The 111,304-nt window shown below is 35.0% G+C and overlaps 7 protein-coding genes and 1 long non-coding RNA gene across 20 annotated transcripts; 2 read left to right on the top strand and 6 right to left on the bottom strand.

Annotated features, from left to right (window-relative positions):
* Positions 1–14,655: 14,655 nt before the first annotated feature.
* On the top strand, positions 14,656–18,474 carry LOC143219352 (uncharacterized). The gene is made up of 3 exons (XR_013011296.1): positions 14,656–14,998; positions 15,197–15,255; positions 15,454–18,474. It is a non-coding gene; the product is annotated as an uncharacterized LOC143219352 (long non-coding RNA).
* On the bottom strand, positions 17,885–34,498 carry LOC143219351 (uncharacterized). 3 transcript variants are annotated; one of them, XM_076445354.1, is made up of 20 exons: positions 34,297–34,498; positions 31,657–32,049; positions 29,684–29,808; positions 29,009–29,175; positions 28,033–28,920; positions 27,780–27,949; positions 27,661–27,700; positions 25,843–26,010; positions 25,392–25,527; positions 21,365–21,568; positions 20,689–20,823; positions 20,420–20,596; positions 20,184–20,335; positions 20,011–20,093; positions 19,590–19,922; positions 19,239–19,506; positions 19,091–19,173; positions 18,799–19,018; positions 18,277–18,710; positions 17,885–18,143 (listed from the first exon to the last, which is right to left on the bottom strand). In XM_076445354.1, the coding sequence occupies exons 2-20, from the start codon at positions 31,896–31,898 to the stop codon at positions 18,014–18,016; spliced, it is 4,155 nt and encodes a 1,384-aa protein (XP_076301469.1). In that variant the 5' UTR covers positions 31,899–32,049; positions 34,297–34,498; the 3' UTR covers positions 17,885–18,013. The 3 variants fall into 3 exon arrangements, with proteins under 3 accessions (XP_076301469.1, XP_076301470.1, XP_076301471.1); XM_076445355.1 differs by lacking the exon at positions 25,843–26,010; XM_076445356.1 differs by lacking the exon at positions 31,657–32,049.
* Positions 34,499–34,958: 460 nt separating this feature from the next.
* Positions 34,959–37,839, bottom strand: Tif-ia (RNA polymerase I-specific transcription initiation factor RRN3 homolog Tif-IA). The gene is made up of 8 exons (XM_076445375.1): positions 37,475–37,839; positions 37,052–37,255; positions 36,726–36,945; positions 36,541–36,649; positions 36,302–36,454; positions 35,748–36,233; positions 35,492–35,670; positions 34,959–35,403 (listed from the first exon to the last, which is right to left on the bottom strand). Exons 2-8 carry the CDS (start codon positions 37,253–37,255, stop codon positions 35,054–35,056), a joined length of 1,701 nt encoding a protein of 566 aa, XP_076301490.1. The 5' UTR covers positions 37,475–37,839; the 3' UTR covers positions 34,959–35,053.
* A 347-nt stretch (positions 37,840–38,186) lies between these two features.
* On the top strand, positions 38,187–60,075 carry LOC143219362 (uncharacterized). Of its 3 annotated transcripts, none has more exons than XM_076445373.1 (6): positions 38,187–38,481; positions 51,117–53,045; positions 54,023–54,298; positions 55,722–55,970; positions 56,446–56,919; positions 57,190–60,074. In XM_076445373.1, exons 2-6 carry the CDS (start codon positions 51,345–51,347, stop codon positions 57,208–57,210), a joined length of 2,721 nt encoding a protein of 906 aa, XP_076301488.1. In that variant the 5' UTR covers positions 38,187–38,481; positions 51,117–51,344; the 3' UTR covers positions 57,211–60,074. The 3 variants fall into 3 exon arrangements, with proteins under 3 accessions (XP_076301488.1, XP_076301487.1, XP_076301486.1); XM_076445372.1 differs by lacking the exon at positions 38,187–38,481 and adding an exon at positions 43,082–43,465 and having other exon boundaries at positions 54,077–54,298; positions 57,190–60,075; XM_076445371.1 differs by lacking the exon at positions 38,187–38,481 and adding an exon at positions 43,083–43,465.
* LOC143219363 (uncharacterized) lies at positions 59,238–67,844 on the bottom strand. The gene is made up of 11 exons (XM_076445374.1): positions 66,131–67,844; positions 65,646–65,809; positions 65,013–65,283; positions 64,535–64,698; positions 64,154–64,307; positions 63,886–64,059; positions 63,493–63,540; positions 63,219–63,417; positions 60,997–61,322; positions 60,625–60,816; positions 59,238–59,782 (listed from the first exon to the last, which is right to left on the bottom strand). The coding sequence occupies exons 2-11, from the start codon at positions 65,739–65,741 to the stop codon at positions 59,631–59,633; spliced, it is 1,776 nt and encodes a 591-aa protein (XP_076301489.1). The 5' UTR covers positions 65,742–65,809; positions 66,131–67,844; the 3' UTR covers positions 59,238–59,630.
* Positions 67,845–67,988: 144 nt separating this feature from the next.
* Positions 67,989–94,723, bottom strand: LOC143219355 (uncharacterized). 6 transcript variants are annotated; one of them, XM_076445363.1, is made up of 11 exons: positions 94,480–94,686; positions 93,634–93,859; positions 92,785–92,911; positions 88,267–88,410; positions 88,049–88,176; positions 87,687–87,878; positions 87,122–87,342; positions 86,896–87,045; positions 86,284–86,470; positions 85,526–85,850; positions 67,992–69,311 (listed from the first exon to the last, which is right to left on the bottom strand). In XM_076445363.1, the coding sequence occupies exons 2-11, from the start codon at positions 93,781–93,783 to the stop codon at positions 68,953–68,955; spliced, it is 1,983 nt and encodes a 660-aa protein (XP_076301478.1). In that variant the 5' UTR covers positions 93,784–93,859; positions 94,480–94,686; the 3' UTR covers positions 67,992–68,952. The 6 variants fall into 6 exon arrangements, 5 of the variants coding, with proteins under 5 accessions (XP_076301479.1, XP_076301478.1, XP_076301476.1 ...); XM_076445362.1 differs by having other exon boundaries at positions 67,993–69,311; positions 94,569–94,723; XR_013011297.1 differs by lacking the exon at positions 67,992–69,311 and adding exons at positions 79,614–82,115; positions 82,191–82,280 and having other exon boundaries at positions 93,634–94,688.
* An 879-nt stretch (positions 94,724–95,602) lies between these two features.
* Positions 95,603–96,978, bottom strand: LOC143219357 (sentrin-specific protease 8). Of its 2 annotated transcripts, none has more exons than XM_076445370.1 (2): positions 96,856–96,978; positions 95,603–96,468 (listed from the first exon to the last, which is right to left on the bottom strand). In XM_076445370.1, exon 2 carries the CDS (start codon positions 96,423–96,425, stop codon positions 95,751–95,753), a length of 675 nt encoding a protein of 224 aa, XP_076301485.1. In that variant the 5' UTR covers positions 96,426–96,468; positions 96,856–96,978; the 3' UTR covers positions 95,603–95,750. The 2 variants fall into 2 exon arrangements, with proteins under 2 accessions (XP_076301485.1, XP_076301484.1); XM_076445369.1 differs by lacking the exon at positions 96,856–96,978 and adding an exon at positions 96,704–96,845.
* A 386-nt stretch (positions 96,979–97,364) lies between these two features.
* On the bottom strand, positions 97,365–102,596 carry LOC143219356 (methyl farnesoate epoxidase). Of its 3 annotated transcripts, none has more exons than XM_076445366.1 (9): positions 102,287–102,596; positions 101,805–102,011; positions 101,272–101,569; positions 100,503–100,691; positions 100,214–100,400; positions 99,765–99,882; positions 98,857–99,037; positions 97,733–97,992; positions 97,365–97,543 (listed from the first exon to the last, which is right to left on the bottom strand). In XM_076445366.1, exons 2-9 carry the CDS (start codon positions 101,887–101,889, stop codon positions 97,365–97,367), a joined length of 1,497 nt encoding a protein of 498 aa, XP_076301481.1. In that variant the 5' UTR covers positions 101,890–102,011; positions 102,287–102,596. The 3 variants fall into 3 exon arrangements, with proteins under 3 accessions (XP_076301481.1, XP_076301482.1, XP_076301483.1); XM_076445367.1 differs by having other exon boundaries at positions 102,313–102,596; XM_076445368.1 differs by having other exon boundaries at positions 102,330–102,596.
* Between the last annotated feature and the right edge of the window lie 8,708 nt (positions 102,597–111,304).

The raw sequence follows: 111,304 nt of genomic DNA, 5'->3' as shown, positions 1-111,304 counted from the left end.
AACCTCCAAGGTTAAAAAAATTTAAAAAAAAGGTTTAAAAAATAATCAACTAACAAAGAAAAAAAAAACAACATAATAAACATTAAACGGGACAAAGTTATTATAATATTATGGAGCCAAGCTCCGTTGCAACTTTTGCAACAATTAAAAACTTAAAAAAAAACAACAAAAAAATAAAAATAAAAATAGCTCCGTTGCAAAAGTTGCAACGTCACAAGGTATAAAAATAGGCAGTAAAACGAACATGCATTTATTAATTTACTTACTGTCCACCTTAAAGATAAAAAATGTTTAGGATTTAACGAATCAGGGATAAGAGTAATAATAACCATAAACTTGATAATTGATGAAATTTCAACAAAAAGTGATGAAATCCCAACAAAAACATTCTGTAAACAGGAGCCAAGTTCTTATGGCCGTAAAAAGTTGTGAGATCAAACAAAATACGGCCAAGTTCGTTAGCTTAGAAATACCTCTTGGAATACTGAAAGAAGCGGTTGTAAAAATTTGTTAAAAAGAACGCTATTTAATTTTTAATGAGTTACATGGTGGGCTAAATTATTCAAACTTGGCCGCTACCTAAGACCTTTTATAGTCATTGGTTTAAAAAGTAGCGGCCAAGTTCGTTAGCTTAGAAATACCTCTTGCAATACTGAAAAAAGCGTTTGCAAAATTAGTTAAAAAGAACGCTATATAATTTTTATAGAGTCACATGGTGGGCTAAATTATTCAAACTTGGCCGCTACCTAACACCTTTTATGGTCATTGGTTTAAAAAGTAGCGGCTTTAGGTAGCGGCCAAGTTTGAATAATTTAGCCCTCCATGTAATTCATTAAAAATTAAATAGCGTTCTTTTAAACTAATTTTTACAAACGCTTTTTTCAGTATTGCAAGAGGTATTTCTAAGCTAACGAACTTGGCCGTTACTTTTTAAACCAATGACCATAAAAGGTCTTAGATAGCGGCCAAGTTTGAATAATTTAGCCCACCATGTAACTCATTAAAAATTAAATAGCGTTCTTTTTAACAAATTTTTACAACCGCTTCTTTCAGTATTCCAAGAGGTATTTCTAAGCTAACGAACTTGGCCGTATTTTGTTTGATCTCACAACTTTTTACGGCCATAAGAACTTCGCTCCTGTTTACAGAATGATTTTGTTGGGATACTATTATCTTGCAAAATCTAAAATCTTAACTGCCAATTACTGCCATTTCTCACGTACCACCATTTTATATAACTCAGTGTAAGCATTTTATTAGTTTTCACCAAAATATCTCGGAAAGTACCCAGACAACCAAGCGGGCCGAAGCCACAAATGCGCGTGAGGGCTCGTAGTGTTCCCTGGACACAATCTTGGCACATGATGTCGTCGCCACAATCCGGGATATCGTGCCCAGTTTAACGATCGGGCCGTTGTAAGAGGGCAGCACATAGCCGCACTAACTCTTCCTTTTTACTTATTTTGTACGCATTCGAGGCGGGAAAATTAAATGATAGATTTTATTTATTGTAGTATTTGTAGTAGTTTTCCTAGACTGCGGATCTTTATGCAAAATAAAAATTGTCTACATCGATTGCAAGAGATAGAAACTAAATTGAATGTTACTTCTTCCCTCTTAACGGGTCTTTATGCAAAAAAATTCTCGTCGTATAAGGGAAAAGAAAATTGATATTTTTTTATTTTTTAATACGCCGCCGGGGGAGTTGGTGAAGACATAGGGACTGTGATAGGGACAATGACACACAAGGAATAATAAATATTATAACTTTTTATTATTACTATGCTTTATTATTGGAAATTACAAAAATTTACAACCTTTACATGGACTTAAATCTACAGAGTGAGTCACCTAACGTTTGCACCTCAAATATCTTTGTTGTTTCGAAAGATACGTAAAATATGGTAAAGACAAAGTTGAATTGTACAATGGGGCTGACACGATGCTACAAAATTTTTGTTTTTATGTCATTTTTTTAGAGATATCAAGGTCATCTTGACTTTTTTAAATGGAATGAGGTATTTTTTAATACATCAATCGATGCAGCTGGACATTCATTATAAAAGAGTACTAACTTATGTACAGTCAGCGACAATAATAAGTGGACACCCTTAAAAATCGCACAACTTTTTAGAAATTGGTCCAAAGGACTTGAATTCTTTTAAGGGGGTAGTCCACCCTGGATTTGTAACTAGAAAATACCTAGAATATTACTAGAAAAATGGCTCGAAACATGGGTTTGCTGGTTTTCAGTTAGTGTCCTTATTTGAGCAAATTTTGGGCTGGGTGAGGGCTCATTCGAAAGAGGAAGGTTCACCGCAGGGGGCTCTGGTCATGAGGTTAACGAGAATATGTTTATATCTAATAATATTAGTGTCCAAAGTAGAGTAAACATCTAGGAAAAAAAACCAGCAGATTTCAATGCATTTTTCTGTCTCCAAAAGTCTTTTTGGCTGATGGGATGACCAGAGCCCCCTGCGGTGAACCTTCCTCTTTCGAATGAGCCCTCACCCAGCCCAAAATTTGCTCAAATGAGGACACTAACTGAAAACCAGGAAACCCATGTTTTCGACCCAAAATCTAGTAAGATCCTAGTAAATAGCAAATATCTAGCAAATAACTAGAATCTTACTAGAAAAATGGCTCGAAACATGGGTTTGCTGGTTTTCAGTTAGTGTCCTCATTTCAGCAAATTTTGGGCTGGGTGAGGGCTCATTCGAAAGAGGAAGGTTCACCGCAGGGGGCTCTGGTCATCCCATCAGCCAAAAAGACTTTTGGAGACAGAAAAATGCATTGAAATCTGCTGGTTTTTTTTCCTAGATGTTTACTCTACTTTGGACACTAATATTATTAGATATAAACATATTCTCGTTAACCTCATGACCAGAGCCCCCTGCGGTGAACCTTCCTCTTTCGAATGAGCCCTCACCCAGCCCAAAATTTGCTCAAATAAGGACACTAACTGAAAACCAGCAAACCCATGTTTCGAGCCATTTTTCTAGTAATATTCTAGGTATTTTCTAGTTACAAATCCAGGGTGGACTACCCCCTTAAGGGGGTAGTATACCCTCGATTTGTAACTAGAAAGGGACTAGAATCTTACTAGAAAAATGGCTCGAAACGTGGGTTTGCGCGAATCGGTTGTTTGTCCTTATTTGAGCTAATTGTGGGCTGGGTGAGGGCTCATTCGAAAGAGGAAGGTTCATCACACACGGGTCTGGTCTGATTTTAACGAGATTATGTTTATATCTAATAATATGAGTGTCCAAAGTAGAGTAAAAATCTAGGAAAAAAACCAGCAGATTTCAATGCATTTTTCTGTCTCCAAAAAACTTTTTGACTTATATTATGACCAGACCCGTGTGTGATGAACCATCCTCTCTAGAATGAGCCCTCACCCAGCCCAAAATCTGCTCAAATAAGGACAAACAACCGATTCGCGCAGACCCACTTTTTCGATCGAAAATCTAGTAAGATCCTAGTAAATAGCAAATATCTAGCAAATAACTAGAATCTTACCAGATTTTCGATCGAAAAAGTGGGTCTGCGCGCTGTCGGTTTTTGTTCTTATTTGAGCAAAGTTTGGGCTGTGTGAGGGCTCATTCTAAAGAGGAAGGTTCAACGCGCTGCGCCCTGGTCATCTCATAAGTCATAAAGTCTTTTGGAGACAGAAAAATGCATTGAAATGTGCTGGTTTTTTTTCCTAGATTTTTTCTCTACTTTGGGCCCTCATATTATTAGTTATAAACATAATCTCGTTAACCTCGTAACCAGGGCGCAGTGTGTTTAACCTTCCTCTTTAGAATAAGCCCTCGCTCAGCCCAAAATTTTCTGAAATAAGGACGAAAACCGACAGCGCGCAAACCCATGTTTCGAGCCATTTTTCTAGTAAGATTCTAGTTCCTTTCTAGTTACAAATCGAGGGTATACTACCCCCGTCCTTTGGACCAATTTCTAAAAAGTTGTGCGATTTTTAAGGGTGTCCACTTATTATTGTGCGACAATATATTGTCGCTGACTGTACATAAGTTAGTACTCTTTTATAATGAATGTCCAGCTGCATCGATTGATGTATTAAAAAATACCTCATTCCATTTAAAAAAGTCAAGATGACCTTGATATCTCTAAAAAAATGTCATAAAAACAAAAATTTTGTAGCATCGTGTCAGCCCCATTGTACCATTCAACTTTGTCTTTACCATATTTTACGTATCTTTCGAAACAACAAAGATATTTGAGGTGCAAACGTTAGGTGACTCACTCTGTAGATTTAAGTCCATGTAGAGGTTGTAAATTTTTGTAATTTCCAATAATAAAGCATAGTAATAATAAAAAGTTATAATATTTATTATTCCTTGTGTGTCATTGTCCCTATCACAGTCCCTATGTCTTCACCAACTCCCCCGGCGGCGTATTAAAAAATAAAAAAATATCAATTTTCTTTTCCCTTATACGACGAGAATTTTTTTGCATAAAGACCCGTTAAGAGGGAAGAAGTAACATTCAATTTAGTTTCTATCTCTTGCAATCGATGTAGACAATTTTTATTTTGCATAAAGATCCGCAGTCTAGGAAAACTACTACAAATACTACAATAAATAAAATCTATCATTTAATTTTCCCGCCTCGAATGCGTACAAAATAAGTAAAAAGGAAGAGTTAGTGCGGCTATGTGCTGCCCTCTTACAACGGCCCGATCGTTAAACTGGGCACGATATCCCGGATTGTGGCAACGACATCATGTGCCAAGATTGTGTCCAGGGAACACTACGAGCCCTCACGCGCATTTGTGGCCTGGACACAATCAAGGATTTTGGCTGTCTGGGTAATAATCCACATATCTTCTTGCCCAATATGCTATGAGACTCGTGAGTATTATGTAGAATGTGGAAACACCTAATGCTATCATCGTTGCAGCCATGATGCTTATTGAATATTTTCAAGTTCAATGGAAATGCTACAAAAACAACAAATACGCACATACACCGAATAAAATCCACGTCGAAAATAATTACTAATTTTTATACCGAATCATAAAAAATAGAATTACAATAAAGACTTTAATACTTACTATTCGAATAAGTGATCTATCCTTTTTAAAAAGCAACGTACGTGATGTTTCTTTCGGTTAAGGGGGTAGTCTACCCTCGATTTGTAACTAGAAAATAACTAGAATCTTACTAGATTTTGGGTCGAAAATATGGGTTTGCTGGTTTTCAGTTAGTGTCCTTATTTGAGCAAATTTTGGGCTGGGTGAGGGCTCATTCGAAAGAGGAAGGTTCACCGCAGGGGGCTCTGGTCATGAGGTTAACGAGAATATGTTTATATCTAATAATATTAGTGTCCAAAGTAGAGTAAAAATCTAGGAAAAAAAAACAGCAGATTTCAATGCATTTTTCTGTCTCCAAAAGACTTTTTGACTGATGGGATGACCAGAGCCCCATGCGGTGAACCTTCCTCTTTCGAATGAGCCCTCACCCAGCCCAAAATTTGCTCAAATAAGGACACTAACTGAAAACCAGCAAACCCATGTTTCGAGCCATTTTTCTAGTAAGATTCTAGTTATTTGCTAGATATTTGCTATTTACTAGGATCTTACTAGATTTTGGGTCGAAAACATGGGTTTGCTGGTTTTCAGTTAGTGTCCTTATTTGAGCAAATTTTGGGCTGTGTGAGGGCTCATTCGAAAGAGGAAGGTTCACCGCATGGGGCTCTGGTCATCCCATTAGTCAAAAAGTCTTTTGGAGACAGAAAAATGCATTGAAATCTGCTAGTTTTTTTCCTAGATTTTTACTCTACTTTGGACACTAATATTATTAGATATAAACATATTCTCGTTAACCTCATGACCAGAGCCCCCTGCGGTGAACCTTCCTCTTTCGAATGAGCCCTCACCCAGCCCAAAATTTGCTCAAATGAGGACACTAACTGAAAACCAGCAAACTCATGTTTCCACCAAAAATCTAGTAAGATTCTAGTAATTTTCTAGTTACAAATCGAGGGTAGACTAGCCCCTTAAGGGGGTAGTCCACCCTCGATTTGTAACTAGAAAGGAACTAGAATCTTACTAGAAAAATGGCTCGAAACATGGGTTTGCGCGCTGTCGGTTTTCGTCCTTATTTGAGCTAATTGTGGGCTGGATGAGGGCTTATTCTAAAGAGGAAGGTTAAACACACTGCGCCCTGGTTACGAGGTTAACGAGATTATGTTTATAACTAATAATATGAGGGCCCAAAGTAGAGAAAAAATCTAGGAAAAAAAACCAGCACATTTCAATGCATTTTTCTGTCTCCAAAAGACTTTATGACTTATGAGATGACCAGGGCGCAGCGCGTTGAACCTTCCTCTTTAGAATGAGCCCTCACACAGCCCAAACTTTGCTCAAATAAGGACAAAAACCGACAGCGCGCAGACCCACTTTTTCGGACCCAAAATCTAGTGAGATTCTAGTTATTTGCTAGATATTTGCTATTTACTAGGATCTTACTAGATTTTGGGTCCGAAACCTGGGTCTGCGCGCTGTAGGTTTTTGTCCTTATTTGAGCAAAGTTTGGGCTGGGTGAGGGCTCATTCTAAAGAGGAAGGTTCAACGCGCTGCGCCCTGGTCATCTCATAAGTCATAAAGTCTTTTGGAGACAGAAAAATGCATTGAAATCTGCTGGTTTTTTTTCCTAGATTTATTCTCTACTTTGGACACTAATATTATTAGTTATAAACATAATCTCGTTAACCTCGTAACCAGGGCGCAGTGTGTTTAACCTTCCTCTTTAGGATAAGCCCTCACTCAGCCCAAAATTTTCTGAAATAAGGACGAAAACCGACAGCGCGCAAACCCATGTTTCGAGCCATTTTTCTAGTAAGATTCTAGTTCCTTTCTAGTTACAAATCGAGGGTAGACTACCCCCTTAAGGGGGTAGTCTACCCTCGATTTGTAACTAGAAAATTACTAGAATCTTACTAGATTTTGGGTCGAAAATATGGGTTTCGTACTAAACGTTGTTTGACCTTATTAGAACAAATTGTGGGCTGTGTGAGGGCTCATTCGAAAGAGGAAGAATAGACGCAGCGCGCTTTTCTCACGAGGTTAACGAGATTATGTTAATAACTAATAATTTGATGGCCCAAAGTCGAGAAAAAATCTAGGAAAAAATCCCGCAGATTTCAATGCATTTTCTGTCTCTAATAGACTTTTTTGACTTATGAGATGAGAAAAGCGCGCTGCGTTGAACCTTCCTCTTTAGAATGAGCCCTCACCCAGCTCAAAATATGCTCGTATAAGGTCAAACAACGTTTAGTTCCGAACCCATTTTTTCGACCCAAAATCTAGTAAGATTCTAGTAAACAGCAAATATCTAGCAAATAACTAGAATCTTACTAGAAAGAATGGGTTCGGAACTAAACGTTGTTTGACCTTATACGAGCATATTTTGAGCTGGGTGAGGGCTCATTCGAAAGAGGAAGGTTCAACGCAGCGCGCTTTTCTCATCTCATAAGTCAAAAAAGTCTATTAGAGACAGAAAATGCATTGAAATCTACGGGATTTTTTCCTAGATTTTTTCTCGACTTTGGGCCATCATATTATTAGTTATTAACATAATCTCGTTAACCTCGTGAGAAAAGCGCGCTGCGTCTATTCTTCCTCTTTCGAATGAGCCCTCACACAGCCCACAATTTGTTCTAATAAGGTCAAACAACGTTTAGTACGAAACCCATATTTTCGACCCAAAATCTAGTAAGATTCTAGTAATTTTCTAGTTACAAATCGAGGGTAGACTAGCCCCTTAAGGGGGTAGTATACCCTCGATTTGTAACTAGAAAATTACTAGAATTTTACTAGAAAAATGGCTCGAAACGTGGGTTTGCGCGAATCGGTTGTTTGTCCTTATTTGAGCTAATTGTGGGCTGGGTGAGGGCTCATTCGAAAGAGGAAGGTTCATCACACACGGGTCTGGTCATGATTTTAACGAGATTATGTTTATATCTAATAATATGAGTGTCCAAAGTAGAGTAAAAATCTAGGAAAAAAACCAGCAGATTTCAATGCATTTTTCTGTCTCCAAAAGACTTTTTGACTTATATTATGACCAGACCCGTGTGTGATGAACCATCCTCTCTAGAATGAGCCCTCACCCAGCCCAAAATCTGCTCAAATAAGGACAAACAACCGATTCGCGCAGACCCACTTTTTCGATCGAAAATCTAGTAAGATTCTAGTAAATATCAAATATCTAGCAAATAACTAGAATCTTACTAGATTTTCGATCGAAAAAGTGGGTCTGCGCGAATCGGTTGTTTGTCCTTATTTGAGCAGATTTTGGGCTGGGTGAGGGCTCATTCTAAAGAGGATGGTTCATCACACACGGGTCTGGTCATAATATAAGTCAAAAAGTCTTTTGGGGACAGAAAAATGCATTGAAATCTGCTGGTTTTTTTCCTAGATTTTTACTCTACTTTGGACACTCATATTATTAGATATAAACATAATCTCGTTAAAATCAGACCAGACCCGTGTGTGATGAACCTTCCTCTTTCGAATGAGCCCTCACCCAGCCCACAATTAGCTCAAATAAGGACAAACAACCGATTCGCGCAAACCCACGTTTCGAGCCATTTTTCTAGTAAAATTCTAGTAATTTTCTAGTTACAAATCGAGGGTATACTACCCCCTTAAGGGGGTAGTCCACCCTGGATTTGTAACTAGAAAATACCTAGAATATTACTAGAAAAATGGCTCGAAACATGGGTTTGCTGGTTTTCAGTTAGTGTCCTTATTTGAGCAAATTTTGGGCTGGGTGAGGGCTCATTCGAAAGAGGAAGGTTCACCGCAGGGGGCTCTGGTCATGAGGTTAACGAGAATATGTTTATATCTAATAATATTAGTGTCCAAAGTAGAGTAAACATCTAGGAAAAAAAACCAGCAGATTTCAATGCATTTTTCTGTCTCCAAAAGTCTTTTTGGCTGATGGGATGACCAGAGCCCCCTGCGGTGAACCTTCCTCTTTCGAATGAGCCCTCACCCAGCCCAAAATTTGCTCAAATGAGGACACTAACTGAAAACCAGCAAACCCATGTTTCGAGCCATTTTTCTAGTAAGATTCTAGTTATTTGCTAGATATTTGCTATTTACTAGGATCTTACTAGATTTTAGGTCGAAAACATGGGTTTCCTGGTTTTCAGTTAGTGTCCTCATTTGAGCAAATTTTGGGCTGGGTGAGGGCTCATTCGAAAGAGGAAGGTTCACCGCAGGGGGCTCTGGTCATCCCATCAGCCAAAAAGACTTTTGGAGACAGAAAAATGCATTGAAATCTGCTGGTTTTTTTTCCTAGATGTTTACTCTACTTTGGACACTAATATTATTAGATATAAACATATTCTCGTTAACCTCATGACCAGAGCCCCCTGCGGTGAACCTTCCTCTTTCGAATGAGCCCTCACCCAGCCCAAAATTTGCTCAAATAAGGACACTAACTGAAAACCAGCAAACCCATGTTTCGAGCCATTTTTCTAGTAATATTCTAGGTATTTTCTAGTTACAAATCCAGGGTGGACTACCCCCTTAAAAGCGGAATGTTATGGGGGTAGTCTACCCTCGATTTGTAACTAGAAAATTACTAGAATCTTACTAGATTTTGGGTCGAAAATATGGGTTTCGTACTAAACGTTGTTTGACCTTATTAGAACAAATTGTGGGCTGTGTGAGGGCTCATTCGAAAGAGGAAGAATAGACGCAGCGCGCTTTTCTCACGAGGTTAACGAGATTATGTTAATAACTAATAATATGATGGCCCAAAGTCGAGAAAAAAATCTAGGAAAAAATCCCGCAGATTTCAATGCATTTTCTGTCTCTAATAGACTTTTTTGACTTATGAGATGAGAAAAGCGCGCTGCGTTGAACCTTCCTCTTTAGAATGAGCCCTCACCCAGCTCAAAATATGCTCGTATAAGGTCAAACAACCGATTCGCGCAGACCCACTTTTTCGATCGAAAATCTAGTAAGATTCTAGTAAATATCAAATATCTAGCAAATAACTAGAATCTTACTAGATTTTCGATCGAAAAAGTGGGTCTGCGCGAATCGGTTGTTTGTCCTTATTTGAGCAGATTTTGGGCTGGGTGAGGGCTCATTCTAAAGAGGATGGTTCATCACACACGGGTCTGGTCATAATATAAGTCAAAAAGTCTTTTGGGGACAGAAAAATGCATTGAAATCTGCTGGTTTTTTTCCTAGATTTTTACTCTACTTTGGACACTCATATTATTAGATATAAACATAATCTCGTTAAAATCAGACCAGACCCGTGTGTGATGAACCTTCCTCTTTCGAATGAGCCCTCACCCAGCCCACAATTAGCTCAAATAAGGACAAACAACCGATTCGCGCAAACCCACGTTTCGAGCCATTTTTCTAGTAAAATTCTAGTAATTTTCTAGTTACAAATCGAGGGTATACTACCCCCTTAAAAGCGGAATGTTATGGGGGTAGTCTACCCTCGATTTGTAACTAGAAAATTACTAGAATCTTACTAGATTTTGGGTCGAAAATATGGGTTTCGTACTAAACGTTGTTTGACCTTATTAGAACAAATTGTGGGCTGTGTGAGGGCTCATTCGAAAGAGGAAGAATAGACGCAGCGCGCTTTTCTCACGAGGTTAACGAGATTATGTTAATAACTAATAATATGATGGCCCAAAGTCGAGAAAAAAATCTAGGAAAAAATCCCGCAGATTTCAATGCATTTTCTGTCTCTAATAGACTTTTTTGACTTATGAGATGAGAAAAGCGCGCTGCGTTGAACCTTCCTCTTTAGAATGAGCCCTCACCCAGCTCAAAATATGCTCGTATAAGGTCAAACAACGTTTAGTTCCGAACCCATTCTTTCTAGTAAGATTCTAGTTATTTGCTAGGTATTTGCTATTTACTAGAATCTTACTAGATTTTGGGTCGAAAAAATGGGTTCGGAACTAAACGTTGTTTGACCTTATACGAGCATATTTTGAGCTGTGTGAGGGCTCATTCGAAAGAGGAAGGTTCAACGCAGCGCGCTTTTCTCATCTCATAAGTCAAAAGAGTCTATTAGAGACAGAAAATGCATTGAAATCTGCGGGATTTTTTCCTAGATTTTTTCTCGACTTTGGGCCATCATATTATTAGTTATTAACATAATCTCGTTAACCTCGTGAGAAAAGCGCGCTGCGTCTATTCTTCCTCTTTCGAATGAGCCCTCACACAGCCCACAATTTGTTCTAATAAGGTCAAACAACGTTTAGTACGAAACCCATATTTTCGACCCAAAATCTAGTAAGATTCTAGGTATTTTCTAGTTACAAATCGAGGGTAGACTAGCCCCTTATGGGGGTAGTCCACCCTGGATTTGTAACTAGAAAATACCTAGAATATTACTAGAAAAATGGCTCGAAACATGGGTTTGCTGGTTTTCAGTTAGTGTCCTTATTTGAGCAAATTTTGGGCTGGGTGAGGGCTCATTCGAAAGAGGAAGGTTCACCGCAGGGGGCTCTGGTCATGAGGTTAACGAGAATATGTTTATATCTAATAATATTAGTGTCCAAAGTAGAGTAAACATCTAGGAAAAAAAACCAGCAGATTTCAATGCATTTTTCTGTCTCCAAAAGTCTTTTTGGCTGATGGGATGACCAGAGCCCCCTGCGGTGAACCTTCCTCTTTCGAATGAGCCCTCACCCAGCCCAAAATTTGCTGAAATGAGGACACTAACTGAAAACCAGCAAACCCATGTTTCGAGCCATTTTTCTAGTAAGATTCTAGTTATTTGCTAGATATTTGCTATTTACTAGGATCTTACTAGATTTTAGGTCGAAAACATGGGTTTCCTGGTTTTCAGTTAGTGTCCTCATTTGAGCAAATTTTGGGCTGGGTGAGGGCTCATTCGAAAGAGGAAGGTTCACCGCAGGGGGCTCTGGTCATCCCATCAGCCAAAAAGACTTTTGGAGACAGAAAAATGCATTGAAATCTGCTGGTTTTTTTTCCTAGATGTTTACTCTACTTTGGACACTAATATTATTAGATATAAACATATTCTCGTTAACCTCATGACCAGAGCCCCCTGCGGTGAACCTTCCTCTTTCGAATGAGCCCTCACCCAGCCCAAAATTTGCTCAAATAAGGACACTAACTGAAAACCAGCAAACCCATGTTTCGAGCCATTTTTCTAGTAATATTCTAGGTATTTTCTAGTTACAAATCCAGGGTGGACTAGCCCCTTATGGGGGTAGTCTACCCTCGATTTGTAACTAGAAAGGAACTAGAATCTTACTAGAAAAATGGCTCGAAACATGGGTTTGCGCGCTGTCGGTTTTCGTCCTTATTTGAGCAAAGTTTGGGCTGAGTGAGGGCTTATTCTAAAGAGGAAGGTTAAACACACTGCGCTCTGGTTACGAGGTTAACGAGATTATGTTTATAACTAATAATATGAGGGCCGAAAGTAGAGAAAAAGTCTAGGAAAATAACCAGCAGATTTCAATGCATTTTTCTGTCTCCAAAAGACTTTATGACTTATGAGATAACCAGAGCGCAGCGCGTTGAACCTTCCTCTTTAGAATGAGCCCTCACCCAGCCCAAACTTTGCTCAAATAAGGACAAAAACCTACAGCGCGCAGACCCAGGTTTCGGACCCAAAATCTAGTAAGATCCTAGTAAATAGCAAATATCTAGCAAATAACTAGAATCTTACCAGATTTTCGATCGAAAAAGTGGGTCTGCGCGCTGTCGGTTTTTGTCCTTATTTGAGCAAAGTTTGGGCTGGGTGAGGGCTCATTCTAAAGAGGAAGGTTCATCACACACGGGTCTGGTCATGATTTTAACGAGATTATGTTTATATCTAATAATATGAGTGTCCAAAGTAGAGTAAAAATCTAGGAAAAAAACCAGCAGATTTCAATGCATTTTTCTGTCCCCAAAAGACTTTTTGACTTATATTATGACCAGACCCGTGTGTGATGAACCATCCTCTCTAGAATGAGCCCTCAGCCAGCCCAAAATCTGCTCAAATAAGGACAAACAACCGATTCGCGCAGACCCACTTTTTCGATCGAAAATCTAGTAAGATTCTAGTTATTTGCTAGATATTTGCTATTTACTAGAATCTTACTAGATTTTCGATCGAAAAAGTGGGTCTGCGCGAATCGGTTGTTTGTCCTTATTTGAGCAGATTTTGGGCTGGCTGAGGGCTCATTCTAGAGAGGATGGTTCATCACACACGGGTCTGGTCATAATATAAGTCAAAAAGTCTTTTGGGGACAGAAAAATGCATTGAAATCTGCTGGTTTTTTTCCTAGATTTTTACTCTACTTTGGACACTCATATTATTAGATATAAACATAATCTCGTTAAAATCATGACCAGACCCGTGTGTGATGAACCTTCCTCTTTCGAATGAGCCCTCACCCAGCCCACAATTAGCTCAAATAAGGACAAACAACCGATCCGCGCAGACCCATGTTTCGGACCCAAAATCTAGTAAGATTCTAGTAATTTTCTAGTTCCAAATCGAGGGTAGACTACCCCCTTATATCATTTTGTGACATCCCTAGTAGCATTTACGGTTGGCCAACGGTGGCCAACGGTTGGGAGTTTGTTGGGGAATGGTGGGGCATGGTTAGTGGTTTTGCCGACAAATCCCCAACCTAGGGCCAACGAAGAAAAATTACGTCAGTTTGCCGACGAATACCCAACGTTGGGCCAACGACGAATAACCAACATAGGGCCAACGACGAATACCCAACATAAGGCCAACGAAGAAAAATTACCGTCAGTTTGCCGACGAATACCCAACGTTGGGCCAACGACGAATAACCAACATAGGGCCAACGACGAATACCCAACATAAGGCCAACGAAGAAAAATTACCGTCAGTTTGCCGACGAATACCCAACGTTGGGCCAACGACGAATACCCAACATAGGGCCAACGACGAATACCCAACATAGGACCAACGAAGAAAAATTACGTCAGTTTGCCGACGAATACCCAACGTTGGGCCAACGACGAATAACCAACATAGGGCCAACGACGAATACCCAACATAAGGCCAACGAAGAAAAATTACCGTCAGTTTGCCGACGAATACCCAACGTTGGGCCAACGACGAATAACCAACATAGGGCCAACGACGAATACCCAACATAGGACCAACGACGAATACCCAACATAAGGCCAACGAAGAAAAATTACGTCAGTTTGCCGACGAATACCCAACGTTGGGCCAACGACGAATACCCAACATAGGGCCAACGACGAATACCCAACATAGGACCAACGAAGAAAAATTACGTCAGTTTGCCGACGAATACCCAACGTTGGGCCAACGACGAATAACCAACATAGGGCCAACGACGAATACCCAACATAAGGCCAACGAAGAAAAATTACGTCAGTTTGCCGACGAATACCCAACGTTGGGTCAACGACGAATACCCAACATACAGTGATGCCGAAATCGTGGTACTGTGGTACTAAGCCGTGGTACGAGACCCCCCCACTATGACCTACCGTTGCCCCTACTGGCCTTCTCCAACTCGCTCGCGCGCTACACTCACCAACGTACCTCTCCTAGGATATGAGAGGTACGTTGGTGAGTGTAGCGCGCGAGCGAGTTGGAGAAGGCCAGTAGGGGCAACGGTAGGTCATAGTGGGGGGGTCTCGTACCACGGCTTAGTACCACAGTACCACGATTTCGGCATCACTGCCAACATAGGACCAACGACGATTACCCGTCGTTCAAGATATATGTAGCGTCGATCGTCATTTGGTATTTGTCGATTTTCACTATTTCATTCTTCTGTGCTGTGTCGAACTGTCGAAGTGGTCGTTCTTTGTGTCGCGTGTTCTACTTCATTTCATTAACAAAAAATTTTGATAATGTACAAAGTGGTGGAATTTAATTCAACACCATTAATTTAATTCAATTCAGCATCATCGTTCGGTAGAACAGCAGCCATATGGATGCAGCTACGCCAAATATTTGTAAGTATATTGTTAAATTAGTAATGAGTGGTTTAGTTTAACAATTATTTATACCTATACTTAATTATACGTGTTACCACGTATTGTAGATACTTTCTAAAGAATGTGTGTAATTTATGCATGCATTCAATTGCAATTAACAATTTTGTTTCCTTTTGCTTTTCTTGTTGTAAGATTAATTTCTATGTCATTTTTCAGATTTTACTGAGGCACAAGTGTTCGATGGATCATCAGCCATGCAGCTACGCCAAATATTTGTAAGTATATTGTTAAATTAGTAATGAGTGGTTTAGTTTAACAATTATTTATACCTATACTTAATTATACGTGTTACCACGTATTGTAGATACTTTCTAAAGAATGTGTGTAATTTATGCATGCATTCAATTGCAATTAACAATTTTGTTTCCTTTTGCTTTTCTTGTTGTAAGATTAATTTCTATGTCATTTTTCAGATTTTACTGAGGCACAAGTGTTCGATTGATCATCAGCCATGCAGCTACGCCAATATCTATAACTGCGAAAAACAGTTGTATTTTAAGTACGTCGTTATCCGATTCTTGTTTCACCATCTTAAGCGGAACTGTTGTAATTATCAGAACTATTGAAGAGGTGTAATATGAATGTAATATCATATTACTAATGTGCAACGTGTTATGTATGTAATATGAATGTAATGTCATATTACTAATGTGCAATGTGTGTTATGTACGTAATATAATATGTAATGTAAGGAATCTTACTTTTATAATATGTAATATATGTATACATTTCGTACATATATATGTAAGAAATCCGTTATATGCTAGCGTGCATAATAAGTTAGTACTTATATATTAATATAATATGTGAGGCAAAAATTGTTACCTCACAAAATGACTGATTGTGAGATATAAAAATAAAATATTTTTATAATACACATATATATATGTATATAATTAATTGACCCTACAGAAAGAATCCTTTTGTTGGCTTTTCGTATTATAGTAATGTAGGCCCTACGTTGGGTATTACCGTTGGCCCTACGTTGGGTATTACCGTTGGCCCGACATTGGACGTGATCGTTGGCCCTACGTTGGGTATTACCGTTGGCCCGACATTGGACGTGATCGTTGGCCCTACGTTGGGTATTACCGTTGGCCCGACATTGGACGTGATCGTTGGCCCTACGTTGGGTATTACCGTTGGCCCGACATTGGACGTGATCGTTGGCCCTACGTTGGGTATTACCGTTGGCCCGACATTGGACGTGATCGTTGGCCCTACGTTGGGTATTACCGTTGGCCCGACGCTGGCGCAACGTTGGCTGAACGTTGGCCCAACGTTGGCCCTGACTGTTGGCCCAACTGCAAAAAAGAGCGACATTTCTAACGGTTGCCCAACGCAAACCCCCAACGTAGGCCCAACGAAACGCCAACCGTAAATGCTACTAGGGATTAGTGATTAATAGTATGATAAAAATACTTGAATCAACTTATCCTGTTGTATTATATTAATTTCGATAACATATATACGTTGCTCTAATTTTATTTCTGAATTTCTCTAGCGATGGTATGGCAGGTAGAAGAAGGAATGTAACGGTACGTGACATTTTTAACTAAAAGACGAAATAACAAAAATACATTAAACTATTGTCGACCATAGTTGTCGTTCAATTTAAAAGTGATCGTCCATAGTGTATCAACGTCATAATGCTGTATGAAATGCAACTAACGGGAAGCTAAAAGCAGGGCATTATGCAACACAGTACCCGATCATTCAACAAACTATGGTTTCAGATGTGGGACGTTTGTGCCATTGTCAACTTACGTGTTTATCATCGAACTTCACTTGCTCCTAGCATCTTTTCCCGATCGAATAATATTACACGGTGACACAGTATTCGAACTATTTCTCTGTCCTTTCTTTCTCTTTACGCGCGACAAGAGTTATTTAAAACTGGCCAGTGTAATTGAATATATCCGCACGGATATGTCGCTATGCTTTAAATAACTGTACTCCCGAATTACCCGGTTGGACATCACCGCTGTGTGTAAAAATTCACTAAATAGTTTTTCGCATGCAATCATTATATTAAATTATATTATAATATACTAACGATATTAACTTCTTTGGTAAATGTTCGTACATGTTCATGTATTTATCATAACCACGGAAATACATTGGAAAAATTTGTTTTTATTTGTATCGCATAATATATTGCAACAACGAAACGAGAACGAAAATTTCAAAAAGGCAATTACCATTTGTAAAATTATATATTTATTGTTTTTTTAAATCAATTTCTATACGTAAAATCCGCATCGTTTTTCATCTTTCTAATAAACACAATTTTATTAACTCCGAAATTCAAAATTGACATTTTCACTTATTTCTATAATAGTACAAATTCACTTTACGGTTCTGCTCGTTATACTGTTGGTATTATAATCAATTAAAACTAATTTGACCTTGGTCAGTAAACAGATAAGGTTTCTCCAGGATTTAATGTGTTACAATCTGCTCTGATTGTGAGACCACTTATAGCACTGAACATAGTGAATCCGATACGTCTGCAGTAATGTCCTTGACAGAGTTAGTTGACTTACAATGTAATGAGGTAAAGTGGGTTCATGAGTGAGGCACAATAACGGGTTAACCAACAGTAGCGTATTACGGGGCCCCATTACGTGTGAATTATATAAAAATTTATTTTACACATTTGCTCGTGGCCTTTCTCAATTACAATGTATTACTTTTAACAATTCCGAAGAATATTTTAGAAATGTCCAGTACGTTCGTTCGACTATCATTTTGATATCAACTTAAATAAATGCTTAGGTCGCGATCAAATTATTTAACGCAACGGTTTTAAAGGAAAATAATACAAATGACAAATGTACACAGTTATGATTGAATGTTTTTATTCATTTTACGAAGTATTAACTACATTTATTACATAAGTAAATGATTCCATGTTTGTTTATGAATGTGGGTTAACTTCAATTTTTATCATTATAAAAAAGAAAGTAAATTTTATTTACAAGAATCAAAAGACTCTCCTTTGTGCTTTTTGGCTGCTTGGAGATCGTCCTGATTCTCTGATTTTAACATTAACCTGGGAATTCGCTTCGATTTTAAATATGACATCGTTTCACTTGACGATCTAAAAAGAAAGATTGATGAATATTTTATCGAAATATACGTTTAAGAAATTTTAACCACACTGTTATTCAGAGTGCCTGATAAAATCTTTTAATTTAACTTGTATTACTTAATTCGTAAAGTCTAATGTTTACCTCGGATGAGTAGTTTTGCATTCTGTCAACATATCCGTTGAATTACTTTCAGTCGAACTGGAACTTGTACATGGAGAATAAGGAATGATCTGATAAGTAGTCCTACTGATTACTTCGTTAGTTGGTTCGATATTTTCTGTTTGATTTGGCATACTGTTACTAAGACGATTCTCGCCATCTAACGTAGACTTTTTTTTATCTTCTAAATCCGACTTTATCGACTTTATATCAACGTGGTTTTCAGCCTTAGTTTTTAATTTACCATCTTGTGTAGGAAAGTTTACAACAGGTATAGTAATAGTTTTATCTCCTTTGGTTGAATTCATTAATGTAATTAATAACTTCGAGAGTTCTTCTCGTTTCCTTGTCACAACTATTTCTTCAAACCAATTTTTCAACGTCTTAATTGGTAATGTATAATCTTTAATGGGACTCTGAAAAGGTATTATTATTGTGCGATCAGCGTTTAATTCTATTCCTTGACAACAATAATAAAGGGAAATCGTTTCGCCATAAACTTACCTTAAAGAAGCTCTCCACATATTGTAATACATATAAGCCGCAATCAGTGAAATTTGATTGCTGAGGAACTTTCAACGACGCTCCTCTAATAGTATCCTTTGAAAATACTTTTTCCCTTCCCATTTTTGCAACATATTCGCAGCTCAAGTAATCCCTTAACGTAGCTACCACTCGTGCTCTACTTGCTCCAGCAAGAGAATCAAATATTAATATGCACGGCCTATTAACAACAAAAGTAGAATTACGCTGAAAGCTCTGCTAAACCATTCGGTAATATAGACAAAATACTTACACTTTAACTACACTTTTGTCTTGTGGCACATTCTGTTCAATTTTTATCGAATGACTTTTATCCTCTACACTTTCAGATTCATCCTAATTTAAAAATTGGTAATATAATACATTTGAAAAATTTAAATAAATAGATTTAATAAACTTACATCCTCTTCACTGTCCATCTCCATTTCTTCGTCATCACCTTCCGCTTCATCTCTCTCGGAACTATCATCAGGTTGGTCTATTGTTATAGTCGTCGTGACAGGTGACAGAGTTGTGCTCCCAATCGTAACAGCTTGAAGCTTTACTTCTTTCAATTTTTTACTTTTCTGTACAGTCTTACGGATATTGTTTTCCTCGGAATGGGTACGCTTTGTGGAGACTTCGCCCACCAATCCAGGAAAACAAATAATAGCCAAGAACCAGTGGGCACTGCAATATATGGTTTATATAATAAACAATCGGAGAAACAGATGAATAACAAATCCTTTGCTTGACATTTTGTGAACACTTACTGCTCATTTATAGGAATTATAACAAAGTCTTTCTCAAATATGTTCACGTTTTTTGACCACTTTTGCACCCTTGCATGTCTCTTTGCAGGAGGTGAAAGAGGAACATTACTTTCAACAGCTTGGGTGTGTGGACTTGTCAACCGTTTATAAAAGTATGAACTAAATACATGTGTTCTTTGCTGATCACTCCTCGACAGAACTTCTAATGTTAAGTATTTCAAATAGAAGTCTATAATTACGTCATTTAAAAACTGATCTTCACCAAGACACAAGTAATCTTCAGTGTTAATGGCTATGCCACCCTTTGCAGGTGGTGGAGGATATACAGTTAATCTGTAAAAAGGAATTTATTACATTGAATCTTATGTGAACATACAGCGAATAATAAACCATAATAAAAGTAACTAAATCTATTTCTCACGTTTGTATACCGCTACTAATAGTAGAATTGTTTAATGAAGATGCTTGACTGTCTCTCCTCGACAAGCTTTGAATTTGTGAAGTCTAAAAAGATGCAAATTATAAATGACAATTTTGATTTCACAATGAAACACTCATGAGAATGATCTGTGTTTCGAGTTTCATGTTACATACATCTTTTGGTGATGCTCGAACAAGGATATCATTTGCTTCTTTCGAAGTCAACTCTTCTAGCAATTGTCTCTGCGAGAATAAGCTTTTAAGCACAACTTTCGATTCCTCGGATAATTTCTCAGGCAGTAAAGTTATTCGTTTATGCGTATGATCTATATGAAAAAAGCACATTAAATTTGTTCACATTCGCTTCTTTACTAAGATATAGTTTACATTCCGTTCTAAAGTTAGAGTACCTTTTCCTGCAGGATCGTAGTATGGTCCTTTGGGGTCTTGCATTCCTAACAATTCACGAATCATAGCACCACTGTTCGTAGACGTATAAAAGAAAAGCACTGGCATTGCTTTCCCAAAATGAATTAGTACCTTTACAAGATCTTGCAACTTAACTTCTAATGTCACAAAGCTTTTATCTAAAACAAAATACACATATGCAAACATTTAATTTAATAAGATACTATGAACCAATTTTTGTTGACACAGTTACTAATAAAATTAAGTTTACCATCTTCCAATAAAGGTACACCAAATCTGACTCCATTTCGAGAGATTAATACTCTTTCCCGAGGAACATATTTATAAGATCCTATCCTTACTGTTCGACACAACAAAGAGGTATGAGGAGATGAAACTGAATTATCTGAAAAGCATCAAACTTTATGTTATTCTTATGTCTAATACAAAAAGATTGTATTATTTACTATATTATAGTATCTGCATTTGATAGCATAAAATATTGATCTTGCATAGTGTGACAAAACGATAATAAAAAATGCATTGATCCATTTAACCTTGCGTCGGGAGCAACCGATCTGACAGACACAGTGCGATCATTTAGTATCTCGAAAACACAAGTGACTCAGTCACCCCCACCCTTGGGGAGGGCCAAAAGGGTGGCGCTACGAGTGTAGACGGCACCAAGTGCACTATTTCCCTAACGGCAATTGTATAAATGAACTTAATTAGGTGTTTATCCCGTCAAGCACATTGCGTCCGAACTCTGTGGTCCAGATATTGCACCCGACGGAAGGTTAAGAAAATGAAACTTGACTGCCGTATCTCTTAAGTTAAGAATATTAAAAAACTTTCTCTTTGATCACGCTTAAGCACAGAGACACTATTTATGTTCATGTATCTGCACATTGTTCAACATAATTACAATATCATTTATTAAAGATTACCTTTCATATCTTCACTTTCCATATCATAATCTGTACTTATGCTAGAAATAGAATTGTTTGTAATTACTGGTTCCTTTTCAAGAATGGTGTCAGTTTCTTCATCAAAAGTATTATGTGTAAGATGTGATAATGTACTGTTATTACAGCCCTCCGATGCTTTAGCTTTGCCTTCCTCCTCTTCATCCGATGAAATTGTTAAACATTCTACACAATAAATATCACGTGTGAGGAATCGAAGATTACAACAGTATCTGTAGTACGTTCAAACACTTGAATTAAGAATGATAACAAGTAGTACAGCTACAAAACAATAAAGTTTATTTATTAGTAAATCTCTGTTACTTTCAGACTATGAATACTAAATCAGTTTTGGTATGTTTATGCCGTAGTTAAACGTTATTTAGACATCTTGTATTTAGCACTCGGTAGGCTGTTTGAAGTTTTGAAGGTTAATGCAAATACCGCGATGCACGCATGCACGTACCTTAACCCCTCACGATTGCATCCCGTGACGCAATGTCATTCATACGACGTTTTAAACGAGTTACTTTGCAATGCGATATTATTCATGTTGCGATGTATTCTCTTTTTAATGTTTGCAACTGCGTTTACAAAGTATTCCACTTCTACATTAATTATATGACTAAATATATTTAGTACATACATGTTCACTTGGCATTCCATGAATGTAATGATTGCACGACAACGTAAAAGTTATTTTCGTAATCGTTACGTGATATTATATGCAAAACTATTCTGAATTATTTCATATACTATTTCGTAAGTATTTACTTATATTCTTCATTTAGACTTCATTTAATGCAGCTGTTTTCATTATGGAAGTGGACGTGCTGTACGCATAGTGCACAGTAACAATAGTAATAATTAGACTGCGGATCTTTATGCATTTATAGTAAAATTGAGTAGATAAAATTCAAAATTGTTGGAAAATTTAAAAAATTGTTTATAACATTCAATTTAGTTTCTATTTCTTGCGATCAATGCAGACAATTTTTATTTTGCATGAAGATCCACAGTCTAGTAATAATGAGTAAGAATTTTGACACTTTATGGTATTCTATATTCTATGAACGACATTTATCGTGTACAAAGACCTATTTTATGTTTCCTAGTAATTAGTAAAATAAAATTTATGAAAAGGGGATCGATCCTTTTCTTTCTCCTTCCCGTAATTCCCGTAATTCATTAAATATTTTGTTAACGCTTGTCCCTTCTTTTAAATTTAATATCATTTTTATTTTAGTTGGATTTAATCGTTTACCGCGTCCCATTTTCGTAACTTATAAAGAATATAAAAATATAACGATTATTTTAAGAAAGATTTTTTAAGTTAATAGAATCTTGTCTATTCACTGTCTTTCAAACACCAAGTTAAATATTACAGCATATCCTATCGTACTGACGCACCGGTTTTTCATGTAAACAATAGAGATCTATGTATATAAAAGATCATTGTACACATCATTGGTATCGAGAAATCCAGGGGTGTCCTATCGGTTTGTCGCGGATCATATTGACGTCTCAACTTAAAAGCTAGTTTCATACTTCATAGATCTGTGTTTCGTCTTTGAAAATTGTCTTATTGATAAATACCCAGTAAGCAAATGTGCTCGATTTTGGACGAGCAGCTGTGCGCGCATAAGGGTACGCGCACAGTGGACCCGTTTTCGTCCGATTTGGCCGATGTTCGACGCATCTGTCTCTTTTTTCAAGCGTGCGAGAAAGAGACACAACGTCGGACGTCGGCCGAAACGGGTCCACTGTGCGCGTACCCTAAGTAGCGCATTCAGCCGGCAGAAAGACGGGGCATCAGCCCGGCAGAAGCTGCCGAGCAGAATCCAGGATTGTACCCGAGCAGTTTCTGGCGGGGCTAGGCCGGGCCGGACAGATGCCCGGTCTTTCTGCCAGGCATACGCGCACACAGCTACCCGTCCAAAATCGAGCATCTGGTGCTTCGAGTGACGTTCGGTCAGTATAATGCCCGGTATCCAGACAACCAGGTCTGCCATCAATGCTTCGATTGTGCCCAAACTTTCTCACGCATGCGCGGCGATTTCAGCCTCAGTAACGTACGCCTCTCGATGAAATGGGGTTCCTTGAGCACCCCACAGAACTTTAAAAAATTTATATGATTTGATGCTAAAAAATGAATGTATACCAAGTGTATTTGTGTATATTTTGTAACTCGTAGGACACGTCCTGGAGTCTTTTTGTGCGGTAAGATTATTTCGGTACATTCCTGCCAATATAACTGCCTCAGGGCTCTGGCCGCTCTGCTACCCAATAGTAGATACTCTAGCGGCCATCCATCGTACGAAAAAGTTTGGGCACAATCGAAGCACTGTCTGCCATGAGCAGAGCCTGCCTAGGGCGGAGAACGGGCAGAATACTATCGAAGCTACGCTCCGAGCTGCTCAAGGCAGGATTGGCTCAATTTTGGACGTTCGCCTGTACGCGCAGTTGTAACTTCCCAGACAACCAAGCGGGGCGGAGCCATATCTCGAGCCCAGCGTGTCGACGCCACCAAACGGTCACGTACAGTGGTCGAACGCCACTCGCAGCTGTCCAAGCCACACGATGACTAGATTGTGGCCACGCCACAAATGCGCGTGAGGGCTCATAGTGTTCCCTGGACACGATCTTGGCACATGATGTCGTTGCCACAATCCGGGCCGATCGTGTCTGGTTTAACGATCGGGCCGTTGTAAGAGGGCAGCACAGCCGCACTAACTCTTCCTTTTTGCATAAAAAAGTAACATTCAATTTAGTTTCTATCTCTTGCAATCGATGCAGACAATTTTTATTTTGCATAAAGATCCGCAGTCTAGGAAAACTACTACAAATACTACAATAAATAAAATCTATCATTTAATTTTCCCGCCTTGAATGTGTACAAAATAAGTAAAAAGGAAGAGTTAGTGCGGCTGTGCTGCCTCTTACAACGGCCCGATCGTTAAACCAGACACGATCGGCCCGGATTGTGGCAACTACATCATGTGCCAAGATCGTGTCCAGGGAAGACTACGAGCCCTCACGCGCATTTGTGGCCTGGACAGAATCAAGGATTTTGGCTGTCTGGGTTGTTCTGCCGTCCGTTGGAGCAGGACTTTGGGCATGGGCAGAATGAAGCCAGAATGCTGGCGGCTGGATCCCGAACCTGCTTTTGTTTAAGAGGACAACACGATCGCACTGATGTACCGGATGTTGTTTCCCTCGTTTTCTGTCCTTGCATATGCACAAAATAAAATTTTGCTTTCAAAAATCGATATTTCGAATTATCAGTAAAAAGGACGAGTGCTGTATATTTCGTACAATAAAAGTTTACTTCGCCGACATCTGTCACATTAGTGCGACCTACCCTCACTCAGTGATGCCGAAATCGTGGTACTGTGGTACTAAGCCGTGGTACGAGACCCCCCCACTATGACTCTCCTATTCATAGGAGGTACGTTGGTGAGTGTAGCGCGCGAGCGAGTTGGAGAAGGCCAGTAGGGGCAACGGTAGGTCATAGTGGGGGGGTCTCGTACCACGGCTTAGTACCACAGTACCACGATTTCGGCATCACTGCCCTCACTGACAGTGCTGCCCTGTAAAATGACATTCAGTGCGACGATGCTGCCCTGTATAGCGGCATTCGGCACTAGCCACATCAGTGCGATCGTGCTGCCTTCTTAAACAAAGGCAGATTCAGGGTCCAGCCGCCAGCATTCTGGCTTCGTTCTGCCCATGCCGAAAGCCCTGCTCCAACACACGGCAGAACAAGTTACAACTGCGCGTACAGACGAACGTCAGAAATGAAATTTGTGGTTATCGGGGTACCTGCTCGCCAGGCTGAGCTCGATTTCTGATCGAGGCAGGCCTGGCTGACTGGGTACTTATGCATGTGTAACAAGTATCCAATTTTTCCAAATTTAATTATATCCACCGACAGAGAGAACAATTTTCTATATTTGAATTATACTAGTTACGTTAAAGGCCAGAAGAAAATAAATTATTGTTTTCATACCTGGCTCTTTATGAATAGGCCTTGGTCTTAAACCACCTCTCCCTTTCCCCCTTCCGCGTTTATAAACAGGTCCATCTCGTTCTAATCTCTCCAGTTTTGCTGATGAATTTCTTTCATTGTTCTTCTTGTAAAATGTCTGAAAATACAGTACATTAAGGTACGATCACAGGTGTGTGTGTGTGTACATATAAAAATTGATTCACATGACAAATAGAGAGAAAATTAAAATAAAATTGATCTGGATGTTTATCAAAATCTACTTCTAATTTAACCTGACATATTGTTACATCAATACTATAACAAATTTCGACAGATATTTCTATACATACAAATTTTGATCTTTGTGAATATTAATATCTGTATACCACCATATATTTTGTATATCACCAATTATCTGGATCAGCAAGTATGAATACGCTACAGCAGTGTTCTATCATTATTCAATTCTTACATCGACAGACAGCATGGTCTCCTTCTTTTCATGCATACCCATTGTTACGGGCATGGACTTCACATCCTTGGGTAATTTTCTTTTACACCGTAAACATCGATTGAAGTCGAGTGAAGTGAAGCCACAGTGTGAACAGACAGCAAGCATTCCCTCAACGTGTATAGGTGCCTAGTTCCATACAAAACTTATTGTAGGTACTGTTTACGAATGTGTTAGCATACTAAAATTTTTCATTTTAAAACACTCTTATATAGAAGAATATGGGAATTATAAAAATAAACGGAAATTATTTATAAATATTCTCTACGATTCTATCGTAAGGTATGCTCTGCACTGGACTATGTATAGCCTTCTTTTAGAGGGTGCTTTTACATGTCAAAATAAAATAAAGAATAATCAAGAATAACTATATTACGTTTGAGACTTTGATTTCAAATTATTAACAATTAAAACAGATTTCCGTTTCTATTAAAGAGATTTTCAATCGTTATTGGTTTGAAAACGGAGCCTTTAGCATAACTTCATCATTCTTGATTTTTATTGATTTATTTTTTTGGTTTGTAGAATCATCCTCTAAAAGAACAATCGCATGTAGGTAAACATCTTGCAAATTAATATTAATTTGATTGTAATGTCATCTCAATGGTTTTAAGACCTAACATATATTTATTATGTGTTAACATAACATTATCTAGCTTATTTATTATATGTAGAAACAATATGCCAAATGAAATCAAATGTTTATTATATTTACTCCATGAATTAATATCGTCTATATTAATGTGCACAGCAATAATAACATAAGAAATAATGAACATTTTTATATGCGATACTCAATATTTGTGATAAATGATTTTCTTTTAGTTATGAAATATTATTTGTTTGATGATATGATTTTTTTAGTATTTCCAAATATGACTAAGTGGCACATATGCAGGGTATCCCACGTAACTGGAACAGGCTGTACCTCCTAAACGGTTGGGAATAGAAGATGATATAACTAAAAGTTGAATGGTGTCAGACTGTGCATCGGTGCATTAGAAATATACGACTGCACTTTTTTTTAAAATGGAAGCCTATGTGTTTGACTGCATCAATCAATGCAATGTATTGTGCTCTATGTAAAAGTACTAACATACTTATGCCCTAAACTTATTCGTTAGGAAGTTATCGAAACTAAAAGTTCTCTGAATTATAATGGAACATAACGTAGGTACTCTGTAACACTTGCCGAGAGACCGAAATAATTCAGAGAACTTTTAGTTTCCATAACTTCCTGACGAATAAGTTTAGGACATAAATACGTTAGTACTTTTATGTAAAGCACACAAGAAACTGCATCGATTGGTGCAGTCAAACACATGGGCTTCCATTAAAAAAAAAAAGTGCAGTTGCAGTTTTCTGATGCACCGATGCACAAGAGTGCATAAAATTAGATGCATATTATGCACTGTCTGATACCATTCAATTTTTACTTATAACTTCTTCTATTCCCAACCGTTTACGAGGTACAGCCTGTTCCAGTTGCGTGGGACACCCTGTATACTATTTACGAATTACAATTATTTATTCATAAAAACGTAGATCAGAATGATTTTTTTTATTATTTGATACATTTGAATACAAAGATTTTCTGTATCAAAAATTCATGTACATATTCATATGAACAACTTTTAATATTTGTGTATGGCAAATTTACACTTGTAATTATGCCTACATGCTTTCATAAATCATTTATAAAATATAACGTATAAAATTACACGATATTCTCTATGAAATAATATAATCTGAAAAAAAATAATAACGTATTTTACTTACCTCTTTTTGTTGAATAGGATTGCTATTTTCGTCCGGCGAACTAAAACATTAAATAATTTATCGTATTATTAATGCTCCTGCATGAATTTTCGATACTTAAAATTTAATACCGAACTTACCTATGTGAATTATCTAAATTGACGCCTGGGTTATCTTGTGAACTATCATGTTCAGGTGTGTCATGTGGTGATGTAACTGCAGAAGCTTTAGCATCCACGATATAGTTTATACCCAAGGTGGGATCATTAACTAAAGAAACAGTTGTCGATGGACAAAATATAATGTTTGCCTAAAAATTTATAAGCATATAGTTATGAATTTCAATACTTCTTTAAACTTCCAAGTAATGCTACGTCAAATAATGATAAATACCTGCTCCAATAAGTCTTGAACCGTACAATCCTCATTTGGTATGTCAAACTCAATTAATCTCTGTAAACCATTAGCAAATGTGACTAACATTTTTGCAATATTGCCCGTTATTTGACGCTGAACTATAGTATTCGTTGGATTATCGATAACTTGTTGAAGATAAGCGATACTTTCAGATGAACTGTTTTCCGAATCAGTTTGTGACGAAATATTTTGCTGATTCGTTTGTTCTAAAACTGCCGAGATGTCTGAAGAGTCAACATCCATGGTTTGTGCGTTTTGTGATGGAGGTGACGCAGGAGAATCACGTTCATATTGCAATTTTTGTGTTAATGTCGGTTGTTTTTGTAGTTGTGGTGATTGCGCTGGAGATTGTTGTCTTTGATGTGCTGTACTCGCGGTTGTTTGTTGCCGTTGTGTATTTAATGTACCTAATTGCGACGTAGCGTTTGATAGTCGTTGCATATTACTCCCTTGTAGCCTTTGATCATTTTGCATTTGCTTTAATCTTGTTTGCTCCATTTTAGATTGTGGAGATTTCGACGTATGTTTTTGCATTAATGCAAGAGTTTGAGGTCTTGTATGCACTGTACTCAAGGAATTACGTATTGGTGTTGAAAGTGGGGTCACATTTTGCCCAACAGCACTAACTGATTTATTACAAAATGAAGGTGTAGATGCTCTGATATTTGACGCATTAGCGTTTTGTAGTTGAGGTCCAATGTTACTTGTTACATTCACTCTATCAAGTGTAGACGAGGATCCAATTTGTACACTGTTTGTTGAATGGCGATTTCTGTTTTGATATAACCTAAGTGGTTTCCTTTTTACAATTCCAGTATTGGTGACGGTCAATGGTGATAGTTCACAATGTCCATGTAGAAGATTCTAAAAATACACATAATTATTGTTCAATGTGCAATTACATTCGAAGGATATGGTATGCGATATGTAATATATGAGTTTATGTATTTACTTGGGAGGAAGTATTATTTTGATTTTCATTTAAATTGGCAGTCTGAGCTTTTTCTGATATTAATGGACTCTGTTTGGAAACTGCATTTAGTGTAACACTATTTTCCTGCATTTTTATCCATTGTATTTGTTGTCCATCATTATTACAACCTACCAAAGCCTTAGAACCTGAACACAATAACACTTTGTGTTATATAATATGTTATAAATTACTTTCTGACAACATTATTTGTTTGATTGACATGTAACACTAGCTTCTAGATGTGTACGAGAACCCGAAAATATCAGGCACGATTCCTGAGAATAATCCCAATATATTCGAGAACCTGTCTCGATACCGAATAAAATTCTTGACCCGTTCCAACCCGAGATTTTCAGGTTTCCACACACCTCTACTAACTTCTAATCCTCTTAATTGCGAAGATAGTGTTTAGAAATTATGGAATTTTTTAAATCAATGATAATTTGACTACATTTATTATAACTGTGTGAAATTAAATAGTGCTACTTATTTTAATATACAAGATAAGTTGACACAAATGCTTGATTTTAAAGAAAGCACTTAACTGTACTATGTAAAAAAAAATAATAGGATACAATAGAATCTATTTCAATAATCAGGGGTTAAATCAACTTAAACAATATAATGTGAACCTCAAAATTCCCAGGATCTTACCTTTATTATCGATAATATTTACAATATTTCCACTAACAGCGTTCGCGTTCACTGGTGTAGCCTTCAATACGCCTGGTGAAGAATTCAACTCGTTTGGATTGGTTTTGATTATAAAAACATTTTGCCTGAAAAAAACATTGGATTAAAGACCGTGTGAAATAATTTTACATTTGGATAATAATACAGACAGTGTAGGTAATATATTTTCTAATAGAAACATCTAAAATTAACTTTAGTTTTTCAGCCATAGCTGTTATCTTATATGGAATATTATAATGCATAATAGTTACTTTTTCTATAGACTCTTTTCTAGCAGTAATAGAAATATAAAGCAGTAATTGTATTAAATATACAATAGAAAAATGAATATAAAATTTAATTTGCAAGAGAGTATTACAATTATAAATGAAAATACTGAGGAAAAGAAGGTGCATTGGTACGTATCTAATTTAATTTAACAGAGTATATTTTTCATTATAAATTTAGCATAAACTGCGAAGTTTAAACTTTTACATAGATACATATATTCACTTCAAAACAACTGTCACGTTTAAATAAGTTTATATAAATTTGTTAACAAGTTTATAAGGGCATATGTAATTGTAAAACCAAGTTCAGTTATTCATTGTTTAATTAGAATGTAAAAATGGAAAGCCTAAAACAATAAATAATAATAATTAATAAAGCTATAACGACTAAAAACAGTTTGATTGTTAGTGTAGACAATATTTTGATCTCGTAAATACTTTATACTTTACACTATCACAAATTATTATAATACATATGGAGCAATTGTTATGCATGAAATTTATTTCTAACAGAGATATTACTACACCAATATTTTATAGTGTTCATTTTCTGAAACAGACATTATATGTATTTTACATGATATGCCCACATTTTGTGTTTATTTGTGTGTGTACACATCGCAATATTTTACCAAAATACTATAACTAACAATTAAAAGAAAAAAATAAGAGTATCAATAGAAAGCTTCTTTGAGGCACACATGTACAATATATACCTTGATAACAGACAAGAAAAAAATGTTTTATAACATAAAAACAGATAATGTAGCCATTTTCCTTAAAACCTACATCGATAAAAATGTATGATTTATTCATACTTGCAATTTTGGTACTATTATATACTTTTGCAAACATAATTAGAAGACTACCTTAAGAAGTGTTTATTAACACATTGTACGCCAGTTCTTTTCCTATCATTATGAATGTTTTTTTTTTTAAGAAAAACAAGAATGCATGAAGAAAAGAAAAATAGTAACGGATACTTATAAATGTTCAAAACTTATACATATATACGGGGTGATTCACGCGATTGTAACAAGCTATATCTTCTTTTTTGTTGGAAGTAGGAAAAAAGTTAGAGGCAAAAGATGAATGATTTAAAGTTTTTCGGTGTAACAAGGTATAGCTTGTAATAATTACATGAATCACCTGGCATAGGCCAACAGTGGAATCACGTGTTAACATAGGCCCAACATACAATGTGTTAAGAAGGTGTTATATTTTCATATTCTGTGTTATAATATTTGAAACTACATGTGAGGATTGCGCAATTGAAATACCTACACGTCAAAATTGTATTTCATTCAAAACATATTTCTATATACATGAAATTTTATATGCCTGTTTACAAGATTGTAATTGCAATTAAAGTACTTATTGTTAAAGTGTCATGTAACTGTTGTTATAATTACATAGTAAAAATGTGTTTCCTACGAATAAAAAATATACACAAAAAGTATAGATTTATTGACATCTTTCATAATTGATATTTAATTTTAATAACCAGTGCCACGTACCAATATCCCCTTCGTCTTCCTCAAATATTTAATATCTTTACATTCCTAGATGTATGTCGATACATGTATGTACAAAATTGAAAGTAAATAAATGACACGTTACTACTTGAATATTTGGAAGGTCGAAATACATGCGCATGAAAATTACCCTTGTTCCAATTGCGGTGCAGAGACTTGATTCCCTAAATTAATTTGCGGCGAAAATATCGCTTGCCCGCTGTTTTGTGGTGCAGCGGTATAAGTCAAAATTTGCTGAGAACCATTGCCACTGTTATTTACGTCTTCGACAACTAATTGAACACTTTGACCATCTAGAGAACAAATTCTCTGTACTTCTTCGAGCGTTAATGTACCACTGGCATTGGTCACAAAATTATAATATTGTGCCATATTATTCAAGACTTAACTGCTTGCAAATATGATCTTTTGTCAGTCAATGTAGATTAGTGTTAAATTGCTTAATATCGCTACTATACAGGATTACACCAGTCCATCAATATCATATCTGTAGAGCGACGAATTAGTATCTGCTCAAGAAAACCTATTAAAAATAATTTGAAGTTACTTATTATTTCTATTTCCATAGTACATTATTTTACATTTCAGGTAATACAATTTGGTAGAAAAAGGAAATAGAACTGTATAAACAAATTTTGGATGGAAACTAGAATGATGCTAATAAACAGATTTACTATTTCATAATTAGTGAATTTATTTCAAGTAAAATCATATTGCAAAAATTTCGTAGAATATAACATTCCAATTCCAAAGCTTTCAACATATAATAGAATACAATAGAATCAATACAAATTACACTTAATAAAAGACCAATTCATCATACAGATGTATTAAAGAACTATGTTAATTAAATCGTATATTTACATATTTGCAAAAAGTGACTCATTTATACATTTGCTGACAGTGATTTGTATTAAAATAATTTGTATTCTTCTGTTCATGGCATAAAATTTCTATATTATTTCATGTATATTACCACAAGTAATTGAAAGAAATATGTATATCATAAACAATAAAAAATATAGTTTCGACAAACATATAAAGCATATATTGAAAACATTTATTCTTTATATAAGTACACATAAAGTAAAAAATGTAACTTCTTAAGTAGTCTCCTACAAATTCCTGACTTGCTTTATACTTAGAAATCACTATTATTTAAATCTAAGTTTTCAATATAATTAAGTAACTTTATGCACAATTAAAATGCCCAAACAAAGCTGTACAACATGTGCTTCAAAGATACAAATTCACGTGAGTTAAGAAAGATTTGCTAATGACAAATTACAATAATAGTTATTAATCGTACTAAGCACATATAAGAAAATTTATATTGTCAAATGATAACATCATGAGAGTTCTTAGACCACGAACTTCATCAAAATTGTTAACGGAATAAAATTTAAACGTGGGCAATACACAAAATAAATAATATGTTATCCATAATAAAGTAATCATCATAGTAAATTAAATAATTTCAATAACATACAACTCTATACGTGTTAATGTTACATTTTGTTACGAGATGCGTACCACTATTGAATACATAATACGCATTCTCATATAACTATAACTGTAAACAAAATATTATTGATGATACGTTGATTAGTTACTGTTTTTATAAACTACAAAAAATATAGGAAGCATATCAGTGCTAGCATAAAAATAAAATTTATACATAGTGTAATAAATGGAGTTACTTATGTCAAAACATGTTTTAAAATTTTTTGTTATTTTTGAAGCATTTTGAATTTATAAACTCATGTAGCTTGTTGTAAACTATTCAAGTGTTATTTTCTGGACTGTAAAATATTCGCTAATTCAGATAATTAACTACGAACATGTATATGCAAAATGATGTATACATATACAATTAAATAATTTTGTTAAATAACGTAACACATGTCAATAGCAAATAATGTTAACGTTACAAAATTCATAAAGTGAGCACAACAAATAAACGAAGGTCAATATTCAAAATGTACTAACATTATTATTATGTACTCAAAAACAAATTGTCTTAAAATTACTCGTATTTAAATAATTATTAGTTTATTGATCATCATTTTGCATAGATATGCTGCATATTAATAAATGTGTACCAAAAATTCAATGTGTGTGAATCGTTCCCGTGAAAAAAAACGAATCATCACAGAACACAGCTGATGAAATATAACTAAAAGCTTTTACAGATTTATTAAGATTTTCATCATAGCATGTGTTGTGCACTCCATTAAAGAATAAATCGCGATAAAACAAGATATGCACAATTTTACTTATTACATCTCCTATTATTACTGTCGACGAAACACTTGAAAGAGCAAACTACAATTTGGTACAGTAATATAACAGCAGGAAATATTTAAATTTTACAAAATCATAACCTAAAAATGGGAGAAAAGAGAATCGATCTTTAAATCTTCGTATTTTACGAAATAAAGTTGGAAGCTAAAACTAGAGACGTACAAATGACAAATTTTCGAATTACCGCAAATCGTAGAATGTATTTATGAATCAATGTTGAAACGTGCAACGTAAATTATGGTAAAATCGTTTGAGAATTTTATCATAACCTTATTTGAAAATAGCAACAATATTCAGTAAGAGTCATATTGAAATAGTATTAAAGAAATTCGCGTTTCACTGAAGTGTAAAGCGGCTTTATTGTCATCTCCAAATGAAAAACATGCGGAATTACCGACTCGAATACGAACCGACGTCTAGAGCACACATTAGAAATTTTTTAATAACTGACAACCATGTTACTTACAGTCGTTTGTGCAAGGTGCAGTAAATATAAAGTTCCAAATTCAGCAATAACAAATACTTCTTGGATCGTACTAAAATTATTTCGTTATACAGCGCGCAAGTAAATAACAATTCCAATTCGCCATTTTACGTTACCGTTTACGTGAAAGAATCGCAAAGCAACCGATAGACCGCAAAAGATTACGCCACTGCGTCACTGAAGCAGTTTCCGGCTCCGGTTTTCTAAGACGTTAACGGCGCGAAATTCGGTATGTCGTCGCGTGAAATTTATTAACCCTTAAAAGAAGTGGATAAATTATGCCTGTATACTATTAAACATATATCATTTTATGTATGCCAAAATTATACAAATGAAAATAATAAATATATACTTTTATAACTTTTTTATTTAATCGATAAAAATATATAAATTTTAAAAGATGACAATACATTCTGACTAAAATTGATATATACACACACATTTATTTATATTGTACAATAGTAATATAATAGGTATTGTTCTTTACATATTAATATTTATATTTATGAAAAAGTTATATATTTTTTAAGTAAATGTGCGAATTTTTAAAGTAAGATTAACTGATTACGAGAAATTTCATATTTAATGTCAGGTTCGGAAAAGGATAAGAGGATAAGATAAAAATAAAGATAAAGGATAAAAGATTGTCATGAATATTTAGTTTATTCAAAAAGCTGTTACAAATAGACTGAAAATACATCAAAATATACTATACATCGAATTTGAAAACTTAGGTGTACTATTCAGTCATGTAATCAATGTCTTCTTTATAGTTTGTAAATGTTTTATATTCATTACTATTACTAACATTGTCTCGAAATAGAGAGATTAGTCTTTGACTACTCCGCTGCAAGGTATAAGAACTAAATGGAAAGAAGTTGTCAACTGTAGTTAATGCAGCCTTATTACTATTAAAAATTGGAAGTTGACTTCGTGTATTATTTTCAATTATAGTATAACAATATGCCAATTGGTACATTCGTGTAATTTCTGCAAAACTGTGCAGAATTTCGGGATGACACGCCTTCAATGGATTCAACTTAGAAGTTATAATTTTTGCTAAATTCAATTCTTGTAAATACAACATATCTGCAAATAATTAATGAAATGATTATTTCTTTAATTTTAAAAAGTTTAGAAGACAATCGTTATACAAGTTAAATTGACATATACTTACATTTTTTCGAATCAGGATAGTCATTATGCCTTTTACAAATTATAAGAAATAACGCTTGACATACTGAGTAGAATACTGTATGATCTTTGTTTTCATTGTTTATATAACTTGAGTGATCTTGCATGTTAATATAATCGTGTATCCATTTACATAGTTTAAACTGCACCACTTTCACAATGCTGATACAGAAAACAAATAAGTATATTATACATGTACCATTTTATGAATTTAATACGAAAACATAGTGAATATTTACCCAGTTGTAACAAAATTAGCAGTAACTAGAAAACTAGCAATATATGCTACAGATGATCGCCGTATAATAGGAGGTATATTAGGATCTGTGACTTTACGCCATAACCAATCTATAAAAGCTTCCGCAACAGCTGTTTTAAAACTACAAATATAGAATACAATATACTGCACATATTGACTTGCATGAGTAGGTAATATTACTGTTTCAAATATTTGTAATAAATCAAAGTAAAGACTTTTCAAAGGTTCTACTTGCAACACTTCTTCAACAAAACAGAAGTCATGCATGTATTTCAGAATCAGTTCCATACACACATCCAATTTATGAGCTATTGGATGTATTTTATCTGTTTCTGTTATATCATTGTCATCGACAACATTATTTTCATTACCAGTTGTACTATCACATTCACTACTATCATCCATTAAGTCTTCATCTTCGTTATCTGTCTCTAATCGTGGTATATTTACATCTAATACCATCAGCCTATAATAAAGATCATATATTTTTCAATTAAAAAATTATAAAGGTTCTTTCTTGTAGAATTGTATTACCTATTAATAATTAGAGACAGAATGTCAGATCTTAGCTGAGGTGCGTACTCCAATACTTGAAGCAATGCATACACATAAACTTCATGCATATGAGTTCCATGAGCAATGTATGGAAACCTTCCCCTAAGTGACTGTAACAATAGCTTGCTCGACCTACAAAAGAAATATTACATTTAATTAATATTAAAATCATCATTATATGCAAATATGTATTATTAAACATTTAAAAAGAATTTTACATGGGCACAACTATTAAGATTTTACGTAGAATATCATGCAAGTGATTTAATCTCTGAACATCTTCTTCTTTACATTCTCCAGCTTCCCATTTTACTTCATCATTGTCCTCTGCATAAAACAAAAATATTATTAACATTAAAATCTTTCACAAATTTTTATATACTTTTGTTTTCATCAAACATACCTGGCTTAAACTGTTCAACTAAATTATCTATCACATTTTTAGCATAATGAATTTGCATGCAAATTAAATCCTCTATGAATGTTTTATAAGCAGATGCAACTTCTGAAGAACGATTTGTCCATTTCAATTGTAAAAGTGTTTCAACAAATAATTTATGAACTGGAGTCAGTAATGATATACATTGTCTCACGTTTCCTAAAAATTCTATCAGGTCTGTATCCTATATAGTTAAACATAATGAGCATTAAGTTAACAATGTTAAGTAAGAATGTATATTAATATATCAGAACTATTTCAATGTACATTGTATTTATAATATTACATACCTTTATATTCGAATCTCGCAAAACACATATTAAGTCTTCGTAATCCTTAGTTACACTCCCATTCTCAAAGTTATAAATAATATTTTTTAAATTTTTTGGAAGTTTAAAGTAAACTCTGTTAGACTGTCTAATTAATTGCGATCTAACTCCAGGAGCCTTTAGTATCGACGAGACACTACTAACTCTGGATGATACAACTGACATCTGTTTGATAGATATGTGACACATTAATGATATGTGACATTTTATGAAATACACTTATTATAAGACTTATTTCAATAAACCTCGCCCAACAAAACATATGTCAACATAAGGATATAAATAAATTAAAAAACATTTTGTTTCTTAAATGTGTTACGTGCATGTATGCAATAATTAAGGAGGTTATGACAGAAACTATTAATAATAGCTAAGATTATTTACCTTCAAGCGTATATCTGTAACTGTTTAACGTGTTCGTATTTCTTGATTGTTCGGAGTCATGTGTCGGTTTACATTTTGGAGACGTATTATTGCACAAATATTCCGGTTAACAATATCCCACATGTGTCCGACAGGTCCATGTGGTCAAAGCATAGACAAGTTATAAAACAGACAGGAATGAAACGTATCGTTTTGTCACCATCAATCAAGATTCTGAGTCCAAATAAAATCACAAACAAGGTGCAAGAATAGATCTGACATCAAATGTATTTTCAGGTATTTTCTTGGCTCAATTTTATAGAGCAATAATTCGATATACCTGGATATACCATTATCATTTCTGTGTCAAAGATGGTCAAAGAGTAGAGATCAGTAGAGATACAACAAGAGGCGACACTCCGGACGGTACCTTTGATATAGCCAAGCGGGAAGTTTAAATTAACTGAATTTAATATTCTTATTTCGCGTCAATGTCTAAAAATTAGAAAACTATTTTAATTTAGAATGTGATATATTTATTAACATTGGTTTTCGAAGTATTTACATTAATTTTACAAGATTGAAAAGTTGAAAAGAAAATAAAGTTGCGGACACAAACACCAACGAGATACTAGATATCGTACCTCGTCGGTGCCCAAATAACATACAGCTTGCCAAATCTACCTGTGCCGTTGACCAAAACTTAGGAATGCGCAGAAAAAAACAAAAACCACACTCGACGAGAGAAGGTTGCAACATTTGAACGGTAATAAGGTACACACCTCGTCAAAAGTGCGTACTGTCCATTATTTCTTACAGCAGTGAACATACGAAACAACTGTTTATATGTTTGTGTGAATAGTGAATACACTTGTGTCACTTTACTTTTTAACTGAACTGTCGCCACGTGCATCGTTTGACAGGTGACGATCAGTTCTCTATCGTTGTGAAGTTCTATTTACCACTGCGCAGCGGGATCATTTTCCCTTGCGGGGGACATTCAGCCGCACAAGCTAGATTTGGCAAGCGTAAGTTGTTTGTTGTACAAAATATTTTTCGAACAAAAGTTGCATGGTTTCCAAGGGGAACCAAATTCTGTATGTCCCCTTGGAAACCATGCAACTTTTGTTCGAAAAATTTTTTGTACAACAAACAAATGGTAGAAAATCCTGCCTTTTAGATCTTTGTTGGAATGAATGAAATGCCGTATTGCACCTGATTGCACCCTGACATGACTGCCCCTGATTACCCGAAGCCGGTATGGCAGCCCCCGAATATCCGCAACCATTCCTTCCCCTTAGAATTGTAAATAAAGAAATTAAAGTGCACAGGTGTTTTCTGTATCGAATTGAATAAATTAGCGTTGCGACAAATAATGCACTGCTCGGGTGTTTCGAGATATTTATTATTTATTATTTGTAGATTAGCGTTGCGAAAGAATAATTCGGTATGACTTTATGTCGACCATCTGGTAGTTTTTCAGTAATTTCTTTTTTAGTGTACCATTATTAATTTATTATCGAGCCGTTGACATTTATTTATCACAAAGTAATAAGCACAATTAGAGAAGGTTTTATGACTTATTCATTCAATTCAAGAAAGACTCAAAAAGGCGGTCAGTACACTTAGGTTAGCGAGCATAAGTTGCAAATTGCGCTTTTTCGATTTTTCAACTCTATCTAATATCTTTCCAAGACTAAGTGCCTCTATGTGGTATACACGTGAGTATACATAATTGTGTGCCAATTACCATATATGGGTTTTCGAGTATACATCATTTTGAGTTACAAAAAAGAAATCAGTCAGCTCTTAAAACAATTGGGGACAGTAGTAGATAATGTGGAAAGTAAATTCTAGAAAATAATAAAATTGTCCTGCGGGTTACACATGCCTTTTTAAGGTCGTCGCACACTAGACCGCACCGTCGCGTCGCCTGACGTGTGTTCTAGTGTGCGACGACCTTTATTCATCATACTACGAATTCGCCCGGCACCTGTGTTACAGTCGGCGCGGAATCACCTGGTACGAATGTATTAATTTAACTCGATAGACAATTATAATCCAAAGGTCGAACGCACTTTTGCGTTCTGGGATTGAATATTAAACTATTTGGGCATGTCAAAATACGGTTTATGACAATATCTTGGTAAAAATAACACACGCGGTACTTCTTACAAGTGGGATCCCTAACTGGAAATCTCCCATTGGTTGGACACTCAATCTCCGTTGTTGTTGATGGTGTGGTGGAACTTGATGTCGTAGAATTTGATAGCGTTGTAGAACTTGACGGCGTTATAGAAGTCGATAGCGTTGTAGAAGTCGATGGCGTTGTAGAAGTCGATGTCGTTGTAGAAGTCGATGTCGTTGTAGAAGTCGATGGCGTTGTAGAACTTGATGGCGTTGTAGAACTTGATGGCGTTGTAGAAGTCGATGCCGTCGTAGAACTTGATGGCGTCGTAGAACTTGATGGCGTTGTAGAAGTCGATGCCGTCGTAGAACTTGATGGCGTCGTAGAACTTGATGGCGTTGTAGGAGTCGATGGCGTTATAGAAGTCGATAGCGTTGTAGAAGTCGATGGCGTTGTAGAAGTCGATGGCGTTGTAGAAGTCGATGTCGTTGTAGAAGTCGATGGCGTTGTAGAACTTGATGGCGTTGTAGAACTTGATGGCGTCGTAGAACTTGATGGCGTTGTAGAACTTGATGGCGTTGTAGAACTTGATGGCGTTGTAGAAGTCGATGTCGTCGTAGAACTTGATGGCGTCGTAGAACTTGATGGTGTTGTCGTTTGATCGCAAATGTAATTTTCCGTGCAAAGACCGGTGATAGGGTTGAATAGGGTTGGTGTTGCACATGCTAAGTTATACGATTGTAGTTTGACACCGTCGTAAATGCAAAGAAAGTAATTTTTACACGTCCCATCGGTGATCTCGAAGTTGCCTTGCGATGTGCAGGGTTGATTAGAAGGGACTAATTGGGACAATCCTGATAGGACTAGCGCGAAAAGAAGATATATCGTGTACACGCCAATTAGCGGTTTCATGTTTTGCAGCACGCACCTTCACAGAAACTGATAATGGGGATGAGGATGCTATCGTTAACTTGGTCGATGTAGCGAATATATTCAGTTCGTCGAGGTTATTGTTGTGTGATAATGAAGCCATTAAACTCTTATCAAATAAGGGATTTACGTATAATATAAACAAGTGAATTATACACTTTGATAGACAGATTAAATTTCAGGGTTTAGCTAATCTTTAGTTCTTAGAAACATTTGCGAAAGAAAATCTTGCAAGTAGTTGATATAAGCGATTCGAATCCTTGATTCGAATGTATGTACGATGTTTCATTGACTTTAATTAATGACATATGTTCTTTATTATCAGCTAAGGGCATCATTGGACTCATTGAGATTATTAACATTACAGATTGTGTAATAAAACGAATAAGAAAGAATTATTAACATGTATTTACGGATAGTTGTATTCCATTGTATATTCGTCTTCGACAATTGTCAGAGATCGATTGGCTTACAATTAAGACATTAGATCTTTCTTCTACTATTTCATAGGCGTTGTTCAGTATTATAGAATATGGATATTTCAAGGATTATCTTTTGCAATACACATTAGCACTTACTTAAAAGATTTGTACAAAATAGCACAACAATAGGTAAACCAGTAAGTGAATCTGACGCTCATTACAGTCCCGTTTAAAAGAAGATCTATAAAAAATGTCACCTAACACAACCATTCAATATACAATACTTAAATTAGCATCTTATAAAGCACTCTAATATAACATATGCATATATTGCACATAAAAAGATAGATAGATAGAATAATATTTAGTTAATGTTGCCAATGAATTACAATATCTGTGTCTGAATCAAATCAGATTTCTGTCGCATAGCACCCGATTGACAAGTTTAATTAAGTTACATACATTTCAGGTGATCTAATATTAAAAAATGAATAGCTTATATATTTGGACATTTATCTTTTTACATGAATAATTTCAATAAAAAATCCAAAGTGTTACAGTTACGGTAATGTCGTAAGTGGACATACATAGTCAGCTGGTCGAACACATTTTTCTTTGAAGCAGTTGAATATCAATTCGTTAGGGCACGTCAAATTTCGATTTATGACAATATCCGCGAAGGTATAACAGACGCGGTACTGCTTACAAGTGGGATCCCCAAGTGAAAATCTGCCATTTCTTGGGCACACAGACGGTGATATTGCTGGGCATGGAAACGCTGTTGTTGTTGCTGACGGCGTCGTTGTCGGTATTGGTGTTGTTGTTGGCGTTGTTGACGTTGTCGTTGATGTCGTCGTTGTTGGTGTTGGCGTTGTTGTTGATGTCGTCGTTGCCGGTTGCGTGCAAACGTAACCCGCCGAGCAAGAACTCACAATGGGGTTGAATAGGGTTGGTGATGCACACATTACGGAGTACGCTTGTAACGTCGCACCATTATAAACGCAAATATAGTAATTTTGGCACGTCCCATCGACTATTGGGAAACTGCCTTGCGTTGTGCAAGGTTGAGTAGATGGTGCTAATTGGAACAGTCCTGATGGAACTAAAGCACAAATAGCAAGAATAGTGTACACGACGAAGAACGCCCTCATCTTTTACAGTACGTAGATTCGCGAAGACTGTCAATTAAGATGTGATGATTAACTTTGTTACTGCAGCGAATATATATATATATATATATATTCGCTTCGCTGAAGTGACTATTTTCTAACGAAGTGTCTATTATGAATCTGTTAAGCTCTCGGCTAATACAGGATTTGCAAGACTTCTAAACGATTGAAGTGTACATACATACTGTGATAGGAAGATTAGAGCTATTTCTCGTACATATTATACTCGAGGTAACACGAACTTTCTTGATCGAATTACGGTGGATCTGAAGGATCACCTTTATAGCTCGAAGTGATCTACATATAGACAGCAGACTTTATGCATTCATGGAAAAATTGAGTAGACGAAATGTAAAATAGTGAAGAGATCACAAAAACTTAAGAATGTCAGTATATCTAGAAAAAATGTTTAAAGGATACAATTTTTATCTATCATCTATCTTCTATCTATAATATCAAATAGAAAAGTATGTGTGTGTGTATGATCCCATGGATCTGATTCGGTGGGTCTGTCGCACGTGTTGTCCATCTGTCGGGGTTGAAGTCGTCGAAGCGCGGTGGTTGTAAATAATCGGTCGGTTCGGATCCTTTTCAGATATACCGCCAGTGGTCGGGCGCAACCCGCCCGGAGGTCCTAGTTAGTGTTGCATAAAAATCCGCAGTCTAATGGTCTATAATAAACCTGTAGGCTTTAATGAAAAGCTTGAAAAATAACAAGATGTGCTATCTTTGGTCCCAGAGTGGTGTATCTGCATTAACCCTAAAGGTCAGACAGACTACCCTTGAAGTCGGATTGTCATGGGGGTTTGCAAGTAGGGGAACTTTCGTACAGGTTAGCAACGTGGGGGAGATCGGTAGGTAGAAAAGGAGTTCGATTCCTGTAGAGTAAGAGAAAGGACAAGGTGATAGAGAAAGAGGGAAAGCGGGAAGGAAGCAAAGAAGGAGCAAATGTATATAAGCGACTTGCATGGAACACGCTCCAATGGACTCTCTCTTTGACCCTAGTGAAGTGTGCACCTTTCTTTCCGTTTTTCTTCGTTCTTCTTCCTCCTCGAGGTTCCTTCCACACGGTTCACGCGCGGCATCCTTGTGATTCAACCTTCAACCTGCCGTGAAAACGCGACAGCTTCCGTTCCGCAGCTGATCTTGATTCAGTTACCAAAATGGAACATTGAATTTCTGTCGTAGATTCTTCCTAGTTACCGCTTTTTCTCTTCGAACTCGACGAATTACAATCCCGTGAATTTTGTAAATAGTTCTGGATCGTTCAAAAGTGTGATTCCCGTTTGAATGTTGTTGTTTTTGTGATATGTTCCTGAAGGAAAGTACCTGATTAAGCCGGAGAAACATGGATGTACCTCGAGTGAGTACAAGACACTATTTTGAACACATGAAATTATGTGAGAAGACTAAAGTGGTCCACACACCTACATATGCTCGATTACTGATTTCTATACTCTTGAGGACCCCATTTTCGTTTTTAATCTGTTTGATACAGAATTTTGCAGAATTAGGGAAATTCAAATTAATAAACCGAGTACATATATTTTATTTACATTTAGGCACAAATTCTTCTTTTCATATATTGTTCCTCTAAAATGTAATTATTACAATTTACAATTTTTTAACTTACTAACCACACGTCGAAGAGTGACAATCCCAATCTTCGCAAAATAAAAAACAGCGAGAAATTTAAAATGACACCCCTTAATCGAATTTTCTTAAATTCTTCTTAAAAAATAGTCTTCTGTCTATTAAGACAAGAGACTAATATTTCTTCTTATTTTATTTGTAGTAATTGATACACAGAACATTTTTATTTTACATATGTGTCATCTCTGCATTGGTAAAGATGACATTAGCGTGTATCAAAGAAAGCAATTTTTGATTTACTGTATTATTATATTGGGAACGTATGCAGCCATGTTTTATTTACTATTATCTCGAAAGTGTCAATTTCATGCTTCGTTGGTTTTACGTATCGTGCATTTTTGTGAGGGGGTAGAAGTAGACGTTCGACTTTTCAACCTTGCGTCGTATGAGGCGAAAGCTAACCTGACTTAAATTAACTGTTGTTTTCAGAGAATTGTATTTGTATACAACTTTCTAAATTCAAAACAATGATAACATAACTAAACCACTAAGTCATGGGTCATGGGAATCATAAAGTAACCAAAGTTTAATGTCAATTTTAGCAAAATAGGTGGTTGATATCTATTGTTTGAAAATATTTTCATTTTGTTCACGTTTCTTACGAAGTGTACTCTCCAGTATCACAACAAATTTAAATAGCCCAATCTAAGTTTATTCAAATGCAATACTATTTATTGTACAAATCGATAAACAGTGAATCCAGCATTGTTAATGAACTGTTTTGTTATTCGATCTCTCGTGTTTCCCTGTTCGATTCATATAATCGAGGTTCTACCGTACTTGCAGAGAATTGCTTAGTTTCTGTAAAAGTGTTTACACGAAATCAAAGCAAGAGGAAGTATCTGATTTGTTATGCAGACCATATAAAGCGAAAGTTAAACATTACCAATTCAATGCTGGTGGACATTTGACGAAATACCCAAACTTAACTACCTCCGGAAATGCATATAAATTAGTTAGGCAAAATTAGGTCGAACAGTCACAAAAATTACAGTCATGTCGTGCAAGATTGTTTTGTGTGTAACAGTAGAAGGTTACAGCTGTAAGCTATAACCCCTTGCACTGCGATTCATTTTACGGTTGCAGTAATTTGAACTTCTTTACAGTTCACAACTTCCTAGAGGAAAGCGAAAATGCATATCTATTGGTGTGCCTATAGATGTCCTTTAATGGCTGTACATTAACAACAACAAAATAGAATTTTATTTTGGGATTTAAAGAGAATTAATAACATTCACATGTATTAGACCACGTTTAATATTGTGCTTGTAACAAAATTATCACAGCTTAAATAACGATTTCTCCAGAATGCAGATGAATGCAGACTGCGGATGTTTATGTAATCCTCAATTTTTGTAGGCAAATTTTAAGGAAGTGGAATTATATAAAATCTTATTTTCAGAGGTAGTCTTTGTAGTTCTGCAATGAATAGAAATCGTAATAAAGTCAGATTAATAAAGAACAGTGATATTAGTGTTACAGAATATTTATTATGATTTTTAATAGAAATGCAAATTTGTAGCAACAAATATCGAGTAGAAACCTTATTAATGTGTCAAGAGTTTTACTAATCTCTAAACAAACTGAAAGTCTTAACGCGTCTTATTAGACTTATTATCGAATTTTCTACAACAGGGTATCTAATGAATAAATAAATAAAATCCGAAACCCTATCATTACTACAAGAAATCAAGAACCTGTTTAAGATTCGAGTACTGTAAAGGGAAAATGAATGGGGAAATTTTCTGGAGTAATCCAAAGAAGAAGAATTAATTTCAAGGCATATCCGTTTTCAAAAGTTGTCGAAAGTCCAAACCGATCTGTACACTCCATGAATTACCAATGTGCATTGTCCAACAAGGACGACATATAGGATGCGAAGAAAACACATGCTCAGCGCTTTCGAATGATCCTCGTCGTTTGGCATAGTGCCAACAGAGGAGCGAAACTCTTCCGTCTACGACCTAAATCTGTCGCTTTCCGTTTGCACGTTTCTTAACTTTATCATAGTGTCAATACAAATTTCCTTCGAACATGCTCGTATCCTTATGTCCTTATTTAATATGTACTAATGTAATTCTTGTTAAGTCTACTTTAATTGACCAATACCATAAGGCTGATCTCAGAGTCGTATATGCACATAATCCGGAAGTCGTAAAACAATCATACTTATGCTGATTTCTATCCAGCAAATAATCATTAATTCAAATTTAATCGAGTGACTATGGAAACCTGAACCTTTTTAGAGATATTTCGAGTTCGTAATGACAAAACTTTATCCATTTGCATTTGAAATATCAAATTCCACAGAATTTAGCACGATTTTTATTTATTTTGGATCTAAAAATGCTATTACCAATAACAGAATTATATTTGAGGTTTCACTTTCTTAAAAGTCTACAAAAATTGAAAATTGAATAAACATCCGCAGTCTAGTACATATACATGCTTTTATAGTACACGTAAAATGAATGACAATAGAATATAACTCGAGGGAAAAATTAATAACACGTTAATTTTAATATGTACACTTTAAAACGTTTGGCACAAATAAGCTCGCATTAAATTTCCACTTTTATAGCTTATTTCATAAAGCAGCGAAGTTTTAGGACAATCGCAGTTCATTATCGATATTGAGATAAAAATTGTATAATAAAAATTTCTAATGTAATACTTAATTTTTTTAAACCACAATTGATTAATATTGCTGCTTCGAGAACTAGTATTGACATTATTAAGCCAAACGAGTTTATATTGATATTAATTAGTATTTGTTCCGCTGCTTTGATAGCTCCTGATTTTTGTGTTTGCATTAATGTTTAATATTAATATCTGAAAAGTCAAATGCACTCATTCGTATTCTTCATGCTTCTATTTTCTTGTCCACTACGCTTGTCTTGGCGTTCTGTAATTGAGTTTTCTACTTAGGTAGTTTCGTTAAAACCGTTAGAAGTAAGATTTTAACCTTTTAGTTGTCTCTCTCTCTCGTCGCAGGGTTCCCAGCAAACAGAATCTTCCTGTTGGAAAGTTCGTTCGTCATTGTAATTACTTCACCGGATAGTGATACGGAACTGTTATCAGACATGACAATGCAATAATATGTGTTCAATGAGTTACAACATTAGGATCACTTTTTAAAACAAAGTTCAGGATATTAATAAATAGACCGCGGAGTTTTCTGCAAAATAAAATTATTCCAAGTTGATTGTAAGAAAACGATGCTAGACAACAATCTATTTCATCGGTCAATAATCTTAACAAGTCGAAAATAATGTAACAACATTCTTATTCAGTTTTACTTTTTTGCTGTTGCATATTGGTAAGCAATTTTATAGATAATATTGCTTTGCATGAACTTAATTCTTTTCTGGCTCCAATAAGAATATAGTACAATTTACTGGAATTCTTAAAAACAATCTATCTGATGTTCCAGTAAAAAAATGAGCACATTTGGTCTCTTACATTCATTTTAGTTTTATTAATACGTGCTTGCACAAATGAATCAGATATTTGTATTTTCTAACAAACGCTATGGACTTTCGTTTCAATTCAATACTATACAAGTATATTGTATTGTTATACAATATACTGTAATTATAATAGAATTTATAAAGCATATTTTGAAAAATTAACATATCAAATTTCAATTCAATGAAAAAATCCAAAGTTTCAACCGGTAGCATGCGTCCAGTGTTGGAGTTCAGTGTTAGAATTTCTAGTAGCCGGCAGAAAACGTTCTTAATAAGTGACGACATTATTTCAATTTGAATTAGCCGAGCGGAAGAAAATTGCATTCTCATTATTGGCATTGGTTAGCCTCCACATTCAATCCGGCACACGTGCTCCTCTCTCACACACGCGCGCACGAACACCTCGACGCGCGCGCATTACACAGATTACATGCAACCGCATATTACATCTTCTCACTATAGGTCGACTCTCGTAATACCCACAGCCTACTTACCTACATTATCCCTGCTACGTGAGTGTCTCTCTACACACTTACTATTGCTCTGTGTGAACCACCTACTCTTCAATGAAAAAGAAATCCATCTGAAACGTAATTGTCGCGCTAGTTCACGGTGACTTCGATCAAAATCGAATGGCAAATTAGTTCAAAATGCTGATTGTTTCATTAGAGACTTATTAGTGGTAATGGCTTGACAAATATCTTTAGACAATAGTTGAGCAAAATAGAAACGAAATAGAGCTCAGACTTAATAAACGGTTTTGTTAACTGGATTTTGTTTACTATCATAGGTAGACTAATTGAACTAATTTCATTGTCTCTTTATAAAATTTGTTACTCCTCGAATTACAAAATTGTTCCAATTTTCGTTTTCCGTAACGAAACGAAATAACGAAATTTGATTTCTTATTTTATAGAGTTCATTTTAATTTATAAAATTTTGTATTGGCTTACAATATTTCTTTTTTTTTGCCAATGTGGTATATTTCTTTTATTAATATCTCAACAGACTAACAAATCTATCATTTATTTTAATAAGTATTCTGCGAATATTTATGCAAAATAAAAATTGTCTACGTTAATTATAAGAGATTGGAGTTGAATAGAAAGCTATTTTGTTTTTAAATGATCTTCTTAAGTTGATAATAATGTGACAGTATTTTTTAACTCTCTTGATGTTCTTGCCGTTTCGTATTTTGCTTATTCATTTTTGTCATAAATGCATAAAATCCTATTAATAATCTTATTAATAAGCAATCATTATGTGTAAATCACATGAATTTCGGAAAACGATTATTTGTTAGCAGAATAAATTTTATATGGATAAATATCCCGTATCATTAATAATGAAGAAAGCCTTCTAAAGAATAACGATTTATTACCACTTTCAGTGTTGAATAAATTTTTATATGAATAAATAGTCTGTATCATTAATAATGAAGAAAGCCTTCTAAACAATTTATTAACACTTTCAGTATTGAAGTCATAATCTGGAACACTTTAATTAATACCTTCAATTTTAATGGATGATGCAATGTAACACTTTTATTAGAAAATTTAATGTCTAGTTATATGCTAAATATATCTAAAGATTTAAATCTTTTAATCGATAAAGTGGGAATTTAGTGTTGATAAAAAACAATAGCAGTCGAACAAGATTTCATACAAATCTGAATTATTTAAATAATCTTATCATTTCTCTGAACTTGTTGGAGCAGATCACGTTGATTCGCGAAAAGTTGTTATCTCAAATCCGTCTGCGTGGTGTATAACACTCATAATGATTTTACAGTTTTATGAAACGTCTTAAGAACACCACATGTTTCGTTGTAATACTTCACTTTTCCTTGATATTCGAGGAACACTACTTCCTATTCCAATTCTCACAGATATCGAGGAGTAACCTAGAAACGAGTGGAGCTGAAATAAAAAAATGTTAAATGTTAAGGACATTTTTTTCGAACATTTGAAAATTTGAAAAGCAATCATATAAAATCTCTTTATGTTTGTTATTCTTTTGTTTTAATTACATTCATTTCATTGACATCTAAATCATTACAAGTTAATATTTTTTAAAAGTTTACATTTGGAAAACCGATCGTTTTGTAGTGTCTTTTACACGGTGATTGCTAAATTATAACTCAAAGTAAATCAAAGTAATTTAGTTAATGATAAAATGTTTCATTATTTCTTTGGTCCTAAGAAAACTTAATTCTTTCAATAAATTACAATAAAAATTAATTTCTAAATCTGGCCAAAAAATAGTGTCACCCACATACTGTAAAGTCAGGAGAAAGGTGGCAGGCTTTTAAATAATTACTATTACATACTATGAGAAAGAAGTTTTTCTTTGTACACATGTAGAATGATTATTTAAAAATTTTTGTATAAAAATTGTTAAAAAATATGAACGTGCTGCATATATTTATGTAAATTAACAAAGAAAATTATACTGGAATCAGTACATTATACAGTATACATATTACACACAAAAAAGTTTTCAGTATATTGTATTTTCAGTTCAAGCACTCGAATCATTAATTATTAATTGAATTATGATCGAAATGTGCACACATGAGAAGATAAAAATATTTTAATATACTTGTACCTGAAAGATATTGGAATGTCTGGCTTCTCTGTTTCCTTTAAAATTTTGATTTTGCATAAAGATCCGCTGTCTACTAATTTTATAATTCGTTTTTATTATTATAAAATGTACAACTCGTTTACACGAGTACTTGTAGAACTTGTGAAAATTGTACTCATCTGGTAATCATTCATCTGATCGCGGAAACCGCGAGACACATTAACTTGGACGTTAGTAGGTTTAAAAGTGATATGAGGTGACTGTACATTTTTTTTTCCGTTCGTTCACTTTCTTATGGAGTTCCGGTTCTGTCGGCAAGTGCGGCCGCTCGCGTGCACATACTCTCGTTCTCTCTCACACATCTGCATATTTTCCTACGGACGTAAAATAGCACGTGGAGTACCACGGGAACACCATTGAATTCGTGACCTGTGAGAAACTTGTAAGTAGTAGTTGGTCGCGCAGATCTTCACTGCGCTTGATTTTATACCGCATTTGCTCCCCTTTCGCTGCTGATCTTCGCCGTTTCCAATCGTTTTATTGAAAACTGCTTTGAAAACGTTACGTCAACCATCTGTTAGCTCTTACCATATCTCAAAATGACACGATAGATATTCTTCTTTTTAAATTTTTTCACAAACTTTATTTTGACCGACTTTTTAAAAATTTGTTTTTATTCATTAAAATTAATAGTGGCACGCATAGAAAAATATCAGATTATTCCCAAAGTTCGTGGTGAATTTGAAAATAACAGTTGATTAATTATTGTATAGTTAACGCCATTTCCTATAATTGTTTTTCAGCGTTTCCTAACAATTTGTTCAGTTGACATGCTATGTATGTAGATTAAAAACTTTGTTATAGTATGTCACACTTATTTAGTACAATTTGGTTAACCCCAGTAGTCACATTATGTTATATTATTATCCAGGTCAGCATAAATAAATTAATGAAAATATTTGGGAATAATTGATGCTGGAATGTAATTAGTATAACAATTAGTATAATTGCTCGCTTTAAGTGAAACTGTTGAATTGTTCTAGAATAATACAACACAATTACCTATGTATGTTTCTCAGGAAGTGATCCACTTTTGGAGCATCTTGCGTGCACGTTTCACACTGATCGATTCCTGCGGGAAACACGCAATGTTTTTTAACAAATTTTGAATCTTGTCACGATGTGTAATTATTGTGTAATGAAGTATTATTTCTAAAGCTCATTCAGATTGAAAAAGAAAAAAGGATTCTTCAAGTATATAAGATTGCTTGAAGAATTATGAATTAACATTACATACGATTACAGGTTTTCTTAGCATTGTTACTACTGGCCGTCCTATGCAGGACATCGTCGGCCTTGAAAAATGACCGAGGAGGGTCATCGTTTAGCGCCCGAGGTCCAGGCAGACTTAGTCGAAGAATCGCGTTAAATGAATACCTCGTACCGCCACCACTTCCGAGACAGCATCCGTTCAGAACAGGAAGGTTGGCTAACCCGCAATCAACAGATGCACCTGGCTACTTCTCTAAACTGATGAATTGGTTCAATCCTTTCGGTTTCGGCTCTCCGGCAGCGCCACCGTTGAAACCCCCACCATTCCACGAACCCTCTTTTCCACCGACCCCTCAGTCTCATCCCCCACAGTTTAACGTACACCCTGCTCCTCCTCATCCTGTTTCATCTCTGTATCCTCCTGCTGGACCACCATCCGATTTACCTTTGTACCCACCTCTTAATCCTCCACCCAGTCATCCTGGCTCGGTGTTCACGCCTCCTCTCGGTACACACCCTGTCCTGCCTCTCAGCTCTGCTCCCAGTCATCCTGGACCAGTCTACAAGCCTGCTCCACCTCATCTACAGGAACCGAAGCATTATGCTCCGCCTCCGAACAAAGGGAGATCCTGCAACCCTTGCAACAAGGTTCCTTGGATTCCAATGCAAGGCGGCGACCTTCATCCGGAACAATTCCCCTCTGTTCCGCAACCGTCCAACGGATATCCTCTTCTCAATAATCACGGAAGTCACGATGCTCAATATGCTGCCTCGCACGACTTCAAGGTGCCAGACCTTCTTCCTCACGCGCAGGTCCAATCAAACGGTCAAGCAGGTGTGATCGGCCCGGTACCAAACCCTCTGTTGCAACCTAACCCATCACCGCCGATCTACAGCGCCGAATATTTCGGTCAACCTTCTCAAAATCCTCCGGCAGAAGAACTCGGCCTTGAACCACCAGCTGTACCTCTGCCACCATCGATAGCCGAGGGACACGCGAACCCCCGCGACAATCACTTCAACAATATCGGCCACCACGATCTCACGTCCAGTGGGACGCAAATAAATCAAGGTCACGCGAGCGTTGTGCCTCAGAACCATGGACCCGAGGCCAATAAAGATGTTAACGATCACCGGGAGTCGTTCGATCCTTCTGGCTTCAATAATCGACCTGGGGTTTATGGGTCCCCTTTAGATCAAGATTACCACGATTCTGCTACACTGAATCAAGGTCACGGAGGTTTCAACCAAGGCAACCAGAATCCGGTTGTAAGCTACGGCTCGTCGAATGTGCCTAACGGTGAGAATCATGGATTCACTAGTCAGAATGGCGACGTTTACCGCGAGCCATTCGAATTGAACTCCGGACACGATGCTGGCGCGCAGTACGTGCCGCCAGACCGAAGTCCAACTAGCTTTGGTAGTGCTACCTTCGATAAAAATCCTGATGGAAACTTGAATTATCAGTACTCGGAGGATTTGTCTCCAAGCAGCAGCGTGGTTGAAAGCTCTCGCGCTAACGCTTCTGTGAAGAATATCACGATCCACATCGAGGAGTCGCCGTTGTTAGATTTGTCGAATGAAAGCGAGAATCAGGGCAACGCGCAATGGCAATCGCCGATTATCACGGGTGGCAATACTGTGGACCCAACCACTAATTATCATTTCGACACCGTCAACCCGTTCCTCGACAATTCGTCGAGTTACGTTGGGCTGGCGGCTTCTTATACTCCGTCGTATAATCAAGATGTCTTTGGACAGTCGACACCGTCGATCCCGAGACTCTCAGATAATAATGAGAATCGACACAGCGAGACGTCGACGACTGGTACGCACTATACAAATCAGCAAGATGTTTCGCATATCTCGACGTCCGGCCAATCGGAACTGCACCGTAGGCCGGATCCGAGGGTAGCTAGTGGTACGGTTCAGAAACAGCAGACTACGAAAAGGAATAAACAAGTAAGTTGAATCTAATATTGTAGACCAACGTAATGCGATAAAAAAAATTGTTTAAACAGACTGCACATACAGGGTGTCCCGAAAATGTTGCGTTCCTTGAAAAGGGTGATTCCTAAGGTCATTTGAAATAACTTTTTCCTTTACGAAAATGTTCTCCGCGGTTTCGTTAACCGCTGTAACCACGCTCTGATTGGTCCGTGTTTTTCGTTAATGACTCCGTAAGGCGGTAGATTCCTTTCCAGGATTGCAAGGGTGTGGGATTCGCCTTCTCATTTCTCGATAATACAAACACAGGGGTTTTCAGTAGTCAAAACCGCTAGATAATAGATCGATCTAGGGCGCTATCTCCCTCAAAAGTCCTATTTTTTTCGTTTGGGAGGCGTAATTTGTATTATTCGGCAGCATGTAGCTATGAATAGCTTCCGAATAATGCAAATTACGCCTCGTAAACGAAAAAATAGGACTTTTAAGGGAGATAGCGACCTAGATCGATCTTTTATCTAGCGTTTTTGGCTATTGAATAACCCCGTATTTGTATCCGCACCCTTGCAATCCTGGAAAAAGAAGTCTAACCCTCTCAACAAAGCCACGGAGAACATTTTTCCAAAGGATAATAGTTACTTCAAATGACCTCAGGTACCTTTTGTTTACTTGTGATGTTTTATGATAGTTAGTAGTAACAATAAATATTTAAATTTAGCTGGTAAATGTCTCTCGTAACAAACATTGCTGATCGATTGGAAACGTTTCCTCGATGAAAACGAATTTAAATCCGCGTGTGTTAGGTCAGTATTGCAAAATTTCACTTGAAGCTCATCAACGAATCTTGTTTCTGGGAATGTCACAGCTGGTGACATTGCATAAACCTTATTCCGTATATGCACGTTTATGTTGGTAATCACGGTTGTTCTTGCATGCAGGGACCCTCGGGTTCAATGAATAGAAAATGTGCTCTTTATTACGAAATAATACTTCAGGTGCAAGTCATAATACCGTACACGTCGGATTATACACCAATACCATTCCAACAGTCTTACGGAAATTGGAGCGTTAGAAATAATCCTGAGAGGTCACAACCGAGGAGTGTTCCGACACCGAGTGATCGAGACACGAAACGAAATTCGAGAAACGAAATTCGATTGATTAATCGCTTACAATCGTCGGAGATAGTCAACGATACAAGGACCACTAAAGCAAACAGTTCTATCGATGTACAGAGGTTGCAGCAGAATATCGACAACTGGACGATAGATGTAAGGTTCAACTTATTTAATTAATTTCTTCTTTTTAGGTGTTAACAAATATTCAATTTTCATGTATGATAATGTTCTTAGAAAAATGTTATGTATTAGGTGAACATATTATTACGTGACCCTCTTCGTAAATTACTTGTTCATTTACAAACCATCAAAATATGCTCCGGTCTAAAAAATAATCTCCATCGTGTTCGATACATTTACTCCATCGTGTAGAATGTACAGGGTGTCTCAGCTGAAGGAGGCCATCTAAATATTTCCTTTATTTTTAATGGCACAAAACAAAATATTTATGGTATAATTTAAATGGTATCGAAGGAGGAATATCATAGAAGAACAATTTTCTTTTTGTCCGGTTATTTTGTAATAGTTTTTTCAAGGTCATCGTTATTTTTTAACGGGAAATCTTATTTTTTTTATTATTCCATCTTGTTAATGACTTAAGCATATTCAAATGTATTTTTCAGCCGCTATAAGATGGAATAAAAAAATTAGTTTTCCTAATAAAAAAATAAGGATGACCTTGAAAAAACTATGAAAAAATAACCGGACAAAAGAAATTGTTCTTCTATGATATTCCTCCTTCGATACCATTTAAATTATGCCATAAATATTTTTTGTGCCATTAAAAATAAAGGAGATATTTAGGTGACCTCCTTCAGCTGAGACACCCTGTATAGCGTAAAATGCTATAACATTTAATATATACAGGGTGTATCAGGACGAGTGGTACAACCGAGCGGAGGGTGATACTACATGTATTTAAAAATAAGTCGAAAAAAAGGAATAACATGTTTTCGTTCGACGCTTCGTTTTCGAGAAAATCAAGTTTGAAGTTCCTCCAGGTTCGCGTGCTTTAGTATAGTATGCACAAAGTAGAATTGGTTGATCATGGTCAGACGCGTCAGACGTTTCCTATGCAATAGCACGTGTATTCGCTGCATTTTCAAACTCGATTTTCTCGAAAGTGAGGCGTCAAACAAAAAGCTGTCATTCCCTTTTTCCGACTTATTTTTACATGTAGTATCACCCCCTGCTCGGTTGTACCATCCGTCCGGCCACACCCTGTATAATGATATATTATTGACATTTTGCTGATCGGCGATTTGGAACCGGTCGATTCAAAACCAGCCTGTGCACTGTGCAGTGAGAAACTGTTCTTCATTTGAATGCAAGATCGAAGCCTTTATTTTAACAATTTTTGCCTAAACGAAGATAACTAAGAATACCTACAATGCTCTTGAAAATGCCTATATCGATATCAAGCTCTGTTCACAATTGTTCACAGTAAGGATCGGAACAATTTACTTTTAGCCCCGGTCTCCCTCGTAATACTCGTAACCGGTCAGCAATGTGTTAAAAAATAAACATCTCCAAATTAAAAAATATTATTCTGAATAATGTTAAATTTATTATTTAGGAATTCTCGAAACCTACACCGTCCAGTACTGTTGTACCAAGTTCTTCGCATCCTCATCCTCTCTGTATAAGACTTGGACTGTACGTAGACTGTCCTAAGAAAATTCCAACCGAGTACTTGACGACCACCGAACCTGGTGACCGTACGAGTAAATCAAAAGGCAACAAAGAAAGCGTGTTGGCTGGTTTTAAATTCAACGATGTGGATCCCGAAGGTTCATCTAGCAATCACGTCGAATCGGTTCAATCCGTAAGTTTCTTTCTAATTTTATAAAATGTAGTGCCATTTTATTGATATATGTTATTGTTTGCACTAATCGGAAGGTGCGCAGAAAGTTTGAAATATTTTGTTTTCTCATAAAGTGGTTCAAATACACGCATTATTCAGGACGAAAACTAACAAATTGTCTTAATGGTGCATCTTTGAACAACTAAATAATAATGTTTTAAAAACAATCTATCTCATAATACGAAAATAGAAAAGACAAAGTTTATCGTAATAAATGTTTTTGCAATATTCTCACATCTTGCAGATCCCAATAGAACATGATTTACTTAATAGATTATAGTAAAAATTGATTGTCGAGTTTGATAAAAAAAGAATGGTGTCGACGTAGCACTCAAAGTGTCAAATGTTACACTGGGATGGTAAAAGAATTCTGTGCAAGAATAAATAAATAACCATTTAAGTAACATTCGCGGATATAATGAATTTTATTTTATAGCCAATTCAAGTTGTTCGAGTAGAAAGTCCGAATTCGCCAGCCGGTAATTTAGAGAATACAAGTGAACCTACAACAGAAGAAATTAATGCTTGGAAAAGGTATCCTGTGACGATATCTGCCGTAAATAAGGAAAAAATTTACGTGGTGACACCGCAACCGCTCCCAGCAACGTCTTCTAAGGGCAATTTCCAAAAGGGAGGGAAGGTGCAGAAAGAAAGTCAATTAAATGACAATAATTCGCAGAAAAGTAACGATAGCTCGAGTGAATCCGATGCGATCGAGAAAGCCTACCGGATGCTTCCACAAGCAGTGAATGAATTAGAAGACCCGTCCACTTTGAAGGCAATCCCTGATGCATTATTATGGGAATTTCCGTTCCGTGATGAATTTGCTGCTGTGCCTTTAGATGAAAATGACGATGAACCGACTGATGACCTTGTGGAAAAACCGAAGCTTTACGGTGGACACTCCAAGGTAAGAGGATACAATAAACAACCAAAAGTTTCTCCCATTTAATTTCTAAATTGAATTATTAACCTAAAGCCAGCAATAAAAAATATAAAATATTCAACTATATTTGTACACAGTCTATAGAATATCCTATTTAATGCCTAAATTGAATTATTAGACTAAAATAAGCAGTAAAAAAATATTCAATTATCTTTATACTATATTATTTATATGTTAGTATGAATTATTTGCAAATAAATAAATGATTTTAAGTGAATATGTGAATATTTACAGGTTTCGCGAGCTAAACGATGATAAGGAGATACTTTCGCGAACGTGAGATTTAGGAATAATAATAAATAACTGCCAATAGTTAGTTAATTTCTATAAACTTACAAAACATTATACGTATTCCTGTTACTTTAATGGTCCCCTACAACATCGTAACAATAATTTCGACGTTTGAGTGTAAGCATGGAACTTTTCAATGGCCAGTGAGTATTTATAATATGTTTAAGTCGTTTGTAAAATAATAGTTGATTTTGTAAAAAGACTCGAACAAATATTAAGCCTTCGATAAAAGTAAGTACTTTAATTGATTTTCATATAAGGAAACATTTCGATGATACAATTACATTAACACAGACAGTATTTATAACTCTGGTGCTTTGTAAATATATAATAACAATTAAGGTTCCATTAGTATATTAGTCGTAAGTTAATCGTAAGTGTAACTATTAAAGTAAAGCAACGTGTAAATTTTCTAGTTAATACTGTATTATATTGGAAAATTTACTGGCAACAGTTTATACGCAATTCGCATTTTAAAATGTTAAATGAACTATACGGTATTAATTATAAAACTTATTTATTAATTCAGATACTAAAACGCTTGGCACTTTAGAATACGGTATGTGTGTATGTGAATATTTAAAATTTTATAATACAGAACATTTAATAATGAATATATTATTAAATTATTCTTTTTAGGTCCAATTTGCTTTGCAAAGTCTCCTCTAAAAAAAACCTTAGGATTTCCTTTACCCTCACTTTCGATGATTTCACATAATTGGTAAACGGCCAAAAGAAGTCGGCCATTTGTATTCAGACGCGGCGTCAGTGCACATTCATACGTATACAGCATGCCGAAAGATTGACAATGTTTCTGGCTTTCCTGATTATACGGTGAAAGGAGATCATATTCCGGTTCACGTTGTCCCATCGATTGAAAAGTGCAGACACTTTACCATAACTTCGTGACTGAAATTTAAGAAGACGGCTACTCTCTAATTTTCTTACAGTCCGAAGCGTCACGGAATGACCATTGAAACAAGAACATAATTCACTTTGACATTTAAGATAAGTGAACTCGTAAATGAATAGCTCATTGACCTAAATGAAATTGAAATGGTCCAGTAAAAAGTTATTCTAGTACTAAAATTAAAGTTTAAATTAATTTAAGAACTTCTATCTCAAATTTTGAGCATTGGTTAAAGCGTAAAATAGACGTAATCATGTTCCTCAAACAAAGCTTGTAGCGACATGCTGATTCCTGCACGGTGTGTGAGAACTTTTACCGGAAGGTTCTGGGAAAAAACGGCCCATTGTTACCGCGAAAGATCGCGGCTGTAAAAAAGACTAGAGCTGAAGTAACGAAACACTTCACGTCATTAAGTCTATTCCCTGCAGCGAACGACATTGAACAGGCACATGACCTTAATTAAAGGCAAGATGATACCGTGGTTGCTGTACCATATAGAAAGTGTCGCAGAATTTTTTATTTCTGCAAAATATAGAAAACAACGCGTAGCTGATTATTACTATTTAATAAAGTAGACGTAATTCGATGGTTGTCGTTTGCAAAATTCGACAAACCATTACAACTCGAAAATCCATTATACATTATTTTAATTAAAGGTTGCGAAACCGTTTTACATTTGTGTGTGTATCACACAAAAATATTTAAAGAATTGCAAAATACAATTTTTCTGAAAATCCGAAAATTTTATATAGTTTTAATTATTCCAAATTTTTTACAGAAATGTACGTATATTTGCACTTTTCGCAAACTATTTAACACATTTTATGACCATTGATGCACTTATTCTGCATACAAGTGTTAGAGGTTCATCCGACGAAAAGTTTAATAATTTTTTCGTTGCCTTTGATCAAGATAAACTGTCTATTTTCAACTTTTAATTACAGTGCAATCAAACGATTAAAATATGTTATAGCTATGTGTAGATTCTGTTTCTTCATTGTGAGGCGTGTAAGAAATTTTTTAATACAACAAATATTGTCTTCTATGTATATTTAGAAGGATTTTGAATACATGTGGACGTATAACAGTGATATTTAATGACGTTAAATGCACATATTTCATTTAGAAACATACAATTACTATTATTATATACATGTACTTCTAAACACAAACATATGACAACATAAATTAAATAATATATTTTATTATTCTCTATTAGATTAATTTACAAAAATTACTGTTATGAGAAAAATAATACTGCACGACGGTCAATGTGCTTTAACTTTTTCGGTAAGTACCGAAACGTATTTACATAATGTTAATGTCTAGTAATACAATTTAAAATCTGCAGTTATTGTCATCATTAGAAATTCATTGCGATTGATGGCAGTATAGCAATGTTTTACTAAGAACGACTAATACATATGTACTACATTTACAAATGTACAATTACTATTTTATATTAGATTTAAGACTAGGAGCTGTCCTGTTCCTTTTCTTCTAATCGTATTGTTCTTCTGTGTACAATTAGCATCTCCACAGACCACATCACTAAAGTCAACGCAGTGACAAAATTCATCACGACTATGCAGGGTGCATAATATCCAGTGCTGTCACGAATTACACCTGTAAGCATCGTAAGTAAAGCACAATAATTAATCAGGTTAGTGACTTGAAAAAGAATTACAGTGACTCTTCTTAATATTCCTAAACTCTTAAAAACACAATTTTTATGAGTTTGCTAGGTGTGTATTAGATATTTATGAACAAGAGTGTATATTATATGTATACAGTGAGTCGAATTAATATTCGGACGATCTAAAAAAGACGATTCTTCTTTAATATTATACTATACGGTTTGAACTTTTTTGGGAAGCTAGAGCAATTAGTTTACTATAGGATGTGAAAAGAAATTTTGTCAACAATTTCAATTTATCGGAATTGTCGAAAAAATACTAAAAGTTGCATTTTAAAACTTTTTCATGTGGGCCTATATTGAAAATTTAAAAAATAGGTTTTGTAGATCTGTGTGAATTAAACATATTTTGAAAATTTCGTCAAAATCGGTCGACGTTGTAATGATCTACAAACGTTCAAAGATGGTAAAAATTGCAGATTTTCACGATTTTCGGCCTATATCTAAGAATTCTTACATCTTTCAATGCCTGTCGTTTTTTTCGATGAAACTTTTACAGTGCATATAATTGACGCAGACCTACAAAACGTACTTTTTAAATTTTCAATATAGGCCCACGTAAAAAAGTTTTAAAATGAAACTTTCAGTATTTTTTCTACAATTCCGATCAATTGTTATTTTTGAAAAAATTTAAAACTTTATTGCTCCAGCTTCCCAAAGAAGTTCAAATGGTATAGTACAATATTAAAAAAGTTATCTTCTTTTTTAGTGCGTCCGAATATCAATTCGAGTGACTGTACTACTATTTACGTATTACAAAGTTTCGACATACCTACAATAGGGCCAGCAACTAAAAATATGATACCATTTAGGATCATTTGAATCCCTGATGCGTTCGGTAACCTGTTAATGGGAACGTAGTGCGGTATTACCAGAGACATGTAGATCGAACGAATTCCTTTGGCAGCCCCTAATCCAACTGCGATCAGTATCATCGACGTAAATCCATTGGCGAATATTATAGCTGTGAAATAATGAATGAGTTCACTAATTGAGTGAAATAAAAGTCGCAGAATTAGATTGTAGGTCTTTATGCAAAATAAAAATTGTTCGCGTATGTTTAAAAAAACGACAGCCACTTAGAAATGTCCTCTTTTAATAAGTTAGGTAGATAAAAATTAATATTGTATATTATAATGCTTACATGATCTAGCAACTATTAAAAGGACCAAGCTTATCATATACATAATTCTTGGTGGTTGATTCAACCATTCGCCAAGGAATGAAGCGACACTTCGGAAAACTAAATCCAAAGTGGCAATAATACTCATAACAGTCGAAATTTCCTTGGTAGTCAATTTCATATCTGTTAAAATGAATGGCGTCAATTGCGAAAAGTTCGCCTCGGCAAAGATGGCTATCGACATCCCTGCCATAATGTTCACAAAGATCGGGTCTCGCAGTAAATTCAGATCAAAAAGTTGAACTACTTTCGCAAATATTTCTTTCACAAATGACTGCTTCTCGGATCTGCAAGTAAAATGCTATCATAAACTGTCAGTTCAATTCTTGAATTGCAAAGTGTATTACTTAACATTTTCGAGTATGTAACAGTCATACCACTAGCAACAGTTATAACTCATTTAATGAACTAATGGAGTTGGAAATTATATAATAAATCCAACAATCGTGTGCATGCACAATAAAAAATCAATAGCTTTGGATAAAACAAGGAAAATAAATTTTTTAACGGCAAATTGAATCGTTTTTATTGATTAAATATAGCAAACAAACACCAATATTAAATTATTAATAAAAAAATCACAATAAGTTTCAGTAGCTTCTCTCTACCAAATTAAGTTTGAGTCAATAGAGAATGCACACGGTACAATTGGAAATCGACAAACGGTCTTAAACTTGTGGTTGATAGAATAAATATTTTTAATATATAAGCTAAATTTTCTCATTAGCTTCCTTTGCATGTAATTGATAATTGCGCGTATAAAGTTTGATAAGTATACTCTTTTAATGCTCATCTAATAATACATAACTACAGCCTACCTTCAGAAAGGTATCGTATTTTTTAAAAATGGTATTCAATAATTAATGACTAGAACGTGGATATTTGTGCAAATATGGCATTTCTCGCATTCCTACAGTACAAATTCGCTCTAGTATGGCCAGCCAATTGGTGAAACTCTTGGTATGACACAGCTTTTCCATTAGAAGAAGGATAAGAGAAAGAGGCGCACATTCCGAGAGGAAATTTCATAAATGCGTCGTCGCGTCGCCTTGTTTTTTTACTGAATTCAGAAGAATTTCTTAAGTAATAGCAGTCAAGCAGTCAAGGTCAATTTGGTGGTCCATTTTTTTAATAGATCTCCATTGATCCAGAGGTATCCGATCCCGCTATAGCGATCGTGATATATAATTTTTATGCATTCTGTACATAAGCCATAAGCTATTCAATTTGTTTGTATATGAGCAGATAAAAATCTAAAAAAAATTAAATCAGAAGAATCTGCTTTTAATAAATTCAGAGCATATACTGCATTAAATTTTATTAAAATCGTGACGATGTTTATGTGCTATAAATGCGCAAAATTTCACAGTTTGCACGTGTAAAAGCCATATCATTACAAGAAACCAATCGTCAAATTTTTAACATTTAGTTCCGAGTCAGAAAACAAACATGAATTATTCGAAAAAAGGCCATTGAAGATAGCGAGACCAAAGACACGTTTCTTTAGCGCTCTAAACCTCATAGTTCAAACAGACTGCCCATGTGTCAGTGAATCGGGTCCAAGTTTAACGTCGGTTTATGTAAGACCAAATAGCCTTCGGGTAGGTGGTTCTTTGCACAGAGTCGTCATTCTGCAGTGCTACTCTATTCTATGTATTATACATATACATATGTATTTAAAACGCGGTCCACTGACGCCGCCAGAGAACTGACCAATTACATAGATACTTGGCTTATTTGACAAGTAGATCCTCCGCGTTTAGTTGAATAAGGTTTTTCCAACCCGCAAGACGAAGCTTAATTAACTGCGTACGACTCACAGAGAGGTTTTTATAATTATGTATAATGCTACCGAATTTTTTCTTTCTTCTCTGTCCAGTATTTGAGGTATGTGAAAACTTCAGGACCGAAATGATCCTTATATCGTGTAGAAGCACTTTTACATTAATATAATGTAAGTCGATTTGATACAAAAGAATTGGACTATTTTTTCGTAATTAAAGATACGGTTGTAAACATTCATAGTGGTATATTAGTCTCTATATTTAGGAATTGTAAACAATAAATAATTTGTTCTTATGGTATAACTACCATTAAGTGCCACGTGTATTTCGTGATACTTTAAAATTGTGGATCTTTACAAATCTTAACAGAAAAATTTTTAATTATGCCCGTATACATACTTATCGTTGCAATCAGTCTCCGCGTTCAATGCAGCTTTCTCGTCATTCTGTTGTGTTAACGACTCGCTGTCCATTGCTCCCTGCAGAGTATAGCCGTTTCCATTGCAAATGTTCAGATTACTGTATTTTATTGAAGCATACGGTTTTTCGTCGAAAATTTTAATGCTACTGCCAAGATTGATTGTGTTGGTACTTCTAACTAGAAACAAAAATATTCCTAGTATATTGTGAACATTGTAGATGTATGAAGTTATAAATTATTTCTCAAACTTACACAGTCGATTAAGACATTGTTGACTCCTTGTACTCTCACATATGGAAACTGATTAAATATTTATTATTATAAATAGCATGATATATAACGGTTTCTTTAAATACATATATATATCAATCATATTATGACATAAAAGCAGAAGAAGCTTTTTTAATAAAAAAAATAGAAATAATAAAATTGTACACCAAAATAGTAAAAATTAGTATAGTTATTATCGTTATTAGAAACGTAAGTAAATTAGTTACATTAAAAAATGCATAAATATGCGAATTCTTGTACAAAAGACCTCTTCTTCTCTTATTAACGTAAAACTTTATCGCATATGTGCGAAGATCTACATCTACATCTTTAATCAATCTCAATAAAATTCAATTCCATATATATTTTCATTACCACTTATTGTATCCGAAAATTGTCGTGCGTAAGGTACGTCAAATCCATATATGCTACCAATTTCAGCGTCATGATCAATGGCCGAAATAATAGCTTTCCTCTTTCTGGGTATGTTATTTACATCTACGGCTGAATTTGCCGTGCATTCTTCTTCTTGGAAAGGGTTTTTCTCATCTAAAATTAACTTCGCATCAGCAATAATACTTATACTAATACAGAGTTAAATTATCTCGCCTAATATACAATTTATACTGATTAAAACTCTGACCTATAAGTAGAGTTTCCTTTTCATTCGTTACCGCGTCGCCGTTCGTCGACTCTGGTTGCACTTTCACGGTTTTCAAATGCCACTTTAGTGGATGAAGTAACGTGCATCCTACCAATGAATGTAAACTAAATGCTCCGAATAATAATATCGTACCCTAGTAACATGATATTTAAAAACATCAAAAATATTGCAATTGTTTAATCGGTGTCTAATCTTGACTATCCGAAGAAAATATGAATGGAACAATTTTGTTGTGAAAAATGTCCGCCGTCTGAGGGTTCAACAAATTTTTATATAGGCAAACACAACATTTAGAAATATTTTCTATCTTCCATCGCGCGTAGAACCGAAGTAAAGAAATTAAATTAATTAAAAACGTACCTGAAATCCGAAGTAAGAGAGTAAAACTGTCGTCACTTGTGGCAATATTATAGGACCTAGCCCAACAATTGTTAACGCTAAAGACGTAGCACGTCCTCTTTTCTTTGTAAAGTAAGAATTTAGTGCGAATGAAAAGGCAGACATCGACATCCACATACCGACGGCTGTACAAGAAAATGTATTGGTTAAGATTAAACCCTTAAACATAGTATACAGGGTGTTTCAACTGAAATTACCATGTAGAGAAATATTGTGATGCAAACCATGAATGACCTATCTTTCGTGAATCGGTAGAGGTCAAGGTAAGATTAAGATCTCCGAAACGCCTTCACCATACAAAAAAGTTTCGCATCACAATATTTGTATACGTTTTGTATACGTAATTTTCTACTATTGCGATAAATAATGAAAATATTGGACCATCCTGTACTGTGTGATTATGAAAAGATACTGTTCCCCAAAATATGTTGATACTCACAAGTAAATAAACCGTAAAATATTAAAAGTAGGGTGAAAGATCTAGTGAACGCTGTTGCAGTTACACCAGTAGCGTACAATAAGCTAGCAATTATCCCTACTTTTCTATATCCAAAAGTACGTAGCAGAGGACCGTTAATTAACCCGAGTATCATGCCAGAAGCTAAATTTGCATTTATAATAATTGTTGCCTCTGTCGCATTGAAGCCGAACAGGGGAAACGTGTCCTTAAATATTAATCCGAATCCATGCAAAAGGGATCCAGTTGAGATCTGAAAATAATATTTGTACGTTCGATAGTTATTCTAAAATAAATCCTGTTAATGCATGATTTTCTTTAATAGATGAACAATGGGTTTTTAATAAATGATTATTGATCATGTGGTAGCTGTTTAACGAAAAAATGCGATCATAAATCAAAAACAGAGTTCTAATAAAAGGAAGAAACCTTCGTTTATCGAGTAGATAAAATTATATGTATTATGTTAACACACTCTTCATGCATTTTTATCCAAATTTTAATTTCGGACGTTTGTATGAATATTAAAAAACAAACTATTCTTAGTTAAGTAGTTCCAGTAATAATTTCGATACGACAACGGTTATTTCATACAACATGGCAGTTTTTACGTACCCCATTTAAAGCATAAGCCAAAACAATCATCCAACCCCATTTTCCATCGGGAGGAACTTTGGTAGTTTCTTCTGCAGTCATTTTTGGTTTATACATTCCTTCTCCAATAGTTAAATTACTGTTACTCGTTGTCACGATTCATCACCCTTTCTTACAATTAGAGTCTTAAAATAATCAGTAAGCTAAGACAAATTCTGAATATTATGTGGAATTTCCTAAATAGTACATACATTCTACACCTACAATCGATCCAAAAAGTATTTGAATACTAAATTTCCGATTCTCTAGAAATTATCAATATTTAAATTGCAATATAAAATACAATAATAAATTGGAGCTCAATTTAAAGCTCGAAATTAAAAAGATGAACAGTTTAGAAGTTAAAAATATTGGACGATAAAACTGTGCTCTTACAATTTTTAATCGTTCCGTTGTTTGAATTTTATACAGCATATATTTTTGAAAATTTTTAATCGGTTACTTACTCCGTTTCTCCTTGTAGTTCATTATGTTAGTCGCTCAAAAAAATGTACTGATATAGAACTAACTTTGTGTAACAACTAAATGCGCATCAAAGCCAACGTTGAATGGCACTTTTTCTCTGAACACGAAACTTTTATAACAATACTGTGACGTTCAAGGATTTTTTATATAAAATGATCACTCGTTCATTTCTTTAGAACAACCATCTGTTGAATAAAAGAACTTCACGTCGCACGCTTGATAAAAAAAGTACTTTTTCGAACTGAATTAATTCTCCATGGTACTAATCTTCACGAACGACAATACCGTCTGATTAGTTTCTTCGATAACTTTATACATATATACTTTCTTGTCATGCTGTCTTATTATGTAATAATCATTTTCTTTTAAATTCACTGGTTAGAATCACGAATTCACACTTCATTAAACATTTATAATTACGTATAGCGTTCATGACAATTTAGAAAGCGTTTTATGATAAGTCACCGCGAACCGCAATTGGAGATGTAATCAGGGCGTCGGAGGAGTAATACCAATCCTGCGCTCTCATGGTGATGGATCTTGAACTGTCATCGAGAGGCGAATAATCGTTACATTTTATAATGATTGAGATAAACCGCTGTGATATCTAATCTAAACTACTGTCTTCTTCCGTATACTTTTATCAAGGTTGCTTATTCTAAAGGATATTGCAACAACTATTATGAATTTTCTGTTGACAGATCACACTGCAATTTTTGCAACTAAACCAGAAGTCGGTTTCTATAATTGTTTAATGATTATTTCAATATATCTACACTTTTTGTTCCCAGATAGCTATAACTTTTATCATCACTAGACTGCGGATTTTATGCATTTGTGACAAAAATGAGTAGGTGTAATTCAAAACAGGAAGAACATTAACAGAGTTTAACAATACCGATGTACTATTTTTAACGTATAAAAATCATTAATGAGGAAAATCAATTTTTACTTAGCTCGTATAGCTTGTTATTGACGTATAAAAATTTTATTTTGCATAAAGATCCGCAGTCTAATCATTACTATATTAGTATTAATATAGTGACATTAATTATTTCTTTCTAAACGAACATTACGTGATTCACATACAAGAGTTTTTTATTTTAAATATTTTATTTAAATCCATAGTGTAGGTATAGTGTTAAATAGATTTTATTAGAGAAAATATGGGATGAATGAAAGCTAAAATTTTTTAAATAATAGGTAGATCCTTGTAAAACGCGATACTATATCGGCTAATGGAAATTCCGTGTGAGATTAATATATCGTAAATGAGTGAAACATATCTACAGACAAAAATACATTGCACCTTAATCTGAAACCACATTCCGTCACTATACATACATACATATATCTTATGTGAGGACGTAATTAAGCCGATAAAAAATCAAATAAGTACGATATGAATTTTTACATTTTTTATTACACTATACATATTCTACATATACAATGGATCCGAAAGGTATTTGAACACTTTCCCATTCTCGAGAAATTCTTGATACTTGAACTATAATAATTTTGTTAAAGATTTCATTTAAAAAATGCTGTGTGCAAAGTTTTAACGAATACGAACAAGCATTTTTTTATAAATATGTATGGTATGTATACAGGATGTCCCAGAACAAGTGTCGTTCCTTGAAATAGGAGGTTCCTGAGACCATTCTAAGAGACATTTTCCTTTGCACCAATGTCAACTGCGGCTTTGTTTAGGAGTTATTAACGAAAAACACGGACCAATCAGAGCGCGCCCTGGCCCGGCGCGCCAAGCCGCGCCGGCAAGCGAGTGTCGCGGTACGCCGTGACATCGCATCGTGACGGCGCGCTCTGATTGGTCCGTGTTTTTCGTTAATAACTCCTAAACAAAGCCGCAGTTGACATTGGTGCAAAGGAAAATGTCTCTTAGAATGGTCTCAGAAACCTCCCATTTCAAGGAACGACACTTGTTCTGGGACACCCTGTATATAAATGCATACAAAAATAAAACTACAAAACCTTTTATTGCTAGAATTTTGTACATATTTTTATGTTTCGATACTATCCACAAATTCTTGGGAAAAAATAAAAGCTAAGCTCGCTAAGAGCGATTAAGTGTATTTGATACGAAAAATTAATTAAGATTCATGTTCGATATGAGTGTAACGTAGAGTCAGTACCACGATGAATAAGTAAGAAATTAAAGCAGTAACGGTGTTTTGAAAATCAAGTATCGATTTAATCTTTTGTGAAATAAAAATTGTTTTGTCTCAATGGTATAGCATTAGCTGTTGTGACAAGTATATTAACTGCATATACTGAAAAGAAACATAATTTCTATAAGTATACACCATTTACACTTTCTCTATATAGATACATTATCCAAATTTGATATCACTATAACTTTGTCAATTTTAGGAATTTCGGGATATAATTTGAGGAACACTTTTAGCGAAAAGGAAAACGTTGTTTCTTTTCATTAAAAAATTAAATTTTATACCATCAAGCAGAAGTAAAAATATTCACCAAATGTTTCTTTCAATGTTTATTAAATCATTGTTCTTGTAGCTTATAACTTCTATAATTATGCGAATGTTACATAATTTTCTGAAATTTTCGAAAAGAATAAGGTTTTCAACATCAACAATAACAAAAATCGATTTTCCCAATTTTAATACTGTCGCACCTCCTTAAATAAAAGCTAGTACGTAAATGCTTTCAAAAGTATTCAATAGGTATAAATTCAACAACAATTACCTCCGGTCAAATAAATAGAAAATATATCTTTATATTTGCTCACTTCATGATGAAGATCGTAGTCCACAGTCATTTAAACTGCCACTTGTCTTTGTGTTGTATCTTTCGCTTGTGCCGCTTTTTTAAATTTTCGTTTAGTGTAACACATCTCAATACACCATGAAATCGTCGTGTAAAATGTTAACATGTTTAAACAATGAAGCGTAGTCATATAGTCGGATGAAACGTCTCTAATGTATCCAATAACTGGACCTAGTACTAACGCAACTATGCCACTCGTCAACAACTGTATGCCGGTTGCACCCGGTAATCTCGATAGTGGAACATGACTCGGAATCACGAGGGCCATGAAAATTGTTCGCAAACCTTTTCCGACGCCCAATAAAACTGCAACCGCCAGCAAAATTCGGAAATCTTCTACGTGCGCCATTACTGAAACAGATGAATTAAGTCTTACATGAACCGCCTTATTACTATTACAACAATTTATTAACATGTTCTTTGGAGATACTTATGTCAGCAATGATTACTATATTCCCTTAAATGCGATGTACAGAGACTCACAGTATATAACATTCGGTCATTTTTAAAAGAAATTAGATTTTTGTGTGGGAGTTAAAACAATTATTAAAAATTTTGAAAAAATTGCAATTGGCCGGAATTACAGAGAAAAAATACAACTATTTTTTATTAGTTGGATAACACATAAAAATGATATTCACAGTTATCTGTTGCGCCATACTGTGAATTAAGTTACGTTGGTACTTCACTACGAAAACTGTTTCAGATATTTAGCAGATAAATTGTAAAGGACTGTCTTGAATTATGCGAGCGATGCAACTAGAAAGAACATGACTTTATTTTCCAGTATATGTACGCACCTGTGACTATTGTGGCTCACATTCTTAAAAGTTTTTATTTTTGCTGATAAAGCAATCATCGGAAGTGATAAGTATTAAAGACTCAGATGCAACTATACACCAAAAGCGTGCAATTCATATTTCGTAACAGATAACATTCTATGTGGCGATAGATAGAAGAAAACTTAACGGATCATTTTTTATAATATACGCGAAATTTTAATCAATAATATAAAAAATCTTTCTAATCCACAAAGAGTGTAAGTGAGAAAGAAAATGCAGTGCCGTACCACTTGAGAGACAGAAACGGTGAGGCCCCTATTTGTACACTTTGTTGCAGAGAGACAGATGTATTTTTTATTGTACCCGAGTAGATGTTCTAGGCGGGTTCTAATTCACTTTTCACTTCACGGGAGAGCGGTACCGCCACTTCACGGGAGAGCGGTACCGCCGAGCGGTATTGCACGAGCATATATTACGTCATATTTTTAATGGAATTATTGCATCATGTTTTTGGGGGAGGAGGAGGGGGGAAATACAGCCCATATCTTGAAAGATGGGGGAGGGGGGGGGGGCAGTTTCCAGGTATTGCATTCAAGACCAGTTTCCTGGTATTGCCTGGTGAGGGGGAGAGGGAGGGGTGATCCTTGGGAACGTGTCCGAACGTGTTTATGTTTTCACGTCTCTACATGCAAGACTGTTTATGTCTGTCATCGCCATGCAGCTATCGTAAAACACTCATTTGAACGGAGTTCAATGAACTTCTTGTTTAATTTCATAAATATATAGAACGGCCCCCTCTGAAAGATTTATGTAAGGGGACCATACAGCCAGTCAATAATTTTTCTCAACATCGATTTGTCAAACTTGAGGTAAAACACTCATTCGAACGGAGTTCAATGAACGTCTTGTTTAATTACATAAATATATACAACGGTCCCCTCTGAAAGATTTATGTAAGGGGACCATACAGCCAGTCAATAATTTTTCTCAACATCGATTTGTCAAACTTGAGGTAAAACACTCATTTGAACGGAGTTCAATGAACGTCTTGTTTAATTTCATAAATATATACAACGGTCCCCTCTGAAAGATTTATGTAAGGGGACCATACAGCCAGTCAATAATTTTTCTCAACCACGATTTGTCGAGGACCAGCGGTTTTTCTCACGTGCGGAGATTTCGATGAACGTATAATCTCACGAGTTCGATGAACGTCTTGTTTAATTTCGTAAATATACAACGGTCCCCTCTGAAAGATCTTCTTATCGATGTAGTGCAAGAGGACCGTGTCACTGTTTCTGTCTGCCATCGCCATACAGCCAGCTATCGTAAACATTCATTAAAAGTAGCATTTCAAATAATTTCATACATCTTTTTATCGTAGTTGGTTGGGGATGGTAAGAATGAATGAACAGGACGCGATGGAACGCGAAGTCTTCGCAAACGTTCCATTAATGATTAACTGCTGGAACTTCGAAATGAAATACGGAATCAAAACTGTATGAATACTGAAAAAATGTAAACTGAGTTTCTCTTGAGATATATTTCTGTCAATTCTTCATCTCCGCTCTCTGTCTCTATCTCCCTGGTTATTACAATTTATGGATAGACCGTATGGTGATTATTAACTTCATCAATCGATTGAATCAGTCTTCGATTTTTCGATGATTTCTTCTTTTAATCATACACATTAATCAATCTTGACTAAAATTTTAATCGATTAATGCCCAACTCTGGGGTATTTGGCCGAAAATCTAGAAAGAAGTCAATTTCTAAATTTTTCCGTTTGTCATGGAATTTTTTCTATCCAACGTAGCTAAAGGTCGCTTGATAGTATACTTCATTGAAAGCCAAGAGATTTTACGCCACGCTTTCTGAAACAGCATCCGTTCATTGGCAATTTTCAAGGGTTTCGAGGAAAATTGTGTAAATTCTTGTATTACAGAAGTTTTTCAGTTAGGTGTACAGAGCACTTCCGCACAGATTTCATTTTGTTATCATTTAAATTAGTATAGTTATTAATATTTGTGAACATAATCAATCATGCTGTAAATTTTTTACGATTATAAAGTTTATCGACGATTTTATTATCGAGCGGAGATTTCGACGAACGTCTAATCTCACGAGTTCGATGAACGTCTTGTTTAATTTCGTAAATATACAACGGTCCCCTCTGAAAGATCTTCTTATCGATGTAATGCAAGATGTAAGAGGACCGTGTCGCTGTTTCTGTCTGCCATCGCCATACAGTCAGCTATCGTAAACATTAAGAGTAGCATTTCAAATCATTTCTTCCATCTTTTTATTGTAGTTGGTGGGGATGGTAAGAATGAATGAACAGGACGCGATGGAACGCGAAGTCTTCGTGAACGTTCCATCGTTGCAAGCGTTTGTCGTGTTGAGATTCAAAGATCAACCATTTTTCCATACGTGACGGTTTTCGCGTACTGCCCGTTGGACTTGTTGCGTGTGTGTGGAATATTATATGGAGATATTTTTTACATTAGTGGGTAGGGGTATCCATTATAAATTGCTCGTAACAGTCGTCGTATGAAGTTATACCATAAGAAAAAACGTCGACAATCAGGATCGCTATACGAAGTTACATCGCGTGTGTGTTTTTATCATCCGACCAGCCAACTTCGCGCATCCCCATTTCTTCAACGGTAAGTACAATAAAAAAAATTAATAAACGATGTAAAATCTAGTGGAAAAAATTGTGGAAAAAAATTTATATGCAAAGAGTTAGCCATGTGATCGATGTTTGTCATGACGGCTCGTTCGAACTCTTCGAATTTCGCTTGGGGAAGAACGTTGTTTATCCGACGCTGACAAAAAGTCTGCATGGTATGTCAGTAATTTCATACACGGGATTCCATTTAAAGATTTCGGCTATGAAAAATATCAACAGCACGATATATTCGAAGTAATTCAAAATTTTGTGCGCGATTATGCGAATCCTGTCGTAGCGTACAAAGGTGGATGTTTCGAGAGAGAGACATCCTTCGAAAAATGAAAATAAACTCGATAAATTTGGAAGATTTCAACTCTCCGAAATACGATGTACTAGTTCACGATCCCGTGTATGAAATTGCTGATGACGAACCGTGTCGACTTCACTGTTGGCAACCGACAAAAAACATCACATACCATTGCAGTCTGCGCGAAGTACAAACATTTCGAGCAGGGGTTAACAATTATAAAAACACGTAAAGTATCAGTTATAAAGACGCGACTTTGAATTTTTTCCACGTCAAAACCACAAACATGACACCTCTTTTTACGTTTTTTTTATTTTTTTCACACAGTGTTTCACAATGATTGCGAAATTGGAGATTGATTCTGGGCGAAGCGCGGTATGGACGTCTGAGGATTCGTCAAAGAATCGTCGCTCGAAGGTAAATAAATTTTCAAAGAAAAAATATCCCAAAGTATATAACATGATATATAACTGTCTATCTGTCTGTTCGCAGGAAACAAAAATAATGAAGACAAATGACAAGAAATTCGCTGCAATAATTATATTTTAATTATTTTTTAATACTTGTATATTTGTATAATTAAAGAGTAGATAAGAGTAACTTTTCACTAATGTAAAAAATATCTCGCTGTATAGGAAGGGGGCGATATTATTACTGTAATTGTTTTCTTTTTAATAAATACGAGTTAATTGTATGAGTAGGAGGACGAGGCGGAGGAGGAGGATTGGTTTTAAATAAAAAATAAGATCTTTCTTATAATTTTTTTATTTGATAAATTATGAAACAGCTAACGAATGAACAGTGCGAGGCACTTATCAACGCAGCGCATTGCAACATTTGTGAAAAACCATGTGAGGAAAAGGATATACGGGTGCGCGATCATTGTCATCTAACAGGACGATATAGAGGCCCCACGCATCAAGATTGCAATTTAAATTACAAAAATTCGTTTTGCATTCCCATAGTTTTCCACAATTTATCCGGGTACGATTCACATTTCATTATATTATCGAAGAAATAGCTAATGCGTTTGAAGGTAGTGTCAACGTATTACCAATAACTAAAGAAAAGTATATTTCATTTACAAAAATGTTGAAGATCAGCAATCAGATTCGCGTAATTGTATTAAATTACGATTCATCGATTCGTACAAAAATGTTTGAACACAAGTCTCGACAAATTAGCATCTTTCCTCGACACAAACAAATTGACAATTTTACGCGTTCCGAATTTCAAAATCTTTCCATAGAAAATTTCATGTTGTTGACGCGAAAGGGTGTCTCTTTCCATACGAATATCTCGATTGCGTAGATAAATTAGACGACCTTTGTTTGCGAGTCATTTTACAGTTCGTTGACAGGCGAAACCGTATCCGAACGTGATTATTAGACTGCGGATCTTTATGAAAAATAAAAATTGTCTTCATAAATTGCACAACATAGGAGCCAAATAGAAATATAATTTTTTCTCTAATGATATTAATTAGCTGAAACGAGTACATTGATATTTTTAAATCCTGTTAACCTGTCCACTGCTTTAAATTGCACATACTCATTTTTGCCATATATGTATAAAATCCGCAGTCTAGTGATTATGTGCATGCCGAGAATGTGTGGAAGCGTTTCAACACAAAAAGTTTGGGTGAATACAGCGATCTGTGTTTGAAAGCTGATGTTTTGTTACTGGCTGATGTTTTTGAAAATTTTCATAAAAACTTGTATTAAGAGCTACAGTTTAGATCCACCATATTATTACACTTTACCAGGTTTCACGTGGGATGCTATGCTAAAACATATAAAATTAGGTTTGAATTATTAACACAGTGGGCCGGATCGAGAAATTTAGTGACATTTCACGAAAGAGTCGACTCTCTCTCTCTCTCTCTCTCTCTCTCTCTCTCTCTCTCTCTCTTTCTCATATCGATTTCTAATAAATTTATATTGCCTCCTAAATGTCCATCAACATCGAAGCTGAAAAAATTAATGTTCGTTCACAAAAACTGTAGTTAATATAAATTCACAAAGATAGACATTTTGGGATGCAGTATTTTTCAGCCAAAAAAATTGCTTCTTTTCATCGAGGTGTCCTGATTACCCTATTTAATATTTATTCTGGGTCTTTTGTGTAAATGAAAAACAGTCCTTTGCGGTAACAATTAACGCCGTTAGTTGAGGATGGTTGCTCGCAATGTATTAAAAATTAATATTTAATGAAATGAATAAAATCTATATACTTTCTTAGAATTTGCAAGGTGTATTTTTTAGAGGACCTAACTGGACCTAATCGTATAAACAGATCATTTTCATTAGACCTTCCTCTACATATCCCCACAAAAAAATCATATCCGAACCGATCCGATCTTGGAAATTATGATTGTTTAAAGTTATCGGGGACGTCTCACCTGACGCATAGCAACTCACATACATTAAATACCATCCAAATATGAATATTTTTGCAATTGCATTAAAAGTTCGTACCTACCTAAAACAAGTATGTAATTTTTAACAATAATATAGTTAATCTATTAATTTTATTGTTAAAAACATAACGAACGGTAATAATATAACTGGACTAAGAGTTTCATAGTTTTCCTTAGTGAGTATCACTGTTTTTGGGTAAGTATATCTGTCAATTTATCTATGCAGATAAAGCAGTATGTTAATTAGATTACATTTTATATCTGACAATATTTGTTGAATATAATAATTTTAATCTCAGTTTTTATGCCTGCAGATATCCAGAAGCTGCAGATTTAATAATTAATTAAACTAAACAAATGGACCAAAAGTTTACCTGTGAACATCAATTTAGAAACGTTTTGCTAAGATTAATTGGCTTATCTTTTATATTTGTTATATTTGTGTTCATATTTTCATCTTTTATAAACACATTACACATACATGAAATAATACGAAATAACAAAGGTTGTAATATATAGAATGAACATGATCTTAAAACAATTAAATTGAAAAAATTATTTATAATTATTATAAAAAATATCTTTTGACACGCTTGTGAGGCGTTTTTACCTCCACGAATTTATATTTTACGTATTCTATAAAACATTACATGTATGAAATGTAAATATAAAATACATGTTTAGTAAGAGTAAAAAATAGTTTGCGAGATTATACTTAAACAATTTTATTTTAATACAAAAAATCAATGAAAATTAATTAACAATTATTGTTTAACAAAATAGAAAAAATTTTATTTGTTAACAGTTAAGATTGACTATTTTTTAAATGAATTTTAGTGCAAATTTCATCCCGATATCTCTTATGGTTCTAGAGTTATAACAAAATGTCACTAAATTTCTCGATCCAGCCCATTGTGAGTCACCATGACTCCGCGAATACATAGGATTAAATACCCTGTTTAGAACAAATGCCACTAACGTTCTTGAAAAGAAATTTTGTACAAATTGATGAACAACGCGGTATTCGGTATAACTATGGAAAAATGTTCGGAATCATGTAGACGTAAACCTCGTGACACGTTGGGGATGGGCTACATGGTGCAGAGGCAATGATCGCGAAACCAAATTTTCCATAAACGCTATGGATTTTCCGAAAACTTTTTTTCAAGAAACCAATCTATGTGGGTATGTGCATATTAGATATATCCAAAACCTGCTTGTACGGATTTGATCATGAGTCCATGGTTCCTCGATATGGTAAAACCTGTAAGGTAATGTACACAGACACCGACAGCATAATTTATCATATTATGTGTGAGGTCATTTATGAAACCATGAGACGCGATATTAACTGTTTCGACACAAGTGATTATCGATAGAGAATAGGTATAATTTCCTACTTGTAAATAAAAAGGTTCCCGGCTTGATGAAAGACGAGAACAATGGGATGATAATGATGAAATTTGTCGGACTGAGAGCAAAAATGTACACATTGCGTGTAGATGGAAAATCTGATACAAAAAAAAGCAAAAGGTGTAAAGTCTAACGTTGTAAGGACAACAATATCGTTTGATGATTACATGGGATGTTTGCAAGATGAAATAGCTATGAGTCGTACACAGACATCCATACGATCGAAATTGCACAAAGTGTTCGACGATCGGCTGGAGAACTTCGGATTAAGCTTCCAGGACAATATTAAGAAATTACGTGTAAAAGAAACGCGTCGACCAATCTTGAGAGAGAGATCCATGGATATGATGTTCAACCGTCATATTGCATACTGTACATGCGCTATAGCTGTACCTGTACATGCACTATACCTGTACATGCGCTATACCTGTACCTGTACCTGTCTGTAGCTGTTCCCATACCTGTCTGTAGCTGTTCCTGTACCTGTTCATACCTGTCTGTAGCTGTTCCTGTACCTGTTCATACCTGTCTGTAGCTGTTCCTGTACCTGTCCATACCTGTCTGTAGCTGTTCATGTACCTGTCTATACCTGTCTGTAGCTGTTCCTGTACCTGACCATACCTGTCTGTAGCTGTTCCTGTACCTGTCCATAAATGTCTGTAGCTGTTCATGTACCTGTCCATACCTGTCTGTAGCTGTTCCTGAACCTGTCTGTACCTGTCTGTAGCTGTCTATAGCTGTCTGTAACTGTACCTGTATCTGTTCCTGTACCCGTCTGTACCTGTCTGTACTTGTCTGTAGCTGTACCCGTACCTGTTCCTGTACCTGTCTGTACCTGTCTATAGCTATCTATAGCTGTACCTGTACCTGTACCTGTATTATCGATATAAAGTAGCATCCATCGAGTCATATCAAGTTACCATAAAATCATCAACCTTGAGTCGGTTCCCCTTATCTTTATCTTTTCAAATGCATGTAGGATCGTGTCCGAACGGAAACACTTTCGAACTTCGCTCAACACGTGTGGTCCACAACCGCTTGTGGTGACGTCACTTCCCTCGAGTTGATGTGGAAGTTACATCCTCGTACCCTCCCCCTTTTGGTTTCTTTTTTATTTTTAGGGGGGGGGGGGTACGAGGATGTAACTTCCACATCAACTCGAGGGAAGTGACGTCACCACAAGCGGTTGTGGACCACACGTGTTGAGCGAAGTTCGAAAGTGTTTCCGTTCGGACACGATCCTACATGCATTTGAAAAGATAAAGATAAGGGGAACCGACTCAAGGTTGATGATTTTATGGTAACTTGATATGACTCGATGGATGCTACTTTATATCGATAATACAGGTACAGGTACAGGTACAGCTATAGATAGCTATAGACAGGTACAGACAGGTACAGGAACAGGTACGGGTACAGCTACAGACAAGTACAGACAGGTACAGACGGGTACAGGAACAGATACAGGTACAGTTACAGACAGCTATAGACAGCTACAGACAGGTACAGACAGGTTCAGGAACAGCTACAGACAGGTATGGACAGGTACATGAACAGCTACAGACATTTATGGACAGGTACAGGAACAGCTACAGACAGGTATGGTCAGGTACAGGAACAGCTACAGACAGGTATAGACAGGTACATGAACAGCTACAGACAGGTATGGACAGGTACAGGAACAGCTACAGACAGGTATGAACAGGTACAGGAACAGCTACAGACAGGTATGAACAGGTACAGGAACAGCTACAGACAGGTATGGGAACAGCTACAGACAGGTACAGGTACAGGTATAGCGCATGTACAGGTATAGTGCATGTACAGGTACAGCTATAGCGCATGTACAGTATGCAATATGACGGTTGAACATCATATCCATGGATCTCTCTCTCAAGATTGGTCGACGCGTTTCTTTTACACGTAATTTCTTAATATTGTCCTGGAAGCTTAATCCGAAGTTCTCCAGCCGATCGTCGAACACTTTGTGCAATTTCGATCGTATGGATGTCTGTGTACGACTCATAGCTATTTCATCTTGCAAACATCCCATGTAATCATCAAACGATATTGTTGTCCTTACAACGTTAGACTTTACACCTTTTGCTTTTTTTTGTATCAGATTTTCCATCTACACGCAATGTGTACATTTTTGCTCTCAGTCCGACAAATTTCATCATTATCATCCCATTGTTCTCGTCTTTCATCAAGCCGGGAACCTTTTTATTTACAAGTAGGAAATTATACCTATTCTCTATCGATAATCACTTGTGTCGAAACAGTTAATATCGCGTCTCATGGTTTCATAAATGACCTCACACATAATATGATAAATTATGCTGTCGGTGTCTGTGTACATTACCTTACAGGTTTTACCATATCGAGGAACCATGGACTCATGATCAAATCCGTACAAGCAGGTTTTGGATATATCTAATATGCACATACCCACATAGATTGGTTTCTTGAAAAAAAGTTTTCGGAAAATCCATAGCGTTTATGGAAAATTTGGTTTCGCGATCATTGCCTCTGCACCATGTAGCCCATCCCCAACGTGTCACGAGGTTTACGTCTACATGATTCCGAACATTTTTCCATAGTTATACCGAATACCGCGTTGTTCATCAATTTGTACAAAATTTCTTTTCAAGAACGTTAGTGGCATTTGTTCTAAACAGGGTATTTAATCCTATGTATTCGCGGAGTCATGGTGACTCACAATGGGCTGGATCGAGAAATTTAGTGACATTTTGTTATAACTCTAGAACCATAAGAGATATCGGGATGAAATTTGCACTAAAATTCATTTAAAAAATAGTCAATCTTAACTGTTAACAAATAAAATTTTTTCTATTTTGTTAAACAATAATTGTTAATTAATTTTCATTGATTTTTTGTATTAAAATAAAATTGTTTAAGTATAATCTCGCAAACTATTTTTTACTCTTACTAAACATGTATTTTATATTTACATTTCATACATGTAATGTTTTATAGAATACGTAAAATATAAATTCGTGGAGGTAAAAACGCCTCACAAGCGTGTCAAAAGATATTTTTTATAATAATTATAAATAATTTTTTCAATTTAATTGTTTTAAGATCATGTTCATTCTATATATTACAACCTTTGTTATTTCGTATTATTTCATGTATGTGTAATGTGTTTATAAAAGATGAAAATATGAACAAAAATATAACAAATATAAAAGATAAGCCAATTAATCTTAGCAAAACGTTTCTAAATTGATGTTCACAGGTAAACTTTTGGTCCATTTGTTTAGTTTAATTAATTATTAAATCTGCAGCTTCTGGATATCTGCAGGCATAAAAACTGAGATTAAAATTATTATATTCAACAAATATTGTCAGATATAAAATGTAATCTAATTAACATACTGCTTTATCTGCATAGATAAATTGACAGATATACTTACCCAAAAACAGTGATACTCACTAAGGAAAACTATGAAACTCTTAGTCCAGTTATATTATTACCGTTCGTTATGTTTTTAACAATAAAATTAATAGATTAACTATATTATTGTTAAAAATTACATACTTGTTTTAGGTAGGTACGAACTTTTAATGCAATTGCAAAAATATTCATATTTGGATGGTATTTAATGTATGTGAGTTGCTATGCGTCAGGTGAGACGTCCCCGATAACTTTAAACAATCATAATTTCCAAGATCGGATCGGTTCGGATATGATTTTTTTGTGGGGATATGTAGAGGAAGGTCTAATGAAAATGATCTGTTTATACGATTAGGTCCAGTTAGGTCCTCTAAAAAATACACCTTGCAAATTCTAAGAAAGTATATAGATTTTATTCATTTCATTAAATATTAATTTTTAATACATTGCGAGCAACCATCCTCAACTAACGGCGTTAATTGTTACCGCAAAGGACTGTTTTTCATTTACACAAAAGACCCAGAATAAATATTAAATAGGGTAATCAGGACACCTCGATGAAAAGAAGCAATTTTTTTGGCTGAAAAATACTGCATCCCAAAATGTCTATCTTTGTGAATTTATATTAACTACAGTTTTTGTGAACGAACATTAATTTTTTCAGCTTCGATGTTGATGGACATTTAGGAGGCAATATAAATTTATTAGAAATCGATATGAGAAAGAGAGAGAGAGAGAGAGAGAGAGAGAGAGAGAGAGAGAGAGAGTCGACTCTTTCGTGAAATGTCACTAAATTTCTCGATCCGGCCCACTGTGTTAATAATTCAAACCTAATTTTATATGTTTTAGCATAGCATCCCACGTGAAACCTGGTAAAGTGTAATAATATGGTGGATCTAAACTGTAGCTCTTAATACAAGTTTTTATGAAAATTTTCAAAAACATCAGCCAGTAACAAAACATCAGCTTTCAAACACAGATCGCTGTATTCACCCAAACTTTTTGTGTTGAAACGCTTCCACACATTCTCGGCATGCACATAATCACTAGACTGCGGATTTTATACATATATGGCAAAAATGAGTATGTGCAATTTAAAGCAGTGGACAGGTTAACAGGATTTAAAAATATCAATGTACTCGTTTCAGCTAATTAATATCATTAGAGAAAAAATTATATTTCTATTTGGCTCCTATGTTGTGCAATTTATGAAGACAATTTTTATTTTTCATAAAGATCCGCAGTCTAATAATCACGTTCGGATACGGTTTCGCCTGTCAACGAACTGTAAAATGACTCGCAAACAAAGGTCGTCTAATTTATCTACGCAATCGAGATATTCGTATGGAAAGAGACACCCTTTCGCGTCAACAACATGGAATTTTCTATGGAAAGATTTTGAAATTCGGAACGCGTAAAATTGTCAATTTGTTTGTGTCGAGGAAAGATGCTAATTTGTCGAGACTTGTGTTCAAACATTTTTGTACGAATCGATGAATCGTAATTTAATACAATTACGCGAATCTGATTGCTGATCTTCAACATTTTTGTAAATGAAATATACTTTTCTTTAGTTATTGGTAATACGTTGACACTACCTTCAAACGCATTAGCTATTTCTTCGATAATATAATGAAATGTGAATCGTACCCGGATAAATTGTGGAAAACTATGGGAATGCAAAACGAATTTTTGTAATTTAAATTGCAATCTTGATGCGTGGGGCCTCTATATCGTCCTGTTAGATGACAATGATCGCGCACCCGTATATCCTTTTCCTCACATGGTTTTTCACAAATGTTGCAATGCGCTGCGTTGATAAGTGCCTCGCACTGTTCATTCGTTAGCTGTTTCATAATTTATCAAATAAAAAAATTATAAGAAAGATCTTATTTTTTATTTAAAACCAATCCTCCTCCTCCGCCTCGTCCTCCTACTCATACAATTAACTCGTATTTATTAAAAAGAAAACAATTACAGTAATAATATCGCCCCCTTCCTATACAGCGAGATATTTTTTACATTAGTGAAAAGTTACTCTTATCTACTCTTTAATTATACAAATATACAAGTATTAAAAAATAATTAAAATATAATTATTGCAGCGAATTTCTTGTCATTTGTCTTCATTATTTTTGTTTCCTGCGAACAGACAGATAGACAGTTATATATCATGTTATATACTTTGGGATATTTTTTCTTTGAAAATTTATTTACCTTCGAGCGACGATTCTTTGACGAATCCTCAGACGTCCATACCGCGCTTCGCCCAGAATCAATCTCCAATTTCGCAATCATTGTGAAACACTGTGTGAAAAAAATAAAAAAAACGTAAAAAGAGGTGTCATGTTTGTGGTTTTGACGTGGAAAAAATTCAAAGTCGCGTCTTTATAACTGATACTTTACGTGTTTTTATAATTGTTAACCCCTGCTCGAAATGTTTGTACTTCGCGCAGACTGCAATGGTATGTGATGTTTTTTGTCGGTTGCCAACAGTGAAGTCGACACGGTTCGTCATCAGCAATTTCATACACGGGATCGTGAACTAGTACATCGTATTTCGGAGAGTTGAAATCTTCCAAATTTATCGAGTTTATTTTCATTTTTCGAAGGATGTCTCTCTCTCGAAACATCCACCTTTGTACGCTACGACAGGATTCGCATAATCGCGCACAAAATTTTGAATTACTTCGAATATATCGTGCTGTTGATATTTTTCATAGCCGAAATCTTTAAATGGAATCCCGTGTATGAAATTACTGACATACCATGCAGACTTTTTGTCAGCGTCGGATAAACAACGTTCTTCCCCAAGCGAAATTCGAAGAGTTCGAACGAGCCGTCATGACAAACATCGATCACATGGCTAACTCTTTGCATATAAATTTTTTTCCACAATTTTTTCCACTAGATTTTACATCGTTTATTAATTTTTTTTATTGTACTTACCGTTGAAGAAATGGGGATGCGCGAAGTTGGCTGGTCGGATGATAAAAACACACACGCGATGTAACTTCGTATAGCGATCCTGATTGTCGACGTTTTTTCTTATGGTATAACTTCATACGACGACTGTTACGAGCAATTTATAATGGATACCCCTACCCACTAATGTAAAAAATATCTCCATATAATATTCCACACACACGCAACAAGTCCAACGGGCAGTACGCGAAAACCGTCACGTATGGAAAAATGGTTGATCTTTGAATCTCAACACGACAAACGCTTGCAACGATGGAACGTTCACGAAGACTTCGCGTTCCATCGCGTCCTGTTCATTCATTCTTACCATCCCCACCAACTACAATAAAAAGATGGAAGAAATGATTTGAAATGCTACTCTTAATGTTTACGATAGCTGACTGTATGGCGATGGCAGACAGAAACAGCGACACGGTCCTCTTACATCTTGCATTACATCGATAAGAAGATCTTTCAGAGGGGACCGTTGTATATTTACGAAATTAAACAAGACGTTCATCGAACTCGTGAGATTAGACGTTCGTCGAAATCTCCGCTCGATAATAAAATCGTCGATAAACTTTATAATCGTAAAAAATTTACAGCATGATTGATTATGTTCACAAATATTAATAACTATACTAATTTAAATGATAACAAAATGAAATCTGTGCGGAAGTGCTCTGTACACCTAACTGAAAAACTTCTGTAATACAAGAATTTACACAATTTTCCTCGAAACCCTTGAAAATTGCCAATGAACGGATGCTGTTTCAGAAAGCGTGGCGTAAAATCTCTTGGCTTTCAATGAAGTATACTATCAAGCGACCTTTAGCTACGTTGGATAGAAAAAATTCCATGACAAACGGAAAAATTTAGAAATTGACTTCTTTCTAGATTTTCGGCCAAATACCCCAGAGTTGGGCATTAATCGATTAAAATTTTAGTCAAGATTGATTAATGTGTATGATTAAAAGAAGAAATCATCGAAAAATCGAAGACTGATTCAATCGATTGATGAAGTTAATAATCACCATACGGTCTATCCATAAATTGTAATAACCAGGGAGATAGAGACAGAGAGCGGAGATGAAGAATTGACAGAAATATATCTCAAGAGAAACTCAGTTTACATTTTTTCAGTATTCATACAGTTTTGATTCCGTATTTCATTTCGAAGTTCCAGCAGTTAATCATTAATGGAACGTTTGCGAAGACTTCGCGTTCCATCGCGTCCTGTTCATTCATTCTTACCATCCCCAACCAACTACGATAAAAAGATGTATGAAATTATTTGAAATGCTACTTTTAATGAATGTTTACGATAGCTGGCTGTATGGCGATGGCAGACAGAAACAGTGACACGGTCCTCTTGCACTACATCGATAAGAAGATCTTTCAGAGGGGACCGTTGTATATTTACGAAATTAAACAAGACGTTCATCGAACTCGTAAGATTATACGTTCATCGAAATCTCCGCACGTGAGAAAAACCGCTGGTCCTCGACAAATCGTGGTTGAGAAAAATTATTGACTGGCTGTATGGTCCCCTTACATAAATCTTTCAGAGGGGACCGTTGTATATATTTATGAAATTAAACAAGACGTTCATTGAACTCCGTTCAAATGAGTGTTTTACCTCAAGTTTGACAAATCGATGTTGAGAAAAATTATTGACTGGCTGTATGGTCCCCTTACATAAATCTTTCAGAGGGGACCGTTGTATATATTTATGTAATTAAACAAGACGTTCATTGAACTCCGTTCGAATGAGTGTTTTACCTCAAGTTTGACAAATCGATGTTGAGAAAAATTATTGACTGGCTGTATGGTCCCCTTACATAAATCTTTCAGAGGGGGCCGTTCTATATATTTATGAAATTAAACAAGAAGTTCATTGAACTCCGTTCAAATGAGTGTTTTACGATAGCTGCATGGCGATGACAGACATAAACAGTCTTGCATGTAGAGACGTGAAAACATAAACACGTTCGGACACGTTCCCAAGGATCACCCCTCCCTCTCCCCCTCACCAGGCAATACCAGGAAACTGGTCTTGAATGCAATACCTGGAAACTGCCCCCCCCCTCCCCCATCTTTCAAGATATGGGCTGTATTTCCCCCCTCCTCCTCCCCCAAAAACATGATGCAATAATTCCATTAAAAATATGACGTAATATATGCTCGTGCAATACCGCTCTCCCGTGAAGTGGCGGTACCGCTCTCCCGTGAAGTGAAAAGTGAATTAGAACCCGCCTAGAACATCTACTTACCCGTGTATGCATTTTTAGACTTTTCAAAAGAGGTACTATTAATGTGCAAAAACTATTATTTTAATATTTCTACAAAATCACGATCTTGTTGTTAACGTGTAATGATTTTATTTGCATTAAAAACAACGGAAATGTTTCAGGTGGAAATGTTGGGTGACTCAACAACGAAAATGACAAATGAAAGGAAAACAGGAAAAGGTAACAGTAAGTCTATAATAATTCAAGTACAGTCGTTACCTAACTAGTAGACCAGATGGTTATAAGATGGTTCACTACAGAATTTAATATCTATTAATATACTGGAACATTTCTTACCGATGCGACCAGCTGCCAGTTGACATATACCCACGAGGAAGAAAGTTCTATTGGTCCATCCAATGAAGTTGGCTATGAACGGAATCGTTAATCGGGTGAGTACATCAATACCAGCGAGGATCGACATAAACGTTGCAACTTGCGTCTTCGTGTATTCGTAGTCAGCTAAAATGAACGGCGTCAGCAGCGAGAAATTCAATTCCGTGAAAGTAGCAAACGTCAGTCCCACCATCAAATTTACGTAAATCGAATCACGAAGAAGATCCAAGTCGAAAAATATAATTAGAGCTTGCCAGAATGTTCTCCGTTCCTGTTCGACAGGTTCCTGAAACCCAAAAGCAATTCGCATGCGTATAGAACGTACAGTCAGTTTCATAATTGGTGGCACACACTTTAAATCATATCAATAACTTTTTTATAAATAAACCAACGACTTCAGTTCCTCTGGCAAATTAGATGGTTCAGTGTACCAGATAATACGTAATGAACATTTTGGAAAAATTATGTTTAGTTTGAAAAATATATGAAAAAAGTATGCAAAAAAAATAGTAACAACTTTTTTGTTAGGACTTGTAACGAAAATTTAGAAAATGTGTCTTATACATAGATTCAAGTTATATGTATACATGCTGAAAATTTTATCGAAATGGATTAATTGGTTTATCAGTTATGATTGATTAAAAATGGTGGAAATCACAATTTTTCACTATTTGTCCGGAAAGCAAAAAATTTAACTTTAATTATAGAATAATATTTACTTGGTTTAATAAGTTATCGCATTCCGCCTCCTCAGGAATCGCCATGGTTTGCTCAACAATTAGTTTGTTGAGTGGATCCTTACAATCATCAGATTTCTCGTTATTTTTATTAACAAGCATCAGCAGACCCGTATTTGATGGATATCCGGCCATTTTTTTCCGGTGAGTATCATTTTCACTATACTGTCTATGAACATTATAAATAATTTCTACAATGACGTTTTTGAGTACTCTTCATTTCAAAAGTTATCCTTATTAATATGTACAAGAAACAATCATAGACTACATAAGGTTAATTAGCCAGTTCCGAAGGTACGTTTGTTTATTTTCATCTAACTATAATATATTTCGGTATACAGAGAAAATTCATTAGGACAAGACATAAAATAGTGTCGTAAATAGAATTAAATTAGACTACAGCAGAGAGAGATAACAATTTCAGAAGTTAAAAACAGAGTGACTTTCATTAGCTAGAATAGCTAATTTTCTTTTAATTACGATGTGGTTATTAAGGGGACGTTGTTCTAGTTTTTAGGGCGACACTTTACAAATGATTTCCATGCAGGAGTCATACAAAATTAAACTAATAAAGAAAAGCTAACTAATATTTACCTGTTGATACTTTTTATCGATGACCCTTTAGGGAGACTGGACTGCCTCAACACAGTCAACGAAGTTTTTCTGTTGGGACTTTTAAAAGCCTCTTCCTTCTTTGATACTTTTGAAGCTATGGACGCGGTTGAAGTATTTTTTCTCGAAAACCTATTTCGTTAAAACTTTATTATCTTTCATCATGGTACTCTAATGTAAAATCACATTTTACCATTTTCGTGCTTACCATCCATCATTAGCTCGCGACAGCATAAGGACACCAGGAGCTAACACGTCTATACCGGAAGCGCCATCTTCTTCGTCGTCGTAATATAAATACTGACTACTGAACTTTTCTTTCGCGAGATTCAGAGCACCGTAACTGCTTCGTTCATTGTCACCAATATTTTCTGAGGCTTCGATCTCATCCGCCATTTCTTTTTTCTCATCTGGTGGCTCTGTAGTGACCTTGAAAAGGGTATAGTTATCACAGTACAACAGATATGTACTGTATGTTAAAACTTCTATTGGACATTTCAGAATTAATAGAATTTAGTGAATGTTTAGTAATCAAACCTTATCGTCATTACAAAAATCACTTCTTAACTATATCTATTTCTATTTATTTTTGGCACTCGATGTTACACGAAGGTTGTGATATTTAGATTCGACTTAACCATCACTATTACATGATACAATAAAACACATTAAAAATAAAATGATGTATAAAAAAGCAAATGCGAATAATTTTTATGACAAACAGACAGATTTCACTTTCATTGTCTATTGAATCGTTTACTGTAGAAACGTACCTTTGTGTAAGTTAGCGGCTCTTTACATTCTAAGTCCTCTTTACCATTTAACTGATCTGTATTTCGTTTCTTTTTCAGATGTCGAGATACAGGTTGCAACAAAAGAGCGCACGCAACTCCGTTAAATGCAAGACCACCGAGAATAAGAGTAGTGCCTTCTATATCATACACGGGCATCAACAATGTGATTATCTAAAACGGAAAGTATTTATTAAAAATCTCTTTTATATTCACGCGCGTTCATCGTAATATTCTCAGTTTGAGCTTTTACATTTGTTGTTATTTATTTATATTTGTTTGGTATATGCTGTTGATTATCAATATCTCGACTTATTAATTATTCTTATTTGTTATGCAATGACCTGTGGTATTATAATAGGTCCCAGACCCGTACAAGTCCAACTGAAACCCGTCGCTATTCTCCTTTTCTTTTTGAAATAAGTATTTAAAGCTAAAGCATTCGACGATAACGTTATGCCAATTCCGAAACCTGAAATTATATAATCGCTCACTTTATAAATTCTGTTACTCTGAAATAAAAAGATAAGACTGGAATGAAATAGAACAATTATAAAATTACCATACAAAATCGAGAAGAAAACTACAGCACTGGCAAAAGATTTCGTGGTTGACAGTACTGTGATCGACGAAGCGCAAACCAGAGAACCGATGAAAGCTACCTGTCTGAAACTGCATTTCCTAAACAGCGGGCCATTAAATAGTCCTACAACAGTAAAAAGAGTTTTATGAAAATACGTACACAAATGCTGTAAACTCCTATTAAAAAATTGTTTAACAAGTATACAATCCCGAAAATGTTATACTTCCTTGAAAGGGACGATTCCTGAGATTATTTGAAATAACTTTTGTCTCTGTGATAATATATTCTTCGCGATTAATGAAAAGCACGGGCCAATCAGAGCGTGGCTATACCAGACGCTGTAGTCTAGGCATCACCTAGGGCTTATACAAAAACCGACTTTTTAAAAAAACCGGTTTTCGGTTTTAACTTTTCCATGAAACCGGTTTAAACCGGTTTAGAAATTTTACAGATAGAAAACAAGACATATTTACAATTTAAAATAGAAGTTTTTAATTAACTTCCCGATTTTATAGGGAAGTTATTGTAATGACCCCGAAAATCGAAAATCGATTTTTTAGCAGATCTACACGTTTCAAGGTCATTGCAGACATATTAGACTATTTTCAGCAAAATGTTCGTATGTGTGTGTGTGTGTGTGTGTGTGTGTGTGTGCGCGTATGGCCGTTTCTATGTAATCAAATTTTTCGTTAACGTTTTCAGAAAAAGTAACAACGCGATCAGGATGATGAATGATGCAATCGATGTGCCCCGCTGTAACTTAGAGCTGATTAGATTTTGGTCCATTTTGGTCAAGTAGTTTTTTAGTTTTTTTAGTTTTTTTCGAAAGAAGTTCATTCAACAATGCAATTTATACGAGAGAACGGAAAGTTTCCACCGAAGAAACAAACGTATTTACACAAAAAATTTTTTTTTCAATTTTTTTTTAAAATTTTTTTGTGCCTTACGACGAATTTTACGCTTACATTAATCGAAAATTAACCCAATGCAAGAGTGAGTTAATCATCTCTACTGCCGAGAATACATTTTCGAAGAATATCGATGAAAGTACAAAAAAATTTATATTACAATCTTTAAAAACACAATCAGTTCAAAACGAATTATTAACTGAGATTAAATTGAAAATTAATATAAAATATATGATAATTAATAACATTGATGTTGAAAACGGATTGGTTAATGGAGCACACATGCGGAATATTAAAATTTATTGCTTTTCAAGAAAATACTAAAATTTCGTCTATATTGTGGTTAGATTTATAATTGGCCAGAGTAGGAGTGAAAGTAAGAACTCGTTATCGTGATTATATGAAAAATGCCAATATTGATCAAAATTTTACACCAATAATAAAAATATCGAATCAAGTAAATATGTCGAGTGAGGAAAAATATCAAATCACACGTAGTCAATTTCCAGTGGTTCCTGCTGAAGCGATTACGATTCATAAAAGTCAGGGACAAACATACGAGAAAGTATGTTTGGATTTTAAAAAATCAGAAAGGCGAACTTTACAAATTTTGTATGTAGCACTGAGCAGAGTTTCAAAATTGAGCGCGATTTATATGTATATTTTCGGACAATTTAAATTAACAGTATCGAAGTAAACCAAGATCAATACTGCAAACCCGGATAATGAGGAGTTGTATCGTTTGCGAAAAACTAATTAAGACAATTTATTTTGCAACATTAGTATGCTATAACAAGGAACCAAGCGAACAACGAGCCTACGATGTTCGTTTAATGCGACACCATATAGCAAACATTTTGATAAGTAGAAAACTATTGAATTTCCCTGAAAACGTATAATTTTCTTAAAAATTACACTTAATAATGATAATAATATACTGCAACTAACGAATCGGGAAGTTCTTTGTGTGGCTCGAGGAGAGTCACACACCAAATAACATCCGTACCACTAACCCTCTCGCGAGCTCGCAAAGCGAGCAAGCTACGACAACCCTACTTGCGAAGCTTGCGAAGCGAGCGAGCAACAACACCCCTCTAGTTTTTTTTATTGATAATAATTCAAAAATACAAAAAAGGGAAAAGTAAGGTACATAAAATTATTAAATTAAAAAATTAACAAAATAATACCCTTAAAAAATCACAGAAATTAACAAATATTTTATATTTATGTAAATTATTATGTTACTTCTTTCTTTGTTTAATAAAATATGACGTGAAAAAGCAAAGAACGTCAATGGATTTATATTGCTTAGTCGTGTCCTTGGTTTGGACACAAAATTTCCAGAAATAGAAAAAACTCTCGCTCACTTGCTACTGAACTTGGCTTAATTGTCTTTAAAGAATTAAATAATAAATCTAAATTTTTGTTCTTCTATTTGTAGCCTCTAAGATCAAGAACTCCTTCTTTAATGTTTGAGGACTGGAGGAAGTCACTTCTTCAGGTTCTTGCAGTTCTTGTGCAGTCGCACTCCACTAAACCAACAATGTTCCTTGATCATTCTCCGCTGTACCACTAGCTGTGTACTTTTTGATTACATCAAAATCATTGTAGCGGATTTTTACTGAAAAAACCGGTTTTCGTATTGCAAAATTTTCTTTCAAAAACCGACAAACCCTAGCATCACCAATGTCCGCTGTGGCCGCGCTCTCATTGGTAATTTTTTCTTAGAGGTATCAATAAATGTGATCACCCTTCTTTAAACACCCACGATAATGGTTCCTTTCATTAGGAATTCTGTCACTATAATTACTCAAGGTCGTTCAAGGTCACAAACAGAAGAAACGTATAGCATTTAAAATCAAGCTTTTCTACGCGAATTTACAACGGAGGAAGTTACGTAGGATCGCGTCAGGAGTTATTACTAATACGTAATACATATACTTATTGCACAATTTTTTAATCACTGCAGCGTGGGCTGCTTTTTTATCATCTTTAACAGAAACAAAAACAGTAGTGAAAGCAGCAGACACAAGCAACACAGTTTAAGGCGGTAGACCCGTTTCCAGAATTACAAGGGTGCGGGATACGCGTTCTCATTTCTCGATACTACAAAGATGGGATCTTTCAGTAGTAGGAAGCGTTAGATAAAAGATCAATCTAGGCCGCGATCGCCCTCGAAAGCCCTATTTTTACGTTTATGAGGCGTAATTTGCATTATTCGACAGCATGTAGTTGTTACAGCTTTATGAAAATAGCTACATTGAGCAGTCGTATGCTTCCGAGTAATGCAAATTACTCTGCCGAATAATGCAAATTGCGCTTAGTAAACGAAAAAATAGGGCTTTTGAGGGCGATAGCGGCCTAGATCGATCTTTTATCTAGCGATTTTGATTACTTAAAACCCCCATTTTTGTACATATTATCGAGAAATGAGAAATGATTGCAATCCTGGAAAAACGAATCTACTCCCTTAAACTGACATCGAAAATTAGTTGAAGCATGTGTTAAGTAGTCTGACGTAGTGCCGGATTAAGCCCCGCAGCAGAACTAGCAAATGCTACGGGCCTCGCACTTCTGGAGGCCCCGCGCCATACAAAACACGGCCCCGCACACGGGCGCTTCATCTAAGAGGCACCGAAACATGAACGGACAACTGTCGATGCCAGGGGGCACAGATATTTTTCCTAAAAAAGGAAGGTCATTCATTGTGTTTGTTTAAAAATGGTGCGCTAGATTTGCACACAAGCAGCCCTCATACAAAACCTAGGGCCTCGTGATAACATTTGCTACGGGCCCCGCGCTGGCTTAATCCGGCACTGATCTGACGTCTGTTCTGTTGGTAAAAGATTAAACCATTAGCAATGACAAAAATATGTTTAAATGCAAACCGAGGATGATCATTTAGCGCAGTTTCTGTGAAGATAAGCTATCGCGGATTATTTATTGGAACAAATAAGTGGCTATAGCTTTAGACTTTAGATCAAGGTCAAGCAGTATTGTACAGGATGTTTCTATTAACTATTATGAAGTTGAAACGAAAGATGCATGGTATTAATATGTCTACCAATCTGTGTAAAACAGAATTTTCTAAAATGCATAGTTTTTATTTTTTTGGAGCATGCATTTTAAAAATTTGTTCTAATGAACAATTCAATTTTTCTTCGATTAGAATTAATTTCTGGATATTTTGAGTCTCCTGTCGATGCAATTGTAAAATGTTCTCCAAAACTGTTTTTTACTGCTACTAAATACGGTTTTATAACAGACGTTGCAAAACAATGATATTCGTTGCCCGTGTATTTAAGAGCATAATTCGTTATGAAATCGTACGCAATTAACACGAATATCACGAAACGGTGATTAGTGTATTACGTCTATCGAAAAACGAAAATATTAACAGCAGACCGCGATAAGGCTGCGTTCCCTTTTCGAAGATTGTGTTCGACGCGTTGTATTATCAGTTCCTATCGGGCAGTTACATCTTTTGATAATGGATACACACGTAAAATGAACATAGAACGAGCACAGGAAAAGGTAAATCGCACAAGTTAAAACCGTTCAATAACGACTAACTGTGGAAACGTCTTACCTGTACAAGCAGTTACGGCGCAATTTATATTTATTATGGTTGTCGTTTGCGACGTACTGATACCCAACTCTGCAAATCGATCTCTGAATATTAAGCCGAAGGATTGTAACATTGGTAATATGCACAACTGAAAGAACCGTACAAATACTGAAATTCATTTGCGGAAGCCAATATTCACTGTTCCATCGTAAAACAATACATATTATAGATCTTCATTTATCTCAAATGCACTTGAAAAGTGACTTTCATCGAATCGAGGAAGTATCGCGAATATTCTTCATTCTACTACAAAAATTATTCGATCAAACACATCGAGTGTCTATCATTGTAATTACTCCTATTTTTAGTATGAAAAATATTTCCATTAACGATAATGGCGAATGCAGTGGGATCTGGTAAAAAGACGAAAGAACTCGTCGTTTTATTCATATTTTTCTTAAATATCATTTCCTCGTATTATTTATATATTTAATATTTTTTGTGTTTAACAAATAATTCGTTGAACAATCACTAGATTGCGGATTTTATGCATTTATGATAAATTTGATTAGATCCAATGCAAAACGAATTTAAACGTTGTATTATTTTCAGCTGATTGGAATTATTAAGAAAAGAAGTTAAATGTCTAAACCAATCACATTTGCGATTTTGATCGAATACTTTCTGCCCCAAGGGTAGTACAAATATACTAGCCTCGCGTTGCTAAGTATTCGCTGCACAATATTAAGAAGTAAACTTTCTAGGTGCCTGAGAAAACTGTGAAAGCGCAAAGAAATGTGGGTGATAGTAGAACCGGTTTATTATATATGTATATGTGAAATTGATATCGTCCGTAGATTTTGCACTCACATTAGAAAATCCAGCGGCTAATACGACGATCCAACCCCAGCCGCCATCAGGCGGATCAAACATTTCGTCGGAATTTTGCTCATCTTCTTTTTTCTCTTCCGCTCGCTTTCCATTTTCCTCGAGCTCTGGACCGTTTTGATTCACTGACATGATCAGATCTCATTGACTGAGTTTGTAGTCGAACTCCACTTAGCCTGGTTAATCCTTCAAAGATAACCGACTGTATCTAAGAAAATAGTATGACTCAAGTTACAAAAATGATATAGTCATTTCGGATTTAAACACTCGAGCAGTACTCCTGCTATTTTAACAACTCAATAAAGCTTCTGCGTAAAGTTACATCATTATGGAAAATCAACTGACGTTGATTAAAAACAATTCCGAAGATTTCTTGCGTCAGAATACAACGGGTTCTTTTAACATATTCGCACCGAATGACGACGCATATATGTTTTTAGATTTTTCGATAAAACGTTATAAACAATTCTTGTTTGTTATTCTCAATTAGACGTATATGAATCGATTCCAAAATTGAAATAGTTTATTTAAGATAGTGTAAGTTTGCTGAGCCACTGTGCCGGAAAGAATGTGTACAATTTATTTCTATAGTAAACAAAAATGGCAATTATTTTTTAAAATTCTATTCGAGGAAAGACAACTCAAAACAATTCTTGTATCAGAATACAACAACTTTTTATTTTAATCTGTCAATTGCACACCCGAAATAGTCATATAGTATATTTTATTTTATTAAAACGTTAAACGACGGTGATAACAATTGTTATCAATTTCAAGGAGATATTTGATTTATTTATTTCTTGATTTCTTTCTATTTTAGTTGATCACCGTTCTGTTGCAGTCGCTAATTTCTGTGGGAGATGGTTGGAATAATCACGTTGAGCTGCACTACTGTACTATGGTAATAAATAATATACTTGTCAGGTTTCCACGCGAAGCAAGAAACACACTTGAAGACACTCGAATATGTTTTCTACGATTAACGAATATTGAGGCACCTTAGTGAGGCACCTTTAGCGTTTCACATGCCAAGAGATATACTGCCGAGTCAACTACGATTCGTTGCGTGTATTATATGTATACAGTATATGTATACATACATCATGGACACGTTTAGACTGAATGGTATCTGAGTGAGATTAATGCTTGGCAATATTCCTCAGCCGCATTACGATCGTGATCTGCTTGATAACACTCAGTATACTACACTGTTGATAACAACTTGGTATGTTGTATAAATTAATTCATAATTTGTATAATTATTCGAAACTTTTGAAGTACTTTGTAGTTTACATACTGGTTGTTCCTGTTGCACGACAATCATTTTTCTGTTTACAGAAATTTTCACGAAACAGAAACAGGATTCAAAACGTTTCTATTTTAAACACTTTTCTACATCGAGTTCCAAATGATTATTACACGTTGAAAAATCGGTAATAGGAATATGTACTTCGAAGTATTAAATCATTTTAAGACATAATAAACTGACTACAAAATATGTCCTGAATACTAATAATGTACATAAATTAAGATAAAGTAGTCTTACAATTAGTCATATGATTCATAATTATTATCTGCAAAACCTATTTTCGTCACGTGTCTGAGGAACTAAATCTATAGATTAAATTCTCAACTGCGAACTGACTTGGCATATATCTGTTGTTTTTAGTGACATGAGAAAATTTCTGTAGAGAAAAACGTGATAAAAACAATTCCTTTTGCATGATCATACTATTCAAAATCTTGAGGACATCGATACCAGTTTTGTTGGAACCATATCATTTTCATTAAAATTAATCCTATTGTCTCCTATAAAAAAAGGTATGTAAAAGTCTATAAAACTTGTAAGTAAGTGCATACACGAATGTAATAATCTTTGGAGAAAACATCAATAGAAAAAAAGTCACAGAAAAATATTTCGACTAGAGAATATCTTCAAAAATATCATTTTTATTCATCTGTTATTTATATACACATATGCAATATAATATTATTAACAAAATACGTAATAATGTATAACTACAACAATGTAAACTGAATTTACAATATATATACCCAAAGCATTTAAAAAAATAGAAGAGTTCTCAATCTACAGCAAATTATGTGTTTTTAGCACTCTCTTTCTCCTTCAATTCGTCTATTAAATCCAACAATTGTCCACGTTTCCTGGAAACCAAACTTTTAGTACGGCTATAGTCACATCCACTTACTCGACCAGTTTTTAAAACATGCTCCGTAATTATATCTGTTAAGCACAACACATAAATTCCACAATCATATCCGTTATCTTGTTGTGGACAATTTGGTTCCAAAAATTTCTTTTCAGGTTCATCCTTGCCAAGCACATAACCCAGTATGTTCCTTGCTAATTTCATAGCAGCATAGCTGCAACCTTTAAATGAATCGAAATGATAACATGTTTTCTCTTGTGTACAATACACTAACAAACTCCAGTGCGATCCTCCTGCTGATTCTCTACTGTCGCAATCGTTTATAGGGAACAATATGCATTTGCATTCTGCTATACTTGCAGAATTTAAAAATATATCATATTGAGATGGATCTGTCAGTTTTAACAGTTGTGTTACTTCAGGGCCAATAAAGTATATATCTTTCTTTCCATCCTTGTTAATTGTGACATCCAAGTATTCAAAATAAAATCCTATTATGACATCGTTCAACCAATGTGGTCCTTGAAGTAATGTTACATCGCTCGCTCTGATTACACAGTCATAGTAACACAAAACCATTGGATCCTGATTCCGTTTTGCCATATTATTCACAATTAGAAATAAATGTTCATCAATCAACAAGAATCTGGAAAGTAATAATATGTACATTAAATTCATTGTAAATGTCATTGGCACGTTCTATATTAAATCAATTAAAAAATCAATTATGATAATAATAACCTAAATAGAAAGCAAACGGCTTTGTGAAATATTTATATGTATGAATTTCTTAATAATATCGAATATAAATTAAAAGTATAACATAATGTTTACGTTTATAACGTATTAAATTCCTAAAATCATTAAGTGCATACTCACACACATTTATGACATAATTAAAAAATTATTACTTTTCCTACAACATCAATCTAAATATCGTTGGGCAAACTGTCTCGTTTTATATTAAAAATGATTTGTGAAATTTTCATCTTCCACTATTACCAAATTTATTTTTCGACGAAACAATACATACATGACCGATAATTTACATTGTTTTCTTTATTCTACATTGGTTACAAATTCAAAACATCCAGAAGACTGCGTCAAACTACAAATATGATGCCAGATGATGCAAAATATAACAAACTATTGATTCGTGACTTAGTTTTTCGGTTCACCATCGCCGTCTTGCGATCAGAAGGTGAAACTAAAACCGTTGTAATGAACTAGCGCTAATTTCAAATCTGTGTGTATGTATATATAATCTTTTTATAAACAAACATGCACTGAATTTAATAATTGTTACTGATCAAGACAAAAAGCAATATTTAACTTCGGGTTTCGCTGATTTTACAGTAGTCACTTTCTCAATATATTTATTTTAATTGTCCTCGTATCTTGAAAAACTCAATTATGTTAACAATTTGTTACAATAACAGTTACAATAACAGTTTATGTGTGTGAAATTGTGTAGTGCTTTAAAAACTCTTTCAGGAATGTGGAAATTAACAAAAGAACTTTTTTCATTATTATGTATAATGCCTATCTTCGAGTAATAACAATCTCCATTTTAGGCGGCGAAGTAACAAAACCATCGATTCCGTGAAGTTCAAGATCAGGATGATTCTCTGGTAACGTAAAATTAAGTTTTTGCAAAAGACAAGCTACAAAAAGGAAGACTGTATTCTTCGCTACTATTTCACCCGGACACTTTCTGCGACCTGTAAGTAAAGAAAATAATATAGTAATACAAAAAATATGTAATATGTAAATATATTTACATATATATTTATATATATATGTAATCCTTTTGTTGGCTAAGTAGACTCATCTCTCATTTTATCTGAGATGAATTTTATATTGTTTTTACCAATAATGAATCAGTATAAGTATAATTGTAAAAATAATACCTATTCCAAAAGGCATGACCCATGGATCATCAACAAATTGTCCTTCCTGGTTGATGAATCTCTCTGGACGAAATACTTCCGGATCACCCCAGTGCTCCTTATCCAAATGGACACTTTTGTAGTTGGCTAATAATGTACAATTTCGTTTTATTTCATAACCTAATAAATTCGAATCAGATAATGCCCGATGAGGAATACTAGTTGGAGTAATGTTCGCGAGCCTTGATACTTCAGTTAGAACTGCGTTCAGGTACGGTAATCTACAAATAACAACTTTAATTAATATTCAGAATATATAAAATCAAACAAACGATGCAATTTTAACATCAAATAGCACTACTATTGTAAATAGTATGACTGTATACCGAAAATAACATCGAAATATTGCATTCGTACAAATGTATTTATACGTTTATTCGGAACATTCTTTCGGAAGAATATTGATATTCGTTAGCAAAGGATAAGAAATAAAACAATTTCGATAAATACCACCATATACATACAATTTTCAGCATGTGTGTATAACTAACATAGATCTACAAAACATATATTTTAAATTTTCTTTAAGGGCCCTAATAAAAAAGTTAAAAAAATGACTTTTTTATTTTTGCATGTAACTTTGTAAATTATAATTTTTTGGAAAATCTGTTTTGCATATAATTTCATAAACCAGTGCTTCTAATTAATTATAGAAAATCAGGTCGTTTGTTACAATTATAAAAAAGTTATTCTGTTTTAAAGGGCGTTCGAATACTTTTGTGAACTGTATAAGAGTCAAAATTTATTATATATCCTCTATACTTTACAGCTCAAGGTCATTTCAAAGTCATGTCCTTGTGGATGAAAGCATAAAAATGTTGGATATAACATAGTAAGCAAAGTTATGTGAATACGTATAGAAGTAGAAAAATGAAGTGATCTTCAAAACGATCATTGAAAATAACATTTACAAAGAAAAGGAAAAATATAAATCATTTAAATTACATAATTTTTCTATTATTCTATTTGTACATTTTATATATTTGCAACATGTATATTTATGATAATAATGCAGTATTTGTCTATAGTTTATAAATTATGAGTAAAATTTTCCAAAATTACTCAACTAATTAAACACGCCTTACCGATTTTTATCACTAACGGAAGGACAAATATCCCTCCCTATAGTGACATCGATTTCATCTTGTACTTTAAGCTGTACATCACGATATACCACGAGGTATACTATGATAAAACCAATCATATTGTCTGTTGTATCCACACTAGCAGCAAATAAATCTTTCAAGGCGTATTTTAACTGGTTTTCTGTAAAAAAAAGGTATGTATATTATCCATGAGAAATATTATTATTAATCCAAACTGGTAAAAGTTATAATTAACACAATGTTTCCATTGTTGCTAATATTATTGGATTGTAAAATAAATTCGTATAGTTGCAAATATAAATGTTATTTTAAAAATTTAATTATGACTCATTGCAAATGCAGATAACTGCGATTAAATAAAGACTACTTATATAGACACCGATTTTATTTGGAGAATTGTCGATAAGATATCGAAGATAACTGAACGAATTGTTCCGACCTACATAACAAAACCTGAACTATATTTTAATTTTTCGTGTAATACATGTCGTGATTTGAAGCTGCGTAGAAAAAATTAAGTACGACGTGACCCAATTTAAATACTATAAACGGATAACCGGTTTATCGAAATTAGTTCTCAAACTTCGAGATGCGATTTAACTGTTTTAACGTGAGTGAACATTAAACCGGTTTTATGCTTCTGTAGAAATGATTCAATCACTGAGATATACTAAACCTGTGTTTTCGACAAAATCGACTTTGAAAATGAGTCGAGGTCGCGTGCTGACAATTAGAACTTGTAAGTAGATCCGGTAAGTCATGAACAGACGTCAGACGATTCCTAATAAGAGTCGCCAGATGAGGGGAGAGAGCACGAACATTTTCATTTTTTGTTGGTTAGCCACACAGTCAACTCTGATTAAAAATATGAAAATAAAAAGGATTACCTGTAAAGAAACTATCAGGTGACTTCTTCCTTTGTATATCGATTTCCTCCAAGTAGGAGTCCACAAAATTAGTACGTTCTCCAAACTGTTGCTCGTTTTTATGTCTTGTTATCACATCCTATAAATATAACATTACAAAGATAAAGTAAAATGTTAAAAGATAATATATTAATTATAATATAATTTAAGCATATTTTTTTAAAGTAAAAGTCATTATAAAGTAGGATATTTATATTCTCAAACACGTTGAACGATTCACTTAATTGTTGCGTGTGCTTTCTGAGAAGACTATAACAAAAACAAACACAACAAAATAATTATAAATTATAAACAAATTATAAACAAATCACTTTATTTATACGATTATTTCGAAGAGGGGAAAGCTACTTCAGTTTTTTAACCATATAACACATTCAATTGTTATACATAAAATTAGTTGTACAACTTACTGCTAAGAATTTATCTATACGCTTTTGTCGCTCTTGAAACAATGTGTATCCTGTTAAGCGAGGGAAAAAGTGCCTTAAAAAAGGAAGATAACTGACAATGCCTCCAAAAATATTTGAGCCTTTAAGTAGATCTTTCAACACACTTATCGCTTCCTTTAATTGAGGAGTCTCATTACCCACATCAAATCTGCACGTTGTGAAGAAAACCATAGTTTAATAATAAATACAAACAAGTATAAAGGATATTTTATATTTAAAGGTGCGTAATACCAGTTTTGTAACTACGTACTTCGTTCCTTCCAATATGAACCAAACATGGCTAAAAATGGCAGTGCAAACAAACGAATAAATATTAATCGGTTTCCCATCTGTCGTTAATTGAATTAGCATATTTGTTAATGTGCTCGCATCCTGCTGCAGTATATGCTCCATAGAGTGTTTTCCCAAACCAAATTGCCTCAAAGTTCTCACTGCAAACCTGTATACGTAGAACCAATTTTTAATATGAAGACACTTAAATATTACTGCTTAAAGAGTTAAAATACTGTAAAATTATCAAATATATTCTAGCATTTTTTGTTACATAGTCTAGCATATTCTTAAATATTCCAGCATGTATTCTTAAATTAAATATCAAATATATTTCTTGATTATTATTATTTTGTCATAATGTCAACACAGAAAGTTAGTCATATAAAACACAGTAAATTTAATTAGTATATTGCTTATTACACTTATTAGGTCTTGCCTGCTTATTTAATTGAATTTGAAGAGCACACACACACTAACACAGTGCTACTATAATATAATAAATAATAATGAGTTCATTCACAGTGTGTGATTCAAAGCTTATCGTTACCTACTTGATAAGAGTTCGCTTAAGTGAAATTTAGTCAATAACTCCCGAGGAAATTATTTTTATAATTTCAATAATTGCAAAACAAAAATATTGAAATCTGAGGACATCCTACAATTGTTCATATATGAACCCTATGATTCAATACAAATTCTATAATTTGTATTACAGCGTCGAATGGAAAAACAATTTTGATATATACCTTCGTTGACTATGCCAAATATCCGAGTCCGTGAATATTATTCCTTGCGGCTTACCACCGCATCGATATTTAAATATAAATTCGTTCGGTCTGCCATCGAATTCCGGTTTATTCAACATCTCCGTAATAGCATCCTTTCCGGAAACTATAATCGTCGGTGCCTGTATGCCCAATTTAATACTACAAACTGGCCCATACTTTTCAGCCAAACGATTCCAAACGTCAGAAAACAGTTTCTCTTTCCTAGCTAATTTTGCGATTTGGAATATGTTTCCAACGATGGGAAAACCCCGTGGTCCTTCATTAAAATAAAATAAACAATTATTAGTAAACCACGGATCGTTATGCAAGATAAAAATGTTCTTTATTAATTGCAAGAGATAAGAGCCAAACTGAAACTTCTTCTTTCCTTCAATAATTTAAATGAAGTAAAAACAATATATACAATACACAGTCTGATTATTAAACACAAAAACAAATTTATGCAACAGTTTCACGGCATTAGAAAATCTTCTACGTATGAAAGCGGTTACCTGGAGGAAATTTGCGCGGTCTTCTATAGTCAAGCAGCACTTTCAAAATTAACACAATCGCGAGCGATAAAATACCAAGCCACATCGTTGAACTCTATATCTTCACTCTGACGTTTTACTAATTTCTAAACCAGTCCACTTTAACACATTAACTTATTCTACACTTTTTACAGCACACATAGTTTCTCGGTTGTTTTAATCACTTTTCTGGAAACAATACATTTTTCAAATTACCAATTTTGGGTCGTTTATGTTCACGACTAATTTCTTTACGATTCTAGGCTTTAAAAAATATCTAAAACAATTCTGGAATAGCGTTGGAACGTCAAATGTTTGAAGCATCGATGGAAAAAAATAAATATTGGAAAGAAAGATATTCAAGTCCGAAATTTCGTTCCGGACATAAATGACCCAGGTTGCCTAGGGAGGATTAAGATTGCTCCATTTTGATCGGGCGTTGGTGTAATTTTGTATTCACTAACTTAGTTTAATGTTCTGTTATGTTTACGTGCACTGTCTCGGTACATTGCTCTGAGGATCTTGCTGAACGCTTGACGTCTTGACCGCGTGAAACACCGAAGTTGATAAAACGTATACGTTTCTCCCGGGAGCAGTAGATAAACAAAACTGCGCGATTCTGTTGGAAACGAATTATATGAAACTGTTAAAGTTGTATATAAGGTCTGTAACGGTTAAGACGGTTAAAGTTCGAGGTTTCACGTGTATATGATCAAGAATTCGAACGACTATGGCGCACTCAGAAGGCTGTCTTGAAATTGTGAAATGACCCCGTTACTGCAGGTTCTTGCGTACAACACGGTGCGTAGTGATGGGAACACGCAACAAACGTAGTCGGAAGAACAGCTACTCGATTCTCATTACGTTATTTACTTCATTGTTGGACAAAAATACTAGTGCTATTACCATATTTTCATTCGAATTTAGTAGTTATAAAGTATTTTCTATATTAAATATCTTTACAAAATATTTTCCATATTAAATATAAAATGTTTTCTATATTTTCAACATCTATACAAAATATTTTCTGTATTAAATATAAAATATTTTCTGTATTAAATATAAAATGTTTTCTATATATTCAACATTTATACAAAATATTTTCCGTATTAAATATAAAATGTTTTCTATATTCAACATCTGTACAAAATATTTTCGATACTAAATATACAATGTTTTCTATATTCAACATCAATATAAAATATTCTCTATATATTTTTACTCAAATTCAATACTTATACAATATTTTCTATGTTACATATCTATAAAGTCCAACAATTGCAAATACCTGAAATGAAGATGGTATCACGATAGTCAGTCTTCTACAATAATTTTTAGCATTACATAGTATAACCGATATTTGAAATTTTTTGGAGTAGTTTTTATAATTTGTAAAACCAAACGTACGACCATTTAAGAGTTGGCGTTTTCATTTATAAAACAGTAGAAGTCTCAATAATATAAACACGAAATACATACAAAAATAATTGATCGGAAAGGTTTCGAATCTATCACTAAAACGTCCGAGAAAGTTTCCGCCATCGACAACTAACTCGTGATGAAATTTTTCCAACTTTCTTTTAGAATATTATACAAAGTGGCAGACCTGGACATTTCTGAAATAACATTACTTGAAATGTTATTTCAAGTAACATGTTATTTTCTTTTATAATTGTGTGAAATAATTATTTCAGGTAATTGTGAAATTGTTCATCAAAGTTATACCATTTACTATTATTTCATATACCAAATAGTTTGGAAGTAACTTAGGTGGCACACTTAATAATTTTATATTTTTTGCTATATTATAAAATTGTAAATATACGTATATTCGTAAACATATCTTATCGTATCGTATCTTTTTATAAAAACAGTGTCACAACTTTTGCACTGTATTGTACAAAGTCCGTGTTGATCGCGCCCCTATTATACGAAGGTCTGCTATAATTTTCTGCCGCTTCGTCAATAGCACACAGCATTTGACGCAAATTTCTATGTCGGCTATAACGACGTCAAACTGATTGAACACAATTGCAGTACCAATGTGCGTTAATAAACAGTTAAATGATGAGGGCCACTATTTATTTTGTGTCTCTATTGAAAGTGTAAACATTCTCATTAGTGAAATTACAGATAACATTATACATGAGAATTAAAATATCTAGAAACTTATCTTATTAAGACTACTGGAACGGGCTTTAAATTTTACAGTAGGGTTTGAATTTATTTACGAATAAATACAACACAAACGTTATCTATATCATAGTGACTCGCAATAATATTTCAACACCCTTTTAAGAGAATATATAACTTCTTAAAAATTAGACTAACGCAATGTTTTTGGGAAGTTTGAATTTCATTTATGATTTTCACTAATTCCGATTTTTTCAACATTTCTTTTACACGTTACTCAGTGAACTAATCAAGTTATGATTGGCCCTTCAGCGGAATCAAGATTATTCTCGAAACTTTATTGTCACAGCATACTGACATAATATGCGATTAAAACCTTATAAGAACAAACACAGAAATCAGTGGAAAATGATTCATCGAAATGTTGTGCCCACAAATATCCTCCGTCATTCTAAAGGAGTATGCATGGTTATAAAACTTGAATAGTTAACAACAATATAGAAATATTGTTCACTAAATACACTCAAAATCAGTTTAAAGTGGTACACTCATGCACTATGTTTGAAACTATACCTTTTTAGCTGCAAAAATTCAAATTTTACACACAAAATAATGTATCTACATCCACCAATAATAATGTAATGTTAATAATCTCGGGAAAAGATAGGTGGAGTGGTTGATATGCTAAAACGAGCATATGGAGAGAGTGCTATGAAACCAGCTACCGTTTGCAAATGGGTGAAAGGGTTTCAAGACAGAAGAGAAAGAAAGGAAGTGAATCTTCCGTCACGATAACGCACCGGCTCACACGTTAATTCTTGTGCGTGAAGGTCTCGCACCTTTTTAAATGACTGTTCTTGATCACCCTCTATATTCACCTGATCTAGTCCCGTACGACTTTCTTTATTTCCATAGATAAAAAATGTCACACGGGGAGAACATTCCGGTGACGTTAAAACAATAGAATGGGATGCGACGAGAGTAAGGCGTTTCACAAGAAGATATTTGTGTTGTCAATTATGAAAATGAAAGTGACAATTCTAAAAAAATTCAACTTTTCCCTAATCTTGTATTATCGATTGATAATATAAAATAGTAATGATAGATGACACAAAATATTTTTTATTCAATCCAAACGCAAAAGTTTTGTTGATGTGATACTCCGAGCTTTTTAAACAGAGTAGTGTGTACAGTGTCGCCAAACAGAATCGCCAAATGAGGGGAGGGAACACGAATTAAGGGGAAAAAGTTACCCTCTCTCTGCCAGTACTGGACAATGCATGCGGCGGAAGCGTGGGGGAACAGCGTCATAGGGAAAGGGGAAGGTAGAGTGGGGACACAAGTCTCTCTCTCTGGTTCCAAATCCCTAAAACCTAAACAGAACCTAAAAAATAAACTTTTCGTTGGGGCTTTTTCCAGATAATACAAACATGGGGTTTTTCGGTAGTCGAAAACGCTAGATAAAAGATTGATGCTATCGCTCTCAAAAGTCCTACTTTTTCGTTTGCGAGGCGTAATTAATAAAAATATACACTATCCTCCCTACACTATTAATTTTTTTCTAAGCGTACGAGATATTACAGCGCTAATGTTTATTTTTAACTCCATCAAAAAATGTAAGATTAGGATTTAGCGCCTAACGTTTATACTACATAATTCCACTTTATACATACTATGTTATATACTTCTTTATTTTTTTGTATAATGTCATAATAATGTATGCTATATAAACCAAACTAGGTTTACGGCATCAATAAATAAATAATTAATTCATTAATAAAAATATAAGACTTTTGAGGGAGATAGCACTATAGATCGATCTTTTATCTAGCGGTTTTAACTACTGAAAAACCCCGTGTTTGTATTATCGAGAAATGAGAAGGCGAATCCCGCACCCTTGCAATCCTGGAAACGAGTTTGACATTATGATGGCATTGTTGAGACGTGCTTATTGTATGACAGGTTCGAATTTCAGTTTGGGTCTACGCCAAGGGAATACAACTTTTGTATCCCTACTCTTTGGTAAAGTCTTAAAAAGTCTCGAGTCCTGAATGAATGCGGTGTTTGCATCCCTGCTTGTCACCCTGTTGCCATTCGCACTTGTTCTGGCACGCAAGGTTTCCGTGTTAAGTGGGCAACCCTGTACTATTTAAATGGATCTACTTGAGAAGTACTGCAGAGGTTCAGTCGTATGCTCTTCTGTAATGTAAAAATGCTATATTTTCTCACTTAGAAACAGGACAATCGAGAATCAAGGTAATTGGGATCCGCATTTTATAGCATGAGCAAAATTTATAGTGTACGACTCTTTACGTGCGGCATTTACAGTGGATTAGCATCTGCATATCATTAACTGTGAACGAAAAAAAGGGGAATATAGAGTCCCTAGCTCTAGATGGGAACACGCGTGACTGCCATATCCGTCCACAGCTCAATCACTGTCTTACGATAACCTGACCTTATGTCGCTAAATGTGTACACTGTACTTGTAAATTATACGATGCAGTTATTCGCTGAAAGGCGCACATTACTGAACGCGCGGATCTTTTTCTCAACTGTTTCGTGCACGCGCAGTATAATACTGCAAAGTTCTAACATTTTACACAATCTATAATCTACTTTTCAAGTATAAAGTCTGTTTCTTTCTTGTTTGTCTTCCTTTACTGAAGTGAAGATACTTAAATACTTCGAATAACGTTCAAGTAATTAATGAAATTAATTTTACAGCATGTAAAAACAGGAAGGAATGATCAATTTTGAATCTTGTTTAAAAGAGGATCTTTCTATTTTTAGGACTAACTTAATTTTGCTATGGTTTTCAGTTGTACTGATCCATTTAACATACTGTTAACAATTTGGCAATACAGTAACAATGTTTTTATACTTTTTTTCAAATATAAAACAGCTTTTAACAAACGAGGACACGACTAAAAATATTGTACCCCTTCTGACAATATTAAAAAAATATTGTACGCTCATAACAATATTCAAAAATTAAAATGTGATCACGTTCAAGAAACATCCTACAAACATGGCAGGATATTGCAAAATACAAAAGTTTTCAATGCAATGTTACTTCAGTTCTCTGGTTTCTAGCCTCTTCTTTGCTTTTATTTTGTATTAATAATTACATTACTCGTTCGTTACCTATCATTTGCTATCATCATTGTTCTCATACGAATTAATAATAATAAACACGTTTTATAGATATGCATAGTATGACAATAAGACAAGTATAACGAAAGTATTGGTGCCAATATTTTTAAAAAATATAGTAGAGATTAAAATGTTTTGAAACAGGTAACGGTTTACCCACAATTAGTATTACCTGGAGCATGTTCTAAAACAGCGATGAGTCACGGTCCGTGAGTTGCGTACGGCCCACTAATTATCTACAGTAATCTGACTATAAAAATTTCATTCTGTAGATTAACAGTTCTTAAACTTATGAATTGTATTTTTTTTTATACTTACCATTAGAACGACCTATGGGGAGGGGTTAAAGTGGGGGGGAGAAAAATATATACGCTAGGATATGCGGACGATTTGTCTATGCTAGCAGAGGATGAGGATGACATGAAGGGAATGATAGGGGTATTGAGAAGATATTTAGATAAGAAAAAATTGCATTTAAACGTGGAAAAAACAAAAATAATGAGATGCAGAAGAGGAGGGGGCAGATGGAAGAAGGTTACATGGTGGTGGAAAGATAAGACGATAGGGGAGGTTAGGGAGTATAAATACTTAGGGTATACGTTAGCGAGGGATGGAGGGCAAAAGGCTCATATAGAAGAAAGAATAAGGAAGGGGGCGGCGATAATGGGACAAGTATGGGGGATAGGGAAAAGAAGATTTGGGAAGGATTGGGGCAGAAGGGTGTGGCTATTTGATAAGCTAGTTTGGCCGGTAGTGAGCTATGGGGTAGAGGTGTGGGGATGGAAAGAAAGGGAGGGAATAGAAAGATTGCAAGAGAGGTATTTGAAATGGGTCCTAGGGGTAGGGAGATATACACCAGGATATATGGTTAGGGAGGAACTTCAAAGGGAATTATTAAGGGAAAGGGCAGGAGTAAGAGCGTGGGGATACGAAAAGAAACTAAGTGAAGGAAAAGGAGGGGAGCTAGCGCGAATATGTTGGGAGGAGATTAGAAGAAAAGATAGGAAGGGGGGGATAAGGGATGGGTGGGAAAAAGAAAGGGAGGAATTCTTTGAGGAAAGGGGGTGGGAAAGAGAAGAATGGGTCGATCTGATAGAGAAGAAAAAAGAGTTAGTAAGCGAAGAAATAATAAAGAGAGAGAAGAAAATACAAAGAGAGGAAAGATGGGAGAAAATAGAAAAATCTAGGTATAATGAGTGGTATGGAAGGGTGAAAAGAGAAGGGTTACCGGGGTATTTGAAGAAGGGATGGGGGGAAAACAGATGGCAGAGAGTAGCGAGATTTAGGTTGGGAAATGAGATGAAGGGAGGGAGATATTGGTTGAATGAGGAAGAGAGAAAATGTAGGATGTGTGAATGGGAGAGGGAAACATGGGAACATGTATGGGAGGTATGCATGAGAGTGGATGAGGATAAAGGATGGCAGGAGAGTGTGGGGGAAGTATTGGAAGATGAGGGGGGAGGGGAGGGATGGATGAGGATGATAGAAGAATGGAGAACAGGTGATAAAGTTGGGAGGGGGTAAATGGGATCAACCGGAAAGAGGAGTCCATGGGTAGGGAAGGGGGGGATGAGAGGGGATGCGAGAAGGAAAGTTCGAGGGAAAAGTTATGATGATGATGATGACGTATAGTCGAGATTGTAAATATTGTAAATAATGTTAATATTGTAAACATGGTGTGCACGGGTCTCTCTCTCTTTCTTAAAGTAAGTTAAGTTTAGTTGGTAAGTTAGGTATAAGTAATAATAAGTAAGATTTGTGTGAGAGATGGAAAAAGATGATAATTGTGAAAATTTTTTGTAACCCTAAGGGGATCTTTATTTGATCCCCTTACATACATACATACATTAGAACGACCTTATTGAGCCTATAATCTTGGTCGGTTGCAGTCAAGTTGGCACCCCTAACACAACGCTAGTTATTGTTTATAATATGAATTACGAAGAAATTCATTAATATTTTACCTAACAGCAGACTGTGAATTTTTTTCGAATTTTTTATCGGAAAATCGATTTCTAACAAATCCCAGAACCTTGAAATCACTGATTTTATATTCTAGTAGTGTCTCGTTGTGGTTACTACAGTATATTTTTAGGGGAATTTTCGGATTAGGTAAACACACTTAATAGAATTGAGTGAAAATGCACATTTCTAATAGAAATTTTCGACGTACCAGTTTCATATAAATTCAGTGGTGACCTATTGTCGAAAGCAACGTTCTTAATTTTTTTCATATTTTTACACAAAGTGTATCGTAGTTACTGAAATAAAAAATCAACGTTGGAATCAAGAATTCAAAGTTGGGTGAACAGGGTGAACATTCATAACGAACAATATTTTAGAACGAATTAGTTCATTATAGGATACTCCACTGTAAATTGAGTTTTGAGGATACCGCACTGTAAATTGAATTAAGTCTAAATTTTGATTGATCTATAATTCAGTAAACATTTAGCGAAATATCCCTAGTTCGGTAGAACAATGCGAATCTCTCGGTTCGTCAGCATCTTTCGGACTCGTGCCTCTGTTCTCGGTAGCGGCACGATCGATCGACGATATTTTTACAAGAATACGTAGTGTCTGCACTGATTTCCATTAATGCTCTGAAATTGCAGTCGGCAAAGTGAAATATGTATCACTAAGTACGTTAAAATTAGAAGCTGAAAATATCGAGTGACCTTTAAGAATGAGGTCCCGTGGTCATCTCAAGGTAGATCATCGACCGTGAGAAGTTCTCTTCTCCAATCTCCCCACTCTCTTTTCCCTTACCATCACCCCCATTTTCCCCCAGTTCCACTCTCTACAACTAGTCATACATCGCTGTGACACACTTCCGACTGGAATTTTTTTCAAACGCGTTCCATACTACAGGGTTCAACGATCCATCCAGGAGTATCATCTGTTACTTGGTAAGCACTGCTAGTAGGACACTGGTCTCGATAGCTCTTGGAACGTGTGCAAGGGCTGCTTCGAAGGTAATGCCTTCATATTCCAAACCATCAATTTTTAGATTCCCTTCTAACGACCCTTGGGAACGTGTTACAGTTACAACAATATGATAATAACATTGACGACACACAAGCTATCAATTCACGTCTAAGGTGTCCTGATCGTTTTGGTGATCTCGTTACAACTTATCAATGTTTATAAGGTTAAGTAAAAGTTCCGCTGAGTAAAATAATAGTATTTTATTCTAGCTAGTCACACTATAATTTATATTAGACAGAATATACGTGAGTACTAAAGAATTTTTATTAATATTGCACATATCAAATTAATAAAGTAATTCCCTCGCTTGCTGTTGCAAGAAGAAATTGTTTGTAAATCAATATTGAATGTACGCAACTTCAAAAAATTGTCTGCAATGTTGACCCAACGACCACGTAATTAATTATTAAAATCATATAGGTTTTTTACCGAAATTTTTGAAACTACTTTGACAAATTAGATATACTTAATATAAGTCGTGGGATAAATGTTTACTGACCAAATTTTCAATAATATATAAGTTCGCAGACAATTCAATACCGCTATCTTGTATTTCAAGTTTCGATAGTTAACGTATAGTCAAAGTGAGTATATTAAAAACAATTTTCCAATTTCCAAATTTTCAGTGCAAATGACGAATGCGCTTTCAATTAATTGAAAATTTCGAACAGCGTATCGATTATTTTGCTCCACTTACTTTCTCTCTCGCATTCGTGTGGCGCCATTATTTGCGGCAAACTACTTCTCGTATGCTGTGTTCCTTTTTCATATTTTGCAAAGTGGGTTTCTCATTTAACGCCAGAGTTCCTACCGTACATATGCGATCACGTGCAGGCAAAAAATGTTCAGTCCAAGATTTCAAACGTGGCGCCTGATGTTTAAGTAAAAACTACCTTACTTACGGAAATGAAATACGGGACCGTGGCAGATTTAAATGAAAGTGGAAGGAAGATTTGAAACGACAGAAAAAGTAGAAAATGAACGATGTCGAATTGTGATTCATTTAGTCACAGATATATTTCTACACAGTTATACATGGTCTGTTATATTATGGAAAATGTTTCAGTGATTTGTTAATTCATTTAAAACGGATCACGTGAGTTACAATTATTAATTCGAAACAGGTTACATGAATTTAAATGAAAGATATATTTACGGTTTATCATTTATTTGAAAGCTGGTGGTAAATTCAGTTTATGTGTAAA

Source organism: Lasioglossum baleicum, unplaced genomic scaffold, assembly GCF_051020765.1.
Source record: "Lasioglossum baleicum unplaced genomic scaffold, iyLasBale1 scaffold0025, whole genome shotgun sequence".
Lineage (NCBI taxonomy): Eukaryota > Metazoa > Arthropoda > Insecta > Hymenoptera > Halictidae > Lasioglossum > Lasioglossum baleicum.
Note: the sequence above shows the minus strand (reverse complement) of the source record. Positions and strands in the feature narration are given on the sequence as shown.

What these genes read in the sequence shown, in the direction of transcription:
- Tif-ia (XM_076445375.1), bottom strand. Translation starts at nt 37,255, where the DNA reads ATGTCAGTTGTATCATCCAGAGTTAGTAGTGTCTCGTCGATACTAAAG. An exon ending in TGCGAGATTCGAATATAAAG is followed by an intron (nt 36,946 to 37,051) that starts GTATGTAATATT and finishes TTAACTATATAG; the next exon opens with GATACAGACCTGATAGAATT. An exon ending in ATCTTAATAGTTGTGCCCAT is followed by an intron (nt 36,455 to 36,540) that starts GTAAAATTCTTT and finishes TTTCTTTTGTAG; the next exon opens with GTCGAGCAAGCTATTGTTAC.
- LOC143219355 (XM_076445362.1), bottom strand. Translation starts at nt 93,783, where the DNA reads ATGTCAGTGAATCAAAACGGTCCAGAGCTCGAGGAAAATGGAAAGCGA. An exon ending in GACCTATTATAATACCACAG is followed by an intron (nt 87,879 to 88,048) that starts GTCATTGCATAA and finishes TTTCCGTTTTAG; the next exon opens with ATAATCACATTGTTGATGCC. An exon ending in TCGATAAAAAGTATCAACAG is followed by an intron (nt 86,471 to 86,895) that starts GTAAATATTAGT and finishes TAATGTTCATAG; the next exon opens with ACAGTATAGTGAAAATGATA.
- LOC143219356 (XM_076445366.1), bottom strand. Translation starts at nt 101,889, where the DNA reads ATGTGGCTTGGTATTTTATCGCTCGCGATTGTGTTAATTTTGAAAGTG. An exon ending in TTCATATTGGAAGGAACGAA is followed by an intron (nt 100,401 to 100,502) that starts GTACGTAGTTAC and finishes CACAACGTGCAG; the next exon opens with ATTTGATGTGGGTAATGAGA. An exon ending in TCCGTTAGTGATAAAAATCG is followed by an intron (nt 97,993 to 98,856) that starts GTAAGGCGTGTT and finishes TGTTATTTGTAG; the next exon opens with ATTACCGTACCTGAACGCAG.
- LOC143219357 (XM_076445370.1), bottom strand. Translation starts at nt 96,425, where the DNA reads ATGGCAAAACGGAATCAGGATCCAATGGTTTTGTGTTACTATGACTGT.
- LOC143219351 (XM_076445354.1), bottom strand. Translation starts at nt 31,898, where the DNA reads ATGGCACAATATTATAATTTTGTGACCAATGCCAGTGGTACATTAACG. An exon ending in AAAATAATACTTCCTCCCAA is followed by an intron (nt 28,921 to 29,008) that starts GTAAATACATAA and finishes GTGTATTTTTAG; the next exon opens with AATCTTCTACATGGACATTG. An exon ending in ATAATTCCTATAAATGAGCA is followed by an intron (nt 19,507 to 19,589) that starts GTAAGTGTTCAC and finishes CATATATTGCAG; the next exon opens with TGCCCACTGGTTCTTGGCTA.
- LOC143219363 (XM_076445374.1), bottom strand. Translation starts at nt 65,741, where the DNA reads ATGTATAAACCAAAAATGACTGCAGAAGAAACTACCAAAGTTCCTCCC. An exon ending in AAAGGAAACTCTACTTATAG is followed by an intron (nt 64,060 to 64,153) that starts GTCAGAGTTTTA and finishes AGTTAATTTTAG; the next exon opens with ATGAGAAAAACCCTTTCCAA. An exon ending in ACAATGTCTTAATCGACTGT is followed by an intron (nt 63,418 to 63,492) that starts GTAAGTTTGAGA and finishes TTTTGTTTCTAG; the next exon opens with TTAGAAGTACCAACACAATC.
- LOC143219362 (XM_076445371.1), top strand. An exon ending in CTACGAAAAGGAATAAACAA is followed by an intron (nt 53,046 to 54,022) that starts GTAAGTTGAATC and finishes ATAATACTTCAG; the next exon opens with GTGCAAGTCATAATACCGTA. An exon ending in ACGTCGAATCGGTTCAATCC is followed by an intron (nt 55,971 to 56,445) that starts GTAAGTTTCTTT and finishes TTTATTTTATAG; the next exon opens with CCAATTCAAGTTGTTCGAGT.